Source organism: Lissotriton helveticus, chromosome 5_1 (genome assembly GCF_964261635.1).
Source record: "Lissotriton helveticus chromosome 5_1, aLisHel1.1, whole genome shotgun sequence".
NCBI lineage: Eukaryota > Metazoa > Chordata > Amphibia > Caudata > Salamandridae > Lissotriton > Lissotriton helveticus.
The window spans coordinates 1,308,192,353-1,308,336,531 of record NC_136065.1 but is presented as its reverse complement, the minus strand read 5'-3'; positions in this window follow the sequence as shown (position 1 = coordinate 1,308,336,531).

Genomic DNA, 144,179 nt, shown 5'->3' with positions numbered 1-144,179 from the left:
ATTAATAATTATCATTATGTGAGCAGAATGTAGGGGTTTTAAAAGGACAAAATGTTCTCAGGTTATTGTTTTCACCTTAGTAATATCCAATAGAGTTGCATGATTGACAGTAGATGTTTTAGGTTCAAGATTTTTGTTTGAGCAGAATTTCCTTAATAACTTTAAGGTTTCATCTAGAAACCATAAGTCAATACAATGACTTGATGAATGTGTTCAATAGTGGAGATATAGGTGGACAGTTTATAAATAACAAATAGCTGTAAGTGAACTTGTAATACTTGGTTTTCCATATGGAATGTACCCGTATATATTAATGTAGGAAGTCCTATTGAGTAGCCATGAGAGTAACCACATAATTCTAGTTGGTATTGGGTAGGTAGAGAAAACGGTATGACACTGATAAATAACAAAGTGGAAAAGAAAAAAGGTACGTGAATGGAATTATTTTATTCCAATTTTTGGCAGTAGCCCGGTGATCATGTCACTTTCGCCTGGTAAATCGGGTGATTTGTTGCAAATCGGATGGTAATGAGTATTTGTTTTTTTCTAACCAATTAGGTATCCGAGAGGGCGGATATGCCTTAATATCAGGTGATGTGACAATTATATTCACATCACCGCTGTTTTGTCCTCCAATTTGGGGTACAATAAAGTTCGATTTCAGTAACGTAATAAAAAACTGATGGAGTGGCGAGTGTTGTCCTACTTCCGGGTAGTCATAGGCGGTGTGTTTAGATCTTTGGCAACATCATGTGATGCGAATGACCAAGTGTGTGAAGCGTTACACAAGTAGACGTTTCCTTCCAATAGTATATTAGAGAAGATTTGTCACTTCAGCTACACGTGACGACGCGACATGTCAGCTAAAAGTGTGATGGGGACGTAACGAGTGTATGATAGGGCGGCAGCAGTTCAAAACAGTCAAGCCGCGAAACTGACTTTGCTCCTGTTTGTCGACCTGGGTGGACTATCAAATCGCCATTCCCGCCGTATGCGGAGTGAAGTACAGAACATGGATAAGTGGAGATAGGAGCTGCTGCTGCGTTTAGGGTTCTGTTTAGTGAATGGGGTAGAAGCTTAATGGCTTATGTCCATGCGGTATCCTTGTATACGTGAGTACTGGATACGCGATGTAAACAATATCGGGCCATGTGTATAGTTGACTACTCCTCATTCTTGAAAGGTGTTGTTGGGCTTTGCTTCAGTATAATATTATATTGTTTTAAAGCATTGCGTAGGTATTGTTATTGGGTTGTATACGTACCCGATAGTGGGGTTTGTGGTTCAATTCCTAAACCCACTAATTTTTTTTTTTTTAAAGTTCTTTTTATTGAAACAAAACAGCTCCATCAAAAGACTCATCAGATAGCAGCGGAAGTGCAGTGGTACATACATATTAGATAGCTACAGTTAACCAGTCATCAGCGGGCATAGTAACGGTTTACCCCACATCATGCCCTAACAAATTGCAGATAGGGCCGCCCACCCGTCTCCAACTTCCCATCCAGCCCCCCTCCCGGATCAAAGCCCTCCCCCCGACCTCCCTCCCTCTACAGCCCCCCCACTGCATGTTTAGAGCCTGTCACAAACCGAGGCTCATGGCCTCCCAGGAAGCGGATGTGTCGACTGTATACATTGCGTGGTGCTCAGTGGGGGAGACCTCTACATTGAAACATGTGGAGTAGCCATCCATTCCCCTCTGTACCTCCTCCAAGCCTGCCATATCCTTTCACATTTCTTGGGGCAACCCCGACTATTATAGATGACCTTCTCTGCCCTCTGGCACCAGTCCATATCTTGTTCCCATTCCTCAATCGTTGGTATCAAGTCATTCCCCCAGAGCCATGCAATGTTTCTCTTGGCCACCATGCTGGCGAAAGTTAACCATATCTTATCTCCTTTGGGCCATGTCACCTCAACCGTGACCCCCAGAACGTGCCATCTAACCTCCAGCGGTATCTCTGCCCCCACCACCTCCTCCATTATGTCCTTCAGTCTGACCCAATATGCACGGATTTTAGGGCAGTCCCAAAGGATGTGGAAGAATGTGCCCTCTTCCCCGCAGCCTCTCAAGCAAAAGTGTGACTACGCGTATCCCATCTTAAATTGTACCGTTCGGGGGTTGTAGGACCTATGGAGGATGCGCAGCTGCACCAATATGAATCTAGCTTGGATCGCCACCTCCTTAGGACACTGCAGGGCCTCATTCCAGTCGTCGTCCTCTAACAAACCAAGGTCGGATTCCCACTTTTCCCTCAGTGGCCCAAGTGTGTCCGGAATATTATTAATGAGCTTCTTGTAGGTAAGCAAAATTGCCTTATCAATCATGGGGGCTAATAGTAGCCTGTCCTCGAGTGGAGCATACTCAGGAAGTTGATCCCCCTGCTTCAAATGCTTGTACAGAGCATGCTTAAATTGTTGATAATGCAGGAGTCCGCCATCACCCATCTGGAAGTCCGACTGAAGAGTTGCGAACTCCACCACTTGCCCCCTCTTCCAGACGTCCCCCAGCACGTCTATACCTATCAGGCTCCACTGGCGTAGTTAGCGAAGTCTCGCCACCTCCCTGAGGAAGTCGCCTTTCCATAAGGGCGTTTGAGCCGTAAGCTTCATCTCCCAGCCAAGCAATTTCGTTGCCTGCTTCCACACCCCCACCACTACCGCAGTCTGGGGTGGTAAGGGCTGGCTGCGCCTCCGTTTAGAGTAGAGAGCCGCTAGGTAGGAGTCTACTCCTAGGGCCATACGATCTACCCGATATGCAGGTTCCTCCTGTGGAGCAAACACCCAGCCGTTGATATTAATCAGCTGTGCCGCCCAATAATATAGACGGATGTCGGGTACTGCCAGTACCCCCTCTTAGGGACCCCGTTGCAGTTTCCGAAGGGCGATCCTCGAGCATCCTCCTCTCCACAATAAAGAGCGCTGCTCAGCCTCCACCGTCTTAAAGACGCGTTCCGGGACTGGGAAGGGCGAGCTCTGCAGCACATATAGCAAACGGGGCAGGGCCATCATTTTGAATAACACGGCTCTGCCCATGAGGGAGACCGGAAGGGTCCGCCAGTGCTGCACGTCACTGTGCAGGCGGTCCAGTTGCGACTGTACATTGAGCTGGAGAAACTCGGAGTCAGACGGTGTGACTCATTTCCCTAAATAACGGAACGTTGCGCGCCAAACTAGGCCCTCGCAGCCGGCCACAGTGTGAGGCTGGGGCCCCGCCAGAGTATAGCCCAAGGATTTGTTCCAGTTGATACGGTACCCGGAGTACTCCCCGAACATTCGCAGCATGGCCATTAGTCGTGGTATGGACTCCGACGGTCGCTGGGTGTATAGCAATACATCGTTGGCATAAAGGGATATGCGTTCCTCCCATCCACCCCCCATGTCTATGCCCCACACCCCAGGGTCCGTCCTTACCCAATGTGCCAGCGGCTCCAATGCCAGGGCAAAGAGGGTCGGGGACAGGGGGCATCCCTGTCTCGTGCCGTGCCCCAATTGGAATTCTCGCGACATGGTCCCATTGACCCGGACTCTCGGCAGTGGTCCCGTATACAGTAGTTTTATCCAGGCACAGAAGTTGTCCCCGAAGCCCAACTTCTCCAAGACTGCATAACGCCATTCAATGCTATCGAAGGCCATATGGGCATCGAGTGAGAGCAATGACGCTGGCACCTCCCGACGCGTGGCCACTGTCTGCAGAACCCCGAATAGGCGGCGCAGGTTGTGTCGCGTGCTCCTATGGGGCATAAAGCCCGACTGGTCGGGTGGACCAGCGATTGGATCACCGCACTCAGGCGCGTGGCCAGAATCTTCCCCAGGACCTTCGTCTCATAGTTAAGGAGGGAGATGGGCCTGTACGAACTACAATCCCCTTGTGGTTTTCCCGCTTTATGGATCACAACCATTGTGGCCAATTGTAGGTCCCTCGGAAGCCGCCCAGTCTCCCGCGCCTCGAGGAACATGCTGCACATATGGGGCGCCGTGCGGCTAGCTACACAGCCAAATGTTTTCGCTGGGAACCCGTTGGGTCCGGGGGGCTTTCCCTGTCTGCAGGTCCCCCATGGCCTCTTCCACTTCCGTGATCTCTGCTTCCAGCACATCCCTGTCCGCTGGCTCCAACACTGGGAGCTGCAAGGGGGCCAGGAAATCACGGCACTCTTGTTCGTCCCTTGTCGTGTGCGACCAATACACCTCCTCATAGTATCGCGCAAAGTCTTCCGCAATTGCCACGCTCGTGGTGCTCTCTGACTCATCCGGTCGCTCTATCCTCGGCACCCAGCTGCGGTCTCGATCTCTATTTTCCAACCAGGCGTTCATTTTATTCGCCTTGTCCCCCAGGTCGTACACCCTCCGTTGGGTGGCTAGCGCGTGCGATCGCGCCTGTTCCGTCAGGACATTCCTTATTTCCTTGCTTAGGAGGCGTACCCTGTGTAGTCTGATCCGGAGTGAGCCCTGTCTCACTTTCCAGAGCATGGAGCTCCGACTCCAATCGTTCCACCTGCGCATGCTGGTCCTTACGCCTCCGCCCCACTTCGGCCTGTTCAAATTCCCTGGCCACGGTCTTGTACGCCTCCCACACTATCCCTAGGGAGCTCACAGAGCCTACATTTTCATCAAAGTACTGATCCACCCTCTCCCTAAATTTCTCCTGGAAGTCCCTATCTTTAAATAGAAAGGAATCCAGCCGAGGGGGGACGCTCCAATCTCGTTTGGGACCCATCAATTGAACTCCCACCGGCTCATGGTCTGAAATCCCTCTAGCCTTGTGGTGTCCGTCTCTAAACAGATTCACGCAGTCTGCTAGTGTAAATATGTAATCAATCCTAGATGAGGACCCATGGGCTGTGGAGATGTGTGTGTACTGTCTCACTTGTGCGTTATGTGTTCTCCATAAGTCAATCAAGCCCAGTGCCTGTGCAAAATCCCTGAGGTGACCTACTCCCCCCCTGCATTGCGTACTCTGCGATCTATCCAAATCTCTAGCCATCACATCGTTCATGTCTCCACCCAGGACTAATGTCCCCAGGGGCATTTCAGCAGTAACTTCCCTATATCAGGGAGGGTGGACGCTTGCAGCTTCGGAAGTATATACAGCGAGCAAAGGATCAGGGTACGACCCTCCCACTGCACTGATAGGGCCGCATAGCGACCCAAGAGATCAGACCAGCATCGCCCCAGGACCAATGGCAAGGAGTTTTTAATGAGGATACCCACTCCCCTGGAGCCCGTCGTGAAGCCAGAGTGGGCACGTAGGGTGTAGCCGAACCTTTCGAGGGCCTTGCAGTGGTTCCCCAGCAGATGTGTCTCCTGTAGGAGGACAACATCCGGAGCGTATCTGCGGAGGTATTGCAACACTACCGTACGCTTGATCTTATTCTGCAGGTCATTCACATTCCAGGATAGGGTGTCTAGGTGTTGCGCCTTAGGTGTGTGCGGTCCTGCCATAGTCTCCGCTAAAGTGAAAGGTTCGTAGCCCTCTGTCCCTCCCACCCCCTTCCTTCCCACCTCCTGAATGTGTCGATGGAGTCGGAACAGTCATACAATATGAAAAACGAAAATGAAAATGAAAACCAGAACATTCTCCCCCATTCCCCCCTCAACAACCCTCTACCCTGCTACCATGCCACGCCGGCCAACCGCGCCAGACATCCCCAATAAGCAGAGCGCCTGTAGCCCTTGAAACGATAAACTCAGGGGTGAGCGGTGCAACCAAGTCCAGCATCCGGGGCTCTCCCCCGACCCCCCTTTACAGTTCAGTAAATAGTCCAACGATCATTCCGAACTAAATCAGTGTCTCACTGTGGGGAAAGACCCTCCCTGGACATGATCAGTGCCCCTCGGCCAAATTGGGAGTTAGCAACATCCACAAATACATGTGTAGGTCCGCTATCAATTCCCTCAAGACCCACCAAGCAGGGCGAAGCCCCCCCTTCTCAGCCATCCAGCGGGAGTAGTAATCACAGTCACTTCATACATAACATGTCCATGAGATCCTACCAGTCCGAATCCATGTACTCCACCTCCTCACTCCAGATCCGGTGACGCCGAGAGGCTGCAGGCCCTTCTATTCGCCTGTTGGAGCTAGCTCTCCCGGCGCCGGCGCCCCCGTTGACCCCTCCAGCTTCCCTCCTGGTCCGGGCCTCCCCGTTGCCGGCCGCGCTCTTCCAACCATGTATGGGCCTCCTCCGGGGTGGTGAAGAAGAAGGACTTTCCCTCCGCCAAGACCTTAAGCCGCGCCGGGAAGAACATCATATAGCGGAGACCACGTTCTCGAAGTTTCCTCTTGACTGCGTCAAACGATCGGCGCTCTTGCTGGACTTTAAGCGTGAAGTCAGGGAAAAAGCATATTGTGGCGTCTTCCACACGCAAATCCCCGTGCTGTCGTGCCGCCTGTAGGATTGCATCCTTGTCTCTATAGTTAAGTACCCGCGCGATGATGGTTCGCGGCGGGACCCCCGGACGCGGCGGCGGGATTGGCGCCCTGTGCGCTCGCTCTATGACGAAGAACTTCGACAGACTCTTGGGTTTCAGGGTGTTCAAGATGAGATCCTCCAGGAACAGTTCCATACTAGCCCCTTCCATTTTTTCTGGCACACCTACAACCATAAGGTTATTCCTTCGGGCCCTTCCTTCCTGGTCCTCCAGCCGTGCCGCCATCTGCCTCTGCTGGTGCGTGAGCTGTTGCAACAATTTGGTGGCCCCCTGGAGGTCCGCAATGGCTGCCGCGTTGTGCGTGGCTTTCTCAGATGTTTTGTTCAGATCCGCCCTCTGAAGCGTCAACTCAATTGACATTTTGTCTATTTTAGATTCCAATGTAGTGCCCAGGGATTGTATGGCCTGCATGATGGAGGTGAGGGATGGCTCCTGGGTCTCTGCAGATGGCCCTGGGTGGGGCAGAGTACCACCGTCTGGGTCCCCCGTATGATTGTCCATGGTGTTGGACTGGGTTGCTGTGGACTTCTTGTTCCGCATGGCCTTGGAAGATATCGGGCGGTCACCCCCGGACCCCCCGCCGGTCGTCCGCACCCGACCGGCGCCGAAGGGAGCAGGAGCCGCCCTCTGTAGTCCAACACCTATCCACTGGTGCTCGCCGGCCGCACGCAGGGTTGGACCGCGGCCCACAAGCCCCACACAGCCGGGAGCAGTCCACTCGGGACCCCACACTACCGTCACCTCGGGCCTCCCCCGCTGCCGTCACTGCCAATCGAGGTGTCTCCGTGCCCCGGTGTTCAGGGGGCTACGTGCAGGAGTAGTAGGCCTCGCCGTCGTGTTGCAGCTCCTCGTAGCAGGCTGAGCCCGGTCTCTCGGCCCCTCACTCTTGCCCGAGGGGGGGGTAATCGATGACGCTACCTCAGTGCAGGGGGGGTAGCAAATGTCCACAGTACTCCACGATCCGGGCCACATCGGCGCCGAGCGCCACACTCAGCCGCCTCCCTGCGCTTCCTCTCTCCACACGAGGCCGGCACTGCCCCGCTAGGTCCCCATTGTGTCTGCCACGTCCGGCCCGCAATTGCCACTCTCCGGCTCTTGACCAGATTCAGACGTGAGGATCACCTCCAGGAGTGCTGTCTCCCACGCCCCGGTAGCTAGGGGCTCTCCCTCCAGGGCTATAGGCCTTGCCGCTGTTCAATTGGGCTCCACGGCAGGCCAGGCCCGGCCTCAACACTCCCACCCCCTCGCCACGGGGTGAGGGGGCAAACGTCCACGCCGCCCCGGGGCAGGGGAAGGACCAAGGGCTCGCCCCACACCACTATCCAGGGCACCCAGGCGCCGAGCGCCGCCTCCAACCGCCGTCCAGCGTCCCCGTCCCGGCCTTCTCCTCACTCGAGGCCGGTGCTTCAGTTATGGGCCTCCACTGCTTAGGCCGCGTACAGCCCGCTCTCGCCGATCCCCGGCTCCCAGCCTCCCGGGGTCAGTTTCAGACCGGGAAGGCACCAACAGGCGTCGGAAGATGCAGTCTTTCCGAATCCGGCGCGGGATGTCGTCTATTTACCGGATCAATGTCGGATTGCAGGGATCATTGGGATCGCCGCCGGAGCGCCGCAGAACTATGCGGCCATCTTGGTCGCCACCAGGCCACGCCCCCCAAACCCACTAATTATTAAGTTCTGAATAGATAACAGTCCTGCATTCAAGATCGAAGGAATAGTTTACGCACAAAAGGAGCTCTTGTAACTAACACGTATAAGGGCTATATATATTTTTTGGAGTGGGGTGGAGACACCATGAGTTTGGCCCCCATTTTGATATGTAAGGAGACTGTTTGTATTCACGCATAATGGGAAATCTATTGACCAATAAAATGGTGTTAAAAAGAGTTGGTCTAAACATTGTGGATGACGGTTTGTTTGTGCCTATATTTTAGAATTAACTGATGTGTGGGTGCATTGCACTTGAAATACTTGGAGTTTAAGACGGTTTTACTCGAGCCGCACTGTGACCATTGGATAACCCGCAAAGAAACCCAATACGATAAGGTACATGATTTCTCTTACATTGTACTTTAAAAATGATCTTAGTTGGTTTGGGATTACCGAACTATGTTACTATGCAAATGACTGATTTGATTTCGATGAAGTGGAGTCAGGTCTTGACGGAGGTTCATATTTTCTAGGATCATTGAATAAAAATCGAACATTGGAGGATTACTCGCCTACATGCTAGAACGTGGAATAAAATATTACGCGTTAGGTACTTGGATATTGCTTTATTATACACTTGGTGTTAATTATAGTTTCTGGTCACTGGTGTGGTGGAGCAATAAGATGCACGCATTACATGCGTCTTGATTGGTGGTGAGTGTGTTGTTTATGGTAATGAAACCTTTTCTTCCCTCATCTGGTCCAGTTATGGACCCTCTGTTGTATAGCTAATTTTAAACATGGGGTTGACATGAGCACTGAATGGTTGTCATCCTCTGCGACTTTTGGCCTCATAATTAATGGTGTGTGTTGTTGTTTTGTATGTACGGGTTGTTTGGGTCTCGATATTCTCTGTCGTTGTTGTCACATGAAATTGGAGTCTTTTTTTAAATGTGGGTGTTCTCATCGTGGATCTCTATATACTTGCTTTTTACTTTGTTTTGGTTTTTGAATCTTTTCTATTTTGAGAACATGTCCACTATTATACACAAGGTGAGGGTTTTAATATTTGTATTTTGTGATATTTTGTGTACTAGCAATGCTCTGTTGTTTTAACAGCCCTGATGAAGCCCATCTGGGTGAAACGCGTTGGCTGTGTGGACCAAGAATAAAGAAGATTTTCTATGAAGAAAAGCCTCTAAAAAATATCTGTGTGATTTGTGTGCATATTGTATGCTATTTAATATGTGCCTCTCTGAGCCAGCGTATTGTATAGTTTAAGTTTAGGTCTTGTGGCACTGGATTTACAGAGGTGGGCAATATTTGGATTGATTGGTGTGGATACTTATAGTGATAGAAGAGCAATATATATATGACCCACTGTGCTTTTATTTAACAGGACTCGAGCCTGGCTCAATACTGATGGACTACTTGTACCAGAAAGCCACGGGAGAAATCAAAAAGGCCCACATGGGTAGTGCTTTGTTATTATATTAAAATGGAGGTCCTGGAAAACAATCTACTGTGTCCATGCACTATTGCTGATGAATTGCCTGCCAGTGATCAAGGGTTTTGACAACTCGAAACGCATTTGGCTTTTACAACACAGTACGGCGTTGCAACTCTTGGTGTTATATATATATATATATTCACTGAAAAAACTATAGGTTTCACACATGTTATAGTTAGCTGGACATTTCACTCTTACAAAACCATTGAAATTCCCCCGTTATAGTTAGTTCAGCTAACTATAACTCGCGCGCCCGCAATGCACTGCTGATGACGTCACATATTACATCACTCATGACATGGTCAGTGACATCATTCATGACATCACTGATGACGTCTCAAATGACATCACTGATGACACCATCCTTGTGAAAGAGTGGCAGACCTCTCAGCGTAATATAACCTTTGATACACACATTAAAAAATAGAAACAAACATTTTTAAAAAAACGGAGATACCAATACCAGTTACAACAACATATTCAGTAATTCCACCATCTATATACACATCCACTCATTCACCAACAGTTCTATATAGTCACTCATACATGTACTCACTCATCATATGTACTGATACACCTATACATCCTGTTACACACCGACAGTCATCCATAGAGTTACTCACACACATACTCACACATGCAAATAAACTATCAAACATCCATTTATTTGTATATACATCTATACACACATTACCACAATTACTTCTACGGAAACTTACACATACTTACTCTCTTAAACAATCACTTATAGAAACACATACTTATTTAAACAGGAACTCTTCCAATCTCTCACTCTCACATATACTCACTTATATACATGAATACTCACATATACTAGATTAAAACATATGTAGTTACTCATAAAGATACTATTGAGACAGTCATTCACTCAGTAACAAAACCATACACACACTCATCCACTCATACAGTCCTGCACACATGATGTCTTCAAAACACATACAAACAGTGAGTCAGTCATTCATGCATCTATGCGCTAAGTAATACCCCTACCAAACCATACAGACACTCATACTGATACTCAAAAAAACAACTAATAACCCATATACACACTCATGTAGCTACTCACCAACCCATGCAGCCACTTATACACAAAGTGAGACACTGATACATATATTTAAATATTTAAACATTACTCGCTAATATATGTATTCACTTAGATACACTTAATAATTTATTTATTTTATTTATTTTTCACATTTGTAAAGCGCACTGTTACCAAACGTTGTCCTGGCGCTGAATGACCACTGGTGTGAATGACAGAAAGATTAATGTGTGAATAGCCATGTCTTCAGGGCCCTCCTAAAGGGCAGCAGGTCTGAAGTCTGCCTAAGGGCCAATGGCAGAGCGTTCCAGGCCTTAGCTGCTCCAAGGGAGAAACTCCTTCCCCCCCAGCGAGCCTTCCTGACTCTAGGGACTACGATCAGCCCTTGATCGGCAGACCTTAGTGATCTTGTCGGTTTGTACCACTGGAAGAGCGGGGTCATGCAGTGAGGGACCAGCCGTTTTAATGCTTTGAAAACTACACAACGTGTCTTAAAAGCTATTCTTTTGCGTACTGGCAGCCAGTGTAGCTTTACCAGATCTTGTGCTACCGAAACAAAATTGGGTGTGCTCGTGATCAGGCGGGCAGCCGCGTTCTGTAACATTTGAAGTTTGATTAGCAGCCCCTGTTGGGCATTTAAGAGCAGGCTATTACAGTAGTCTAGACGAGATATTACTAATCCTGTTACCACTGTCTTTCAATGTTCGTCGGGGAGAAAAGGCAGAACTTTTCGTATAGTTTTTAAGACATAGTGGATGGATGAGGACAGGGCGTTAACTTGAGGTCTAAAGGAGAGAGTATCGTCCATCAGAACCCCCAGGTTTTTGACCTTTGTGACTGGAGAGGGGACTATCCCCATTTCCTCAGGCCACCATCTTGGGGACCAGAAATTAGCGTTGGACCCGAACAGCAGGACCTCAGTCTTTGTTGAGTTCAATTTAAGACAGTTTTCTGCCATCCAGTTGCTGACCTCGCGCATGCAGTCCTTAAACCTGTCGGCTGTGTCTTCCATTCCACCCGGTAGCAGCGACACTACAATCTGCGTGTCGTCTGCGTATGATGTTAAATTAAAGCCGAAAGATCTTATAACTGGCGCCAGGGGGGAGACGTACACATTAAAAAGAGTCGGACTCAACTGCCACCACCTGAGTCCTGCTGGAGAGAAAGGCCTGCAAGATCTTGAGGGCCTTACCTTGAATCCCGCAGGCCCCCAACCGGTCCACCAACAACCTGTGGTGGACTGTATCGAAGGCCGCGGACAGGTCCAGCAGGATCAGGGCGGCTCTGCCCCCTGCATCCATCACTTGTCTTATATCTTCGGCAGATTTTATCAGAGCTGATTCTGTACTGTGCCCTGCCCGGAATCCATGCTGAGACGGATCCAGACATTGTTCTGTCCCCAGAAACGCTCTCAGCTGAGTGTTCATTATACCCACTATAATTTTAGCTGGTAGCGGTAACCTGGCGATGGGCCGATAGTTGTTCAGATCGGCCACATCTAGGTTAGATTTTTTTAAAAGGGGTAGAATCGATGCTTGTTTCCAGCGTAAAGGGAACTCACCACTTTCCAGCATGTCATTGAAGAGTGGGGTGAGTCCCTCTGCTATGATGGATGGGACTGTTTTTACAATGGTGGCTGGGCAGGGATCACCAGGGGATCCTGATTTAATCCTCTGTATCCGGTTCCTAACCTCCTCCTCGGTAATAGGGGAGAAGTTAAGTAACCTTTCCATGTACCTATCAGTCTCTGAGATCTCTGGGTTAGTCTCTGAAGGATTAACCTTAACTAAGTGATCCAGGGAATAAAAAATCTTCTCGACCTTACCCTGGAAGAAGTCAGTTAACCAATCAATTTTTCAAAAATAAACATCCATTTAGACACTTATTTACCCATTTATTCTTCCATCGACCTTTAGATATACATATATAAAACATATTTATTTTTCAGAAAGACACACATTCACTGGATGGTGTCATCAGTGATGTCATCAGTGATGTCATTTGAGATGTCATCAGTGATGTCATGAGTGATGTCACTGACCATGTCATGAGTGATGTAATATGTGACGTCATCAGCAGGGCATTGCGGGCGCGCGAGTTATAGTTAGCTGAACTAACTATAACGGGGGAATTTCAATGGTTTTGTATGAGTGAAATGTCCAGCTAACTATAACATGTGTGAAACCTATGGTTTTTTCAATGCATTTGCAAGGTTATTTAAATGCTAATTCCTAACTATAACGTGTGTGATACCTATGGTTTTTTCAGTGAATTTGCAAGGTTTTTTAAATGCTAATTCCTAACTATAACGTGTGTGAAACCTATGGTTTTTTCAGTGAATATATATATATATATATATATATATATATATCTGCCTTGAAGACTGAGTGGATGTATAAGTGCCTGAATGGAGGATTTAGTAGCAATGTGATTGACTGTTTAAGTGACTAATTTAAAGTGTCTCACTAAATATATGGGATAGTGATTAAACTGTGTGAATATCTGTATCACTCTATCTCTTGTTGTGTAAACTACTACATAAGTCGGTTACTAGCTATGTGAAAGTCTATATTAGTTATTAATTAGTTAAGTGAGTATTTGTATGGGATAGTGAATGTGTGTGTGGTTGAGTGGGAGGTGTGTGACTATCCAAAGTTGTGTAAATAGTTGATTTACTAGGTATATGAGGTTAAGACTGTATGTGGAAACAGTTGTTTGGGTGAGCGAATCTCTTTATGGGTATGGTGATGAGTAAATATATTTCTCAATGATACATGTCTAAAAAACTAGAAATATAAAAGGCAGTGTATGTGACAGTTGTATATAAATAGGTATACATAAGACTCAGTGATTAAATGAGTGACTATAGAAAACTGTAGACTTGTATTAGTAATTTTATAACACACTAAGGTGTCGATTCCGATCCGGTAAAAAGCGCTCCAAATTGCTGTTCGGAGCGTTTTTCCCCGTACGAATCGCACCTGTAGGCGTCCCCGTACGATTCAGCAAGTACGATCACAAATTAAAGCGTCACTCCGTACGACTCGTAAAAAACACCGTACAAATCGGAAATCCATATGAATTGCAGTCGGCTGACGCACCACGCAGCGTCCGTACGTAAATAGACCGCGCCTTCCGACCCAGGAAGTACGATCCGTGTAGAACACACTCCGTACGGCTCTTTTGCTACGAGAGCTCTAAACTACCGTAAACCCACACTCCGGCAAAACCGGCACCCGGTACACGACAAGCAGGACATGAACGCCATCGTCCGTGTCATCCCTATCCTGTACGCCCACCACCTCGTATTTAGAAACCGACGACGGCGCAGAAGGTGAGTACAACGAACTCCAACATACCTGTACTTGTTGCCACACGGGCACATCTCCATTGCACGACTTTCATGTCTGGGTACGTTGCACCACACACTCCCGCACTTCACCAGTGGAATACGGAGATGTACCGCACCTACGTCATCGACCTCGGGGTACGGTACGTCACCGCACTCCACCAGTGTCATACGTGCCGCATGTGCGTCATCCAGCTCGGGGTACGGTACGTCACCGCACAACACCAGTGTAATACGGAGACGTACCGCACCTACGTCATCGACCTCGGGGTACGGTACGTCACCGCACTCCACCAGTGTTATACGTGCCGCACCTACATCATCCAGCTCGGGGTACGGTACGTCACCGCACAACACCAGTGTAATACGGAGACGTACCGCAGCTAACACAAGATAATTAGAAAGTGTACCATGGACAAAGGCCACTGAGGCTGACTTGTGCATAAAACACTTGTTGAGACTCAAGAACAGTGCCACAATATGAAGAAGGGCAGACATAGTGCACATGTGGTGCTACATTTAAGGTACGAACAGGTGTCACATACCCCCCTACAACATGATGATGTGCAAAGGAAGATGCAATCTGAGACACTGCACCATAGGAGTACGTGTCAAAAACAAGCATTAGCCAAAGCAAACCTCTAATGTGGAGTAGGGCAAGGCATGTAAAGAAGCAGCTGCTGACAGAGGGAAAATCAAATTCCAATGCATGAACTGCCTGTCTGACCACACCACTCAAACTATGGGAGTGTGACCATGCCTTTGAGCTCTTCAGGTACCATTTCACACACACATGACTACAAACAGACATGTACCTACCCCCTTCATGCTGCTGTCCCTCCTGCAACTGCCTATGGAGGTCTGGGAACACCACTTCCAGGACCCGGAGCATGTTGGGGGTGAGTTGGCAGCTGCCGCCATGCCGGCGTGGAGCTTCCAGCTTCAGCTGGACTCGGGCGATGCGGCGGCTCCAGCACCGGATGTCCTGCGACCTCTTCTTTATGTTTCGAAGCCTCCTGTGAGGCCCCCCCTCTCTCCGGACAGCCCTGGCGATGTCCACCCAGATTTCACCCTTCTCATAGGCAGATACCTGTCACAAATGTAAAGTTACAGAACAGCAGTATACCTGGTGCATGTTCCCAAGACACCCATATGTGCACAAAATACATGAGGACAACAGGGCAACGTATGGCCCACACATTTGCATCATTGTCCAGGAGTATGTGGCCTGTGTGCAAACACAACTGCTTTGCATGACATTGAAATTCTACAGATGACATGAGGGCTGCAAAACACTCTTTGAGCATGACACTCACTGAACAATATATGCTATATCTGGGTGCAATGCAGCACGTGACATGCTGTCACACACCACACTACAACAAATAACTCTCTTCTAACAACACTGTGCAACCTGGCACTCACTCACAACAACATTGCATCTATCCACTATTACTACACAGTGGCTATGATGTCACACACACAACAGGTGCACACTCCAAGGTATTGCACACATCACTCACCTGATCCTCTGGTCTCCCATACAGCTTGCTCAAGTTTGGCAGGAGGGCATCCAGCAGGGCCTTGTTCTCACCATCAGTGAATGCAGGTGCCCTCTCCATGTTCAGCTAATCAGGGTCCAGAGGATTCAGAGACAGCAGCTGTGGTTAGCACACCAATGTTGTGCAGGCAAGTGCCTTCCCACAGCCACATGCTGCCTTATATCTGTGCTGCAGAGGGTCTGTGAGTCCAAGGAGTAGTGTGTGATAGGCCACCATAATTTGCATCCTATGTTCCATCCAATCACATCACACCTAAGCCCATGACACACATATGCATGGTTTGAAAATAGAGCCAGAGCTGAACAACAACTTTCGCAACATTGTATACTTTTTGCTAACTGATTCTTCCAGGACACCTGTAGGAGTTTAAAAAAACTCTGTATCCATGACAACCTGGTTGCATTTTGAACCGTACACTGTTCCCCTAGTTGTTCCCTATGCATTTTTTAAAATTCACACACAAGTACGGTGACATTGCCATTGCCAATGCTACACATTGAATGGTGTAACGATGCGTACACGCGCACGTACCATTGGGGTACGCTTAGCTCGCGTAGAGGCCAAATGCGATAGGGAAACGATGCGTACACATATACGTACCATTGGGGTACGCTTAGCTCGCGTAGAGGCCAAATGCGATAGGGAAACGATGCGTACACATGCACGTACCATTGGGGTACGCTTAGCTCACGTAGAGGCGAAATGCGATAGGGAAACAATGCGTATAAACGCACGTACCATTGGGGTACGCTTAGCTCGCGTAGAGGCCAAATGCGCTAGGGAAACGATGCGTACACATGCACGTACCATTGGGGTACGCTTAGCTCGCGTAGAGGCGAAATGCGATAGGGAAATGATGCGTACACATGCACGTACCATTGGGGTACGCTTAGCTCGCGTAGAGGCGAAATGCGATAGGGAAACGATGCGTACACACGCACGTACCATTGGGGTACATTGCGTCAGACATGGTCAAGTGAACGATTGTGTAGGCTGCGTCCCTGTCCACCTTCATGTCACCATTGGGAGAGTCACACCAGGAAATCACACAGCAGGGATGTAGTCTACACTCATGTCAACCATGTGGATGCATACATCAGCATGGCACACATACATCAGTATGTGCCAGGTTTGGCAGACATTGAAGAAGCACAGGGATTGTGACCCTGTGCCTCAGTTGATGTGTGAATAGCTTGCACAACATGTCATCAATCATGATGCACATGTGCATCACATGCATTCAACAATTTCAACCCGATTAACGTCTGCAACATGTAGCGAGGCACATGAACACTCGAATGGGCCACAATTCAGTACAGGGAACTGGCACATGATGACAGGAACATGCCCACTGTCACAGAGGTGTCATAGCCGCACAGCATGACCCTGTGTGACCACGTCATGTGTGTGCCATGTGCTACATTGTGCATGCTGTTAGCATATGCCATGAACAGGTCAGTAAAGTATTACTCACCTCAGAATATCCCCACATGTCATCCTGGACATGGCAATATCCGTAATACCGTACACTTGTGTGTTGGTGTGTAAATCCTCTGGCTCTGCAAGTATCCTTGGCGTTGTGTGTGCCCTGATGACGTTATCTGAGTAGTCATATGTCACCTCTGCGTGCACACGTCAGGTCCTCTGTTTGTTTCTCAACACCAACGCAGGTCCGGTCTAAGTTAAAGCTTACACATTTTGTACCCTAAATCATTGTACTAACACTTCTGAGCATTTACCTTTTATTGTCATACTCAAGACCGTTCCAATAGGGATGTCACTTACAAAGCCTGTGAGGAATGAAAACGCCTCATGTTGGTGAGTGACCCTCACCGTCTGTGTCTCCACGGTTTTCACGTCAGGCACAACAACAAGAGCTGCTCCAATTGTGGGGACCTGACATATGAATCCAGGTGTGATATGTCCCACAAGCCACTCAGACTCCAGCAGTTGGCACAGCACCACAATAGCTCATGGTTGGGATGTAGGACGAGTGCATGTGTGTGGGTGTGGAGACATGTGAGCCCCTTATTAGTACATCATTCCCCAGGCCAAACTCGTCAGGTAAACAAAAGAAGTCAGAGAAGTGTAATTGCATTAACAAATAACCACGATGCAAGTGCAATGCTGCATGGGATTAGGGTGACAGCGACCACACGGCTCCATCAGAATTGCAGCCGTCGTAGCCGGCACCACGACCTACGGTCCCAGCCCTGCATGTGACACAGGAGGTGTAAGTGCACTTCCTCATGTCCATGATGTCCCGCACCCCGCCCACTGACTCAGCGTCAGCTTCTGGCACACCGTACCCGTCTGGGGGCAGTTGCGCCTCTGTTGATATGCCCCTGACGCCATCACTCGCTGAGTGACGGACGCAGGCGGTGCATACGTCCCAGAACCGCCGTGACAGACATGATCGGAATGTTCATCCTGGTCCCCGCTGGTTCAACTCACAACCTCACTGCCAGATCTCCCCCAGGTGTCAGCCGTGGCGCCATTCTGGAGTGGTGCTGGCCCCGATACCACACACTGTACGGCTCCGCTGTGGTAACTGTGTGGCAGAACACCGCTCTTAATGCTGCATGGGAATGTAAACATCAATGAGCTGGCCACACCTCATTACAATTGGCGCTAATGAGTATTGGGAGGGTAATGAAGACCCACTGGCACGTGAGTGTCAGTCCCAAGACCACAGGACAGGTGGACTGGGGGATGCGAGTGTTGTGGACACCTAGCCAGACACAGGTGATGTCTCAACTCAAAAGATGTATTTGGATGATTGGGCAACGTTCAGTGTAGTGTTTATGTGGGCGGTTGGAACCATGGCCCTTCATCTCCCTGTTGCTGCGGTGAGGACCAACTTGTCACTCAGGTCCTTCAACTACACTAACGCTACGCTGAGCCTCTGCAGGCCTATCTTGATGAAAGTACTGTATGTATATTGGCAAGCATGTACAGCCACGCAGCATGTTTGTCTGTAGATAGGCACGTTGTCAGACCCCCACTGCCCTACCCGGACTGACCATGTTCCCTGTCCTACCACCCCATCCCAGGAAACATCTGCATCCAGGCCTCAAAACCACAGAACACATTCCCGTTAGCTACGCTGTAGAGGGTATCCAAGAGGTACAGGCACTACGCAAAGATGTCATCATCCTCCCTGACTCTAGGAGTGATGTTTAGCTACTTGACATCCATCTTTGCCTGCTACCCACACTCTCTGTGGGATATGTTTGTGTAACAGCTGCCAGTGTATGCATTGTAGGTACGGCCAAAACGTGGCCACGCCCTTGTCGGATGCCAATCTACAACACTGGTTTTGTTCCGGTGTGGCCTGGATAGCCACCACTCACTGGTCAGATCGATGGCACCCAGGGAGGCTAATTAGTCCTAAGCTATGTATGTATTGAAATGTGACACTTTGCTACTGCCTACTGTTCCTTACAGATATTGGTTTACAAAAGGTAAGTAACTAGTCCTTGAAAGTTCTGTGCATCTGCTGTAGGAGCATCTATGTTGTGTCCTTGCTGTGATGGCAGGGTGACTAATGTACACACACCATGCCACGTGTGTTAATGACCCGTTCACATGTGTGATGGCATCACAGACCATCAGTGACAAATGTAATAATCATGCTGTATGATGATGGTCATGTAATTGTCACTGAAAGTACACACCGCAACATGACTAAGGCTGAACAGTGCAAATGATGGCACATGTGGTGTGTGTGTGTATTGCAGTCAGCCGTCTGGATGTGCAGACAACCTCCTTCTGACATTGACATGACGTGTCTCACTGACATGATACATTGTCATGGTCACTAAGACCTTTCCATCTGATCGTTTGTATGCATGTCACATCCATTCCACACACTACAGGTATTTTCCTTCGCCACGGAGGAGTGTGTGGGAGCTGGCATCAGTGTGTATCCCACGCCACACTCCAAATTGTCTACATTATTTGAAGCAGTGTTGCTTGTGCCATGTACATTGTTATAGTCTTAGTCAGACAGTTGTAGACATTTCCTTAAAATTGTGTCTTGCAGGGCACCCCCTCTGGAAAGGCCGTTGCCTGACTTGGAAGCCATGAGGGAGCGCAACTGCATCCGTCGATATCGGTTTGGCAGACAGTTGATCAAGGACCTGAGGGGCAGGCTTGAGGCTCACCTACAACCACGCCACAGGTATCCAACTGCACTGACACCCAAGGTAAAGGTGATGGCAGCCCTCCATTTCTTTGCCACAGGTACCTTCCAATTTACCATAGCTGATGTGGGAGGGATGTCTCAGACCATGTTTAGCCGGGTATTGGGTGATGTTTTGGGAGCAATGTTGCTCCACCTTGATGAATTCATTACATTCCCTACTCCAGAAGAGTTGACAGATGTCAAGGGGGAATTCTATGCCCTGGGACGCATGCCACATGTAATTGGTGCAATTGATGGTACACATGTTACTCTTGTCCCACCACAGGCTCAGGAGCAAGCGTATCGCAACAGGAAACACTACCACTCGATAAATGCCCTGGTGGTGTGTCTTGCCAACATGATTATCTCACATGTTTGTGCACGTTATCCAGGATCGTGCCACGATGCTTTCATCATGAGGCGTAGCAGGGTACCACAGATGATGCTGCAGCTGCACAACCACCGGGCATGTCTAGTTGGTGAGTATACACTGTGAGCTCTGTATGTCAGTATGTCACAACTTCATGATATGCATCATATGATTCACTCTTGTACATCATGTCAAATTGCAGGAGACGCTGGATATCCAAACATGCCGTGGCTAATGACTCCGCTACGCAACCCCAGGACAGCTGCAGACCAGCGTTACAACAATGCTCATGTGAAGACCAGGCAGGTGATCGAACGGACCTTTGGACTCCTGAAGAGCCGGTTCAGGTGCCTGGACAAGACAGGCAGAGCCCTCCAATACAGCCCACGCAAGGTGTGTGACATCTTCACCGTGTGCTGCATGCTACACAACATGGCAGTGGAGAAGGCTGTGCCACTCTACCTGGATCCTGATGAGCTGGAACATCCGCTCGTTGAGGATGAAGGCCTTGGCCAGGATGCCAGTGACGAGGAGGGTGAAGATGATATCCGCGGTCACCTCATCCGCAACTTCTTTTCATGATGGTGAGTCATTTCATCTTTTAAGTAAAAGATGGACTATAGAGTTGCATGGGTAGCATGCTGTGTATGCAACAGACTGTAAGCAAGATCACTTGGATGTGTGTTGTGCTGTGTCACATGTTCAGTTGTAATGCTACACACATACGTGCTATGTGTGCACTTGGAATGTACAGCTGTCATACTACATCTGGCTATTCAACAGACATTGACAAAATGACATTATACAGAACTTGACCCCTTGTGTGCCACTCTCATCCACAGCTCGCCCTGCCTGTTGTCCGTTGGGGTACATCGTGGTCATCCTGCTACTGCTCATTATGATTGCAACGTCAGCCACATCAACGGAGCATGCTTGGACATGTGGAGAAGTCAATTTGGGTAAGGACTCATATGAGGCTGTTTAGCGTTGGTATGTGTAGAAACGTGTGGTACATGTTCATGTGCATGTGGTGTCACCTTGCATACATGCTACTCCATTATGTACCTTATGACATGTATGGCCACTCCCATGACAGGATAGTCACCCCTTCTGTCATCTGTTGTACTTTGATACTCTGGTGAATGCATCAATGTGTGTAGACATTGCCACAGCAACATTGCACATACCATGGCATGACATTGTGTCAGAGGTCACAACCACGGACTCTGTGGGGGATTGCAGCCTCACTGTGTGCATTAGAATGTGACTGGATCCTCACCTCCAGCTTGTGGGCCAGTCCAGTGTGATTACCATGAAACCATGTGGTGTCGGTGTTGCCCAGTGTATGTTCCACATCTTAAGACAACTGTCCTGTGAATCAGTTAACATGGATGCATTGCCCCTTGCAGCAGTATATCATGTCACTGTCATGTCGTTACCTCAGTGCAGGTTGAGAATACTGCTACGCCAGCCTACACAGTGAGTAGCAGTGATGTTTAGATGCACATGATGCCATGTATGTTTAGCATGACTAAGTAAAAAGTGTGAAAGATGCATATGTGAATTTTTGTGTTGCACCAGTGGAGTGCGGTCATTCACATGAATCTCTGGTCGCCGGCACCATTACTGTGCTATGGTAGGGTCTGATTATGTAGCTTGGATGGACATCACTTGCACTTAATATTTATTGTACATGCATATCATGTTTACCATTGTGATGCATACTTGACACACCAAAAGACTGGCTACAGAGTGCCTTCATTGCATGTCGATCATTAGCTTCCTCATCATATGTGATACTAACAGCTGTAGTGGATTTGCTCAAGTTAGCCTACATAGCCCTTATGGCTAACCAATATCACATACAGACTTTAGAGTTAGCGGTAGTTGGATTTCCATATGTTTCCATTTGTTACTGAGGTCTACCTCATCTGTGCCTGGGAATGTGTTTATACTACATAGATCTTTTTGCATGGGTGCTCACTTGTGAGCGTTACACATGACTCTAATGGATGACAGACTGTCCCAGTTTTTATGTGTCTGTGTCACAGCATCGTATCTCATGTGATGGCATGATTAATCATCATTATTTTTCACCAGACAGTACACTTCACAGGTGTGACTGGTACAGTGTAACTAATGAGGTTTTTGAAGTGTCTGTGACATGAGAATGTTGTCCTAATGCTTATTTGCCTCTGTTTCAGGTCTCCCTCCCAGCAGTTCCCATCCTCTCCTTCCCTCGCCTGATCACCCTTTTGTGTCTGTTGTTTGTACTCAGACCAATGGGCTATTTGGAGGTGGAACCCTTAGAGCATCACACCACTCTGATGAAGAAAGGTACGGCCAGTCGTTGACAGCCTTGTAGGTATTCGTAAAGCGGCATTACAGGTAACATCATGATTAGTGTAAATTGGACTTATTGACAATGCACATGTATGATTGTGAAAGCTCCATGGGCTCACAATGTAAATTATCATGTGCAGGACGTCTGACTCCTACAGAATATAGTGCCTGCTTGTGGCTCAACACACATGTCCGTCTAATGTACACATATACTATTTTGAACGTAGTTACCTCATGCTTGTTAGGTGTGTAACTGTATATTGACCACACGCATGGGGTGGGTGAAGGCTAGAATACTATGTTGTGTGTGAGGTAGATGTCTTTGTTGGTGCAGTTTGGATTTGAACACACTAGCTCTTGTATACACCTGCTGACGCTGTGTGTCTTGTGCCCCACTTGACCGTAAGGGCCCTGATCCAGTGACTGTGATGTGTGGTGATTACTGTGCCATTTTGTTGTCAGTGATCCTGAGTGAGGCAGACACTCCTGCCTTCACATCCACATGTCACTTTGTGCATTGCGGGTGCCCTTGTGTTATGTTTTTGTTTAGCAATTAGTCACACCCCTCCTGCCGTCATGTCTTCACTCATTGCTGCAGCTGCATACACAGCCACCATGCAGCGCACACTATCCAGGAACACAGACACCTACAGGATGACCCTCCTTCCATCCATTAATAGAGCATGCTCCTGCCACCCTACACACAGACAACACCAGACATTCACCCTTGTGCTATAAAAATGCTTTGTACTCAGCCATAGCTGCTGCTATGCGTGTGTGTGCAACACATACTGGCACGACTATGCAGATTCACATGACATTGGGTCTACGTACCACCAGGTCATGTGCCGTGTCCAACACACACACACCTTACATAGGCACAATATTGTACAGTGTTAGCTTGTCAACACCACTAGATCAGAAAACTGTTAGCTTACAGTCACGTGCCAGAACACAACATGCTCACACCACTTCAACATTGCTGTCACAGTCAGTCAAGTTGGCACATGGGACACACACCATGACCCTGTCTCTTGGGTGTGGTGTGATTTGGCCGTTCAGGGGTAGGTATTTGTCTGATGTGTGTCGTTGTTCTGTATACGTTGCTCCCATTACAGTAGTATAGTACTTGTAGCTCCATAGGGGTAGGTCACCTAATCAGGTGTGCTTGTCTAGAGTGCTCCAGCCCATTGCCCACAGTCTGTCCTGCCACCGTTATCCTGTGCGGCATTAATCACATACACAGTAATGCATCATGCTGATGGTAGCTCACATACCTGAGGACACAGTTGTAGGTACTCCCTACATGGACTACTACTTTTGTGACACTGACATGTACTCCTCAAAGTGACTCTCCTGGGCCTGCCTGTGCTAGCAGTATTGGGATTCAATCCCCCCTCCAGCATTGACTGTCCCACACAGGTGTGTCTTACCATCCATGTATGTAGTTTGTGGAAATTTCTGACCAATGTGTGTCCTCACTCAGATTCTGATCCAAGTGTGTGGATGACTGCTGTTTGTTGTATACCTTGCATTTTTGACATTTGCAGACACATATACATGTATGCTGTTTCAAAGATTACTCACCAAATGCGTATGATGTTTACATTATTTATTGGGTGATCTTGTGCATGAAACGTGAATAGGTGCTGTACAGAAAGGGGGGGAATCCAAAATTCACAGCTGGAGATGAGATGCCTTACTGTTTCAGTCAACAGAGTCCAGCCCACAGTGCCTGACATCATTGGGCAGACTGGGACCAGCAAGTCCATGTGGGAGAGTCTCATAGGGGATACTGTTGCACCCAGGGGCTATATGCCGGGTCCAGTGTCCTGGGAGAAGTCCATGGGCCACAGGCCCTCAACGTCTTCGCCGTGGACGACCCACCTTCCTTGAGGGACCCTCATGTGCAGGCATGGACGGTGCATGGGACGCTACGTCAGAGGGTTCCTCCTCCTCCTCCCTCTCCTCCCTCCCTGTGGCTGGTGTTGCACTTTGCCGTGATGTTGCTGGCCTTGTGACACAGGGCGGGGGCTGCATGTTGGCAGCCATCTGACGTAGCAGATGGACAATGTCCCTATGCACCATCAAGAGCTGAGCCTGGTGTGCCTCCACCCGTCCATAATGCAGGTCTTGCCTGGCTATTTGCTCTGCCTGCTGTTCTCTGAGCTGGTTGAGGGTCTCCGCAAGCTGGCTTACCTCACTGGTGTCCCGCCGGTATGCCTCAAGGATGTTACCGAGTTCAGCCATACCGGTCCCTGCAGCTGACTGCCCAGATTCTCGCCTCCGCCTTGCGCCACTCCCATCACCCTGACCCACATGAGCACGGCCTGCGCTTGTGGGCACATCCGATCGTCGGGCCCCCCGAGTTCTGGGAGGTTGGAGGTTGTCACCAACCTCAGGGGCGCCCGACAAAGGGTGTCCCTCATTTTCAGACTGGCTCTCTTGTGAATCATGGGCAGGGCTCTGACCTGTCTGCTGGGATGTGGTGGGAATAGGTCCGGTGGTTGGCAGAGATGTAGCTGGTACAGTTGCTGCAGGGGTTTGGGATCCAGAGGAGCCAGGTTGGTTGGGGTCATCCACAGTGCGTTGAGCTGCCGGTGGGGTCTTGGTCCTGCTGAGCCTGGGACTGGGATCGTTGGCCCCCCTGGCTGTGGGGGAGATCCGCACGTTGCCCTGTGTGTGGGAGAGACAGACACTGTTAAGGCAATATCAAGTGACATGTGGTTTGGTTATCCATTATCAGCATCACTGTTCCACAAGCTATACATTGTTGACATTGTACAGTTGTGTATTTAGTGGTAGAAAAAACAATTGTACGATGGGGTATTTACATTCTTCCAATCTCTTGACAATGACTGACACAGCCATTGCTGTGTCTTGTGTTGCCGGCACCACACGTGTAAAGCATTTGTAAGTTTCACGCAACATCCTGGATACGGTGAAAATTCTTATGTGTGCGTCAAGCATGAACAGAGTTTAGATGCAGCATGTTGATGTAAGAGACAGAGCATCATTATTTAGCATGTCAGCTACTACTTTGGATGTCTTTTGCTGTTCCATGCTGGCCAAACAATGCCAACACCGCTGGACCTGTACACCCACTTCTAGATCATGGCTTTAGAACTTGGCACTTCTCTAAGACGCATCACCTTGTCAATACCCATGTCCATGTTGGTACTTATGTACATCCACAAAGGTAATGAGATGGGGCACGTGCTTTTTTAGAGGGGCACAATGGACTGGAGCTTCTGTTATGTGCATGTATGAGTTGTATGCATATTCATATGAGTACGTGTTTTGTTGTGGTACATGGCAATTGGGACAGTGTTGCAATACAACGCCTGTCCCCCGGGGATGAGTTTCTGTAAGGGGTGTGTACAACAGGCCATGCTATTACTTTGTTTGTGAATTGCAAGCGTCCATTGTTCATGATTTGGCTGTCCCCTCATGTGGCATGCTGCCATAATGGTGGATTTGTGTTGGTGCACAGGATGTGTGACCTTGTCCTGATGTTTGTGTTTGCAATGAGCACAGGAGGGACTTGTGCTGCCTACACCTGTGCCCATTGTGTACTATAGAGCTTTCTGAGATGTGTGTCCTGACACAGTACAGTGTTGACAGCAAATGGTGGGTGTCTTACAGGCACATAGCAGATGTTTGCTGGTACTTGTGAGACATCCCTTAACATTCTGCTCTATGGAGTTTGTGAGGCCTGTGCAGTGCTTGTGTGCAACTGTGTGTGTGCCCCAGGGATGTGCGTTGAGGTGACAGAGGGACGAACACTGACTGATGGAGACAGAGGGAGAGGGAGACAGAGGGAGAGAGAGATAGAGGGAGACAGAGGGAGAGGGCGACTGAGGGAGAGGGCGACAGAGACAGAGGGAGACAGAGACAGAGGCCGACAGAGGGAGAGGGAGACAGAGGGAGAGGGAGACAGAGACAGAGGGAGACAGAGGGAGGGGGAGACAGAGGGAGAGGGAGACAGAGACAGAGGGCGAGACAGGGATGGAGACAGGTAGATTGTGCTTGCTCTCTTGCTACACTGCCTTACTTTGTCACAAAATGATGCATCTCTGTAAGGTGTGTCAGCAAATAGTAAATATTTAGAAGCTGTGGTGTTGTATCTTGTGTGATATTTACCTATCCCTGTGCATTGGTCATTATGCTTGTGTGTGTCCCTGGGACATATGGCATGAGAGCAGCCTCTTACCCTACACATTGCACCCTATGTGCCTCCCCCTTGCAACTACCACCATTTGGTTGTGTACTGCTTGGACTCATGGCCACCCACCCCATGCTGCTGGGGTGGGTGGCCATGCAGCATGGGGTGCTGTTAGTCTACCCATGTAACTTGTGTTTTTTGTACACTCACCAGACTCAATGGCTCCTTCTATTCCATGTACTCCCACCGCTGGCAGTAGGACCATGACCTTCTCTTCCCAGGGCTGGTATACAGGAGGTCTGCGGGGACCACCGCCTCCAGTGTGGTGTGCATTGGCGTAATCCTGTGCCATATTTTTCTTCACCATCCTCCGCAGATCGTACCACCTGGCCTGGCATTCATCCCTGGTGCGCCTGATGGGTGCAACAGCATTGACCCGGTCTACAATCCTCTCCCACAGGCGTGTTCTTTCTGCCACGCTGGTCTGTCTGACCAATGCGCCAAACAGCTGCGGCTCGACTATGATGACTTCATCAGTAAGTATCTCCATCTCCGGGTTAGTGAATTTTGGATTCTTGTGTGTGGTCATGGTGTGTAGTGTATGTGATTGAGGGGTTGATGGTGTGTATGAATGAGGGTGTTTGGGTCAGAATGTGAAGGGGGTGGTGTGGGTGTAGATGAGATAGGGTGTATGTGTGAAGGTATGTGTCTGCAATAGTTTGTGTGCTCTCAGTTTCCTCGCAAGAATGGGTATGTTGCAAAGGATGATGGGTTGTATGTGTGGTGCCTTTTATTGGTCAAATGGTGGGTGTGGCTTAATTTGAATTGTTGGGGTGGGTGTTATATGGGGTGGGTGTTGGTGTTGTCCTCTGTTTGGCTGCTTGGCTGTGACCAGGACATTGATTGTCAAAGGTGTGTACACAGGAGACATGTTCAGTGTGGTAGTGCGACTCGTTAGCAAGGTCCTTGTGGTCGTTTTGGTGTTGGCGTTATGTGTGCTTGCGGTACTTGTGCGTGCGTTTGAGTAATACGGGCTGTTGGCGGGTGGGGGTGTTCGCGTACGCTTGTTGGGGGGGTGTGCGTGTCGTACTTGTGCGTGCGAGTGAGTAGTACGGGCCGTTGGCGGGTGGGGGTGTTCGCATACGCTTGTTGGGGGGGTGTGCGTGTCGTACTTGTGCGTGCGAGTGAGTAGTACGGGTTGTTGGCGGGTGGGGGTGTTCGCGTAGGCTTGGCCGAGGGGTGTGCGTGTCGTACTTGTGCGTGCGAGTGAGTAGTTCGGGCCGTTGGCGGGTGGGGGTGTTCGCGTAGGCTTGGCCGAGGGGTGTGCGTGTCGTACTTGTGCGTGCGAGTGAGTGGTACGGACCGTTGGCGGGTGGGGGTGTTCGCGTAGGCTTGGCCGAGGGGTGTGCGTGTCGTACTTGTGCGTGCGAGTGAGTGGTACGGGCCGTTGGCGGGTGGGGGTGTTCGCGTACGCTTGTTGGGGGGGTGTGCGTGTCGTACTTGTGCGTGCGAGTGAGTGGTACGGGCCGTTGGCGGGTGGGGGTGTTCGCGTAGGCTTGGCCGAGGGGTGTGCGTGTCGTACTTGTGCGTGCGAGTGAGTGGTACGGGCCGTTGGCGGGTGGGGGTGTTCGCGTACGCTTGTTGGGGGGTGTGCGTGTCGTACTTGTGCGTGCGAGTGAGTAGTACAGGCTGTTGGCAGGTGGGGGTGTTCGCATAGGCTTGGCCGAGGGGTGTGCGTGTCGTACTTGTGCGTGCGAGTGAGTGGTACGGGCCATTGGCGGGTGGGGGTGTTCGCGTACGCTTGTTGGGGGGGTGTGCGTGTCGTACTTGTGCATGCGAGTGAGTGGTACGGGCCGTTGGCGGGTGGGGGTGTTCGCGTACGCTTGTTGGGGGGTGTGCGTGTCGTACTTGTGCATGCGAGTGAGTGGTACGGGCCGTTGGCGGGTGGGGGTGTTCGCGTACGCTTGTTGGGGGGGTGTGCGTGTCGTACTTGTGCGTGCGAGTGAGTGGTACGGGCCGTTGGCGGGTGGGGGTGTTCGCGTACGCTTGTTGGGGGGTGTGCGTGTCGTACTTGTGCGTGCGAGTGAGTAGTACGGGCCGTTGGCGGGTGGGGGTGTTCGCGTACGCTTGTTGGGGGGGTGTGCGTGTCGTACTTGTGCGTGTGAGTGAGTAGTACGGGCCGTTGGCGGGTGGGGGTGTTCGCGTAGGCTTGGCCGAGGGGTGTGCGTGTCGTACTTGTGCGTGCGAGTGAGTAGTACGGGCCGTTGGCGGGTGGGGGTGTTCGCGTAGGCTTGGCCGAGGGGTGTGCGTGTCGTACTTGTGCGTGCGAGTGAGTGGTACGGGCCGTTGGCGGGTGGGGGTGTTCGCGTAGGCTTGGCCGAGGGGTGTGCGTGTCGTACTTGTGCGTGCGAGTGAGTGGTTCGAGGCCGTTGGCGGGTGGGGGTGTTCGCGTACACTTGTTGGGGGGGTGTGTGTGTCGTACTTGTGCGTGCGAGTGAGTGGTACGGGCCGTTGGCGGGTGGGGGTGTTCGCGTAGGCTTGGCCGAGGGGTGTGCGTGTCGTACTTGTGCGTGCGAGTGAGTGGTACGGGCCATTGGCGGGTGGGGGTGTTCACGTACGCTTGTTGGGGGGGTGTGCGTGTCGTACTTGTGCGTGCGAGTGAGTAGTACGGGCCATTGGCGGGTGGGGGTGTTCGCGTAGGCTTGGCCGAGGGGTGTGCGTGTCGTACTTGTGCGTGCGAGTGAGTGGTACGGGCCGTTGGCGGGTGGGGGTGTTCGCGTACGCTTGTTGGGGGGGTGTGCATGTCGTACTTGTGCGTGCGAGTGGTACGGGCCATTGGCGGGTGGGGGTGTTTGCGTATGCTTGGCCGAGGGGTGTGCGTGTAGTATGTATTGGTGGAGCTTGCAGTGAGGCGAATGTCCCGTATGAATCAATGTTGAAGCGTCAATACTTTGGCCCGTACGTATCTCGCTCAGGCATTTCGTACCGAATCGGAATAGTGAGTTTGTACGGACTGATAACGATTCGTACGGTGGTCTGCACGAGGCTTATTCGTACGGGTAAACGAATGTCATTCGTACGGGTCGTAGCAAATCGTACGGAAATCAATGGAAACGGATCGGAATTCGCTGGTCGGACGGTAGTTTCCCATTCGTACGGAATCTGCTACGAATACGATTCGTACGCCGGATTATTTTACCGGATCGGAATCGACACCTAAGTATGAGTTACTATCTATACGAATAAATAAAGTGGTGTTTGTATAAGTGTGTAGCTTAGTAAATGTAAGTATGATCAATTGTTTGCATCAGTGAGTAGAATGATTGCATAAGTGAATAGGATGTATGCTGGTGTGTAATGTCGATGTAGGTGTATAAGTATATTTAATAGTGTTCTATTGATCATTGACAGCATGTATGAGTGAATCTATAGGTAAGTGTTTAGATGTGTGTGTAGATGTAGGAATCACTTAGTGCGTTTTTAGAAACTGGTATTGGTGTGCCAATGGTTTCAAATATGGTACTCTGTATTTTACAGTGAGTGATGAAAGGTTATACTTGTGTATGATGAGGTGTATCAGATTGTCATGTGGATGATGTCATCAGTGATGTCATTTGAGATGTCATCAGTGATGTCAATGACCATGTCATGAATGATGCAATATGTGACATCATCAGCAGTGCATTGCGGGTGCACAAGATATAGTTAGCAGAACTAACTATAACGGAGGAATTTCTATGGTTTTGTACGAGTGAAATGGCCAACTAACTATAACACCCGTGAAACCTATGTTTTTTTCTGTGGCTTTCTAAGGTTTTTTAAATGCTAATTTCTAACTATAACGTCTCTGAAACCTATGGTTTTTTCAGTGAATTTCAAAGGTTTTTTAAATGCTAATTTTTAACTGTGATAGTAGTTATACCTATTTTTTTGTACTGATTTTCTACAGTTTTTTAGCTGTTTATTCATAAATATTTTATTCATTAAATAACATTATATATTTTTCTGAAAATTAAAAAAAAAACTAAAAAATTCAAACTGAAATATTGATTAATTTTTTTGTTTTCATTTTTTATTTTAATATACTTATATTATTTTCTTTAAAAAAAAAAGTTTGCTTTGGTTTAGATTCTAAAGTCCAAAGTCAAGAAGGTCTATTAGGCAGAATATATCTTTATTGGATCTTTGTGACCCATGGCGATCAAAATTTCCACAGAAAAAAGAATTTACTTGTTGGTCGGGAAGACACAGATCCTCTTCTCGCCTAGATTTTTTCTTGGCTTCTAGGTTATTAAAAGGTTCTTATTTAAAATTTTTGCATAACGGATTTTCCGACCACGCAATGTTGTTAATCGAATTTGAAATCAGGGAAGAAATTAGGCCCCCTAAGAGATGGATATTTAATAAAACGTATTTACAAGATGATAACTGGGTCTCTTTTTTAAAACTCGAGATTGCCGAGCTCATTGCTCGCAATTCAGATACGGCTCCGCTGTATATTATTTGGGACTCATTAAAAGCCTTTATCCATGGCATTATAATCAGTAAAGACGCAGAAGAATGGCGTTTTATTAAACAAGCTAGGACTTTACTTTATCAAAAAATACATTCGCTCACTCTGCTTCGACAATCTAACTTTTCTACTGATGTGCGAAATAAAGTAAATGAGGCTAAACGTGAACTTAGTAAGTTTTTTTTTACACAGAGTGAACAGCAATTTCTGATAAAATCTCCGCGGATTTACGAGGAGAGTAATTTCTCTGGTAAAATCCTCGCTTGGCAGGCAAAAGAGCAAGCTGCCGCAAATGTAATCCGTTCTTTAAAGTGTCCTGCAACTCAGATAGAAGTATCACAGTCGGATGTTATTGGCGCTATTATGTTGTCCCATTATAAACAGATATATAGTCAACAGCAAAAAATAGATAATTCCAGGCTTATACATTTTTTAGCCAGATATGATATGCACTTTCTATCTCAGGTAGATAGCGATGTAATGATGCGCTTATTATCTAAGTCAGAATTAGAGTTAGTGGTTACCAACTTACCAATTAACAAGGCCTGTGTTCTGGACGGCCTCCCAGCTGAATTTTTTAAGATTTTCTTTAGTGTCTTGTCTGATTTATTATTAAAAATATTTAATTATATGTTAATGGGTGGGCAAGTTCCAGATTCCTTTGGGGAGGGGACAGTTGTTAGTTTTCCAAAGAAAGGTAAAGATCCTAAAGACCCTAATTCATATAGTCCTATCACATTACTGAACACTGATTATAAGATCCTAACTAAATTACTATCGATACATTTTAATTCTGTTGCAATGGATCTTATCCATCAAGATCAGAACGGTTTTGTGGCAGGCCGGCAGTTAGTCACTAATACACATATTCTTACTCAGGCTTTAGATTACTTTCAGACAAAAAAAATCCCGGCTTTAATTTTATTATTAGATGCAGAAAAAGCTTTTGATTTAGTGGTATGGACAACTTTATTTTGTTATTTTAAAGCACTTTGGAATCCCTTCACAAATGATTAGTTTAATTCAAAATTTGTACACGGGTGCCAGAGCCAATATAAATATTAATTCTGTTATGGTGGGTACAGTATCGGTCCAACGGGGTACCAGGCGGGGTTGCCCCTTATCCCCTGTTATTTTTGCTTTTTTTATTTAACCGTTAGCTACAGCAATTCGTGCATCTGTGAATATTCCTCCCCCGATCGTTTCTATGGCAAAAATTAAACTATATGCCGATGATATTATGCTACTAATCAAGTCGGATATTCAATCTCAGACTGCTGTTTTACAGCTTTTTGAAGAATTCGAAGCCTTGGGAGGTTATTGAATTAATAAAAAAAAAATGGAAATTTAGTTTGTGGTAGGGGTGAGGTGGATTTACATAATGATTTAGCTGGTTGTATTAATTCAAGACCTAAGAGGTATCTGGGAGTTATGTTTTCTACTTTGGTTTCCGATTTAGTTAAATTGAATTTTGATCCTCTTTTACGGAAGGTACAATCCTTGTTTACTAGATGGGATTCGTTGCCATTTACTATGTTTGGGCGGGTGGCACTTATAAAAATGTCTATTCTTCCACTATTTAATTTTTTATTTTCTGCCATTCCGTGCTTTTTGACTAGCGGCTTTTTTTCAAAAGAGGAATCCTTATTCTCAGGGTTTATATGGGCAAAAAAAGCCCTAGGATAGCAATGAAGACACTTTACGTGGAAACTGAATTGGGAGGCCTATCCGTACCTAATCTCAGAGATTATTATAGCGCATATTTTGCTCAATATTTAGAGCGATTTAAATCTGGAATGCAGAGTCCAATTGTATTTATCAATTTCTTTTTTGACCAAATTTGTCAAGAGGCTCAGACGCCATTTCCATTGCAGATCCCTAAATCACCGAAACTTAGTCGGTATAAGATGATTTACTGGTGTTTTTAAACGTCGTGAAGTATTTCTTAAAAGGTATTCTCTCCTGCAGTTTATTTCTAGAACTACCTTGAGGAATGCTCTCATTTTTTGGGGAATGAAAATTGGAGTGGATACTGTTTTGCAATGGGAACGTGCTGGGTTTTATACCATATCAGATTTTTTAAGGGAAGAGGTTTGGTTGTCACCGGGAGAGATGCAGTTATGAATTTCAGGGAATTTTATGTTATTAGGCTCCTATGTTTCGATCTTTAAAGTGCCGGAGCAAGTGGAGCCTAGAACTATTGGTTCCTTTAGTCACTTATGGGATGATTTGTTTTTGATTCCCCAGACGAGGAAGCCAGGGGCATGGAAACGTTGTCTAGCTCAACATATTGAGGTAGATCTAAGTACGAAAGCCATTAAAAAATGGCAAGAACAGGAGAATCACGTTCTTACTAATAATACCTGAAAAAGTATAAATAAACTGAATTTTAGTGTTCTTCGTGGATCTAATTGGAGAAGAATGTTATTCTTCAGCAAATGGCTCCTGTATCGTACTCCTGCTGCCATTGCAAAAATGTATGCTAATACCAGTGCCATCAGTTTTAGATGTCAGCAATATACTCCTGCTAACTGGTCTCACATTATAGCTCATTGTTTTAAAATTGTGCCTTTTTGGAATGATATTTTCGAATATTTGCAAAAGTATTGTGGGATCCAGATTACTTATAATGTCAAATTAATACTGTATGGATATGATTCTGATCTCGGTTTGTTAGAACAGATGGTTAAACTATTATTTATTGCAATGGCAGTGGCAAGGTCTCTGGTGCTTCAGAATTCGAAGCTAATACAAGCTCCTTCGTTTAACACCTGGCTTAAAAAAATGAGAAATGTTAGAAAGAGTGAATTGCGATATGCACAGCGAATTGGTGGGACGAGGAAATTTGATAACATTTGGAGATTGTATTTTGAGTAATATTGTACTGATGTATTCCGTAAATCATGTTTCTTTCCTTTTATATTTACTTTGTGGCAGTCAATGTTCGCTATTTTCATATTGTAATAACGATACAAGAACTTCAATAAAAAAAAATTCAAAAACAAAAAAAAAGTTCGCAATTTTTTTATGGAGTCGCGCACTCAAAGCGTACACATCACGGTGGGTGTGTGGATTCTAGATTCCATGTTAGAAAAGTCGTGAAGGATCCGCGTACAGTGTGCGAAGGCTGCATGTTTTTCAGTTACATCATATACATTTAATATTACGTGATGTGAGTGATTGGTATGCGACCAGCCGCGACTCCTGCTCCCGTGCATTAGCGACACATGTGCATTACGGTACGAGACGCTTGCACGGTGGCGGGTCCCGCGTGACATCATATATGTGCTGGGTGCGCAACTCCCGCAAAAAAAATTATGTTCCAAAATTATATGTATGTGTCTTTAATATACATATTAGGGCAAGAGATTATCTAAGATATTCATAAAAATATTACTTGTACTTAAAATAACATATTATTATTAAATATATTTTTGAAAAGTCGGGTGCGTGCATCGTGAGCGCAGGTCAGCAGAGCTGCTGTAGAGCCAGAGAAACCAGGTCAGCAGAGCCGCTGTAGAGCCAGAGAACCAGGTCAGCAGAGCTGCTCTAGAGCCTAAGAAGCAGGTCAGAAGAGCTGCTCTAGAATCAGAGACCCAGGTCAGCAGAGCTGCTCTAGAGCCAGAGACCCAGGTCAGCAGAGCTGCTCTAGAGGCCGAGAACCAGGTCAGCAGAGCTGCTGAAGAGCCAGAGAAACCAGGTCAGCAGAGCTGCTTAAGAGGGAGAGAACCCTGTCAGCAGAACTGCTTTAGAGCCAAAGAACCAGGACAGCAGAACTGCTTTAGAGCCAAAGAACCAGGTCAGCAGAGCTCTTTAGAGGGAGAGAAAAAGGACAGCAGAACTGCTATAGAGCCAAAGAACCAGGTCAGCAGAGCTGCTTTAGAGCCAGAGAACCAGGTCAGCCGAGCTGCTCTGGAGCCAGAGAACCAGGTCAGCAGAGCTGCTTTAGAGCCATAGAACCAGGTCAGCAGAGCTGCTTTAGAGCCAGAGAACCAGGTCAGCAGAGCTGCTCTAGAGGCAGAGAACCAGGTCAACAGAGCTGCTTTAGGGGGAGAGAACCAGCTCAGTAGAGCAGCTTTAGAGCCAGAGAACCAGGTCAGCAGGGCTGCTCTAGAGCCAGAGAAAGCAGGTCAGCAGAGCTGCTTTAGAGGGAGAGAAACAGGTCAGCAGAGCTGCTTTAGAGCCAGAGAACCAGGTCAGCAGAGCTGATTTAGAGGGAGAGAACCAGGTCAGCAGAGCTGCTCCAGAGTCAGAGAATCAGGTCAGCAGAGCCACTCTAAAGCCATAGAACCAGGTCAGCAGAGCTGCTTTTGAGCCAGAGAACCAGGTCAGCAGAGCTGCTCTAGAGCCTAAGAACCAGGTCAGCAGAGCTGCTCTAGAGCCAAAGAACCAGGTCAGCAGAGCTGCTGTAGAGCCAGAGAAACCAGGTCAGTAGAGCTGCTTTAGAGCGAGAGAACCAGGTCAGCAGAGCTGCTCTAGAGCCAAAGAACCAGGTCAGCAGAGCTGCTGTAGAGCCAGAGAAACCAGGTCAGCAGAGCTGATTTAGAAGGAGAGAACCAGGTCAGCAGAGCTGCTTTAGAGCCAGAGAACCTGGCCAGCAAAGCTGCTTTAGAGCCAGAGAAGAAGGTCAGCAGAACTGCTTTAGAGCCAGAGAACCAGGTCAGCAGAGCTGCTCTAGAGACTAAGAACTAGGTCAGCAGAGCTGCTCTAGAGCCAGACAACCAGGTCAGCAGAGCTGCTGTAGAGCCAGAGAAACCAGGTCAGCAGAGCTGATTTAGAAGGAGAGAACCAGGTCAGCAGAGCTGCTTTAGAGCCAGAGAACCAGGTCAGCAGAGCTGCTTTAGAGCCAGAGAACCAGGTCAGCAGAGCTGCTTTAGAGCCAGATAACCAGGTCAGCAGAGCTGCTATAGAGCCTAAGAACCAGGCCAGCAGAGCTGCTCTAGAGCCAGAGAACCTGGTCAGCAAAGCTGCTTTAGAGCCAGAGAACCAGGTCAGCAGAGCTGCTTTAGAGCCAGAGAACCAGGTCAGCAGAACTGATCTAAAGCCAGAGAACTAAGTCAGCAGAGCTGCTTTATAGCCAGAGAACCAGGTCAGCAGAGCTGCTTTAGAGCCAGAGAACCAGGTCAGCAGAGCTGCTCTAGAGCCAGAGAACCATGTCAGCAGAACTGCTTTAGAGCCATAGAACCGGGTCAGCAGAGCTGCTTTAGAGCCAGAGAATCAGATCAGCAGAGTTGCTCTGTAGCCTAAGAACTGGATCTGCTGAGCTGCTCTAGAGCCAGAGAACCAGATCAGCAGACCTGCTGTAGAGCCAGACAAACCAGGTCAGCAGAGCTGCTTTAGAGGGAGAGAACCAGGTCAGCAGAGCTGCTTTAGAGCCAGAGAACCAGGTCAGCAGAGCTGCTCTAGCTGACACTGACTGACTGACTGACACTGACTGATTGACACTGACTGACACTGATTGACTGACACTGACTCCGACTGACACTGATTGACTGATACTGACTGACTGACACTGACTGACACTGATTGGCTGACACTGACTGACTGACACTGATTGACTGACACTGACTGAATGACACTGATTGACTGACACTGACTGACACTGATTGACTGACACTTACTGACTGACTGACACTGACTGACACTGACTGGCTACTCTCTACTACTCTACTAGTCACTCTCTACTACTCTCTCTCTACTACTCACTCTCTACTACTCACTCTCTACTAATCTCTACTACTCACTCTCTACTACTCACTCTTTACTACTTTCTACTACTCACTCTCTACCTCTCACTCTCTACTACTCTCTCTCTATTATTCTCTACTATTCACTCTCTACTACTCACTCTCTACTACTCTCTAGTACTCTCTCTCTACTACTCACTCTCTACTACTCTACTACTCACTCTCTACTACTCTACTACTCTCTACTACTCTACTACTCTCTACTACTCTCTCACTAGTACTCACTCTCTACTACTCACTCGCTACTATTCACTCTCTACTACTCACTCTTTACTACTCTCTACTACTCACTCGCTACTACTCTCTACTACTCACTCTCTACTACTCTCTTCTACTACTCTCTACTACTCACTCTCTACTACTCTATACTACTCACTACTACTCTCTACTACTCTCTACCACACCCCTTCTACTACTCTACTACTCACTCTCTACCACTCTCTCTCTACTACTCACTCTCTACTACTCCCTTTACCACTCTCTACTACTCACTCTCTACTATTCACTCTCTACTACTCACTCTCTACTACTCTATACTACTCACTCTCCACTACTCACTCTCTACTTCTCTACTGCTCTCTACTACTCTCTCTACTACTCGCTCTCTACTACTAGCTCTCTACTACTCACTCTCTACTACTCTCGACCGCTCACTCTCTACTACTCTACTACTTACTCTCTACTACTCTCTCTCTACTACTCACTCTACTACTCTCTACTACTCACTCTCTACTACTCACTCTCTACAACTCGTTCTCCACTTCTCTCTCCAATACTGACTCTCTACTACTTGCTCTCTACTACTCTCTACTACTCACTCTCTACTACTCTCTCTACTTCTCACTCTCTACTGCTCACTCTACTACTCTCTCTCTACTACTCTCGACTACTCACTCTCTACTACACACTCTACAACATGCTCTGTACTACTCTCTACTACTCACTCTACTACTCACTCTCTACTACTCCCTACTACTCACTCTACTACTCACTCTCTACTACTCACTCTCTACTACTCCACTACTCTCTACTACTCATTCTCTAACACTACTACTTTCTACTACTCTCTCTACTACTCACTCTCTACTACTCTCTACTACTCACTCTCTACTACTCTCTCTCGCTACTACTACTCTCTACTACTCTCTACTACTCACTCTCTACTACTCACTCTACTACTCATTTTACTACTCACCCTCTACTACTCACTCTTTACTACTCTCTACTACTCTCTTCTACTATTCTCTACTACTCACTCTAATACTCACACTCTACTACTCTACTACTCACTCTCTACTACTCGCTCTACTACTCTCTACTACTCACTCTCTGCTACTCTCTCTACTACTCACTCTCTACTCTCTAATACTCACTCTCTACTCTCTACCTCTCTCTCTACAACTCTCTACCTCTACCTCTACCTCTCTACCTCTACACCTCTACACCTCTACCTCTCTACCTCTACCTCTCTACCTCTCTCAACCTCTCTCTATACGCACACACATATGCACATATATATATGCATATGCATTTATATATATGTATGTGTGTATATATATATATATATATATATATATATACATACATATATTACCTACTGGCAGTCGCCAGTAGGTAGTTATAGTTAGGATTGTTTTCCATAGGAAATCCACAACATTCTATTGGGAATAACTTTGGCGCCGGTAGACGAATCTTTGCGAATTTCTCAAAGAAGATGGCCCGCTCCGCTCCTTCCCTGAAAGTTTGGGGGGGATTCGTTAAGCGGGGGCCGAGATATTTGGGGGGTCCCAAAACGTGTTTTCCCCATGTTAATTTTCATAGGGCGGTTGGACTCACTTTTAGCCCGAACGGCTGAATGGATTCCTACAAAACTTGGCAAAATTGTAGGGACTGGTCGCCCGATGTGCCTTTGCTATGTCTCAAGATATGTGCTCCAGAGGATTTTGAGTAATTTAGGTTCAAAAAAATATATATATCTATAAGCGCGCCCCGGTACGCGCACCGGGAAGCGCACCCGGCGCGTAACGCGAGTTTGCGCGCGGAGAGCTGATTGGCTCTCGGGTGTCTGTCAACATTCCAAACAGTCCGGAGCGGCCGCCATCTTGTGTCTCGGTAGGATCGAGACACAAGAGGTGGCAAAAACAAAGGGGGAAATGACCATAAGGGGGCAGGGTAGACCCCCCTGACCTCCTAGGTTTGATGTGGGGGCCATAAGGGCCCCGCGGGGCAAAACATTTTTTTTTTTTTGAATTTCGCGGGGGGAGCGCCCGGTACGCGCACCGGGGAGCGTACCAAGGGGAAAACCCAGTGAAACAGTAAAATAATAATTTAAAGTGCTTAGAGGTAGGGTAGATTTGCATAGAGTTGTTGTGTTGTGTGGGTGATTTAAGTCCCAGCATGTAGGTACCAATACAGAGTCTTAAATTCAATGTTCTCTGTAGATATCTTGCATGTTGTTACAGAAGTTATTGTGGTATATGGAATCCATATCATAGTGTGTCAGGAAAGCAGAAACAGATCCTTTAAGTACTCCTTGGGAAAGCCTATGGGATCATGGGTAGTCTACCCTGCTCCCTTATGATATTTTCAAGTATTACATTTTACTCTCTTCTGAATCTACACAAACTTGGTGGTGATATGGTGCATTAGAGACAGACAGTGAGAGAAAGAAGGCTGTAGATCAAAAAGAGATGTCAAATACACATTTGAAATAATATAGTAGGAGAAAGGAAGTAACTATGAGCAAACTTACTATGTAACACAAAAAAGTTGTATAGTATACATAGTATACTGTAAGTGTCACTTTATATTATAATCATTTTGGTACTACTTCATGAATTACATATAAAATGAATAATGTCTCAAACAATTTTTAATTATTAAATATTAATTTATTATTCTGCATTTTCATAATTTAATAACACTTGCAACATTTCATTATCCGAAATCTCCTCCAAATTTGTACTGCATGATTCCATATTATCTACACAGTCTATGAATTCTTGGTCAAGAGACTCATCTAGGAAGTCAAATAAATCTTCTTGAAGAATTTCTCCATCAGTTATTTCGAAATGAATCTGCTCATCAGTTATTTCGAAAGAAATATTGTTGGTCTGTGGTGTATCTTCCATTTTCTTGCTGTAAATTGCATAAAAAATAACTATATCAGTAGAGTTAGGGCACTGTTGGGTTTGAGTTCAGAGAGGTACTTCTGAGTTTTTAACAGTGAAGCTATCTTTGGGCAGTGTATGGTATGAGGTAGGAAGTAGAAATATAAAAAAGTGTATGTGAAGAAGCCTAAGTAAATTCATAATTATACCAGAGAAGCCTAACTCAATCCATAACTATAACAGAGAAGCCTATCTCAATCTATAACTATAACAGAGGGACAGTAAATAACTATCAGAAAACGTTTTTACAAATTAACTTAAAGTGCCCCTTACAAATTAACAACTTACCCTATTAAAAGGTGATGAAGATAAATGGAGAAAATTCTTTCAAGATGTACCTCAGGTAGTTGTAGTCAAAATGGCTGTGTTTCCCTCTCATTTTTCATATATATTCATGTACATAACCAATCAAATGTCAGGAAAAAAAAGTAGAAAATGAAAGTAACATTTTACTTGGTTGTAAATCCTAACACTTCATATGTGTTTTTGTCATGTAATTTATCTCAGGATATTTAGACAGGGCTACAGCTCAAACGGCTCAATGTAATTCCACCAAATTTGGGAAAATGGTAGGGACTGGTATGTAGTAGGGCCTATTCTATATTTGGTGAAAGTCTCTCCAGTGGTTTTTATGTAAATGAACTTAAAAAAATGTTTGGGAGCGCTTACGGGTGCGCGCCCCGGTACGCGTACCGGCAGCGCTACGGGAGTCCTCCATCTTGTGTTTCGGTAGATTTGAGACACAAGATGGAGGACAAACAACGTTGGGAATGGGTAAAAGGGGACACGGTAGACACCCCCTGACCCCCTAGGTTTTCTGAGGGGGGCTTAGGAGGCCCATATAGGCCAAAAGAAACAATTTCTTTTTAAATTTTTCGCGGGGGAAGCGCCCGGTACACGTACCGGGGAGAGTACCGGGCAGCGTACTTTGGTGAAAAACAGTGAAAAAAGTTAGAGTAAAATAATCATTTTAAGTGATCAGAGGTAGGGTAGCCCTGAAAAGAGCTTTTGGGTTCTGTGGCTGATTTAGGTACCTACAAGTAGGTTCCAATGCACAGTCTTAAATTCAGGAGGACTATTCTATTCCCCTCATCTGAGAAGTGCACACCATCTCCTCTGTAGATATCTTGCATGTTGTAACGCAAGTTATTGTTGTATATTGAACCCATTCCATAGTCTCTCATGTAAGCAGAAACAGATTTATTCACATGTTTCCGTGCTTTCTCAAATTGTGGACAAAATTGGTTGGACTACTTCCATTTCTGTCTTTGGCATATATTGGAAAATACCAAGGCAGTTTGAGGAAAACGTGCCATCAATTGCTTAAAGGTGTCCTTTAAAAGCATTTCCAGACCTACCCCAGTCAAAGTGCCTAAGTCATTTCCACCACAGTGCAAAATTATGAGGTGAGGTTGTGGCAGATGCAAAAAGGTTTTCACCAATGGTATCAATTGATGACATCTCAATCCTCTCTGGCCAATCCATTTGATGTCCACATTTGGTAAATCAAGGTTGTGAAAATTTCTGGTAGCTGCATACCTTTGAGCCCAGTGGATGTAGCTATGTCCAATAATCCAGACAGAATACATGGTGAGAGGAGGTTCTGGTGCAGTCAGATGAAGTGTGGGAATGAAATGGCAGTTGGAACAGTAGGAGTTTGCAAAACAAAACTGTGGAGTTTCAGTGCTCTTGAATCACAAGCAATGATTGGTGGATTCAGATAGTTGAAAACTGAAAGTTAGGGTGCATGCTTCTGTTCTGTGAAAGAAGTCATTTGAATGGTTAAGAAAAAGTCATTTAAAGAAACATAGCACCGGATAAGCTGGTGTATTGAGAGGTCAAACATCCTTGATGAGTTCATTTGCAACATTGTAGAATAAACTTTTAAACCTGAGAGTTCAGTGAGGAGGGAGTTGCTATGGTAACTGGTAGAAAGGGCTGAGGGGGGGGAAGGCTGTTGGTTTGAAAATAGAGAGGGAAGAGTTTTAATTGGTTAACATGAGGGATATGTGTAAAGAATTGGAGGTTTTCTGTGCCATTCATGGTTGCAGTGCCTGGAGTACATACCTTTTGCTCTGCTAAAGAAATATTGGTGTGTGTGTCTGACACTGTTCTCAATCTACCAAAGCATTTGTAAAGGTGAGTAATGATTCATTTAATATAGATAGAGACTTGTATACTCTATGGAGAAGATTTGGAAGCAAAAGGTGGTTTTTTAATGTGACTTTCTTCATGTTTTTTGAACATGCTTGATAAAAATTTGTTGCTGGAAAGAGGAATTGTATTTTGTAAAAATGTGAAGTTTCAGTAGTGACCTGGAATGCTTGTACATATGACCTGCGCTTTGTTTCTAAAATGTTATTTAAAAAACGATTTTGGGGAAAATGAATGGCTTTTACATTTTTGAGAAGTAATACATAGTGTCTGCATAATTAAATAAATATATTTGAACCATTCACAATCATGTCACCTGTGTTACCTCAGATTAGGAAGTACGTTGAGCTTCTTTGCTGTTGGTTTGTGTCATGTTTTTTGATAATGCTTGGTATCAACATTTGCAAGATAGAGGTTTTGTATTTTGTGAAATAGTGAGGTTTCACTAGTGAAAATGAATGCTTGTACATAGGATCTGCGCACTGTTTCTTAAATGTTATTTAAAAAACGATTTTGGGGCAATTGAATGGCTTTTACATTTTTGGGAAGGAATAAATAGTGTCTGCATGATTAAATAAATATATTTGAACCTTTCACAATCATGTCACCTGTGTTACCTCAGATTAGGAAGCACATTGAGCTTCTTTGCTGTTGTTTTGTGTCATGTTTTTTGATAATGCTTGCTAGGAATGTTTGCAAGAGAGAGGAAATGTATTTTGTGAAATAGTGAAGTTTCAGTAGTGACCTGGAATGCTTGTACATATGACCTGCGCTTTGTTTCTAAAATGTTGTTTAAAAACGATTTTGGGGCAAATTAATGGCTTTTACATTTTTGAGAAGGACTAAATAGTGTCTGCATGATTAAATAAATATATTTGAACCATTCGCAATCATGTCACATGTGTTACCTCACATTAGGAAGCATGTTGAGCTTCTTTGCTGTTGGTTTGTGTCATGTTTTTTGATAATGCTTAGTATCAACATTTGCAAAATAGAGGATTTGTATTTTGTGAAACAGTGAGGTTTCACTAGTGAAAATGAATGCTTGTACATAGGATCTGCGCACTGTTTCCTAAATGTTATTTAAAAAATGATTTTGGGGCAAATGAATGGCTTTTACAATTTTTGGGAAAGAATAAATAGTGTCTGCATGATTAAATAAATATATTTGAACCTTTCACAATCATGTCACCTGTGTTACCTCAGATTAGGAAGCACATTGAGCTTCTTTGCTGTTGTTTTGTGTCATGTTTTTTGATAATGCTTGCTAGGAATGTTTGCAAGAGAGAGGAAATGTATTTTGTGAAATAGTGAAGTTGCAGTAGTGACCTGGAATGCTTGTACATATGACCTGCACTTTGTTTCTAAAATGTTATTTAAAAAACAATTTTGGGGCAAATGAATGGCTTTTACATTTTTGAGAAGGAATAAATGGTGTCTGCATGATTAAATAAATAAATTTGAACCATTTACAATCATGTCACCTGTGTTACCTCAGATTAGGAAGCACGTTGAGCTTCTTTGCTGTTGGTTTGTGTCATGTTTTTTGATAATGCTTGGTATCAACATTTGCAAGATAGAGGATTTGTATTTTGTTAAATAGTGAGGTTTCAGTAGTGAAATTGAATGCTTGTACATAGGACCTGCGCTCTTTTTCTAAAATGTTATTCAAAAAACGATTTGGGGCAGAAGAATGGCTTTCACATTTTTGAGAAGTAATAAATAGTGTCTGCAAGATTAAATAGATATATTTGAACCTTTCATAATCATGTCACCTGTGTTTTCTCAGATTAGGAAGTAGATTGTGCAGATGAGGTGAGGCATGTGCAGGGATGCAAAGGAGATGAGGCCTGTGTCCATGAGTGCAGTGTAGAGGACTCACGTCCTCTGACTCTTGGACAAGACTCATCTCCTCTGTGCCCCTTGGACAGGCCTCAATGTATTGGGTATAATTGATGGTAACAGGGTGCAGATGAGCTGAGGCGTGTCCAGGGGTGTAGATGAGCTGAGGCTTGTTCAGGGTTGCAGATGAGGTGAGGATTGTCCAGGGGTGCAGAGGAGGTGAGGCCTGTGTTCAAAAGTGTAGTGGGAGAGAAGCCTGTCCAGGGGTGCAAAGGAGGTGAGGCCTGTGTCTAAGAGTGCAGTGGGGGAGAGGCTTCATGAAGTGCATTCCACTGCCCTCTTAGACACAGGCCTCAACACCTCTGCTCCTCTGGACAGGCCTCACCTCATCAGCAGTCCTGCTTAGGCCTCACCTTATCTGCATCCTGTTACCATCAATTATACCCAATACATTGAGGCCTGTCCAGGGTGCACGGAGGAGGTGAGGATTGTTCAAGGGTCAGAGGAGGTGAGTCCTGTCCAATGCACTCTTCGACACAGGCCTTACCTCCTCTGCACCCCTGGACAGGCCTCACCTCATGTGCACAATGTACTTACTAATCTGAGAAAACACAGGTGACATGATTGTGAAAGGTTCAAATATATCTATTTAATCTTGCGGACACTATTTATTCCTTCTCAAAAATGTAAAAGCTATTCATTTGCCCCAAAATCGTTTTTCCAATAACATTCAAGAAACAGAGCGCTCGTCCTATGTACAAGCATTCGATTTGTAAGCATATTGTGCAGATGAGGTGAGGCTTGTCCAGGGGTGCAGAGGAGGTAAGTCCTGTCCACACACTGTTGGACACAGGAATTATCTCCTCTGCACCCTTGGACAGGCCTCACCTCATCTGCACAATCTGCTTACTAATCTGAGGAAACACAGGTGACATGATTGTGAAATGTACTAATATATTTTTTTAATCATGAAGATACTATCTAATCCTTGTCAATAATGTAAAACCAATTCATGTGCCCAAAATCTTTTTTTAAATAACATTTACAAATTAGAGCACAGGTCATATGTATAAGCATTACACTACTGAAATTTCACTCATTTACAAAATACAATTCCTTTATGCACCAACATTTCTTTAACAAGCATTATCAACAATGTATTAGTCTCTATTGTATTGTCTTCCTGACTTACTCTATTTTTCCACCTGTCCCCTTGTAACACCCTTTCTCTGACTTATTCCTTTTACATCCTGACTCTGTGTTACACTCTCTTACACTCTCTCTTTCACTTACTTTCTCTTACACCTTGTCTCTAATTTATTCCCTCTCTCTCTTTTTTTTTTTATTTTACTTTTTTTTTTATTATTATTTTTTTAAATATTTTTTTATTTTCTTTCGCTTTTTCTGTTAATTACAATGCAGCATTTACAGTACAGAATTTTCACGCCGTTATACGTACATATACAGTACAACCAGCTGTATACCCATAACAAAGCCAAAATTATGAAAAAATGGAAAACATAGAGATTGAAAAACAAAACAGATCAAGACATAATCTAGAAAGAAAAAATTTTATGTCTTGCTACTCTTCCACTCTTCTATGGGGCGCCAAATCTTACCACCCAATGATCTTGCCCTTCTGCCTTTCCTATCGTAAATGGCTTTCTCCAGATTATATATGTGTAAAATCTTTGCCATCCATATCTGAAACGACGGTGCAGATTTGTCTTTCCAAGCTTTCGCGATAATAAGTCTAAAAACTGCTGTGGCCACAAACAAAAATTCTGGATGAATATTGTTATCACCTATACTGGTGCCTAATATAATCAAATCGTCCGTTAATTTCACTTTTAGCCCCAAAGATTTCTCCAGAAATACCTCTATTGCCGCCTTTAAAGTAAAAAGTTGTGGACACTGTGAAAACATATGGGTAATATTAGCACTCGATGAGTTGCAACGCGGGCAAGTTATTCCAGTGCTACCCCCCCATTGTGCAATTCTAGCTGGTGTGTGGTATAATGAAAAGATAGTCTTATAGTGTTGGGTTTGTAAAGTAGCTGAACAAAGTATGGTTCTTCCTAAGTCTAATGAAGCTTGCAAAGCTTCCGGGTGGGCCCTTACTTGTTCCACCCATTTGTTGCTATATTTCTCCCTATCGTCAGATTTGTATGCCTGTAATTCTATATAAAATTGCCTAATTGATCCCCTTAAACTACTCCCTAAATAATCCATAATCCTACAACTTGTCATTCCTACTGGACCCCCCTGTTTTTTTATGAAAGTAACTTCTAATTTGTAAATATTTAAAGAAATTATTCCCAGGTACATTGAATCTATGTTGAATTTCTTGAAATAGTAGGAACCCCCCTTCAACATCCAACAAGTCCCCTAATTTCTTAATTCCTCTACCATCCCACTCTTTCATAACAGCATCCCAAAATATTTCTGTTGGGAGATCGACATTCAAATACAGCCTCAGGTATCTATTATATCTTCCTAAACCTATCTTCTTCATAATGGCCCTCCAAATTTTGTATACTGCGCCCAAAGTCTTGAATCTTGTATGTTTAAAATAAGTGAAATCTACTGTAGTGACTAGAGCGTTCTCTGCCCTTTCCCCCAGTAGTGCTTTATAAACATTCTCTATACCTGCCCCCTCCTCTTGATGATCACTGCCTCCTAAAAGTCCTTTGGAATATTGCAAGACTGCCGCCCAATATTAAAATCTGAAATCCGGTGCCCCCCAACCCCCCTTCTCCCTTGGTAATGTCAAAAATCTATAGGCTCTTCGTGTCTTCCCTTGTGCCCAGATTAATCTATTCAGTGTTGCTTCTAACTTATTAAACCACGTGCCATCAAATAATAGAGGGATTGCCCTAAACAAATAGAGGAATTTAGGGAAGGTAACCATTTTGATGAAATTAATACGGCCCATTAGTGTCAGATGTAAATTGTTAACCCTCTCCAAATTTATCTTAACCTTCCCTAGCAGTGGCTCCATATTAATCTCTACCAGTTTTCCTAACTCCGCGGACACCCTAACTCCCAAATATGTTGCTTCCGGGACTACTCTTGCATCTACAAATGTAGAGTATCTATTCTGAACTATCTGTGTCTTCCCTCTGTTTATTGAATACCCTGAGAACACGCCAAATTTCCTCGCCTCCTGTTCAATTTCGGATAACGCTCCCGCCGGTGCTGATGTTATAATAGCCACGTCATCTGCATAAGCAAATAATTTAAAATCTTTCTCATGCATTGTAACTGGAGGGATCTTATAATTAGCTGATAATCTTCTCAGGAACGGATCCAGGTAAATGGCAAACAGCAGGGGGGAGGCTGGACATCCCTGTCTAGTCCCCCGCCCGATCTGCACCGTCTTTGAGTAGGATTTACTAATTCTTATCCTAGCAGTAGGTTGTCTATAAAGTGCCTGTATTGCTGCAATGAATCCCTTACCTATTCCTACCCATTCCATCGCTTTCCATAAGTAAGCCCAAGAGACCCTGTCGAAGGCCTTCTCGGCGTCCAGAAAGATCGCTGTGACAGGATCTCCAGAGACCTCAGCTGCATCTAAGACAGTGATCATCTGCCTGGTATGTTGGGTGGTCCCTTTACCAGGTATAAACCCATGTTGTTCCGGGGAAACCACTTTCTCTATGACCTTGCTCAGCCTATTGGCTAAAGCCTTGGCAAATATCTTAACATCAGCGTTTAGTAGAGTAATTGGCCTATATGAACCTGGTTCTGTTGGTGGTTTATCCTTTTTTAAGATCACTATAATGTCTGCGTTGGCCCATGACTGTGGAATAATTCTACCTCCCTGTGCCAGACAACAGATTGCCCACAAATCTTTACCTATAACATCCCAAAAGGTTTTGTAAAACTCTGCAGGTATCTGGTCCTGTCCTGTTGCTTTACCCGATGGCAAGTTAACTACTGCATCTCTTAACTCCTGAAGCGTTAACACCTCGTCTAATTTGTCCCTGTCCTCAATACTAAGCTCTGTCTGTGGTCTTTGTGTTAGATACTCCATACTTTCATCCTCTATATCTCCCGTGATTGCATCTTGTTTGTATAAAGCCTCATAAAACCTCCTAAACACCTCCTGTACATCCTCCACTTTATTTACAATTGTCCCAGTGCTATCCCTGACTTCTTTTATCTCCCCTGCTGCTAGCGTTTGTCTGGTTCTAATTGCCAGGAGGTGCCCAACCCTCTCGTTGAATTCGTAGCACTTCTCCTTTTTTGCTAGGTAATTCCTAGCTAGCTTCTGTGCTAATCTAACCCCTGTTTCTGCTTTTTGTGCTTCCAAATCCAGTAATATCTGTTCAAAGGGTTCATGGTTCCTTATTGCCTCGACTAGAGCCTCTTCCAGTGCCAAGAGGGTTCTGATCTCCTCTTCTGTTTTCTCCTTTTCTCCTCTATTTCTTGCAATTGTATAGCCTAATGTCTCCCCTCTAATGCCTGCCTTAAAGCTATCCCATACCACATCCGCCGAAGCTGAATACCTATTGATATCCCAGAATTGTATTATCCAAGCATTCATTCTTGTAATATACTCCTCCTCCTTCAGCAACCCTCGTTCGAATGTCCATGTAGATCTTGTTCTTTCTTTATTTTGAGAGGTTTGAATACTTAAGACCAGTGGATTATGATCTGATACTATTCTGGGGAGCCGTTCTATTCTGGAGCTCCCTACGAGCGAACTAGAAAAAGTAATCCAATCTTGCTATAGATTTGTGTGGGGCAGAATAAAAGGTGCTACCTGTACCCAGTGGATTCGTTTCCACCCACATGTCACTTAATGCATTATGACGAGCAAGATTTTGTACTGTTCTGCATATCTTTTTCTTCCTTCCAGTGTATCTCCCCCCTTTCCTATCGAGAAGACCATTTAAACCATTAATATTAAAATCGCCACAACATATCACAGGTTCTGGCCATAATGCTAATTCTCTATCCACAAATTCAAATACATCGGGTTCATCGTCATTTGGGCCATACAATGAGATAAGTGTGTATCTTCCTGCAGATGTTTCCAACTCAAGCATTACCCATCTCCCATCACCATCTTCCTTTTTCCTTTTAACTTTCGTGCTACCTCTCCTTGCCAACACTGCAACTCCCTTACATCTTTCTTCCTGACCTGTGTAGGCAAGAACCTCAAAACCCATTTGTTCCAACAGGTACTTATCCATAACAGCTACGTGTGTTTCCTGTAAACAAATTATATCGATTTTCCAGAAACGTAGTAAAGCACCCAGTTTTTGCCTTTTTTCCCTGTTATTTAGGCCACAGATATTCATCGTGATTATCCTAGTTTCCATGTAACATATTTTTCATTTTCCAACATTTCAATTGTCCATACCCACTTCTTCCCGCAATTTCTCTCTTCGTGATGATTTTTTTTACAAAACTGTACTGTATTACTGCTCCAACCAACACCCGTGTTCCCCCCCCCCGCCACCCTCCCCTTTTGTAGCCCCCCTCCCAGACTGCTGACCCACCCCCCCCACGACAGGCAAATAGGTCACTCCTGGCCTATGCGTGTCCGCTGTGCATTGCAGCGTCGCCCCCCTCTCCTCCCCTTCCAAAAAAAAAAAAACTACTACTCCTGACAAAATCCTACCACCCAGTCACTTAAATGGCATCACCACTTTCTCTTTACCACTCTTTGTTTTTGTATCTTTTTTATCTTTTTTACCTTTTTCCCCCGCTTTACTGATACACCCCCTTGATTACAACCTTCTAGTTCCCCCTTTCTCTTTTAGCTCTTCTAGATATTCTCCAGCCTTAATCTCTGAGAAAAACATTCTGACTCTACCACCTAGAATGACTTTTAGTTTTGCTGGAAACATAAGATATGCCTCAGCGCCTTGAGTCTGAAATGCTGATATCAATTGTCTGAGCCTCCACCGCCTCTCAACAGTAACATGGCAGAAGTCAGGTCTTGCGAAGAATGTGATTCCCTCCACCGTCTTCTTAGAGTCAGGTCTGGCTTTCTCCATCAGTTCTTGTCTCGCCAGGAAATTTCCAAAGAATACTAGCATGGCCCTTGGCAATACCCCCTCCTCTCTTCTTTTCTTTGCCGTGAGCGGAAACCTGTGAGCTCTCTGCACCTCGTGCTCCCATTGCCATGGCGCCTCTGGGAAGGCACCTTTCAGCAGCTTAATAACGAAGCCTCTGGGGTCTTGCCCCTCTGCCCCTTCCTCTATTCCAAGGAGTCTGGCGTTATTGCGCCTCTGGCGATTCTCCAAATCCTCCACCTTCCATTGAAGGTCCTCCACTATTTTCATCTGCTCCTCTTTACTTGCCTGCCAGTCAGTAACTTCCTCCTCTATTCTGCCCGTCCTTTCTTCAACACCTATGACTCTTTCTTCCACTTCCTCACATCTTTTGTTTATTTTCCTGATAGATGCTTGGATTTTTTTGGTGTCATGCCGGGCCCTCCTACTTTCAGTTCTAGCTTCCGTTTGTATTTGCTTTAATGTTGAAAATATCATATCCAGCTTCCCACCCTCACTCTGAGTGTCTTGCCCGTCTTCCTTGTAGAAATTGGAGGTAGCAGAGTAGTCCCATAACAGCTTTTTGTGAGTGGTTTTAAGCAAGCTTATAGGGGAGCCTAATTTTCTGACTGTCTGCTTGCGTTTTTTTTGTGTTCCTCTCCCTTTGGAGCCTCCTGTGCCGCCGGAGCTAGAGCATGAGTCTACAGATTCTCTTTCCTCTTCGCTGCTTGTTATCGTGGAGTCTGATTCTTCGGGGACAGAGAAAAATCTATCCCCTTCTGCACCCTCGACCCCCTCTGCATCTTCTGTGAAATCAGTGTCTAACTGTTCTTTTTGCCCTCGCCGTGGTCTGGGGCTCATAGCCATGTCCTTTTGTGTATTTTTCCCAGATTGTGCTTGCTCCTCTAAGATCTCACCCTCCACCTCCTGAATCGCTTGTAACATTGGGTCTGTGCTCAATGCCTCCGTCATTCCAACCCCACCAGCAGAATCTCTCACCTCATTTTCCGCTTCTGTGTGCTCTGAGTCTCTCTCAACGGTAATTGCCCAGCTTGCCGCTTGGTGTTCCGCGGGAAGCGTAAGCTCCGTTTGTGCTGGTTGCCTGGTTACCCCTCCGCTTGCGTCCTCGAGGACGCTACTCCCAGGACCGGCTGCCGGCAGGATTGCTGTGTTTGGTAATGCCGCTGTGTCTGCTCCTGAAGCCGCTGAAACAACTGTGCCCAGGGGTGCTTTAACACTGAAGACTTCTATCAAGGAGGGCTGACGGAAGGTGAGGTCACCTTTCTTGTTCTCCGTTGTAACTCTTCCCGCTTGGCTGTTGTTGCCGCTGCGAATATCTATATTCAATTTGGGTTCCTTGTCTTTTTCGGCGGCTTTTTCGTTCTTCTCCATTTTCCGCTGCTGAGCCCTGGAAGCCGTCGAGGTCGTGGGTGTTGAGCGTTTGCTGGGGGGTGGCATTTTTGTTTTGGGTATGGTGCCGGTCCTTCCTGGATCCTTCTGACACGTTTCTTTAGATGAACCGAGATTCGAGGACTGTTTATCTTTCCCTCGATTTGCCATTTCTGCCTCGATAGCCTTTAGAAATGAAATGAACAAAACCTTCACTTTATCGGTAACCCGTTTCAGGCCGCCGCTTTGTCCCTCGAATCCCAGCCGGCAAAGCCTCCGTAGCATACTGTTTTTCCGTACTGATCAGGAGCCTGGCTCATCCATGGTTTGGAGAGGGGTCTAGATGCGACTTGCACCTACAATGCTTCAGCGGCCATCTTGCCTCCGCCCCCTCTCTCTCTTTTTTACAGCAATTTGTAAGTCATATTTTCTCTTACATCCTCTTCCTGATTTACTCCGTCTTACAACCTTTCTCTTTGTAACATTCTCTCCCAGACTTACTCCCTATTACACCTTTTGTCTGTTTTGCACCCTCTCTCCCTCTTTATGACGTTTTTATTCTCTTCCTCTCTTTGTGTTACACCCTCTGTCTGATTTATTCCTTGTTACATCCTCTCTCTGATTTACTTCCTCTTACACCCTCTCTCAAAGTTACTATCTCTCTCTCCCTTTTACAGCCTCTCTGTGTTTTGGTCTCTTTTACATCCTCTCCCGTTCTAATACCCTCTCTCTGTCTTACATCCTCTTACACCCTTTCCCTATCTTCCACCCTGTTACATCCTTTTTTTGACTTACTCCCTTTCTCCCTTTCTTTGACTTACTCCCTCTCCCTATTACATCCTTTCTCTGTCTTACAACATATTATACACTCTCTCTGTCTTACTCCTTCTCTATGTTTTACTCCCTCTACATGTTTCTTTGTCTGACTCTCTCTGTCTCTTTGTGTTAATCCCTCTACCTCTTTTTCTCTGTCTTACTCCTAGTTACATAGTTGCTGTGGTATAAACTTAGATATGTTGTAAACTAGTGTTTATATCATTTGGTTATTGTCATTGCTTTGTTGTTTGGTAATAGTGGTGTATAATGTGTTTTATTTTTTTTGTTTACCACAGATTGAAAACCAGATTTCAATAGTAAGGAAATATGCCGTCAAGGCAGAGGAGAAGGAAAGATGCCAAGCGGAAAAAATCAAAAACAGCAACGGAATTAAAGCAGTCGTCTACAACAAATACTTCAAAAAACAGGAAAAAAGATCCTGGTAAGACAACTAAGTCTTTCTTTCAGAACATATGTAGATCAAAAAAAAATGTTGATGAGGATCAGAATATACAGAAGGAGAGAGCAAATTTGAAAAGGAAGGAGAGGCCCCCCAAAAATGTTACTACTGGAGCAGGAGAGAATAATATGTATAGGAATAGAAGGCGAAACCAATTTAGGGACATTCGTAAACGAATGTTTCGCAATAGGGTGGTTTTAAAATTGTTAAAAAATATTAAAAAGGTAAACAGAGCTGCTTTTTATAAGAAAAAGAAAAGTGTAGAGAAGATTGTTGATCAGGCTTTTGAACTTAAGAAAAAATTATTTATTTTAGTAATCAATAGAATTAGGACCCTTAAAAAGACAATTGATGTTTTCAAATCAAAGAGTAGATGCAAAAGAGTAATTAATCGGACTAATTTTTGTAAAGTTTTTTCTGGAGAATGGATGCATAGTTCAAGTTGTGAGCCATTTTTTTGTGAGGAGAGTTACTTCCAGGAGAATGATTTGGTGCATGCAGTTGACACCAGTGGTCGAGCATATGAGGTGAAATACGGTTGTCCGATTGAAAAAGAGAAACTTGTGTCTAGAAATGCAGAAGAGGTGTTAACTGATGAAGTTTTAGGGAGACGTACTAAGGGTCCAGTGTACACTTGGAGGTGTAGTAGTATTTGTAGTGTGCGACAGGAATCAATCGATTTGCTTCGTAATTTCTTACGTACATATAGTAAGAAAAGTCTAAAACAGAAAATGAAGATGTTGCAAGACTTAGATCCTTGCAGAGTGAGAGAAAACACAGGTTTGCAAGAGCATTCACTGGCTTGTCTTTCTAGAAAAGTATGTCAGAGTGTTTTTCATCATTTTAGGATGTTAGCAGTGCATCATAAAAAAATGAAGAAATTAGTGAGAATGTTGTATTATGCAAAAAGTCCAGCACTTAAGCTTAAACAGTTAAACAGTGCTCTTTTGCATGGAACTGAATTAGATGTGAAGAAGATTTGTGAAGATATTGAGATTTGTTACTTTGGTGAAAAAGAGGACAGTGTAGAAATTGACACAGTAATAGAAGGTAATGTGGAAGACAATGTACACATTTCAAGTACAGAAAAGTTTGACCAGGAAATCACCAAGTTTAAGGTGAAATCAAGTGAAAGGCCTAATTTCACTTGTGTGTGTTGTCGACAAACTCATTATAAGATTCAGACTAGGTTAGTTGATTTATATACAGAAAGTGAAATGGAAAATAATACTGAATGGAAGAATTTTTCAAATTTTTTGTTGGTGGAGAATTCTTTTGATTTGAGTTCTGATCAGCGTATTTGTAAATATTGTTATAATAAATTAAATGAAAACAGAATGCCTGCTAGAGCTGTTCACAATAATCTTGAGTTGGTAGACATTCCTCCTGAATTGATGGATTTAAATACATATTAATCTATTCTGATTCAATGTGTCCATCCTTTTCAGGCTATTGTTCGCATGGAGCCTAAGATAGGGAAATTGCCTCCTTCGGATTTACAGAGAGGATTAAAGGGAAGAGTTGTTTATTTGTCTCTAGACTTCAAGAAAAATATTGATACAATTGGTGTAGAGAAAGTGGGCGAGGAACCTCTGGTTGTTCTAGTTAATGGGGTTCCGACAAAGAGTAAGAAAATCTGGCAAGATTTAGTGGATGTTAGGAAAGTCAAAAAGGCAACGTTGTATTTGGTCAAAAACAATGAGTACTACAAAGATGTATGTGTTGGAGCAGACGAAACAGCTGCAGAAGAAGACAGTGATTGTTCAGCCGGCCAAATTGAAAAAGTTGATGTGTCTAGAAGTGAAGAAATATATGAACATTATACTGTTCATCCTTTGCATTCCAAAGAAGTAATAGGGAATGCAATTGACTTGTTTCAAATGAAAGCAGCAAAAGGAAGTCCCATTAGTGTATGGGAAGAAAGTTTGGAAGCTCGTTGTTTTCCACAGCTATTTCCAACAGGTCGAGGTGGACGATATGACGATCGACCACTTCAAATTCCAGCATCTGAATACCGGACTTTAAGATTATATGCTGAAGATCCAAGGATTCTTTAATGCATCCCATATTTGTTTCATCTACTGTATGAAAGTGACTTGTCTGGGCTTTCTTATGCAGTAAACCATATACTGAAAAGTGGAGCACATCTGCAAAATGTTTCGGCGAGGGACTTTATGGAGAAAGTCAATCTGCAAGACAATATTTTGGAATCTCATCTAATCAATCTCATGGCATGTCAGCGTGGTACAAACGAGTATTGGTACCGTCGTCATGGAGAATTGAAATGCATGCTAAGAAACTTAGAAACTCCTACATGGTTCCACACTCTTAGCTGTGCTGAGTATGCATGGGATGACTTACTTCAATTTCTACGAGAGACAAATGCAATGCAAACACTCAAAATATAGAATTCAAAACACCTGGAGAACTGTGTTCTTTGGATCCAGTGAATGTATGCAGATATTTCAATCATAGATTTGAAGCTATGATGTCTTTCATTACCAACAAAAAAAATCCTCCCCTTGGAGAGGTTTTGGATTTCTTTTGGAGAAAGGAGTATCAAGCGAGAGGTGCTCCTCACATACATATGTTGTTATGGATTAAAGATGCACCCAAATTTGGAACAGATTCAGATGACACAGTGATGAGTTTCATTGAAGAGTATTCAACATGTGCTGTTCCGAAAACTACCTAAGAAAACAGTTTAAGGCAACAAGTTTTACGCTTTCAATCACATCGTTGTGGAAAGTACCGTCGTTGAAAATTCAGAAACAAGGACAAGTTCTACACAAAATGTCGTTTCGCATTTCCACGACCAGTGATTTCTAAAGGAAGAGTAAATAATTTGATGTCTTCTCTGCGACATACTGTTACGAGGAAATCACCAAAAAATACATACAATTTCAAAAGAAACGAAGAGTCCAAGTACATCAACGACTACAACCCAGTGATTTTGTCCATGTGGAATGCTAACATGGATATTCAGTTCGTTGCTGACAACTCTATTGCTGTGGCTCGATATGTGACGTCTTACATCACAAAAAAAGAAAAGACAGAACTGAAGGAAATGTGGGAGGACATTTCACATGAAAAGAGTATAAGTAAAAAATTATACAGTTTCAGTTTGAAGATGTTGTCGCATCGAGAAATTGGAGCATATGAATGTTCTGATCGGTTATCATCAGCAAGTCCCTACACCAAGTCTAGAACAATTATTTGGGTGAGTCTAGGTCTTGCTGCAACATGAAACCGAGTTTTGAAATCTGTACAAGAAATTGAGTATTTGGCGGAGAAAGAACCAAACAGTACAGATATTTTGAAGACAAACATGTTGGATACATACTATCCAAATAGAAGTAGTTATCTTGAGAACAGTTGTTTGTATGAAGTTCTGCAAAACTATATTTATAAGAGGACCATCAGAGAAGATATCAATAATGGAATATATGCTATCATTGGGTGTGAAGGATGTCTAGTGAAGCAGAGAAAAGGCCATTTGATTAATCATCGAAAATTGAGTTGCGAAAATCCAGAGAAAAGGGAATTTTACTATTTAGCTCTTTTGCAACTCTTTAAGCCATGGCGTACAGAAGAGGAACTACTTGGAGATTTTCTCTGTTACGAAGATTCTTTTAATGCAACCAAGGATACCATAGAATGTCCTGATTTTCCAAATTATCTGCAAATGTTGAACGAAGAAATAGAGCAAGAATCCACAATTGCTGTAGAGATTGCTAGAGACAGTTCTCAAGACAGTCAGATTTCTGCTTCATTGAGTCAGGATCCACTAGGAGGACCAATTATCCAAAATGAAGCTGCCACTGCCATGGATGAGGTGGAAAGAGCCATGGAACAAGCTCAAGATGATGTAGTTAACTTAGAAGATTTGGTGAAACAACTAAACCTTGAGCAGAAACAGATATATGATGAAGTCACAGAACAGGTTGAACATGGATTCAGTCATGAGAAAAAAGAGTGCTCATGTACATCATTTAAGCCTGTGCAACTGTACGTGAGTGGAGAAGCGGGAACTGGAAAAAGTTTTCTGATTAAAGCAATTGCAACTTATCTGCAGAAAAGGACTGAATCACCGCTGTCTTGTGTTGTTACCGCTCCAACTGGGCTGGCAGCACATAACATTAAAGGGATTACTTTACATCGTTTACTGATGCTACCAGTTGAGCATGATAACAAATTACAATACCACAAGCTATCTGGAGATGCTTGTTCTGAAGTTTCCAGAGTCCTGAAGAAAATGAAACTTCTTATCATTGATGAGGTAAGCATGGTCTCAAATCTAATGCTTGCTTTTGTGCATTTGAGAATGCAAGAAATTCTTAGAACAGACTATGATGTCTTATTCGGAGGAAAACACATTATTGTTTTTGGAGATCTACTGCAGTTGACTCCAGTGAAAGGACAACCAGTGTTTAAAATGCTCACGCATGAAGATACCAGGAAGTGCCTAGGAAGCATTGGAAACGTTAATATATGGTTACATTTCAAATATGTAGAACTGCTTCAAAATATGCGACAGGCAAAGGATAAAGATTATAAAAATATTCTACAAGATGTAAGAATCGGAAAAGTAAGTGAGCATGGGAAAGAAGCATTACATGCACGATTAATTTCAAATTTGTATCCAAATGAAAACATTCTTCCAGAGAATATTTTAAAGAAAATTACTGAGAACAAATCTGGGATATGTTTGATGACAACTCTGCAAGAATGTTCCATCTTCAACCACAAAATGTTAAAGTTAGAAAATGAAGAGATTGTGAAACTGGAAGCTATAGATAAAATAGAGCATATGGGAGCAACAATTATTTTGTCTGAAAATTTGAAATCAAAATTGGATTCATTAGAGAAGAGTATATCTAAAACTGCTGGTTTTGAAAATGTGTGTTTAAATTGTCGTATCATTTTGAGAAGGAATTTAAATGTTGAAAGAGGTCTGGTAAATGGAGCAATGGGTCATGTTGTTGATTTTGTGAATTACAAAAATAGAGATGGAATTGAAATTTTAAAAATTCAATTTGATGGCATTGACGAAATAGAACAAATTTGTCGTTGTTCAGCTAGATTTTTGCTTGTGAAAGACTTATATGTTCGCCGAAAACAGTTTCCTGTTTGTTTGGCATATGCGGTGACAATTCATAAATCTCAAGGTTTAAGTGTACATAGTGCTTTGGTGAACATTGGAAGTTCTGTGTTTAAAGAGGGTATGGCATATGTGGCATTATCACGAGTCAGAACTTTATCAGGATTGTATTTGATTGAGTGTGATGAAACAAAGATTTGTGCTGATCTAGATTGTGTTAAAGAATACAATAGGTTAAGAAGAGAGTATGCTCCACATTTGCCTCAATATCCTCTGTTTGAAAAACGTGTGGTAGGCCGAAAAAGAAGAAATTAGAATAATTGCAGTGAGGTAGTAGCAAAAAGACAAAAAGTAGATGAAAATGTAATTGTAAGCAGAAAGAAAAAGGATTCTGTTGAAGATGTTGTTGGATTTCAGTTTGAAAACAGTTCTGGTGTCAACTGCTATGCTAATGTAGTGGTAAATGTTGTTTTTTTTCTTCAAAATTTACAAGAACAGATTGTTGAAAATCGGGATCAAACATTCTGCTGTTTATTGAATTCTGTGTTTGAGAAATGTAGCATTGATAGAGGAAAAATAGAAAGTGTTTCAGAAATTCGAAATCTTCTAGACATATGTTCTAGTCAAAATCAATTTTCACAGAATATTCAGCAGGATTGTCAGGAATTTTTAATGTATATGTTTGATGTATTGGAAGATGAAGGTGTAGATATAAAAAATCTTTTTAGCCTTTCTTATCAATGGCAGCATGACTGTGACAACTGTAGTTTATCAAGTAGTACTACAATAGACACCGAAAGATTTATATATTTGACTTTACCAGACTGCAAATCAGTGCCTTTTAATAATCTAGTTAAAGCAGCGGATCACAATATGGTGTGTACCCAATGTAAGTCTGCAATGCTGTCCACAATATTTATACAAAATTATGGTCAGTATGTCATTTTAATGTTCCAACGATGTAGACCTGATGGAACTAAATTGACAACTTCTATTAAAAATTTCGTGGCTTCTCAGTTATCAATTTCAGAAAGAACTTTTGCAACTGTAGCTATTATTTATCATGACGGTCCTTCAACAACATCAGGGCATTACACATGCTATTTAAAATGTCGAAAAGGTTGGACTAACTGTAATGATACTCATTTGATTTTCAAACAACGTTTGCCTTTTGACTTAAAAAATTCATACCTAGTGTTTTTACAACCAAAATTTAAGTAAAGGTAATTGGCTTATGAAGACGGGAGACGTTAATAAAAGTTGGTCTACTGTTTAAAATTATATTGTGAGTAAAAGTAATGAAGATAATATAAAAATTATAGTTCTCATATAGGTATGGTAAGTGGATCGCAAACTAAGTGATTTCAGTATTATAGGAAATGTTCAACATGAGAGAGCCAGATATGGAATTATGAATATCTAAATATTGTGAAAATGTTGTTTGAGCCTTTCTTTCAGAATGTCGGAAAAACAGTAATTTTAGAGTTTGTTTTAAGTAATTTGAAAATATACTGCTACATCTGACACTATTTGGCCTTAAGGAAAGGTGAAGGAATGAGCAAAGAGTCATGACTGAACACAAGGAGTATATGAAAACATTGAAACATATTTCAGATGTTCTTGGAGCTTTTCTTCTAGAGAGTCGATGAAATGGAATTTTTAGAGAACAGCAGAGTACCTTACAACGAAAAGGACCTTCATGATGTACTATTTGGCCTAAAAGAAAAGTAAGTGAATCAAAGATTAGTGTACATATGTGATTTGTAAGTTTATATGTTTTTTTTAAACACAATCTTTTTGATTGTGGTTTTTTTTCCCCGCTGTTATATGATGAATAGTTTGAACTCACTGTTTTTAGTGAAATTCAATATGTTCTAAGAACAGCAAAAATAAATCTAACATGTTGTACAAAATATTCTATAGTTTGTATTGTGTCATTTATATTGTATTCCCATTGTCTCACACTCATTTTCCTTTTTTCTCTCTCTTTCAGCTCTCTTTACTCACTCACACTGCCTTTCTCTCATTCTGTTTCACACCCATTCGTTTACTCAACTTCTTTCACAACCCCTCATTTCCATTTCAACTGTCTGCATCCCCTCTCTCCCTTGCACCACTTTTCAGCTTTCAGTCTCTCTGTTTTACTTCCCTTTTCCGTATTTTCCTCTTTTGCTCTTTTAGTAATTCCTCTTTACTCACTCAACAGTATTGTCACACTCTGTCACTATAACTCACCCACTCTCCCTCGCTTATCTTTGTTTGCTCCTTTTTTTTTACCTCTTCTCTCTATTTTCCGTTCACTACCTCTATGCCCTCAGTCCCTCACTCTCCTTGTGTTATGTTCACTTGTGTTTATCTACCTTCTATCATTTCTCTTAGAACAACTTCACTGCTCCTCTCTGATCGTTCTTCACCCCATTTCTTTTAGTCCGGTTCCATTACTACCCCTCATTTCCTATCTTTCAATGTTCTTCTCTTTACTTTCATCACCGAATCACTTTCTCTCAGTACCACTGCTTTAGTCCTCTTCTCCTCTCTTTATTTCTTTTGCTCCCTTACTCATTTTCCTTTCTTCACTCCTTGTACTCCACTTCACTCAGTCCTTCCCTTAGTCTCTCTGTGTACTAAATTCCTCACTCCTTTTCTCTCAATCCTTCTATATTATCCTCTCTTCCTTCATCCCTTCACTCTATGACTCTGCTTCACTTACTCTCAGTTATTTTCCATTCCTCATTCTTCTAAATGCATCCTTAATTAGACTTTTTTCTCTTTTAGTCATTGTCTTTTTATTTACTCCTGTTTCCTGATTTAGTTTTGCTAACTCACATTCTTTTAGTATATTTCTTACCTTCAGTTCATTTCTCTCTTCTTATCTTCCTCTCTGTTAGTGAATCTATATGCCTTACTCTTAGTAATTTGCTCTCCTTCTATTTCTTTTACCCTCTTTTTGTCCTTTTACATCACTTTATTTCCCTTTCTGTGTCTTTCACTCATACTTTATTTCTTAATACACTGTTATGATTTTTAACCTCTTCATTTGTATCTTTTATTTTAAAATATATATTTTACTAATTATAACGCATTTTTTCTTCTCTCTTTCGCAGATACAAAGTGTAGTAAAAAATGTAATTAAAGTTACATTAATTATATGGTAAGTGTGACTAAAAAAATGTAGTTTGTCATCACCCTTTCCTTTAACCTCACTATTATTCTCTCACCCTACCTCACTCCTGTTTCCTTACTCTGCTTCCCTCACTTATTCTTATCCTCCATGTTTACTCCCCTTTCCCTAACTCCCCTCCCACATTCAACTTCTTTCAGTCCCCCTGCTTTACTTCCCTTACCCTCTGTTCCCTTCCTTTGCTCCCTCACTCATTCCCTTTCCCTTAATCATTTACTTCACTCCTGTCACTCCTTCTCTCAGTCCGTCTGTCCTCACAGTTCCTCACTTCCGTTCCCTCACTCTGTCTCTCTTATTGTCGCTGTCTCTCTCCTCTCATTCTGTCAATACTCTTTCGTCATGCTCACTCCCTACAACTCACCCACACTCCCTCACTGACCTTTGTTTGCTGCTTCACTCACTCCCTTTCAGTCACTCCTTCCTTTACTCTCTCTCTCCTTTCTCTGTCACTCCCCATGTCTTACCCTTATTCACTTTTATCCACCCTCTTTCACTCCTCTTTACTTAGAGTCACTGCTCTTTTCTAATCCTCCCTCACTGTTTTACTATCTAATACACAGTCCCTTTGTGTTGCTCCCTCTAGCTCTCTTTCTCTTAACATCACTCTCTCTGTCCCTTCCCCTCATGCTCACTCTTTCATTCTTTCTTTTTCTTTTTTTTTTGGTACCCTCCCCGGTACGCGTACCGGGGAGCGTACCGTTACGCGTACCCTGGAAAAAAAAGAATGACAGAGTTTTTTAAAAATGTTTTTTTTTATAAATTAGAGGTAGTTCTAAAAAGAACTGTTTTTTTAATTCTTTTTGTTGTTTTATATTTTTTTATTGCTTTTTTGAACATTTTTTACTTTTTTTGGCTTTTCTGAACAGTTTTATATTTTTTTTGTATTTTTTATGGGGAGAAACAAAAAACAGGGAATTGAAAACGGCTCAACTGGAGCACAAAAAAATCAGGAAAAATTATGGTTTCCTCGGGCATTTGTGGTTATCCATAGCAACATTGATTAGTGTAATGCTTTGCTCACCATAACTAATTGTTTTGTTACAATATATACAAACAAGTTTGTATCCCCCAAACTTTGTTTGTATATTTGGGACCGTCTCCCTTGCCTCTGGACCCGATGGAGTGGGTTCTTTGGATGTTGAGGGTCTGGATGATGATTGGGGTAGGTTTCTGCAGAGGTCCCTTACCTCTGCTACAGAATAGTTGTTAGGGTGCAAACGCATCATGTGCCGAATCATAGTATGATTCCCAAAGGAATATTTTTTTTAGGGTTCCCCCTGGATAGCACAGCACCACAGATGAGACAAGTCACCTTCACAGCGTTGACTTTTTTGAAACCCCTTGGGATTTTGTAAAACTCCCATATGAAGTGCTCTTTTGGTTTGTATGGGGGATTATCTTCCGGCAGGTACTGCCTTCTCTATTCCTCCTCTTCATCCTCCTCCTCCTCTTCTTCTTGACCACCAATGTGATCTTCTGGTGGTCCTTTTAATGGTGGTGGTGGTGGTGGGGCAGATGCTCCAGCTGCTGATATGACTGTAGCCATCTCTGTAAGGAAAAAGCAGGTCTTCCTCACTCAAATAAAGTGAGAATGAGGAAAAAAGGTGGGGGCTTGCATCATTTGGAAAACAAAACAGTTCTGAACCAATGAAAAGTGTTAATTTCAGATCACATGACCCGACGCGCTTACGCTACGTGCCCCGGTGCGTGCCCGGGTGCGCGCCCGGCGGCGCTTACGTTGCGCGATCATATGCGCTAGAGCGCTTCCGGGTGCGCTTACGCCGTGCGTCATAAGACGCATCACGCGGCTACGCGAAACGTCACGATGTTGTTTTCGTTCGCGGCAATAGCGCTAACGGGACGCTCACCGGTACGCGCCCCGGGGCGCGCCATAACAATGCGCTCACCGGTGAGCGCATCGGTGTGCGCCCCGGGAGCGCTCCAGGGCAAAAAAAAAAAAACATTAAAAAAATACATAATTATACAATATAAAATTCATTATAAAAAATATTACATTTCATACCTATATAGATTGCTATTAAAAAACCTATGAAATTCACTGAAAAAACCATAGGTTTCACACCAGTTATAGTTAGGAATTAGTATTTAAAAAACCTATTAAATTCACTGAAAAAACCATAGGTTTCACACCAGTTATAGTTAGCTGGAAATTTTACTTGCATATGTATGAGTGACTATATAGAACTGTTGGTCAATGAGTGGATGTGTATATAGATGGTGGAATTATTGAATTGGTTGTTGTAACTGGTATGGGTATCTGCATTTTTTGGAAAATTTTTGTTTCTATTTTTGAATATGTGTTTCCAGGGTTACATTACAGTGAAAGGAGGTCTGTCACTCTGTCACAAGGATGGTGTCATCAGTGATGTCATGAGTGATGTCACTGACCATGTCATGAGTGATGTAATATGTGACGTCATCAGCAGTGCATTGCACGCGCAAGTTATAGTGAGTCCAACTAACTATAACGTGGGAATTTCATTGGTTTTATGCGAGTAAAATTTCCAGCTAACTATAACTGGTGTGAAACCTATGGTTTTTTCAGTGAATAAACATATATATAAAATGTATATCTATATAAATACAAATATGAATGCAGGCATACATATACGCATACAAATGCATGTTTTGTACACGAAAGTTTAAAAAATACAAATACAAGCAAAGCTAAAAAGCCACCTAATTACAAACAGAATTGCTTTAACTTAAACGAGGGCGAAACCTATTGCATGTTCAATGCTTGCTTACCTTGGTACCATCAAGAAGGCATTCAGATGTGTCACACATTTGGCATAAATTCGGAATGTTAGCACTCTAGTTGCTCATTAGATCACTGTAGTAAAGATACTGCTCACCAGGGAAGTCAGCTGCTGGTATTCAAAGTGCATGTTTCAGTCTGCATGTCAGAATTTTTTAATGAAATAGAAGAGGATTTGAGAAGTCAAAATGTGCCCTAATTTTTCTTTCTGCAGCACTAATCATAATTTCTGTGGCAAAATGAACCCCTCATTTTGTTCCTTTGCAAAATATATGTTTTAAGTGTTACCACTTTATTCCAATCAAGATGGCTTCAGGTGTGCCATACTTTTGTCATAAGTAAGACTGTTAGCGTTCTAGTTGTACTTTAGAACACTCTGGGACATTCTGTCATTGGGCTATATTTGGGCTACATCTGGGTGCTATTTGTGCTACATTTGGGCTCTTTTGCCTCTGGTGGCCATCTTGGGAGATGTATTGTTATGAGGTTTCCTAATTTCCTCATTTACTACAGTCTCCTCAGTAGGAAATACTTTCAGTTTTTCACTTTGATTCCATCAAGGAGGCATTCAGATGTGTCACACATTTGCCATAAATTTAGAATGTTAGCCCTCTAGTTGCTTATTAGATCACTGTAGTAAAGCTACTGCTCACCAGGGAAGTCTGCTGCTGGTATTGAAAGTGCATGTTTCAGTCTGCATGTCAGAATTTCTTAATGAAATAGAAGAGGATTGGAGAAGTCAAAATGTGCCCTAATTTTTCCTTCTGCAGCACTGATCATAATTTATGTGGCAAAATGAACCCCCTCATTTTGTTCCTTCGCAAAATAAATGTTTTAAGTGTTACCACTTTATTCCAATCAAGATGGCTTCAGGTGTGCCATACTTTTGTCATAAGTAAGACTCTTAGCGTTCTAGTTGTACTTTAGAACACTCTGGGATATTCTGTCATTGGGCTATATTTGGGCTACATCTGGGTGATATTTGTGCTACATTTGGGCTCTTTTGTCTCTGGTGGCCATCTTGGGAGACGTATTTGTTATGAAGTTTCCTAATTTCCTCATTTACTACAGTCTCCTCAGTAGGAAATACTTTCAGTTTTTTACTTTGATTCCATCAAGGAGGCATTCAGATGTGTCACACATTTGCCATACATTCAGAATGTTAGCACTCTAGTTGCTTATTAGATCACTGTAGTAAAGCTACTGCTCACCAGGGAAGTCTGCTGCTGGTATTGAAAGTGCATGTTTCAGTCTGCATGTCAGAATGTCTTAATGGAATAGAAGAGGATTGGAGAAGTCACTCAAAATGTGCCCTAATTTTTCTTTCTGCAGCACTAATCATACTTTCTATGGCAAAATGAACCCCCTCATGTTGTTCCTTTTTAAATTAAATGTTTTAAGAGTTACCACTTTATTTCAATCAAGATGGCTTCAGGTGTGCCATACGTTTGTCATAAGTAGGACTGTTAGCGCTCTAGTTGTTCTTTAGAACACTCTGGGAAGCTGCAGTAGAACACAAAGGAATCAACTGACAGTCTCTGCTCTATTTGGATGTACATGTTTTACTGAGAATGTCAGACTTCATTCTCACATGACTGAGAAAGATAATGTGAATTTACAGAAAATATGCTCTCAGTTTAGCTTATAGATCACCTTCCAAACCTCTGAGGGAAAAGCATGAGAAAATAGTTTTCTTTAAAACATGATTCATGATATCCCAGCAGAAGGCTTTTTCACATGGTAAAATCACCTTAGAACACACCACAATTCCTAAAATTAGTATGGTACTATCAACATATGATTTATAATGTAACTAAAGTCTTAAAACCTTCTATTAACTGCAATGCTTTTTAATGAGGTGTTATCATGTATATTGGTCCCAAGATGACTGCCAATAATTTCTAGTTTGGAGTGTTGACAGACAGTTGACGGCTAATCAGCATGCAGCTCGTGCTCGGAATGCTAGATATATATATATATTTTCTTTTGATTTTCTCAGGAACTACTAGAGGGATTTACACCATTTAAGCAAAAGCGTGATCTGCGAATCAGACTCTACCATTTTGCCAAATTTCTTGTAATTCTGTTCAGCAGTTCGGGCTGTAGCCGTGCCTAATCGTCCTATGGAAAATAACATGGGGAAAACACGTTTTGGGACCCTCCTTTGTTCTCAGCCCCCACTTGAAAAATCCCCCCAAAACTTTCAGGGAAGGAGCGGAGCGGGCCATCTTCTTTGAGAAATTCGCGAAGATTCGTCAACCGGCGCCGAAGTTATTCCAAATAGAATGTTGTGGATTTCCTATGGAAACTAGGTCCTAACTATAACTACCTACTGGCGACTATATATGGCGGTCGCCAGTAGGTAGTTATAGTTAGGATTGTTTTCCATAGGAAATCCGCAACATTCTATTGGGAATAACTCTGGCGTCGATTGAGGAATCTGCCTGTAATTTTCCTCAAATTTGCCTCGCTGCGCTCCGCTCCTTCCCTAAAAGTTTCAGGGAGATTCGTCAAGTGGGGGCTGAGATAAAGGGGGGTCCCACAACGTGTTTTCCCCATGTTAATTTCCATAGGGCGGTTGGACTCACTTTTAGCCCGAACGGCTGAATGGATTTCCACGAAACTTGGCAAAATTGTAGGGACTGGTAGCCCGATGTGCCTTTGCTATGTCTCAAGATATGTGCTCCAGTGAATTTTGAGTAATTTAGGTTCAAAAATATATCTATATCTATAAGCGCACATCAGTACGCGCACCGGGGCTCGTACCGTACACGTAACGCGAGTACGCGAGCAGAAAGCTGATTGGTTCACGGGTGTCTGTCAACATTCCAAACAGACTGGAGCGGCCGCCATCTTGTGTCTCGGTAGGATTGAGACACAAGAGGTGCCAAAACAAAGGGGGAAATAAACAAAAGGGGGCAGGGTAGACCCCCCTGACCCCTAGGTTTGATATGGGGGTCATAAAAGGGCCCCGTGGCATAAAAAAAAAAATCGATTTTTCGCAAGGGGAGCGCCCGGTACGTGCCCCGGTGCGCGTACCGGGGAGCGTACCCTGGAGAAAAAACAATGACAGACTTCTTTACAAATGTAGCATTTTTTAATACATTGGAGGTAGTTCTTTTTCATTTTTTTAAGAACACAGCTCTTTGATGAGAATTGGAGGTAGCTCTGAAAATGACTTTTGTTTTCTTCTTTTTTTTAACAAAAACAAAAACAGGGAACTGGAAACAGCTCAACAGGAGCCAAGAAAAAAAAATTAGGCCTGGGGATGGCAGCGGTGGTTCTCGAGAGCTCGAACCATGAGTGTGACACTTTGCTCCCCATAGCAAAGAAGATGGTCACATTTTCGGCAATTTATTATAGCCTGATTAAAAGCAGGCTGAACATTTGGTATCATCTCCTGCTCACGCAGACGCACAGAAGGTGTTGCTCCACCGGTAGAAGTAGAACCACCATCCCTGGGAGCCTCTCGTGCCAGAGTCCTGACACTCTCCCGTGCATAGTTCTGGGGATGTTTCCTTGACACGTGGCGTATCATCGTCCAGTTCCCGAAGCTGTATTTTTTTCTGGGATTTCCTCTCGATAAGATGGTGTGGCATATTTTAGACTCCACCTTTGGAGCATTTACCTTCTTCTCCCCCTCTAGAATTTTGAAAAATTTCCAAATGAAATGTTCCTTCACAGTTCGTTCAGGAATCTCCTCATCAATGAAACCATCAGTCTCATCACTGCTGCTGGATGCTCTTGCAGCCATGATAAAAGAAGTAAATATGACACAGGTGCCAAAAGCAGGTCTTGCACTCACAAAAGTGAAACAAGAAGTGAAGGAAATGGGTGGGAATTTCAGTCTTTGTAAAAAAAAAAGTTAGGAACCAATGAAAAGAGTTATTTCAAGATCATATGACTTGTTACGCTTACGCTACGCGCTCTGGAGCGCTTCCGGGGGTGCGTACGCGGCGCGTACGTGGGCGCTTCCGGATGCACTTCCGGGGGCACTTACGCGGAGCACCTAAATGACGTTTTGCGATATTTTTTTACACACGGGGAAATAGCGCTTTCGGGTGCGCTCTCGGGTGAGCGCACCGGTGAGCGCACCGGTGCGCGCACTGTGAGCGCACCAAGGAAATAAAAAAATATATATATATACATTGAACAAATAAATTAAAAAAATATATATATATATAATTAATTGTTGTAAAAAACAGTTAATTAAAAAAAAAAACTTAGGTTACAAAGTCGATATACAAAGGAATTAGCTTTTAAAAAAACTATGAAATTCACTGAAAAAAACATAGGTTTCACAAACGTTATATTTAGGAATTAGTTTTTAAAAAACCATTGAAATTCACTGAAAAAACCATAGGTTTCAGACCAGTTATAGTTAGGAATTAGCATTTAAAAAACCTATTAAATTCACTGAAAAAACCATAGGTTTCACACCTGTTATAGTTAGCTGGAAGTTTTACTCGCATAAAACCATTGAAATTCCCACGTTATAGTTAGTTGGACTCACTATAACTTGCGCGTGCAATGCACTGCTGATGACATCACATATTACATCACTCATGACATCACTGATGACACCATCCAGTGAATGTGTGCATTTTTTAAAAATAAATGTGTTATATATGTATATGTAAAAGTTGATGGAAGAATAAATGTTTAAATAAGGGTTTACATGGATGTTTGTTTTTAAAAAATTGATTGGTTCACTGGCTTATTAAGTGTATCTTAGTGTATACATATATTAGTGACTAATGTTTAAATATTTAAATATAAGGATTAGTGTTTCACTTTGTGTATAAGTGGCTGCATGGGTTGGTGAGTAGCTACATGTGTATGTATATGGGTTATTAGATGTTTTTTTAAATATCAATATGAGTGTCTATATGTTTGGTGGGGGTATTACTTAGAACATAGATGCATGAGTGACTGACTCTCTGTTTGTATGTGTTTTGAAGACAGCATATGTGCAGGACTGTATGGGTGGATGACTGTGTATATGTGTGTGTTACTGACTGAATGACTGTCTCACTAGTGTCTTTATCAGTAACTACATATGTTTTAATGTAGTATATGTGAATATTGATGTACATAAGTGACTATATGTGAGAGTAAGGGATTGTAAGAGTTCCTGTTTAAATAAGTATGTGTTTCTATAAGTGATTGTTTAAGAGAGTAAGTATGTGTAAGGTTCCTTATAAGTAAGGTGGTAGTGTGTGTATAGCTGTATATGCAAATAAATGGATGTTCAATAGTTTATTTGCATGTGTGAGTATGTGTGAGAGTATCTTTTGGATGACTGTCGGTGTGTAACAGGATGTTTAGGTGTATCACTACATATGATGAGTGAGTATACGTATGAGTGATTATATAGAACTGTTGGTGAATGAGTGGATGTGTATATAGATGGTGGAATTATTGAATTGGTTGTTGTAACTGGTATGGTATCTCCATTTTTTTGAAAATGATAGTTTCTATTTTTGAATATGTGTTTCAAGGGTTACATTACAGTGAAAGGAGGTCTGTCACTGTGTCACAAGGATGGTGTCATCAGTGATGTCATGAGTGATGTCACTGACCATGTCATAAGTGATGTAATATGTGATGTCATCAGCAGTGCATTGCACGCGCAAGTTATAGTGAGTCCAACTAACTATAACGTGGGAATTTCAATGGTTTTATGCGAGTAAAACTTCCAGCTAACTATAACAGGTGTGAAACCTATGGTTTTTTTCAGTGGATATATATATATATATATTACCTACTGTGTATATGTTTATATATATTATATACATATACATATATATATATATATATATATATATATATATATATTACCTACTGGCGGTCGCCAGTACGTAGTTATAGTTAGTACCTATTATGCATAGGAAATCCACAACATACTATACCCAATAACTTTGGCGCCAATTGATGAATCTTTGCGAAAGTTTCCCAACTTTTGGCCAGCTCAGGTCGGCTCCTATCCTGAAAGTTTCGGGGTGATTCGTCCAGTGGGGGCTGAGAAAAAAGGGGGGTCCCAAAACGTGTTTTCCCTATGCAATTTCCCATATGACCTTCAGCCACAGCTACAGCCCGAACGACTGAACAGAATAACACCAAATTTGGCAAAGAGGTAGTCCTCTGTTCAGACTTGTGCCTTTTGCTTAAATAGTGTAATATATTCAATAGTTCCTGAGAAAATTACAGTTAAAGTCATTTATATATCTATGGGCGTGGTGGATCCGCGGAGTGTGCGAGGAGCGTCATCGTACCATAAGCGCACCCTTCAGATCAAGAGCTGAATGCTAATTGGCTGTCAAGTGGTTGTCAACATTCAAAACCAGGAACTGTTGCCAGCCATTTCGTGCGTCGGTAGAAGCGAGGCTGAGGAAGTCAGTGGAATATGTGTGCAAAACGGAGAAAGGGGGCAGGGTAGAAATAATTTTACCCAGCAGGTGCGTGTAGGGTGCACAGACTGTGCCACAAAATAAATAAAAGAAAACTTTTTTTATAATTAGTCCCCGGGGGGTTAAATACCGGGGCAAAATTATAAAATTTTATGGCGGGCCCAGAGGGGCCGCCAAGTCTCACGGATCATCATCCCCCGGGGCTCAAAAGAAAAAAATGGTGGGGGGAGGGGTCCAAGGTCCCCAAGGCTTTATGTATTGTGGGAGGGGGACTGCGTAGCCCCCTCCTGTAGCACTCGAGGGCGCCGTTACTCCCGGGGCTACAAAACAAAATGTTTGGGGGAGGCTGCAAGGTCTTCAAAGCCCTGGGGACCACCACTCCCCGAGGCTTTATGTATTGTGGGAGGTTCGGCTCTTGCAGTGTCCTGGGATGTCCATCCTGCCCTCCCATAGCAAGGAAATTTGTTCTCTCTTTCAAAATCTAAATCAGATTGCTTTTCCACATGGGAAGCTGCATGTTAGTAGCTTCCCATGTGGAAAAGCAATGCCGGCTCCCACGCGTAGAAGTTGTGCACCAAAGCCGCTGGAGTCGCGCTCCCTACAGATTATGAGTCATGCATCCAGCGCGTGCACACCAGGGGGCCACACTGACCGAAGCACTGGGTGCGCAACTTTTAATTTTACCGTAAAAAAATAGCCCCTATCAGTAATTTCTAATATTCTTGGGGACCCTATCCCCCGGGTCTTATAAAAAATGTTGGGGACCATGGGTGGAACCACAATGCACCCACAGGCTCCCCGCGTTCTTCGGGAATGGGCATTGCTTTTTCTCATGGGGAGATGTTAACTTGCATGTGGAAAAGCAATCTAGTTTGGATTTTGAAAGTAAGAACAGATTTCACTGCTGTGTCTTTCAAAATGCAAACTAAGTTTGCTATGGGAGGGCGGGAGCCGCAAGACTCCCGCCCTCTTATAGCAAAGAGCAGTGTCAGGAGTCGGCCCAGGGGCGTGGCTTGCCCCAGGGCCCTTGAGGGGTCAAGGCGGAGGGCCACGCAGTCTGCCTCCCACAATACATGAATACCCGGGGTGGTAGTTCCCGGGGCTTGAAGGGGGTCGTTGAGGTCCCCACACTTCCGATTTTGCAGGGGGGGCCTTGGAGCCCCCCACAACCATTTGTTTTATAGCCCCGGGGGGTGGCTCTCACTCTTGTAAAGGAAACAGCAATGTTGAGAAAATCTTCCATTAAGATAACAAAGAATTTTGAAGTCCATTTTCAGCGTTTTTGTTGTAGTTTGCAGGGGTTAAAGCAACAACAATTTTAACTCCGTCTTTATAAACATGCCACTAAGTTTTGTAATGTCGACAATCTCTTCTTCCATTTAAATAGGCAGGAAGTATTTATTGAAGTTCATTGTGAATCGTGAAGCAACACTACCTAATTGTGATCGATAAAGAATTGAATGAGTTGTGTACTTGTTTTGCTCGTAATGTGCATAGATGCAGATTTACAAGTCCATTGCGTTACTATTGCATTACATTTAAGATGTGAAAAGTGACGCAAAAGTGGCGCAAGGGGGTCGTAAATCTGGTACACAGTGTTCTGTTTTACTTTGCTTTACTTTCTGTAATGTAGAGGATCCAGTGTAAATATAATGGTTTCTGTACAGCCAGTACCTTTCAACCCTACCCCCAAACGGATTTCTGCCTGTTACCATAGTAACAGTTCATGGAACACTTAAATGAGCACAGAGGTTAGAAGTTCACCACACTATGTTGCTAATTGAAATAGTTACTGTGCTGGAGTTTTAAATCGTTTCCATAGAAACCATTAGTCATAGCTATAGACTCTGGTAAAGATCTGGTAAAAAGTTAGACTCAGAATTATACTTCTAATTATAAATATAATTTCTATTTTCAAATGTTTTCTAAGTATGTTATTATAACACTAAATAATAGTGAAATGTCAAAAAAGAAGACATATACATTTTTTATTAACCTTTATTAAAACAACAATAAATAACTAGAAACGTAACTTAAAGATAACAATAAAATAAATAACTAGAAACATAACTTTAACAAACCAATATAATAAACAAAATGTGATATGGAGTTCAATAGAAGTACGGTAGGTAATCTGCAAAACAAAAATGAAGATTAGTGTTTAAAATTAGATCGATGTGACTAAATGAGGTCAAACATTACAAGTCAAGGTAACACTTGGCAAGATTTGGTTATTTTTACGTTTGCAGTGTGCCTGATACATTTCACTTGTCTTATAGGCCCGCGTTTAAGAGGTGTCTGTATGGAAGTGCCTACTGCGTCAGATTTACAGTATGGAACAACAGGTCTTGAAAATGATTCAGAGATTAGACAGAATTCGGAGAGAGATCAAGTCATTATGGAGGACAATATACTTTAGGGCTTATTTACAAGACTCTTCCGCCACTTTTGAGTTACTCTTCCCATGTTGAAAGTTAAGCAAACGTGGCACAAGGGGCTTGTAAATAAGCTCTTTTATTTCTAATGCATTTAATCGGAGGGATTGTATATCTAGACCGCTCTGCTTACCTTGTGTAAACACTGTGACCAACAGAGTTCACAACTTGAACTCAGCTTTGGTTCTACACGGCAGAGTGGACAGCAGCGTCCATAACTTTAAAAGAGAAAGAGAAACCGTGTGAGAGAGAGTGAGAGAGAGAAAGAGAGAAAAAACGACATTAAAAGTGAGAAAGAGAAAGTTATAGATGGAGCAGTTAATACTGGAGAAAATACTCGTAGCTCACCTTTTGCCTCTGTTGTGTGTCCAAGCACGTGCTGGTTCATAGTGCACCCTCCAGTTTAGTGATCTGAAAGATAGTATATAGAGTTAGTAATAGCATAGTACATACAACTGCACACCTATAGTTTTGGATTATTTATTTGTAGACTCAGGATACTGTATTACATCAAGTTCCACTGTAAGGAGGTGTCTGTGCGCTGTTTTTCTTCGAAAGTAGTATATCCCATGCATTCCCACGGCATAGCGGTGAGTTCTCAATATTGTGTATCTAGACTGTTGCACCCCATTGACTCGCAGAGTCCGGAGGTGAGTGTTTTTCTTGGGAAGTCAAAGGGAGATTTAGAAGCTCCTTGCGCCACTTTTCCCATGTTAAAAGTGACACAAAAGTGGTGCAAGGGGCTTGTACATCTGCCCCTCAAACTGTTGTAACCTATCTATTCTGACTGCCCAGAGGTAATTGTACATTCCTACGCAGTGAAGCTGCTGCACACTACCCACCCTCTCCTGTCACAGATGACTTGTGGTTGTTTCGGAAACAAGCTTCTTTGCTCATCTTGTGCAATTGGCCTGATTGAAAAAGGGTGCACTACGTGTCGAAGCAGCCTTCTCAGAAGTTCTTACGATGGCCACGCATCATCACAGAATCCTCGAACGTTGAGCTTTAGAGGTGTTGGGGGGGACGCCAATTTGTGAAACACAGCCTGAAAGATAAAAAGGAAGTTAACATTGTCTGTCATTTTTTTTATCAAAAGAGAGAGGAAGTGAGAGAGTGACTGCAAAGAATATTCGCAGCTCACCTTTCTGTCACCGGTGTGTTTTTCATCACGTGCCAGGACATAATGCACCCTGAAGCTCTACATATAAAAGATAGTAAAAGAAAGATGTTAAGACTGGTGTTTGTTACTATCTTAATGTGAAGTTGAATAACATCGCACTTTTTTCACATTTTCCCTCTCGCATTTAAAAACAACTATCTGTATAGTATATATTCCTGACATTTGACCGATTATAAACATGTTCCTGCTATCGGATAAAAAATATATATAAATACAATAACATTCGGTATATAGGACTGAGTTCGTCTAAATTGCTGCGTCGATTTTTGTATCCAGTCTGCTGCAGCCCATCGACTCCCTCCAAAGCACATCCAGGCCTCACTGCTCACCTTTTCGTGGACAGGACACCTTCTACATCATGCAGTCCCGCTCTGCCACCAAGGAATCTGATATATGGTGCCAAGTCTTGATATCGGTATGGCTAACGACATACTCGTGCACCCATCATCATCGCAGGTTCCTCACCCGCTCAGTCCTTGGGTACCACTAACTCAGTGACCAAAGAGGCCACGAACGTGGTAGTGGGCCCCCCTGTGCGGTAGTTCGGGCCTACCTGAGGCGTTCGAACCACTAGGACAGGCCATCACAGTGCTTGCGATGGGAGCAACTCTAAAATGGTGTACAGCACGTGCGCCCCGTCTTTGTTATTTGTACGGTCATGTGTGCAGTGACGGATGCGCTGGATGGGTGTGGTGTGGGTATATACCAGCAATGAGGGAGTGTGTGTATGCAGTTCTGACAACTAGACCTGGAACTAAGAAATCACTGCAATGGAAATCTGGGCAATGTTTCGTTGATGTGTTTTCCTGGAAGCGTAAGTGGAGTGGGCTGGCCTGACATATGCCAGTGCTGCGCGAGGCTCTGAACCATGATTCCGGAGCTATGGGCGTGGTTCCGTCATGAGCTATATGAGAAATCAAGTGATTCGGGTGTCCGTTTTGTAGTGCTGACGTCACCCGGGTCTTAAAAACAAATGTATCATTATATCTGTAAAGTCCCAAAACTTGGCCAACATGGAAGGTATGGGGTATCACTGACTCTATATTCGTTCATAGTTGCATACTCAAAAGATGGTGGACAAGACGGATTACTGCGATTATGAATGTTTATTGTACATTCAGTGGAGTGTTGTAGCTGTAGTAATACAGGGCTGTGAAAGGTTTAAGTTGTAGTTTTTGGCACATGAAGGGCAGCTAATATATATACGTATGTGGTCATTCAGGTACACTATAGAACTTGGTGCTGGAAATCAGTGTTCGAGTCTCGGAGTAGCGTCCACATGCCTGAAAATGTATTGTAAATACGGTGCTCATGTAAATAGAAGATATAGTTTTGATATAGTTTTGGGTTGATTTTGCGCTATATAAATATGCTTTAAAAAAAAGGAAGAATAGCTCACACTTACTGTCACAGGTAAGATGGTTGCATACGCTATTTATAGCACGATATATTGTGGTAGGTCGGAGGAGCTCACACTTACTGTCACAGGTAAGATGGTTGCATACGCTATTTATAGCACGACATAATGTGGTAGGGCAGAGGAGCAGCATTTTACAAACACAATAGATACACAGACACAGATAGATAGTTGAAGTGGGTACGGGCACGTGTGCTTGACTCCATTTTATTACGTTGTTGTTGGTAACAAGTAGAATAGTAATCATGATATCATATACAGATATTTAATCATAAACGGTTTATGACTGCTGTACAAAGGTAGGAGCAGTGTGTGTGAAATAATACACAGAAGATTCTATCCTAAAGAGTTCATGAGTTGTGGTGCACTGAGGTAGTGGCGGTATGTGTGGAGCCTGCGATGATGCGTAGTCCAGGCAGATCGCACTGGTAAAAATGTGTTTTGACTATTGAATTTTGCCTTAACAAGGGCACATTGCGATTATTTACGGTGTAATGAGTTAGTGGTACATCTGGTGTTTATCGTGTGCTCACCCTGCGATGATGCGTGGTCTGAGCGGGCTGTACTGAAATCATTTACTGTTGCATACTGGACTATATGAACTTTGAGGGGGGAACAAAAACTAGCATCGATGGTTATCAATTGCTGTGCAAACTACGTGCACTGATTGCTCCCCATAACAAATTAAACAATTACACTTCTTGCAGTGCATTCTAACTTTCACCAATTGGGGACATATGTCTGGTGGCGATGTTGAAGGTGATATCCCAGAGGTACTTGGTATTGCTGGTGGTGGAGGTACATTTTGGCGCAATCTTCTACATTTTTTGTTATCATAGTTCACAGGATGCAGCGATTGAAGGTGCATGCGCATGCTAGCAGTGCAACAGCACTATTTTTTTCTCTGCTTTAAATAAATCGAGGCTAGATTTAATGCTGTCTGTAGTGTAAATGAAAAGGTAAATTCAAGTTGTGAACCCTACTGTGCACAGTGTACATGGAAGCTAGTAGTCAGTACAGTTATAGAACAATGCTTTTTTTCACTTATTTTAACAAAATCTGAATACATACAGTATAATTGTGTCTGTGTTAAATAAATCAAGGTTGAATTCCCTACTGTCTATAGTGTAGATGCAAAGGTGAATTCAAGTCGTAAACCCTGTTGTCCGCAGTGTACATCTTAGGGTGGAGTGCATCATCTGCAATTATAGTAGAAGTGGAAGATCGAACATTTATGCAGCATGCATTTTATTATTCAACTAAATCTATAAGTGATATACATTTTTTTTTGAAGGAATCATACTAAAAGGAAATAGTGTAGGGTGTGATAGGTGTTATACTTAGTTTGGTTTCCACTGAGTTAGTGGTACCTGAAACAACAAGGTTCTGTGGAGCCTGCGTTGATGTGTGGACTGGGTAAGCCGTGCTGATAGTAATGTTTTTTGTCTATTGAATTCTGCCTGAATACGGCCATGTGGCGATGAATTATGGTGCACTGAGTTAGTAGTACCTTTGGGAGTGAGCATGTACGTAACCTGCGATGATGCGTGGTCCGGATAGGCCGCACTGGGGATAATGTTTTTTGACTACAGAACCTTGCCTTAATAAAGCCTTGTGCTGATTATTTATGGTGTACTGAGTTAGAGGTACGTCTGGTGTATAACTTGTGCTCACCCTGCGATGATGCATGGTCTGAACGGGCTGCACTCAAAGCATTGACTGTTGCATACTGGACTGTATTTACTTTGAGGGGGGGGAAAAAAGTGCCATCGATGGTTATGAATTCTTCAGCAACAAAATTATCAGAATCAGGTGATTCTTCCAGTGGTGTAGCCATTTTTGTCTCTAAAAAAGAAATTCAGGATTCCAATGAAGAAAAAGTGATGTCATCAGTGATATCACTGACCATGTCATGAATGATGTAATATGTGACATTATCACCAGTGGATTGTGGGCGCGAGAGTTACAGTTAGTACAACTAACTATAACGGAGGAATTTCATTGGTTTTGTATGAGTGAAATTTCCACCCAAGTATAATACCCCCAAAACCTATGTTTTTTTCAGTATATATATATATATATATATAAACATATATATAAATAGTTTGCCCAGAGTGGGGAGCCTTTGTAGACAAAAACGATATCTGTCTATTTCAAGAAACCTGGGTTCGAGAGGAACAACTTCGGGAAGGTTATGCCGCATTCCATGTTCCCGCCCGTTGGGGGGGGAAGGGGCGCCCGTCAGGACATCTCACCACCTGGGTTGGTTCGCATTTGGGTTGCAATGGCCAACTATTTTCCAGCTCGCCCTTGTTAATGTTTATTCGCGACCTGTAAGTGTAGCCAGTGAATCAAGAACCATTGAGGAGTTATCGCATTTCTTGCATACCCTTTCTAGAGATATCCATCTCCTGGTAGGGGTGACCTGAATTGCCACTTCGAGCCCATATTGGGGATGAAGGATGACGTTTTAGCGGCGGAGGATGAACATTGGGCAATACCACCGTGCCAGTCCTCATCACCGAAGACATGGTCTCCCCTAGCAATCCAGATTATGGCCCTAACTCTAAATCATTCTATTAGGGCCTGTAATGGTCGTACGTCCTCTGACACTCCAGCTCAGTGCACATTTAATCAAATCGAACAGGAGTCACGTCTCGACTATATTATGGTAGAGACGCGGTTGTGGCCTAAGGTCATCGACTTCAATGTAAATATAAGAGTCGAGAGCAATCATAATGCTCTAACTCTGGAGCTGGTTGTTCCCGGCCCTAGTATGAATGGCACGATAAACCTGGGTGATCCGGGCGACAGGATCACACTATCAAATGACAGACGCAGAGTTAGGTGGGATAATATAGTGGCAAACCAGGAAGAACTTTGTAAAGTATATAAACAAATTGTTCAATTATTGTGGGGGTTGATGCCTTAAACGATGTTAAAATGCAGGCCCTCCACATGGATCCAGTATCCAATCTAGCAGAGGTATTCAATCCTCGGGTGGCTATTTAGGCGAAAAAGGGCTCCTGCAAGCTCTTGGTATAATGCAGCATGCAGAAAGGCCAAGACTGGGCTAGTGCAGGCCATAAAGTCCAGTAGTAGTAAACTCCATATTCAAGCGAGGAGACAACAGTATAAAAATGTAATCAAGCACGCAAAGCAAGAATGGAACCAAGAAAAGTGGACCAGTCTAGCCGTCGCTCTTGAAACTAGGGACGCACGGAGATTCAGGTTGATAGTTAATACTGGTTGAGGGAAACCGAAATCGGCAATTGAACCAAATATAGATGCTATAGTCTGGGAATATCACTTTCAGGCCCCATACTATATAGAGGAAAGTACGGAAAACACACCGGTACTCTTGGCTCCTATTCTCCAAACTGATGAGCTAAAGTTCACTATAGAGTAGGTGTGCAATGCAATTGCCAAACTTGCTGTGAGAAAAGCTGCGGGCCTCGACAAACTCCCGGGAGACCTCTTCAGACATGAACGGAAGATTTGGAGCCCGTATTCACAAATACTTTTCTGTGCAGTCCTGAGGAGCATGGCGGTTCCCTGTACTTGGCTGGGCATGGAAATTGTCCCTATACTTAAAAAGGGCTCTCCTCTGCTCCCAGCCAACTACAGGCCCATCAGCCTCATTTATGTCCCGCAAAAAATATTCACGCGGCTCATTTTAGATCGTCTTCGGGACTGGATCGAGGAGCAAGCAATCCTTAGCCCGTATGAGGCAGGGTTCAGGAAGAACACCTCCACCATGGACCAAATTTTCCGCCTATCTCTACTATTCTGGAAAACGGCAAGGATAGAGGGTGGCAGCCTCTACATGGTGTTTGTGGACCTTCGCTCTGCTTTTGACTTAGTTCCTCGGGGAAAACTATGGTCCGTGCTCCTCGAACTGGGTATACCGGCCCAACTTCTAACTATTCTGCTGAGGTTACACAAGGCGAACTTCGCACTGGTCAGATGTGGGAAGAATGGGGCGCTGTCATCTAGATTCCCCGTTGACAGCGGGGTAAGGCAGGGGTGTGTACTGGCTCCTACCCTGTTTTGCCTCTATGTCAACGGGGTAATCGCCCATTTAGATGAGGTACACCACAATGACGCCCCGAAGCTGGCAGGCAGTAGGGTGCCGGCGATTATGTTCGCAGACGACACCCTCCTGCTGTCTAAGTCTAAGTGGGGGCTTGCATCATTTGGAAAACAAAACAGTTCTGAACCAATGAAAAGTGTTAATTTCAGATCACATGACCCGACGCGCTTACGCTACGTGCCCCGGTGCGTGCCCGGGTGCGCGCCCGGCGGCGCTTACGTTGCGCGATCATATGCGCTAGAGCGCTTCCGGGTGCGCTTACGCCGTGCGTCATAAGACGCATCACGCGGCTACGCGAAACGTCACGATGTTGTTTTCGTTCGCGGCAATAGCGCTAACGGGACGCTCACCGGTACGCGCCCCGGGGCGCGCCATAACAATGCGCTCACCGGTGAGCGCATCGGTGTGCGCCCCGGGAGCGCTCCAGGGCAAAAAAAAAAAAACATTAAAAAAATACATAATTATACAATATAAAATTCATTATAAAAAATATTACATTTCATACCTATATAGATTGCTATTAAAAAACCTATGAAATTCACTGAAAAAACCATAGGTTTCACACCAGTTATAGTTAGGAATTAGTATTTAAAAAACCTATTAAATTCACTGAAAAAACCATAGGTTTCACACCAGTTATAGTTAGCTGGAAATTTTACTTGCATATGTATGAGTGACTATATAGAACTGTTGGTCAATGAGTGGATGTGTATATAGATGGTGGAATTATTGAATTGGTTGTTGTAACTGGTATGGGTATCTGCATTTTTTGGAAAATTTTTGTTTCTATTTTTGAATATGTGTTTCCAGGGTTACATTACAGTGAAAGGAGGTCTGTCACTCTGTCACAAGGATGGTGTCATCAGTGATGTCATGAGTGATGTCACTGACCATGTCATGAGTGATGTAATATGTGACGTCATCAGCAGTGCATTGCACGCGCAAGTTATAGTGAGTCCAACTAACTATAATGTGGGAATTTCATTGGTTTTATGCGAGTAAAATTTCCAGCTAACTATAACTGGTGTGAAACCTATGGTTTTTTCAGTGAATAAACATATATATAAAATGTATATCTATATAAATACAAATATGAATGCAGGCATACATATACGCATACAAATGCATGTTTTGTACACGAAAGTTTAAAAAATACAAATACAAGCAAAGCTAAAAAGCCACCTAATTACAAACAGAATTGCTTTAACTTAAACGAGGGCGAAACCTATTGCATGTTCAATGCTTGCTTACCTTGGTACCATCAAGAAGGCATTCAGATGTGTCACACATTTGGCATAAATTCGGAATGTTAGCACTCTAGTTGCTCATTAGATCACTGTAGTAAAGATACTGCTCACCAGGGAAGTCAGCTGCTGGTATTCAAAGTGCATGTTTCAGTCTGCATGTCAGAATTTTTTAATGAAATAGAAGAGGATTTGAGAAGTCAAAATGTGCCCTAATTTTTCTTTCTGCAGCACTAATCATAATTTCTGTGGCAAAATGAACCCCTCATTTTGTTCCTTTGCAAAATATATGTTTTAAGTGTTACCACTTTATTCCAATCAAGATGGCTTCAGGTGTGCCATACTTTTGTCATAAGTAAGACTGTTAGCGTTCTAGTTGTACTTTAGAACACTCTGGGACATTCTGTCATTGGGCTATATTTGGGCTACATCTGGGTGCTATTTGTGCTACATTTGGGCTCTTTTGCCTCTGGTGGCCATCTTGGGAGATGTATTGTTATGAGGTTTCCTAATTTCCTCATTTACTACAGTCTCCTCAGTAGGAAATACTTTCAGTTTTTCACTTTGATTCCATCAAGGAGGCATTCAGATGTGTCACACATTTGCCATAAATTTAGAATGTTAGCCCTCTAGTTGCTTATTAGATCACTGTAGTAAAGCTACTGCTCACCAGGGAAGTCTGCTGCTGGTATTGAAAGTGCATGTTTCAGTCTGCATGTCAGAATTTCTTAATGAAATAGAAGAGGATTGGAGAAGTCAAAATGTGCCCTAATTTTTCCTTCTGCAGCACTAATCATAATTTATGTGGCAAAATGAACCCCCTCATTTTGTTCCTTTGCAAAATAAATGTTTTAAGTGTTACCACTTTATTCCAATCAAGATGGCTTCAGGTGTGCCATACTTTTGTCATAAGTAAGACTCTTAGCGTTCTAGTTGTACTTTAGAACACTCTGGGACATTCTATCATTGGGCTATATTTGGGCTACATCTGGGTGATATTTGTGCTACATTTGGGCTCTTTTGTCTCTGGTGGCCATCTTGGGAGATGTATTTGTTATGAAGTTTCCTAATTTCCTCATTTACTACAGTCTCCTCAGTAGGAAATACTTTCAGTTTTTTACTTTGATTCCATCAAGGAGGCATTCAGATGTGTCACACATTTGCCATACATTCAGAATGTTAGCACTCTAGTTGCTTATTAGATCACTGTAGTAAAGCTACTGCTCACCAGGAAAGTCTGCTGCTGGTTTTGAAAGTGCATGTTTCAGTCTGCATGTCAGAATTTCTTAATGAAATAGAAGAGGATGGGAGAAGTCAAAATGTGCCCTAATTTTTCCTTCTGCAGCACTAATCATAATTTATGTGGCAAAATGAACCCCCTCATTTTGTTCCTTTGCAAAATAAATGTTTTAAGTGTTACCACTTTATTCCAATCAAGATGGCTTCAGGTGTGCCATACTTTTGTCATAAGTAAGACTCTTAGCGTTCTAGTTGTACTTTAGAACACTCTGGGATATTCTGTCATTGGGCTATATTTGGGCTACATCTGGGTGATATTTGTGCTACATTTGGGCTCTTTTGTCTCTGGTGGCCATCTTGGGAGACGTATTTGTTATGAAGTTTCCTAATTTCCTCATTTACTACAGTCTCCTCAGTAGGAAATACTTTCAGTTTTTTACTTTGATTCCATCAAGGAGGCATTCAGATGTGTCACACATTTGCCATACATTCAGAATGTTAGCACTCTAGTTGCTTATTAGATCACTGTAGTAAAGCTACTGCTCACCAGGGAAGTCTGCTGCTGGTATTGAAAGTGCATGTTTCAGTCTGCATGTCAGAATGTCTTAATGGAATAGAAGAGGATTGGAGAAGTCACTCAAAATGTGCCCTAATTTTTCTTTCTGCAGCACTAATCATACTTTCTATGGCAAAATGAACCCCCTCATGTTGTTCCTTTTTAAATTAAATGTTTTAAGAGTTACCACTTTATTTCAATCAAGATGGCTTCAGGTGTGCCATACGTTTGTCATAAGTAGGACTGTTAGCGCTCTAGTTGTTCTTTAGAACACTCTGGGAAGCTGCAGTAGAACACAAAGGAATCAACTGACAGTCTCTGCTCTATTTGGATGTACATGTTTTACTGAGAATGTCAGACTTCATTCTCACATGACTGAGAAAGATAATGTGAATTTACAGAAAATATGCTCTCAGTTTAGCTTATAGATCACCTTCCAAACCTCTGAGGGAAAAGCATGAGAAAATAGTTTTCTTTAAAACATGATTCATGATATCCCAGCAGAAGGCTTTTTCACATGGTAAAATCACCTTAGAACACACCACAATTCCTAAAATTAGTATGGTACTATCAACATATGATTTATAATGTAACTAAAGTCTTAAAACCTTCTATTAACTGCAATGCTTTTTAATGAGGTGTTATCATGTATATTGGTCCCAAGATGACTGCCAATAATTTCTAGTTTGGAGTGTTGACAGACAGTTGACGGCTAATCAGCATGCAGCTCGTGCTCGGAATGCTAGATATATATATATATTTTCTTTTGATTTTCTCAGGAACTACTAGAGGGATTTACACCATTTAAGCAAAAGCGTGATCTGCGAATCAGACTCTACCATTTTGCCAAATTTCTTGTAATTCTGTTCAGCAGTTCGGGCTGTAGCCGTGCCTAATCGTCCTATGGAAAATAACATGGGGAAAACACGTTTTGGGACCCTCCTTTGTTCTCAGCCCCCACTTGAAAAATCCCCCCAAAACTTTCAGGGAAGGAGCGGAGCGGGCCATCTTCTTTGAGAAATTCGCGAAGATTCGTCAACCGGCGCCGAAGTTATTCCAAATAGAATGTTGTGGATTTCCTATGGAAACTAGGTCCTAACTATAACTACCTACTGGCGACTATATATGGCGGTCGCCAGTAGGTAGTTATAGTTAGGATTGTTTTCCATAGGAAATCCGCAACATTCTATTGGGAATAACTCTGGCGTCGATTGAGGAATCTGCCTGTAATTTTCCTCAAATTTGCCTCGCTGCGCTCCGCTCCTTCCCTAAAAGTTTCAGGGAGATTCGTCAAGTGGGGGCTGAGATAAAGGGGGGTCCCACAACGTGTTTTCCCCATGTTAATTTCCATAGGGCGGTTGGTCTCACTTTTAGCCCGAACGGCTGAATGGATTTCCACGAAACTTGGCAAAATTGTAGGGACTGGTAGCCCGATGTGCCTTTGCTATGTCTCAAGATATGTGCTCCAGTGAATTTTGAGTAATTTAGGTTCAAAAATATATCTATATCTATAAGCGCGCATCGGTACGCGCACCGGGGCTCGTACCGTACACGTAACGCGAGTACGCGAGCAGAAAGCTGATTGGTTCACGGGTGTCTGTCAACATTCCAAACAGACTGGAGCGGCCGCCATCTTGTGTCTCGGTAGGATCGAGACACAAGAGGTGCCAAAACAAAGGGGGAAATAAACAAAAGGGGGCAGGGTAGACCCCCCTGACCCCTAGGTTTGATATGGGGGTCATAAAAGGGCCCCGTCGCATAAAAAAAAAAAAATAGATTTTTCGCAAGGGGAGCGCCCGGTACGTGCCCCGGTGCGCGTACCGGGGAGCGTACCCTGGAGAAAAAACAATGACAGACTTCTTTACAAATGTAGCATTTTTTAATACATTGGAGGTAGTTCTTTTTCATTTTTTTAAGAACACAGCTCTTTGATGAGAATTGGAGGTAGCTCTGAAAATAACTTTTGTTTTCTTCTTTTTTTTAACAAAAACAAAAACAGGGAACTGGAAACAGCTCAACAGGAGCCAAGAAAAAAAAATTAGGCCTGGGGATGGCAGCGGTGGTTCTCGAGAGCTCGAACCATGAGTGTGACACTTTGCTCCCCATAGCAAAGAAGATGGTCACATTTTCGGCAATTTATTATAGCCTGATTAAAAGCAGGCTGAATATTTGGTATCATCTCCTGCTCACGCAGACGCACAGAAGGTGTTGCTCCACCGGTAGAAGTAGAACCACCATCCCTGGGAGCCTCTCGTGCCAGAGTCCTGACACTCTCCCGTGCATAGTTCTGGGGATGTTTCCTTGACACGTGGCGTATCATCGTCCAGTTCCCGAAGCTGTATTTTTTTCTGGGATTTCCTCTCGATAAGATGGTGTGGCATATTTTAGACTCCACCTTTGGAGCATTTACCTTCTTCTCCCCCTCTAGAATTTTGAAAAATTTCCAAATGAAATGTTCCTTCACAGTTCGTTCAGGAATCTCCTCATCAATGAAACCATCAGTCTCATCACTGCTGCTGGATGCTCTTGCAGCCATGATAAAAGAAGTAAATATGACACAGGTGCCAAAAGCAGGTCTTGCACTCACAAAAGTGAAACAAGAAGTGAAGGAAATGGGTGGGAATTTCAGTCTTTGTAAAAAAAAAAGTTAGGAACCAATGAAAAGAGTTATTTCAAGATCATATGACTTGTTACGCTTACGCTACGCGCTCTGGAGCGCTTCCGGGGGTGCGTACGCGGCGCGTACGTGGGCGCTTCCGGATGCACTTCCGGGGGCACTTACGCGGAGCACCTAAATGACGTTTTGCGATATTTTTTTACGCACGGGGAAATAGCGCTTTCGGGTGCGCTCTCGGGTGAGCGCACCGGTGAGCGCACCGGTGCGCGCACTGTGAGCGCACCAAGGAAATAAAAAAAAATATATATATACATTGAACAAATAAATTAAAAAAATATATATATATATAATTAATTGTTGTAAAAAACAGTTAATTAAAAAAAAAAACTTAGGTTACAAAGTCGATATACAAAGGAATTAGCTTTTAAAAAAACTATGAAATTCACTGAAAAAAACATAGGTTTCACAAACGTTATATTTAGGAATTAGTTTTTAAAAAACCATTGAAATTCACTGAAAAAACCATAGGTTTCAGACCAGTTATAGTTAGGAATTAGCATTTAAAAAACCTATTAAATTCACTGAAAAAACCATAGGTTTCACACCTGTTATAGTTAGCTGGAAGTTTTACTCGCATAAAACCATTGAAATTCCCACGTTATAGTTAGTTGGACTCACTATAACTTGCGCGTGCAATGCACTGCTGATGACATCACATATTACATCACTCATGACATCACTGATGACACCATCCAGTGAATGTGTGCATTTTTTAAAAATAAATATGTGTTATATATGTATATGTAAAAGTTGATGGAAGAATAAATGTTTAAATAAGGGTTTACATGGATGTTTGTTTTTAAAAAATTGATTGGTTCACTGGCTTATTAAGTGTATCTTAGTGTATACATATATTAGTGACTAATGTTTAAATATTTAAATATAAGGATTAGTGTTTCACTTTGTGTATAAGTGGCTGCATGGGTTGGTGAGTAGCTACATGTGTATGTATATGGGTTATTAGATGTTTTTTTTAATATCAATATGAGTGTCTATATGTTTGGTGGGGGTATTACTTAGAACATAGATGCATGAGTGACTGACTCTCTGTTTGTATGTGTTTTGAAGACAGCATATGTGCAGGACTGTATGGGTGGATGACTGTGTATATGTGTGTGTTACTGACTGAATGACTGTCTCACTAGTGTCTTTATCAGTAACTACATATTTTTTAATGTAGTATATGTGAATATTGATGTACATAAGTGACTATATGTGAGAGTAAGGGATTGTAAGAGTTCCTGTTTAAATAAGTATGTGTTTCTATAAGTGATTGTTTAAGAGAGTAAGTATGTGTAAGGTTCCTTAGAAGTAAGGTGGTAGTGTGTGTATAGCTGTATATGCAAATAAATGGATGTTCAATAGTTTATTTGCATGTGTGAGTATGTGTGAGAGTATCTTTTGGATGACTGTCGGTGTGTAACAGGATGTTTAGGTGTATCACTACATATGATGAGTGAGTATACGTATGAGTGATTATATAGAACTGTTGGTGAATGAGTGGATGTGTATATAGATGGTGGAATTATTGAATTGGTTGTTGTAACTGGTATGGTATCTCCATTTTTTTGAAAATTATAGTTTCTATTTTTGAATATGTGTTTCAAGGGTTACATTACAGTGAAAGGAGGTCTGTCACTGTGTCACAAGGATGGTGTCATCAGTGATGTCATGAGTGATGTCACTGACCATGTCATAAGTGATGTAATATGTGATGTCATCAGCAGTGCATTGCACGCGCAAGTTATAGTGAGTCCAACTAACTATAACGTGGGAATTTCAATGGTTTTATGCGAGTAAAACTTCCAGCTAACTATAACAGGTGTGAAACCTATGGTTTTTTTCAGTGGATATATATATATATATATTACCTACTGTGTATATGTTTATATATATTATATACATATACATATATATATATATATATATATATATATATATATTACCTACTGGCGGTCGCCAGTACGTAGTTATAGTTAGTACCTATTATGCATAGGAAATCCACAACATACTATACCCAATAACTTTGGCGCCAATTGATGAATCTTTGCGAAAGTTTCCCAACTTTTGGCCAGCTCAGGTCGGCTCCTATCCTGAAAGTTTCGGGGTGATTCGTCCAGTGGGGGCTGAGAAAAAAGGGGGGTCCCAAAACGTGTTTTCCCTATGCAATTTCCCATATGACCTTCAGCCACAGCTACAGCCCGAACGACTGAACAGAATAACACCAAATTTGGCAAAGAGGTAGTCCTCTGTTCAGACTTGTGCCTTTTGCTTAAATAGTGTAATATATTCAATAGTTCCTGAGAAAATTACAGTTAAAGTCATTTATATATCTATGGGCGTGGTGGATCCGCGGAGTGTGCGAGGAGCGTCATCGTACCATAAGCGCACCCTTCAGATCAAGAGCTGAATGCTAATTGGCTGTCAAGTGGTTGTCAACATTCAAAACCAGGAACTGTTGCCAGCCATTTCGTGCGTCGGTAGAAGCGAGGCTGAGGAAGTCAGTGGAATATGTGTGCAAAACGGAGAAAGGGGGCAGGGTAGAAATAATTTTACCCAGCAGGTGCGTGTAGGGTGCACAGACTGTGCCACAAAATAAATAAAATAAAACTTTTTTTATAATTAGTCCCCGGGGGGTTAAATACAGGGGGAAAATTATAAAATTTTATGGCGGGCCCAGAGGGGCCGCCAAGTCTCACGGATCATCATCCCCCGGGGCTCAAAAGAAAAAAATGGTGGGGGGAGGGGTCCAAGGTCCCCAAGGCTTTATGTATTGTGGGAGGGGGACTGCGTAGCCCCCTCCTGTAGCACTCGAGGGCGCCGTTACTCCCGGGGCTACAAACAAAATGTTTGGGGGAGGCTGCAAGGTCTTCAAAGCCCTGGGGACCACCACTCCCCGAGGCTTTATGTATTGTGGGAGGTTCGGCTCTTGCAGTGTCCTGGGATGTCCATCCTGCCCTCCCATAGCAAGGAAATTTGTTCTCTCTTTCAAAATCTAAATCAGATTGCTTTTCCACATGGGAAGCTGCATGTTAGTAGCTTCCCATGTGGAAAAGCAATGCCGGCTCCCACGCGTAGAAGTTGTGCACCAAAGCCGCTGGAGTCGCGCTCCCTACAGATTATGAGTCATGCATCCAGCGCGTGCACACCAGGGGGCCACACTGACCGAAGCACTGGGTGCGCAACTTTTAATTTTACCGTAAAAAAATAGCCCCTATCAGTAATTTCTAATATTCTTGGGGACCCTATCCCCCGGGTCTTATAAAAAATGTTGGGGACCATGGGTGGAACCACAATGCACCCACAGGCTCCCCGCGTTCTTCGGGAATGGGCATTGCTTTTTCTCATGGGGAGATGTTAACTTGCATGTGGAAAAGCAATCTAGTTTGGATTTTGAAAGTAAGAACAGATTTCACTGCTGTGTCTTTCAAAATGCAAACTAAGTTTGCTATGGGAGGGCGGGAGCCGCAAGACTCCCGCCCTCTTATAGCAAAGAGCAGTGTCAGGAGTCGGCCCAGGGGCGTGGCTTGCCCCAGGGCCCTTGAGGGGTCAAGGCGGAGGGCCACGCAGTCTGCCTCCCACAATACATGAATACCCGGGGTGGTAGTTCCCGGGGCTTGAAGGGGGTCGTTGAGGTCCCCACACTTCCGATTTTGCAGGGGGGGCCTTGGAGCCCCCCACAACCATTTGTTTTATAGCCCCGGGGGGTGGCTCTCACTCTTGTAAAGGAAACAGCAATGTTGAGAAAATCTTCCATTAAGATAACAAAGAATTTTGAAGTCCATTTTCAGCGTTTTTGTTGTAGTTTGCAGGGGTTAAAGCAACAACAATTTTAACTCCGTCTTTATAAACATGCCACTAAGTTTTGTAATGTCGACAATCTCTTCTTCCATTTAAATAGGCAGGAAGTATTTATTGAAGTTCATTGTGAATCGTGACGCAACACTACCTAATTGTGATCGATAAAGAATTGAATGAGTTGTGTACTTGTTTTGCTCGTAATGTGCATAGATGCAGATTTACAAGTCCATTGCGTTACTATTGCATTACATTTAAGATGTGAAAAGTGACGCAAAAGTGGCGCAAGGGGGTCGTAAATCTGGTACACAGTGTTCTGTTTTACTTTGCTTTACTTTCTGTAATGTAGAGGATCCAGTGTAAATATAATGGTTTCTGTACAGCCAGTACCTTTCAACCCTACCCCCAAACGGATTTCTGCCTGTTACCATAGTAACAGTTCATGGAACACTTAAATGAGCACAGAGGTTAGAAGTTCACCACACTATGTTGCTAATTGAAATAGTTACTGTGCTGGAGTTTTAAATCGTTTCCATAGAAACCATTAGTCATAGCTATAGACTCTGGTAAAGATCTGGTAAAAAGTTAGACTCAGAATTATACTTCTAATTATAAATATAATTTCTATTTTCAAATGTTTTCTAAGTATGTTATTATAACACTAAATAATAGTGAAATGTCAAAAAAGAAGACATATACATTTTTTATTAACCTTTATTAAAACAACAATAAATAACTAGAAACGTAACTTAAAGATAACAATAAAATAAATAACTAGAAACATAACTTTAACAAACCAATATATTAAACAAAATGTGATATGGAGTTCAATAGAAGTACGGTAGGTAATCTGCAAAACAAAAATGAAGATTAGTGTTTAAAATTAGATCGATGTGACTAAATGAGGTCAAACATTACAAGTCAAGGTAACACTTGGCAAGATTTGGTTATTTTTACGTTTGCAGTGTGCCTGATACATTTCACTTGTCTTATAGGCCCGCGTTTAAGAGGTGTCTGTATGGAAGTGCCTACTGCGTCAGATTTACAGTATGGAACAACAGGTCTTGAAAATGATTCAGAGATTAGACAGAATTCGGAGAGAGATCAAGTCATTATGGAGGACAATATACTTTAGGGCTTATTTACAAGACTCTTCCGCCACTTTTGAGTTACTCTTCCCATGTTGAAAGTTAAGCAAACGTGGCACAAGGGGCTTGTAAATAAGCTCTTTTATTTCTAATGCATTTAATCGGAGGGATTGTATATCTAGACCGCTCTGCTTACCTTGTGTAAACACTGTGACCAACAGAGTTCACAACTTGAACTCAGCTTTGGTTCTACACGGCAGAGTGGACAGCAGCGTCCATAACTTTAAAAGAGAAAGAGAAACCGTGTGAGAGAGAGTGAGAGAGAGAAAGAGAGAAAAAACGACATTAAAAGTGAGAAAGAGAAAGTTATAGATGGAGCAGTTAATACTGGAGAAAATACTCGTAGCTCACCTTTTGCCTCTGTTGTGTGTCCAAGCACGTGCTGGTTCATAGTGCACCCTCCAGTTTAGTGATCTGAAAGATAGTATATAGAGTTAGTAATAGCATAGTACATACAACTGCACACCTATAGTTTTGGATTATTTATTTGTAGACTCAGGATACTGTATTACATCAAGTTCCACTGTAAGGAGGTGTCTGTGCGCTGTTTTTCTTCGAAAGTAGTATATCCCATGCATTCCCACGGCATAGCGGTGAGTTCTCAATATTGTGTATCTAGACTGTTGCACCCCATTGACTCGCAGAGTCCGGAGGTGAGTGTTTTTCTTGGGAAGTCAAAGGGAGATTTAGAAGCTCCTTGCGCCACTTTTCCCATGTTAAAAGTGACACAAAAGTGGTGCAAGGGGCTTGTACATCTGCCCCTCAAACTGTTGTAACCTATCTATTCTGACTGCCCAGAGGTAATTGTACATTCCTACGCAGTGAAGCTGCTGCACACTACCCACCCTCTCCTGTCACAGATGACTTGTGGTTGTTTCGGAAACAAGCTTCTTTGCTCATCTTGTGCAATTGGCCTGATTGAAAAAGGGTGCACTACGTGTCGAAGCAGCCTTCTCAGAAGTTCTTACGATGGCCACGCATCATCACAGAATCCTCGAACGTTGAGCTTTAGAGGTGTTGGGGGGACGCCAATTTGTGAAACACAGCCTGAAAGATAAAAAGGAAGTTAACATTGTCTGTCATTTTTTTTATCAAAAGAGAGAGGAAGTGAGAGAGTGACTGCAAAGAATATTCGCAGCTCACCTTTCTGTCACCGGTGTGTTTTTCATCACGTGCCAGGACATAATGCACCCTGAAGCTCTACATATAAAAGATAGTAAAAGAAAGATGTTAAGACTGGTGTTTGTTACTATCTTAATGTGAAGTTGAATAACATCACACTTTTTTCACATTTTCCCTCTCGCATTTAAAAACTATCTGTATAGTATATATTCCTGACATTTGACCGATTATAAAAATGTTCCTGCTATCGGATAAAAAATATATATAAATACAATAACATTCGGTATATAGGACTGAGTTCGTCTAAATTGCTGCGTCGATTTTTGTATCCAGTCTGCTGCAGCCCATCGACTCCCTCCAAAGCACATCCAGGCCTCACTGCTCACCTTTTCGTGGACAGGACACCTTCTACATCATGCAGTCCCGCTCTGCCACCAAGGAATCTGATATATGGTGCCAAGTCTTGATATCGGTATGGCTAACGACATACTCGTGCACCCATCATCATCGCAGGTTCCTCACCCGCTCAGTCCTTGGGTACCACTAACTCAGTGACCAAAGAGGCCACGAACGTGGTAGTGGGCCCCCCTGTGCGGTAGTTCGGGCCTACCTGAGGCGTTCGAACCACTAGGACAGGCCATCACAGTGCTTGCGATGGGAGCAACTCTAAAATGGTGTACAGCACGTGCGCCCCGTCTTTGTTATTTGTACGGTCATGTGTGCAGTGACGGATGCGCTGGATGGGTGTGGTGTGGGTATATACCAGCAATGAGGGAGTGTGTGTATGCAGTTCTGACAACTAGACCTGGAACTAAGAAATCACTGCAATGGAAATCTGGGCAATGTTTCGTTGATGTGTTTTCCTGGAAGCGTAAGTGGAGTGGGCTGGCCTGACATATGCCAGTGCTGCGCGAGGCTCTGAACCATGATTCCGGAGCTATGGGAGTGGTTCCGTCATGAGCTATATGAGAAATCAAGTGATTCGGGTGTCCGTTTTGTAGTGCTGACGTCACCCGGGTCTTAAAAACAAATGTATCATTATATCTGTAAAGTCCCAAAACTTGGCCAACATGGAAGGTATGGGGTATCACTGACTCTATATTCGTTCATAGTTGCATACTCAAAAGATGGTGGACAAGACGGATTACTGCGATTATGAATGTTTATTGTACATTCAGTGGAGTGTTGTAGCTGTAGTAATACAGGGCTGTGAAAGGTTTAAGTTGTAGTTTTTGGCACATGAAGGGCAGCTAATATATATACGTATGTGGTCATTCAGGTACACTATAGAACTTGGTGCTGGAAATCAGTGTTCGAGTCTCGGAGTAGCGTCCACATGCCTGAAAATGTATTGTAAATACGGTGCTCATGTAAATAGAAGATATAGTTTTGATATAGTTTTGGGTTGATTTTGCGCTATATAAATATGCTTTAAAAAAAAGGAAGAATAGCTCACACTTACTGTCACAGGTAAGATGGTTGCATACGCTATTTATAGCACGATATATTGTGGTAGGTCGGAGGAGCTCACACTTACTGTCACAGGTAAGATGGTTGCATACGCTATTTATAGCACGACATAATGTGGTAGGGCAGAGGAGCAGCATTTTACAAACACAATAGATACACAGACACAGATAGATAGTTGAAGTGGGTACGGGCACGTGTGCTTGACTCCATTTTATTACGTTGTTGTTGGTAACAAGTAGAATAGTAATCATGATATCATATACAGATATTTAATCATAAACGGTTTATGACTGCTGTACAAAGGTAGGAGCAGTGTGTGTGAAATAATACACAGAAGATTCTATCCTAAAGAGTTCATGAGTTGTGGTGCACTGAGGTAGTGGCGGTTTGTGTGGAGCCTGCGATGATGCGTAGTCCAGGCAGATCGCACTGGTAAAAATGTGTTTTGACTATTGAATTTTGCCTTAACAAGGGCACATTGCGATTATTTACGGTGTAATGAGTTAGTGGTACATCTGGTGTTTATCGTGTGCTCACCCTGCGATGATGCGTGGTCTGAGCGGGCTGTACTGAAATCATTTACTGTTGCATACTGGACTATATGAACTTTGAGGGGGGAACAAAAACTAGCATCGATGGTTATCAATTGCTGTGCAAACTACGTGCACTGATTGCTCCCCATAACAAATTAAACAATTACACTTCTTGCAGTGCATTCTAACTTTCACCAATTGGGGACATATGTCTGGTGGCGATGTTGAAGGTGATATCCCAGAGGTACTTGGTATTGCTGGTGGTGGAGGTACATTTTGGCGCAATCTTCTACATTTTTTGTTATCATAGTTCACAGGATGCAGCGATTGAAGGTGCATGCGCATGCTAGCAGTGCAACAGCACTATTTTTTTCTCTGCTTTAAATAAATCGAGGCTAGATTTAATGCTGTCTGTAGTGTAAATGAAAAGGTAAATTCAAGTTGTGAACCCTACTGTGCACAGTGTACATGGAAGCTAGTAGTCAGTACAGTTATAGAACAATGCTTTTTTTCACTTATTTTAACAAAATCTGAATACATACAGTATAATTGTGTCTGTGTTAAATAAATCAAGGTTGAATTCCCTACTGTCTATAGTGTAGATGCAAAGGTGAATTCAAGTCGTAAACCCTGTTGTCCGCAGTGTACATCTTAGGGTGGAGTGCATCATCTGCAATTATAGTAGAAGTGGAAGATCGAACATTTATGCAGCATGCATTTTATTATTCAACTAAATCTATAAGTGATATACATTTTTTTTGAAGGAATCATACTAAAAGGAAATAGTGTAGGGTGTGATAGGTGTTATACTTAGTTTGGTTTCCACTGAGTTAGTGGTACCTGAAACAACAAGGTTCTGTGGAGCCTGCGTTGATGTGTGGACTGGGTAAGCCGTGCTGATAGTAATGTTTTTTGTCTTTTGAATTCTGCCTGAATACGGCCATGTGGCGATGAATTATGGTGCACTGAGTTAGTAGTACCTTTGGGAGTGAGCATGTACGTAACCTGCGATGATGCGTGGTCCGGATAGGCCGCACTGGGGATAATGTTTTTTGACTACAGAACCTTGCCTTAATAAAGCCTTGTGCTGATTATTTATGGTGTACTGAGTTAGAGGTACGTCTGGTGTATAACGTGTGCTCACCCTGCGATGATGCATGGTCTGAACGGGCTGCACTCAAAGCATTGACTGTTGCATACTGGACTGTATTTACTTTGAGGGGGGGAAAAAAGTGCCATCGATGGTTATGAATTCTTCAGCAACAAAATTATCAGAATCAGGTGATTCTTCCAGTGGTGTAGCCATTTTTGTCTCTAAAAAAGAAATTCAGGATTCCAATGAAGAAAAAGTGATGTCATCAGTGATATCACTGACCATGTCATGAATGATGTAATATGTGACATTATCACCAGTGGATTGTGGGCGCGAGAGTTACAGTTAGTACAACTAACTATAACGGAGGAATTTCATTGGTTTTGTATGAGTGAAATTTCCACCCAAGTATAATACCCCCAAAACCTATGTTTTTTTCAGTATATATATATATATATATATAAACATATATATAAATAGTTTGCCCAGAGTGGGGAGCCTTTGTAGACAAAAACGATATCTGTCTATTTCAAGAAACCTGGGTTCGAGAGGAACAACTTCGGGAAGGTTATGCCGCATTCCATGTTCCCGCCCGTTGGGGGGGAAGGGGCGCCCGTCAGGACATCTCACCACCTGGGTTGGTTCGCATTTGGGTTGCAATGGCCAACTATTTTCCAGCTCGCCCTTGTTAATGTTTATTCGCGACCTGTAAGTGTAGCCAGTGAATCAAGAACCATTGAGGAGTTATCGCATTTCTTGCATACCCTTTCTAGAGATATCCATCTCCTGGTAGGGGTGACCTGAATTGCCACTTCGAGCCCATATTGGGGATGAAGGATGACGTTTTAGCGGCGGAGGATGAACATTGGGCAATACCACCATGCCAGTCCTCATCACCGAAGACATGGTCTCCCCTAGCAATCCAGATTATGGCCCTAACTCTAAATCATTCTATTAGGGCCTGTAATGGTCGTACGTCCTCTGACACTCCAGCTCAGTGCACATTTAATCAAATCGAACAGGAGTCACGTCTCGACTATATTATGGTAGAGACGCGGTTGTGGCCTAAGGTCATCGACTTCAATGTAAATATAAGAGTCGAGAGCAATCATAATGCTCTAACTCTGGAGCTGGTTGTTCCCGGCCCTAGTATGAATGGCACGATAAACCTGGGTGATCCGGGCGACAGGATCACACTATCAAATGACAGACGCAGAGTTAGGTGGGATAATATAGTGGCAAACCAGGAAGAACTTTGTAAAGTATATAAACAAATTGTTCAATTATTGTGGGGGTTGATGCCTTAAACGATGTTAAAATGCAGGCCCTCCACATGGATCCAGTATCCAATCTAGCAGAGGTATTCAATCCTCGGGTGGCTATTTAGGCGAAAAAGGGCTCCTGCAAGCTCTTGGTATAATGCAGCATGCAGAAAGGCCAAGACTGGGCTAGTGCAGGCCATAAAGTCCAGTAGTAGTAAACTCCATATTCAAGCGAGGAGACAACAGTATAAAAATGTAATCAAGCACGCAAAGCAAGAATGGAACCAAGAAAAGTGGACCAGTCTAGCCGTCGCTCTTGAAACTAGGGACGCACGGAGATTCAGGTTGATAGTTAATACTGGTTGAGGGAAACCGAAATCGGCAATTGAACCAAATATAGATGCTATAGTCTGGGAATATCACTTTCAGGCCCCATACTATATAGAGGAAAGTACGGAAAACACACCGGTACTCTTGGCTCCTATTCTCCAAACTGATGAGCTAAAGTTCACTATAGAGTAGGTGTGCAATGCAATTGCCAAACTTGCTGTGAGAAAAGCTGCGGGCCTCGACAAACTCCCGGGAGACCTCTTCAGACATGAACGGAAGATTTGGAGCCCGTATTCACAAATACTTTTCTGTGCAGTCCTGAGGAGCATGGCGGTTCCCTGTACTTGGCTGGGCATGGAAATTGTCCCTATACTTAAAAAGGGCTCTCCTCTGCTCCCAGCCAACTACAGGCCCATCAGCCTCATTTATGTCCCGCAAAAAATATTCACGCGGCTCATTTTAGATCGTCTTCGGGACTGGATCGAGGAGCAAGCAATCCTTAGCCCGTATGAGGCAGGGTTCAGGAAGAACACCTCCACCATGGACCAAATTTTCCGCCTATCTCTACTATTCTGGAAAACGGCAAGGATAGAGGGTGGCAGCCTCTACATGGTGTTTGTGGACCTTCGCTCTGCTTTTGACTTAGTTCCTCGGGGAAAACTATGGTCCGTGCTCCTCGAACTGGGTATACCGGCCCAACTTCTAACTATTCTGCTGAGGTTACACAAGGCGAACTTCGCACTGGTCAGATGTGGGAAGAATGGGGCGCTGTCATCTAGATTCCCCGTTGACAGCGGGGTAAGGCAGGGGTGTGTACTGGCTCCTACCCTGTTTTGCCTCTATGTCAACGGGGTAATCGCCCATTTAGATGAGGTACACCACAATGACGCCCCGAAGCTGGCAGGCAGTAGGGTGCCGGCGATTATGTTCGCAGACGACACCCTCCTGCTGTCTAAGTCTCCCAAGGGGATAGAGCGTATATTGGATTGCTTTGAAGAATTTTGCAGAGCTCGGGGTTTGGAGATAAATGTTGACAAAACCAAATTTATAATCTTCAACCCACTTGCAACTATTCGCCCAAATCCCATCTTAGGCATAACCAGACTAGAAAGGGTGTCGACTTTTGAATATCTTGGGGTAACCATTAATGAGAATTTGTCATGGGGCCCCCAGCAAATCAAGTCACAATTAAAACTGGCACAGCTTGCTGGGGGAATCCTCAAGCTCTCCAATTCATCCACATTCAAACCCGTTGGTCCCCCTTAGGAGATTTATAAAACGCAAGCAAGGGGTGCAATTTTGTATGGTGGTGAGTTATGGGGATATTCCTGTTGGCCTGAAATTGTCAAAACAGAATATTTCTTTTTTTTTTGATAATCAATTTTTATTAAAGTTTGGAACACAAAGAAATACATTCGTAACAAGTCACTTATACCATTAAAACACCTGATTCCGTCCCATGACATCACAAAGCATATTAGCATAGATAGAATGAGTCGTTGGTACCCATCGAGCACATGGAAGTAGCAAAGTCATCACGGCGGTAGCACACCAAACCATTTGCCCCATATTTTATTAAAGAGCTCCGGGCATCCCTGGGCCTCGAAAACGGATTCTTCTTGTGTCCCACACCAATCTACCCCCTCCTCCATTTCGACAAGGTTGGTGCCGCCCTCTGAGACCATTTGGCTGCAATGTCTCGTTTCGCCACTGCCAACGCCGTTCCCAAGAGGCGCTTATCGGCCCGAGAGCCATCTAGACCATCAAACACTTCAAGAAGCAAATGTCTCGGGTCATGAAGAACCACCCAACCCAACACATCCGTCAGCTCTCTCTCCACCCCCCTCCAGAATGACTCCAAGGCCGGGCACAACCACACCATATGGAAGAAGTCAGCGGGAGTACCAGCGCATCGGGCACAGGCTGGGGAGGGTCGTGCACCCGCTCGGAAGAGACGGACCGGTGTCAAATAGGCTGTGTGGAGGAAATAGAGCTGGACTAGGTGTAATTTTGAGGATGTGGTTAGGGTTCAGGGTGCCATAAGGGCGCTACGCCAGTCAACCTCGTCCAAGGGGCCCACCCATTCCACCCATTGCTCCCTATGGCGGTCCAAGGATGCAGGGGAATTATTAATTAGGGCACGGTATATCCGGGATACCCCTCCCCTCCCCAGATCCCCCATCATGACCTGGGCCTCCAGAGGACTAAACTCTGGAAGGGAAGTGGGTATGGGGTGGTGAATGTGGAGGGCGTGGCGGAGTTGTAGGTATTTGTAAAACTGGGAGTGTAGGAGTGAGTGCCACTGCTGAAGGTCAGAGAAGGAGCGTATGTGGTCCCCCACCCACACATCCCCAAGCAGGGTTATCCCCACCAGATCCCACCGACGGAACCCTTCCAGGGTCGCGGTCTCGCCCAACCAGGTGCCACACCAAAGGGGCGTTTGCCTTGTCAGTTTCCGGTCCCAGCGCACCAGGCGAAGTGCGGCATGCCAAGCCATAAGGACCGACCTGGTGATGGAGGGTATGTCCCGGGGCACCGGGGAGCCGTATAGGAAACCTTGCAAGTGTGTGAACTCAAGAACAGTGAGTTCTACCCGGTAGGCAGGGTCAGACCACCCACCCGCAAACCAGTCATGGATCACGATTAGTTTGGTGGCCAGGTAGTAGGCGTAGAGGTTGGTGACTCCCATACCACCATCAAAGGGGGGAATGCGGGAGTGGGAGAGGGACAAGCGGGAACATCCCCTTCCCCATAAGAATCGAATCAGCACGCTATCCAATTCCCGGAACCAGCTGCTTGTGAGGGGGATCGAGGTGTTTTGTAGGATATAGAGGAAGCGTGGGAGGATCATCATTTTAAAAAGGGTGCTTCGTCCCAGCGGGTTAAGGGGAAGGGACTGCCAATTTCGGAGGTCAGTTTTCATCCGGGTGACTAGGGGGGCGATGTTGAGGGTCCACTCCAGCTCAGGCAGGAGGGTAATCCACACTCCCAGGTACTTGAATGACAGTTTCCGAAGGGGGATCACCGCCTGCCAGTCAAAGCAGGCCCGTGAGGAGTGGAGGGGGAGCAAGGTGGACTTTGTCGGATTGAGGTGGAGTCCAGAGACTCGCTCAAAGGCTGTAAGGGCTCTCAGGGACCTGGGGCCGGAGCATTCCGGGTCAGCCAAGTAGAGCAGCACGTCGTCCGCATATAAAGCCATTTTGTCCACCTGGCTCCGGTCCCATTGCATCCCCAAATCAGGGGGTCTTGTCATATGAGTGCCGCCAGGGGCTCCATCGCTAACGCGAATAGGAGTGGGGAAAGAGGACATCCCTGGTGGGTGCCCCTTCGGATTGGGAACGGGTCGGAGAGCCTGCCGTTAACAAGCACCCGGCTCTGGGGCCACTGTAGAGGACCTGTATCAGGCGGCGGAAGGGAAGGCCGAAGCCCAGCCTCTCCAAAATATCTCCCAGGTACCCCCAGTCCACCGTGTCGAATGCCTTCTCGAAATCAAGAAGAAGAAGGGCCCGGTAGGGGGAGAGCCGACGGCGGTGGGCCAGGGCAAGGTGGAGACGGAGGATGCAGTGTCGGGTACCCCTGGCCGGCATAAAGCCGCACTGATCAGGGTGGACCAGGTCAGGCAGGAGAGGGCGGAGCCTCTGGGCGCTGGCAAACATCTTAATTTCGGTATTAATCAGGGAAATGGGTCTAAAGGCGGAGCAGTCCAGGGAGGGTGGTTGAGTCTTTGGGATGACCACGATAGTCACCACGTCCGATTCGGCTGGTAAGGACCCGTCCTCCACCACCTGTCAAAAGAGCTCCGTCAGGTTGGGCACCAGATCATCCCGGAATGTAGAATAGTATTCCTGGGGGAATCCATCCGGCCCAGGCGTTTTGCCAGAGTGTAGCAGGGTGATGACCCCGTGGATTTCTTCCGAGGTAGGCGGGCCGTCAAGGGTGTCCGCCACCTCCTTAGGAAGACAGGGCAAAGACATTCCGGATTCTGCCATCAGGTCTGTGAGGGAGGCACTGGGGGGGGGCGCGCGGCATAAAGGGCCTCATAGTAATGCGCAAAGGTTTGCGCAATGGCCTGAGACGCCACATGGCAAGTCCCGTCGGCCGCACGGATCTCAGGGATAATACGGTGGGCGCTGGGATAGGAGATCAAATTATGGAGCAGTTTCCCGTATTTGTCACCCCATCCATATATGCGGGCAACCGAGGATCGCCAGAGCATTTGGGCAGACTCCAACGAGACCCGCCGAATCTCGTCTCGGACCAGGGCCAGGAAGAATCTGTGGCATCAGCCTCCAGCTGGTCTCGCTCCAGGCGGACGGCCTTCGACTCCAGCTGTGCCAGGTGGGAAGACTGAGCCGCGCGTTTGGCATGTACGAGTCCCCTAGCAACTCCTCAGAGCACTGCCTTACCTGCCTCCCAGAGCGTCCCCTGTGAAGGGACCGACCCTACATTGGCAGAGAAGTAGTGTCGGAGTTCTTGGCCAAGGGAGTCTACTAGGTCGGGGTCCTGCAGGTACCACGCATTGAGGCGCCAAGTGGTCCTAGGGCCGGTAGACGGGGACCCAATGCGAATGGCGACAGGGGAGTGATCAGAGATCCCACGAGTGAGGATCTCCGCTCCGGACACCAGTTGACAGTCAGTAGCGGTCATCAGAATCAGGTCTATCCGCGAGTGGTTATGTTGGGCAGCAGATGTATGGGTATAGCGTTCTTTTCGGGGGTTCCACACCCTCCATACATCACAAAGTCCCAGCGCCGAGGGCCAGCCCACAAGACACTTCGCAGAGGTGCGCGGTTGTGCCGAGGCAGGGCCCAACACATCTCTGGAGGGCTGGAGGACCGCATTAAAGTCGCCTCTGACAACTGTGAAGCCCTGGGGGAGGGAATAGACCACTCGTGTGAGGTGTTGAAGGGTGGAGGACAGGAGTGCCGGGGGCACGTATATGGAGAGGAGGTTCAGGGGGCTGCCCTCAACCAAGCCTGATACCGCCACATATGTACCTTGAGTATCGGTGACGACATGGGTTACGGTAAATGGAAGCCCTCGCCTTAGAAGAACGGCCACCCCCCTTGAGCCCCTGCCGAAGCCAGAATACCAGACTCGGTCGAACCCGTAACGGGCCAGGAACTGGCACTGGGAGCCCAGGAGATGGGTCTCCTGGAGGACCAGGGCATCAGACATGTGGCGGCGGGCTGCGCGCAGCGCCGCCGTTCGTTTGATACGGTCAAGGAGGCCATTCACATTCCAGGAGAGGATGTGGAGGGGCGTGTCAGAGATGTAGGGCATGTGGAGGGGCGTGATCTGGCATGAAACAGATGGGATTCAGGGGTCTCCCTTCAGCCGGGGAAGAGGTCCAGAGATGTCTGGGATTCAGGGGCCCAGGTAGGGGCATACGTAACTAAAGCTGGGGACATTGGGACTCGTGACTACACACATAGGTAGAACAAGACAGTCTGGAGTCGACCAGCAAGAACCAAACCGTGGGAGAGAGGCTCCCCCCGTGAGCAGGGGGCGGGTCGAGGCCCAGCTCGGGGTACCAGGGTGTGCCATGGGGAGACAGGGGTGCATGCGGTTGCCAGGAAAGACAAAAGGGTATGTGACTAGCATTGAGAAACACCAAAGGCGGCCTGTAGGTGGCCAAAAACAACAAACTCTTGAGGAACAAGATCCCTCTCCCCTCCCCGTCCCCCCAACTCCCCCCACCCTATACTTCGAAACAGGAAGCATCTGTCGCCCTTCACTAGCTACAACCTCGTAGGACAAGTGCTAATCTGAAACGGTTAGCTAGGGGTAGGGATTATGGCTAGGATACCAATAGGGAGGATCCACCTCCATGATGTAGGATATAAACCAGCAGTGCCAAATGAAAAACATCACAATTCAGGTCCAGTAGTAAAATGGATGACATTCTGTGAACAGGCCACCGCCTCCATGGCGGTGCAGGAAGGACCCCATGCCCCCGGATGCCAGGCTCGGGGAGCCCCACTAGATCTGAGGCATGGGCTCAGTGGCATCCAACCCCGGCACCTCAGATTCGGGCACGGGTTTCGGGCACCGGGCCAAAACAATTCAAGACCGAGTTACTTTCAATCAGGAGTCAGAGTCACCTTCGGAGCCACGAAGCATCGGGCTTCTGGAGAGGTCAGTGTCGGAAAATGCGCATCGCAGGGTGTCAGCGGGTCCAGGGGCTGTGCGCAGGTCAACCAGGGATGGGGTCAGTGTAGTCGGGTCAAGGTCGCGCTGTCGCGCTTCAGGGGAGGCCCGCTGGGCTCCAGAGCCCGGCGAGCGGGAACTCCTCACCCCGCGTGCCCCCCTCCTGCTGGACCCGGTCCTGCGTCGCCTGGGCTTGGGTGCAGTACTGCCCTGGCAGTCTGGAGCTACTCGAGGCGGGGAACGGGTCACCTGCATTTGGAGGGGTCTCTCCTCCATGACCCAGGTCCACGCCGCCTGTGGGGAGTCAAAGAAGAAAGTCCGACCCTGGAAGAATACCTGGGAAGAGAAGCCCATATCGGAGGTTCATCGCTCTAAGCTTCCGCTTCACCTCCTCGTAGGAATGCCGTTGGGACTGGACCTCTCTTGAGTAGTCTGGAAAAATCATTATCTTGGAGTCCCGGTGGTGTATCTGCCCCAACTCCCGAGCAGCTCTCAGGATGGCATCACGGTCTCGGAAGTTGAGCACACGGAGGATGAAAGGTCGAGCAGGGGCTCCCGGTGGTGGTTTGGAGGCCAAAGAGCGATGGGCGCGTTCAATTGCGAACCATGGGGAGAGCTTCTCCTTTGGCATCCAGGTGCGGATCCATTCTTCTAGGAAGATAGCCGCGTCTGCCCGTTCGACTCCCTCCGGGAGCCCTAGGAGGCGTAGGTTGTTCCGGCGCGCTCTGTTTAAAGCATCCTCAGCCCGGCGGTGAAGCTCAGCAGTCTGCGACTGGAGGCGAGCCATTTGGGTCTTGATGGTGGAGACATCGTCCTCCACCGTGGAGATCCGGGATTCAGCCTCCGTAAGGCGCTCCGTGGCCTTACGGAGGTCCTGGCGGATGAGAGATACATCTATTTTCACCTCTCCTATTTTGTCCTCGACCGACGTCTGTGAGGTCGAGATCGCATGAAGGATGATGTCTAAGTCTCCTATAGCTGGGCCATGGCCAGGCAATTTGTCCACGCCAGTCCCGCGGTCCACCTTGGCAAATTTGTCCAGGGTCGTTTGAGCTGTGGGTACGGAGACCGCGGGTGCCTGAGGTTTCCCCATGGTGCGGCGAGTCGCCGATCTCAGGGCCAGGGAGCTGATATGGAGACAAACGTCTCGGTCACCCGGTATTGTAGGTGGAAGATCCGCAGGTCACCGCCACACACAGTCCGCCACGCCGCAGATGCAGGATAATAGATCAGAAGGCAGCCGCAGTCTCTGATGGGCGAAGTCAGGCACAGTGACGTCCCCCAGGTCGGTCCAGTTCCTAGAGGTCTTCCGCACGGGTAGGTAGCAAGGCGGGCAGTGCTCCTCAGATCCCGGCAAACGGGGGGGAGGGCACCGCTCCTATCGCACTGCACCGCCACTCAACTAGGTGGCCGGGCTCCCCGTCGGAACACAGCCCTCTCGGCCCCAAACGCCGACACACCAGGCCCTCTTCAATGGGGAAGTCTCAAGGGTGGTGTCCCACCGACCCTCAGCCAGGAGTCGGGCCGAGCAGAGTTCGCGGAAGGGGCACCACGCAGCGCAACTCTCGCGCCCCCAGGAAGCAGCAGATGCAGGCAGGACCCCCCGTGGATGGGAGCCGGTCGGGGGGTCACCCCTCCAAGACGGTGTGGCAAAGGGGGAGCGGGGAGCGGAGAGCGGGCAGGCACCCCAGCACCCACCGTCAAACTGGCAGCAGGCCAGTGCAGTGGCCGGACGGGGTCCAGGTGCAGCGTCTATCGGGGCCCACGCAGGATCGCAGTCACGGGGGGGGAGCAGGGCAGCGTCACTCACCAGGAGGCCCACGGTCAGCAGAACAGGCAAGACGGGGCCTCCAGGGCAGTTATCTCTCCTTCCCGGAACCTCCCGCGGTTCTGGGCGAGCCAGCCATAGAGCGGACTTAGTCCTCTTCGGATGTCGGCCTCAGCAGGGCGGCGCCTCTCACCCTCTCCAGGCTAGATCACTCCTGTGGGCATCAAGTCAGGCGACGGCCGGTCCCAACCCAGAGCCGGGTCGGGGGGACCACCACTACAGCACCGCTCCCGGCAGCAGAGCAGGCAGGGTCTCAAGGTCACCCGGGATCAGCGCAGATCCGACCTCCACCGCCTCACCGCCAGTTCAGGAGCGGAGCGGGACTCTGTGATGTCACAGCTTCAAGTGTGCGCTGAGGGAGACAGGTGGCAGGGCAGCACGCCTGTCAAGCCGGGGTACACCAGGGGGCTGTCATCTTGGTGCAGTACTCAGGCAGGACATTCCCGCGGTGGGGGCATCAAGGGCAGCGCCGGCCCGGCACTCATCTCCGCCTCCACCCTCTCGGTCTCCAGCCGGCACCTCCTCTATGGCGTGGGGTCGGGGAAGTTGTCACAGGGCTCCCGTGAAGGGTTCACCGTCCACTCGTGGGCCGCACAGGGGGCCGCCATCTTGCCCCCGCGCCGATCCTCCGGGCCGGTGGGAGCCCTGCACGCCTCGAGGATGGTCAGCAGCACCCAGCGACAAAGCAGCAGACAGCGCTGGGAATGGCGGACACAGGCGGCCCGGTTAGAGGGAAGGATGGGCACTGCATCAGGTAGGATTAAGGCGGATGACGGATTGGGAGTCCGGAGCACTCTAAAAGTGCGACCGCCATCTTGACGCCTTGGCCACGCCCCCTGAGAATACATTTTCAAGACACTTGTTGGCCCTTCCACCCAGTACCCCGCTCCTCCCTCTGAGGCTTGACTTAGGGCTGAGATCTATTGATGATGAACTAGCGCTTAAACCCCTTAGATTCTGGCGTAGGCTCTGGATAACGCCAGAGTTGCTAAATTATAAGCTAGAACTTAAAGAAATACTAACCCATTATAGTGCAGTTAATATCCCTTGGCTTATGTTCATAAAGAACGAATGTGCAAGGTTGGGTTTACCCGCTTTATGGCATGATCCTGAGAGGAGTTGCAAAATGGTCTTGCGCAAGTCCCTTACTAGGATATTTGCTAATAATAAACTTACTGCTGCTTTGTCTAATTCTCAGGTCGGCACCTTAACTGACTCTTTTCTAATGACTAAAGCCTTTTACCATTTTGAGTACTTCATGGATGATATTTATCCTATCTTAGCCAGTAAACTTTATGTGCAATGGAGATATGGTACTCTACCTTTACGAGCCTTTAGTAGCAAATGGTCTGCCTGTATGTTTTTAATTACTTATCATGTATGTAATAATGAACTGAATTATCATCCCTGAATACCGTTTTTTATCTGTTTCTGTACTCTTTTATGGCAAATTGCCGAAATAAAGATTTTATGAATGAATGAATATATATATATAACATCACTTGTTTTTGACTCAAATTTTGTCGAAACTAATGGCGGCAAAATTGTGTTCCAAATCTTGATTTGTTAAGTGGAGGGGACTATAGTAGTATCCAAATGAATGAATTTGATGAATTACAGGATCCTCCCCTACACTGACACACACTATAAAATGGCTCCCACAGAATGTAGTAAACATCATGATCTGGATGTCCTACATCGGTTTCTATGAAATATATACAAATGATGTAGAAAGGTTGTGATTGGTTCCTCTCACGTAAAGAGTTTTTTTTTAAAGAGTTTTTTTGAATGTTTTGTATATAATCATGTGAAAATGTGTCCTCCCCGACATTGACAAAGGCGTCAAGCCGAAACGCGTCTGTCGGGCCGTTTTGATTTGTGATCAATAAATTATCATACAAATTACCCCCTTGAGTGCGCCTCAATCTTTGCTATTCACGAACGACAGAGAAACGGACACTTGCTTTTCTTCTAGAAGCAGGTATTTATTTTTCAAATTTTCTCGTGAACTGCCATGTGCTATATCCAGACGCGTTTCGGTGAGCACAGTCGCCTTGCTCACTGGAACTATATATATATATATCTCCACAAAACAGGTTGCCCCAATGAGGAGGATATACACGCACCTGGGGTTTTTAATGAATAAATTCACTGCACACTGAAACAAACTCACATGAGGTTAATGAATCCTACACTACCAGGACCAGAAGGCCATGGGATTGGCGACGCCCACTGGGGCAGGTCCAGGGAAATAAAAGAAGTGCAGGAAATACGTGGGAGGTGACTGCAGGACTGATGCCATTGAAGACGGGAAACCCTGTTCCCGAAACGCATCTGGCATGGCTGACATTCTGATGAAACTGTCCTTACTCTTTGCCTGCAAGTTTTGCTACCAGAATAAATAATCAAGGATATACGCGCACCTGTGGCATCTCTCATTGACCACTAGGACCAAGTTTCCATAGGAAATCCCCAACATTCAATTGGGAATAACTTTGGCGCCGGTTGAGAAATTTGGGTGTAATTTTCCAAAATTTAGGCCAGCTCCACTCCGCTCCTTCCCTGGAAGTGATGGGGGGATTTGTTATGCGGGGGCCGAGAAAAAAGGGGGGTCCAAAAACGTGTTTTCCCCATGTTAATTTCCATAGGACGTTCAGACACGGCTACAGCCCGAACGGCTGAATGGCATTACACCAAACTTTGCAAAATTGTAGGGACTGGTACACAGAAGTGCCTTTTCTATATTTGGTGAAAATTGCTCCAGTGGTTTTTTCGAAAATTAACTTCAAAAACACATATATATCTATATGCGCGCTTCGAGCGCTTACCGGTACGCGTACCAGTAAGCGCACCCGGCGCGCCACGGAAGAGCGCGAGCGGAAAGCTGATTGGCTCTCGGGTGTCTGTCAACATTCCAAACAGTCCGGAGAGTCCACCATCTTGTGTCTCGGTAGAATCGAGACACAAGAGGTGAAAAAAAAGGGGAAAATGATTAAAAGGGGGCAGGGTAGAGACCCCCTGACCCCCTAGGGTTTCTGAGGGGGGCCTGGAAGGACCCTGAAGGGCAAAAAAACAAATGTATTTTTGGTTGAAATGTTCACGGGGTAAGCGCTGGGTGCGTTCCCATGTACGCTTCCAGGTACGCGTACCCTGAGAGCACCACAGGGAAAAACAGTGAAAAAAATTAGAGCAAAATAAGAATTTAGTGTGCTTAGAGGTAGGGTAGCTCTGAAAAGAGCTTTTGTGTTATGTGGGTGTTTTTTGTACCTACAAGTAGGTACCGATGCAGAGTCTAAAATTCAAGAGGAAGACTCTATTCCCATCATCTGTAAAATGTACACCTTCTCTGCTATAGATGCCTTGCATGTTGTAACGCAAGTTGTTGTGGTATATAGAACCCATACCATAGTCTCTGAGGAAAGCAGAAACAGATTTATTCACAGGTTTCCTTGCTTTCTCAATCTGTGGACAAAATTGGTTGGACCAGTTTCATTTTTGCCTTTGGCATATATTAGAATATACTAAGGCAGTTTTTGGAAAAAGTGACATCAATTGCCCAAAGATGTCCTTTAAAAGCATTTCCAGACCTACCCTAGTCAAAGTGCCCAGGTCATTTCCACCACAGTGCACAATTATGAGGTCAGGGTGTGGTATATGCATAAAGGATTTTACCAATGGTATCAATTGGTGACATCTCAATCCTCTCAGGCCAATCCACATAATATCCACATTTGGTAAATCAAGGTTCTGAATGCCTCTGTTTGCTGCATATTTTTTACTCCGGTGAACAAAGCTATGACCCACAATCTAGACTTTAGGCATCTTGAAGGTAGATGTGGTTGTATTCAGATGAGTTGTGGAAATGAAATGGCAGTTTGAAAGTAGGAGTTATGAAAAAAAAGTGGTTGAGATTCAGTGCACTTGAAAAACAAGAAATGATTGGTGGTTTCTTAAAATTCTCCACTGAAAATTAGGGTGCATGCTTGTGTTTTTTGAAAGAAGTAATTCTAATGGTTGAGAAAAAGTCATTGAAAGAAACATTGCACATTATTAGCTAGTATATTGAGAGTTCAAACACCCTTGCTGAGTTCATTTGCAACATAGTATGATGAACTTTTCACCTGTGTGCTTAGTTAGGTGGGAGTTACCATGGTAACAGGCTGTATGAGCACTGGGGGGATGGGTGAAAATTATGTGAGTTTGAAAGTGTTGAAATGTAGAACCAATTAAAATTTCAGTTTGGTTTTGAAATAGTGTGGGAAGAATTTTGATTAGTTAAGTCCAGGGATATGTGTGAAGAATTACAGGGAATCAGGGCCATTTGTAGTTGCAGTGTCTGAGGTGCATTTCAGAGATTCTGCTTAAGAAAATCTGGTGTGTGTGACTGACACTGTTCTAAATCTTCAAAAGCATTTTTAAAGGTGAGTTATTATTCATTTAATATAGATAGAGTGCTGTATGCACTATGGGGAAGATTAAGAAGCATATTGGGCTTCTTTATTCTTGCATTGTGTGTCATGTTTTTTTGTAATGCTGGTAAAAAATTTAATGGTGCATATTGGAAATGTATTTTGGAAATGAGTCAAGTTTGTGCACTGTAATGTAGTGGTCATTTAAATGGTCTGTGCTCTGTGTCTAAAATGGTTTACTATGCTAAATGTTTTTGGGTAAAATGTATGGCTTTAACTTTTTTGACAAGGATCACACTGAGTGTTTGTGTGAAATAAGGAATTATATTTTCACATTTTTCAATAATGTTACCTGTGTCTGCTCACAGTTTGCATCTCTTAGCTTAAAGGGTACTGTTTCTTTTTGCATTGTGTCTCATGTTAGTATGTAATGCTGGCAAAAAATGAATGGTGCATATTGGAAAAGTATTTTGGAAATGAAACAGATTTCTACCTTGTAATGTAGTGGTCATTGATATGGGCTGTGTTCTGTGTCTAAAATGATTTACTATGCTACATGTTTTCTGGTAAAATGTATGGCTTTAACTTTTTTGACAAGGATCACACTGAGTGTCTGTGTGAAATAAGGAATTATATTTTCACATTTTTCAATAATGTCACCTGTGTCTGCTCACAGTTTGCATCTCTTAGCTTAAAGGGTACTCTGTGCCTGTGTTTCATCTCACTCTGTGCCTGTGTCTCATCTCACTCTGTGCCTGTGTCTCATCTCACTCATTTTTGACAAGGATCACACTGAGTGTCTGTGTGAAATAAGGAATTATATTTTCAAATTTTTCAATAATGTCACCTGTGTCTACTCACAGTTTGCATCTCTTAGCTTAAAGGGTACTCTGTGCCTGTGTCTCATCTCACTCTGTGCCTGTGTCTCATCTCACTCTGTGTCTCATCTCACTCTGTGCCTGTGTCTCATCTCACTCTGTGCCTGCCCCATCTCTCACAGGCACAGAGTGAGATGAGACACAGGCACAGAGTGAGATGAGACGCACAAAGAGAGAAATGGCACACACAAAGAGAGAGATGGGGCAGGTACAGAGTGAGATGAGACACAGGCACAGAGTGAGATGAGACACAGGCACAGAGTCAGATGAGACACAGGCACAGAGTGAGATGAGACACACAAAGAGTGAGATGGTGCAGGCAGAGAGTGAGATTAATAATGAAACTGTACTGCACTGTTGCTGTGACACAGTTGCTGTGCTATAAACTTTCTTATGTTGTAAACTAGTGTTTATATGGTTCACTTATTGTAATTGCTATGTAGTATGTTAGTAGTGGTCTATAATATGTTATTTTATCTTTACCACAGATTGTAATAATCTATAGAAAGAAAAAAGAATATGCCGACGAAGGAAAGAAGAAGAAAAAGTTACAAACATGCTTTATTGGCCAAGAAAACACAATTAGAAGATTCATCCAAAACACAATCTTCAGTGAAAAAAAAGAATGCTCCTGGTAAGCAAACAAAGGAGTTTTTTAGGAAATTAAGACAATGCAAAAAACATATGGATGATGTTTCAAAGAAAAAAAAATCATCTGTAAATACAAAGAAAAAACAGAGCTCTCCAAAAAATGCTAGACCTGTAAAAGGAGATGATATTCTCTATAGTAATAGATGGAGAAATCAATGTATTGACATTCGCAGACTAATGTTTTATAACAGAATTGTTTTAAATTTATTAAAAAATGTAAAGATTTATAAAAAGAAGTTTTTTACAAGAAAAAGCAAAGTATAGTGAAGATTGTGGATCATGCTTTAGAAGTGAAAAAAAAATATTCCGTTTAGTAATCAATAGAATTCGTACACTAGATAAGGTAATCAATGTTTTGAAATCAAAATGTAAGTGGAAAAGAGTAATTGGACTAATTTTTGTGATGTTTTTTTCTGGAGAATGGAAGCATAGTTCAAGTTGTGAGCCATTTTTTAATGAAGAGAGTTACTTTCAGGATAATGATTTGGTGCATGCAGTTGACACCAGTGGTCGCGCATATGAGGTGAAGGACGGTTGTCCGGTTGAAAAAGAAAAAATTGTGCCTGGAAATGCAGAAGAGGTGTTAGCTGATGAAGTTTTAGGGAGATGTCCTAAGGCTCCAGTGTATACTTGGAATTGTAGTAGTATTTGTAGTGTGCGACAGGATTCAATTGATTTGTTTCTCAATTTCTTACTGACATATACTAAGAAAAGTCTAAAACAAAAGATGAAAATGTTGCAAGAGTTAAATCCTTGCAGAGTGAGAGAAAAAACAGGTTTACATGGGCATTCACTGGCTTGTCTTTCAAGAAAAGTATGTCAGAGTGTTTTTCACCATTTTAGGATGTTAGCAGGGCATTATAATAAAGTGAGGAAATTAGTGAGAAGGTTGTATTATGCAAAAAGTCCAGCACTTAAGCTAAAACAGTTAAACAGTGCTCTTTGGCATGGATCTGAATTAGATGTGAAGAACATTTGTGAAGAAATTGAGTTTTGTTATTTTGGTGAAAAAGAGAACAGTGCAGAAACTGATACAGTAATAGAAGGTAAAGTGGAAGGGAATGTACAGATTTCAAGCACAGAAAAATTTGACCATGAAATTACAAAGTTTAAGGTAAAATTGATAAATTGATACTTGTATAGCGCACTACTCACCCGCAAGGGTTTCAAGGCGTTTGTACGAATACCACTGTGGAACCCATCCTGGCTTTCCCTGTGAGGTGTCCACTCCTGGGCACCCCCAAGGTGGAGGCCAGGCATCCTTAGCGCTGTGGGGGCCGTTGTGGAGATTAAGCAAGCTATTTCCCAGAGTTGCAGAGTGGGACTCCATGATTGGAATAGGCACCGAGGTGAGAATTATCAGGTCCGTGGAATTTTTGAGCCCAAGACCCGCCGAGGCGGGGAATTGAACCCTGGTCCCGGGCTAGACCTCTGCATCAGGGTTTGCCGCTCTAACCATTGAGCCACACTTCTCCACAGGTCAATTCAAGTGAAAGGCCTAATTTTTCTTGTGTGTGTTGTCAAAGAACTCATTATAAGAATCAGACTAGGTTAGTTGATTTATATGTAAAAAGTGAAATGGAAAATAATAATGAGTGGAAGGATTTTGCAACTTATTTGTTGGTAGAAAATTGTTTTGATTTGGGTTCTGATCAACGTATTTGTAAATATTGTTATAATAAATTAAATGAAAACAGAATGCCTGCTAGAGCTGTTCATAATAATCTGGAGTTGGTAGACATTCCTTCTGAATTGATGGATTTAAATACCTATGAGTCTATTCTGATTCAATGTGTGCATCCTTTTCAGGCTATTGTTTGCATGGAGCCTAAGACAGGGAAATTGCCTCCTTCAGATTTACAGAGAGGATTAAAGGGAAGAGTTGTTTATTTGCCTCTAGATTTTAAGAAAAATATTGATACAATTGGTGTAGAAAAAGTAGAAGAGGAATCTCTGGTTATTCTAGTTAATGGTGTTCCAACAAAGAGTAAGAAAATCTGGCAAGAATTAGTGGATGTTAGGAACGTCAAAAAGGCAACGTTGTATTTGGTAAAAACAATCACTACTACAAAAATGTATATCTTGGAGAAGAGGAAACAACTGTAGAAGAAGACAGTGATTTCTCAGCTGGGCAAATTGAAAAAGTTGATGTCTCTAGAAGTGAAGAAATTTATAAACATTATAGTGTTCATCCTTTGCATTCCAAAGAAGTAATGGGGAATGCTATTGACTTGTTTCAAATGAAAGAAGCAAAACTAAGTCCCATTGGTGTATGGGAACAAAGTTTGGAAGCTCGTTGTTTTCCTCAGTTATTTCCAACAGGTCAAGGTGGACGATATGACAACCGACCTGTTCAAATTCCTGCATCTGAATACCGGACTTTAAGATTATATGCAGAAGATCCAAGGTTTCGTCAATGCATTCCATATTTGTTTCATCTATTGTTTGAGAGTGACTTGTCTGGACTTTCTTATGCAGTGAACCATATACTGAAAAGTGGAGTACATCTGCAAAATGTTTCGGCAAGGGACTTTATGGATAAAGTCAAACTGCAAGACAGTATTTTGGAATCTCACCTAATTAATCTAATGCCATGTCAGCGTGGTACTAACGAGTATTGGTACCGTCGTCATGGGGAATTGAAATCTATGCTAAGAAACTTAGGAACTCCTACATGGTTCCTCACTCTTAGCTGTGCTGAGTATGCTTGGGAAGACTTACTTCAATTTCTACGAGAGGCAAATGCAAACATTGAAAATATTGTCGACGAGAGGCAAATGCAAACATTGAAAATATTGAATACAAGACACCTGCAGAACTGTGCTCTTTGGATCCAGTTAATGTATGCAGGTATTTCAATTATAGGTTTGAAGCTATGATGACTTTTATCACAAACAAAAAAAATCCTCCGCTTGGAGAGGTTTTGGATTTCTTTTGGAGAAAGGAGTATCAAGCAAGAGGTGCTCCTCACATACATATGCTGCTATGAATCAAAGATGCACCCAAATTTGGAACAGATTCGGATGACACAGTGATGAGTTCCATTGAACAGTATTCTACATGTGCTGTTCCGAAAAGTACAGAAGAAAACAATTTAAGACACCAAGTTTTACGCTTTTAAACCCATCGTTGTGGAAAATACTGTTGTCGAACGTTCAAATCCAAGGACAAGTTGTACACCAAATATCGTTTTGCATTTCCACGTCCAGTAACATCGAAAGGAAGAGTGAACAATTTTATGTCATCTTTACGACATACTGTGACAAGAAAATCACCAAAAAATACATACAACTTAAAAAGAAATGAAGACTCCAAATACATAAATGACTACAACCCAGTCATTTTGTCCATGTGGAATGCTAACATGGATATTCAATATGTTGCTGACAACTCTATTGCTGTGGCTCGATATGTGACGTCTTACATCACAAAATCAGAAAAGACGGAACTGAAGGAAATGTGGGAGGAAATTTCACATGAAAAGAGTCTAAGTAAGAAATTGTACAGTTACAGTCAGAAGATGTTGTCGCATCGAGAAATTGGAGCATATGAATGTTCTGATCGGTTATCATCAGCAAGTCTATATGCAAAATCTAGAACAATCATTTGGGTGAGTCTAGGTCTTGCTACAACACGAAACCGAGTTTTGAAATCTGTACAAGAAATTGAGTACTTGGCGGAGAAAGAACCAAACAGTACAGATATTTTGAAGACAAACATGTTGGATACATACTATCCAAATAGAAGTAGTCATCTTGAGAACGTTTGTCTCTATGAAGTTCTGCAAACCTATACTTTTAAGAGGAACATCACAGAAGATATCAACAAAGGAGTATATGCTGTAATTGGATGTGAAGGATGTCTGGTGAAACAAAGAAAAGGCCATTTGAATAATCATCGAAAATTGAGTTGCGAATCTCCTGACAAAAGGGAATTTCACTATTTAGCTCTTTAAGCCATGGCGTACAGAAGAGGAACTACTTGGAGATTTTCTCAGTTATGAAGATTCCTTCAATGCAACCAAGGATACCATAGAATGTCCTGTTTTTTCAAATTATCTGCAAATGTTGAACGAGGAAATACAGCAAGAAGCTACAATTGCAGCAGAGATTGCTAGAGACAGTTCTCAAGACAGTCAGAGTTCTGCTTCATTCAGTCAGGCTCCACTAGGAGGACCAATTATCCAAAATGAAGCTGCCACTGCCATGGATGAAGTGGAAAGAGCCATGGAACAAGCTCAGGAGGATGAAGTTAACTTAGAAGATTTGGAAAAAGAACTAAACGTTGAGCAGAAACAAATATATGATGAAGTCACAGAACAGATTGAGCATGGTTTATGTCATGAGAAAAAAGAGTGCTCATGTGCATCATTTATGCCTGTCCGACTGTAGGTGAGTGGAGAAGCAGGAACTGGAAAAAGTTTTCTGATTAAAGCAATTGCAACTTATCTGCAGAAAAGAACAGAGTCATCGCTGTCTTGTGTTGTTACCGCTCCAACTGGGTTGGCAGCACATAACATTACAGGGATTACTTTACATCGTTTGTTGATGCTGCCAGTAGAGCATGATAAGAAATTACAATACCACAAGCTATCTGGAGAAGCTTGTAGTGAAGTTTCCAGAGTCCTGAAGAAAATGAAACTTCTTATCATCGATGAGGTAAGCATGGTATCAAATGTAATGCTTGCTTTTGTGCATTTAAGAATGCAAGAAATTCTTAAAACAGAGTATGATGTGTTATTTGGAGGCAAACACATCATTGTTTTTGGAGATCTACTGCAGCTAACTCCAGTGAAAGGACAACCAGTGTTTAAAATGCTTACTCATGAAGATACAAAGAAGTGCCTAGGAAGCATTGGAAATGTTAACATATGGTTACATTTCAAATATGCAGAACTGCTTCAAAATATGCGACAGGCAAAGGATGACGATTATAAAGAAATTCTACAAGATGTAAGAATTGGAAAAGTAACTGAGCATGGCAAAGAAGCTTTACATGCACGATTAATTTCAAATTTGTTTCCAAATGAAAATATTCTCCCAGGGAATATTTTTAAGAAAATTCCTGAAAACAAATCTGTGATATGCTTGATGCCAACTCTGCAAGAATGTTGAATCTTCAACAACAAAATGTTAAAGTTAGAAAATCTAGAGATTGTGAAACTGGAAGCTATTGATAAAATAGAGCATGAAGGAGCAACTATTATTTTGTCAGAGAAGTTGAAATCAAAATTGGATTCTTTAGAGAAGACAATATCTAAAACTGCTGGTTTGGAAAAGACTCTGTATGCATGTTTAAATTGTCATATAATTTTACGACGGAATTTACATGTGGAAAGAGGTTTAGTAAATGAGCAATGGGTCATGTTGTTGATTTTGTGAATTACCAAAATAGAGATGGAATTGAATTTTTAAAAATTAAATTTGATGGAATTGAAGAAGTACAACAAATCAGTCGTTGTTCTGCTCGATTTTTGCTTGTGAAAGATTGATATGTCCGCCTAAAACAGTTTCCTGTTTCTTTGGCATATGCGGTGACTATTCATAAATCTCAAGGTTTAAGTGTAGATAGTGCTTTGGTGAATATTGGAAGTTCTGTGTTCAAGGAGGGTATGGCATATGTTGCTTTATCTCGAGTCAGAACTTTATCTGGAATGTACTTGATTGATTTTGATGAGACAAAGATTAGTGCAGATCTAAATTGTGTAAAAGAATATAATAGGTTAAGAAGAGAGTATGCTCCAAATTTACCTCAATATCCTGTATTTGAAAAGCGTGTGGTAGGCCAAAAAAGAAGAAATGAGAAAAATTGTAGTGAAGTTGTAGTAAAAAGAAAAAAAGTAGATGAACCAGTAATTGTAAGCAGAAAGGAAAAGGATTCAGTTAAAGATGTTGTTGGATTTCAGTTTGAAAACAGTTCTGGTGTCAACTGCTATGCTAATGTAGCGGTTAATGTTGGGTTTTTTCTCCAAACTGTACAAGAACAGATTGTTGAAAATCGTGATCAAAGATTTTGTTGTTTGTTGAATTCTGTGTTTGAGAAATGTAGCAGTGATAGAACAAAAATAGAAAGTGTTTCTAAAATTCGAAATGTTTTAGACATATGTTCTGGTCTAAATCAATTTTCACAGAATATTCAGCAAGATTGTCAGGAATTTCTAATGTATATGCTTGTTGTATTGCAAGATGAAGGTATAGATGTAGAAAATCTTTTTGGCCTTTCCTATGAATGGCAGCGTAACTGCGACAATTGTTCCTTTTCAAGTACTACTACAATAGACACTGAAAGATTTATATATTTGACTTTACCAGACTGCAAATCAGTGTCTTTTAATAATCTAGTTAGAGAAGCAAATCAAACATGGTCTGTACTCAATGTAAATCTGCAATGCTATCAACATTATTTATACAAAGATATGGACAGTATGTAATTTTAATGTTCCAACGATGTAGACGTGATGGAACTGAATTGACAACTTTAATTAAAAATGTTGTGGCTTCTCAATTATCAATTTCAGGGAGAACCTTTGCAACTGCAGCAATTATTTTCCGTGATGGTCCTTCGACAACATCAGGACATTACACAGCTTATTTAAAATGTCAAAAAAGGCTGGACTAATTGTAATGATACTCAATTGACTTTCAAACAACGTTTGCCTTCTGACTTACCAAATTCTTACCTAGTGTTCTTACAACCGAAATTTTAGGAAAGGTAATTGCCCTATGAAGATTGGAGCAGTTAATAAAACTGAGGGGCATATTATCAAGGGGCTTTATCTCCGCTTTTTTGGCTTTAAAAGCCAAGAAAGCAGAGATAAAATTATCTCCCTATTACCAAACTGTCGCTAACACCAGTTAGCGACAGCTAATAGGAGATAGTGACCATCTTGGGCCCCGCTTTGCATGTCAGTGATATTTATCACTAATGACATGCAAAGTGGGCGTGCCAAGATGTTAGCGACTGAAAACAGTCGCTAACATCGCTATCTCCTATTACCAACTTTTGGAGATATTCGCGCTAAGCGCGAATATCTCCAAAAGCTAACACTTGCCCAGGAGCAATTCTTAGCCATGTTATCCAATGGGAGGTGGATAACATGGCTAAGAGCATTTGCTCGATAATGCATGAATATCGCTGACTTTTCAGTGATATTCATGCATTGCGGCCGTTTTTTATCGCATTTGCGATAAACCTTGCTAATAGCAAGGTTAATCTGCGATAAAAATCGCCGATTTGCGGCGATAATTTTTGTCTCAGAATAAGTTAGAGACAAAAATTATCTCTATTGGTTGGTAATATGCCTGTTAGTCTGCTGTTCAAAATTACTCTGTGAGTGAGAGTGATAAAGATAATAAAAAACTTGTAGTTGTCATAGAGGTAGTGTAAGTGTATCACATAGTGAGTGATATCAGTATTATAGGAAATGTTGATCATGACTGAGCCACAGCTGGAAATATAACTATTGTTACATGATGTAAAAGATGTTAGAGCTTTTCTTTCAGAAACTCGGGTAAATGGAAGTTTAACAGTACTATTGAGTAATTTCCAAAGAAAAGGACTTTCCATATTCTATTTGGCCTCGTGGAAAAGTAAGTGGATTAAAAATGAGTTAAGATATGTTTTTTCTAAGTTTTACATTATTTATTGGAATGTTTTTTTTTTTAAACACAATCTTTTTGATTGTGTTTTTTTTGCCCGCTGTCATATGATGAGTAGTATTGAACTCACTGTTTTAAGTGAAATGTTATATATTCTGAGAACAGCAAAAAAAACATATAACATGTTGTACAAGTTATTTTGTATTTTGTATTATGAAATATATATTATACTATACCTTGTCTCACACTCACTCACCTTTTTCCACCCTCTATCACCCCTCTTAACTCACCCTCACTGCCCTTCTCTCCCCCTCCCTCACCCCCGTTCCCTTACTCCACTTCCCTCACTACCCCTCATTCCCCATTCCTTCACTGCCCTTTCCCTCTCTCGCCTCCACCACTTTCCAGCTCTCAGTCACTCTACTTCACTCCACTTCCCCTTCTTTTTTTCCTTTGCTCCCTCAGTAATTCCCCTTCCCTTACTCACCTTACTCCACTTCACTCACTCCTTCTCTCACTCCCTCTGTCCTCTCACATCCTCACTCCCCTTCCCTTACTCTCTCTCTCTCTTAGCCTCACTCTCTCCGTCCTCTCACTCTCTCACTCCTCTTCCATCACGCTCACTCCCTATAACTCACCCATACTCCCTCACTTACCTTTCTTTGCTCCCTCACTCAGTCCCTTTCTGTCACTCCTTCCTTCACTCCCTCTATCCCCTCACTCCCTCACTCCCCTTGTCTTACCCTCACTTACTTTTATCCACCCTCTTTCACCCCTCTTTACTCACTCTCTCTGCCCTTCTCTCACCCTCCCTCACCCCCGTTCCCTTACTCTAGTTCCCTCACTACCACTTATTCCCCATCCTTCTCTCCCCTTCCCTTTACTTTCATTCTCCACTCACCTTCTCTCAGTACCTATGCTTCAGTCCTCTTCCCTCTATTTCCTTCCTTCGCTCACTCACTCATTCCCCTTCCCTCACTCACCTTACTCCACTTCACTCACTCCTTCTCTCACTCCCTCTGTCCTGTCACATTCTCATTCTCCTTCCCTCACTCCCTCTCTTTTATCTTCACTACCTCAGTCCTCTTCCCTCATGCTCACTCCCTTTAACTCCCCCACACTCCCTCACTTACCTTTCTATGCACCCTCACTCAGTCCCCTTCTCTTACTCTTTCCTTCACTCTCTCTGTCTCCTCACTCCCTCACTCCCCTTGTCTCACGCTCACTTGCCTTTATCCACCCTCTATCACCACTCTTTCCTCAACCTCACTGCTCTTCTCTTACCCTTCCTCACCCCCGTTCCCTTACTCCGCTTTCCTCACTTATCCTCATTCACCATATTCACTCCCCTTCCCCTACCTCACCTCCCACACTCACCTTCTTTCAGTCCCCCTGCTTCACTTTCCGTCCTCTCTCTTCCCTTCCTTCGTTCCCTCACTCATTTTCCTTTCCTCTCTCACCGTACTCCACTTCACTCACTCCTTGAGAATATGTAAAGAATATAGCTCTTTTTGGAGAATTGGTGGTAGTTCTAAAAAGAACAGTTTTTTTCTTCTTTTTTTTTTTTTTTTTTTTTTTTACTTTTTCCGAGCAATTAAAAAAAAAAGTATTTTTTTCAGAACAAAAACAAAACTCCGGAATGCCAAACTGCTCAACAGGAGCAAAAAAAGGGGAAAAATTAGTGCCGGGTGGAGCAGCGGTGTTCCTCCTTTCTGCGAACAAGTTCGACGCTCTGCTCCCCGTAGCAGATGAGTTCATCGCAGTCCTTGCAGGGAAATTTCAGACGTGCAAAGACCGGCTGCACATTTGAAACTAGTCTTTCAGGTCTTCCGGAAGGTGTTGCTCCTCCGGTGGAGGTGCTGCCACCATCTCTTCGGGGATTGCGTGCCAGGTCCCTGACACTCTCCCTCGCAAAGTTATTGGGGTGCCTCCTCTCTACATGTCTGATTAAAGTGGCGTTGCCAAAACTGTACTTCTTTGTTGGGTCACCACGTGACAAGGTAGTGCCGCAGATTTTGCAGCACACCTTCGCCGCATTCACCTTCTTCTCACCTTCAGGGAAGGTAAAACATTTCCAAATGAAGTGCTCTTTTACTTTGCGCCAAAGAGGGTCCTCTGGCACAAACTCTTCTTCTGAGTCACTGGGGGTTGGTTGTCTTCCAGCCATTGTTATGAAAAAGAAAAGATGCTGCAGATGATCCAAGGAACACCTCTTGCTCTCTCCAAGTTCAAAGTGGTAGTGAGGGAAATGGGTAGGGGTTTTCAATATTTGGAAAAAAAACTGTTATGAACCAATGTAAAGTGTTGTTTTAAGGTCACATGGCTTGACGCACTTACGCTACGCGCTCCGGAGCGATTCTGGGTGCGTTTACGCGGCACGTACGTAGGCGCTTACGGTGGAGCTTCAGGGGGGCGCTTACGCGGCACGTCACAATGACGTTTTACTTGATTTTCGGAAATGTGTTTAGAGTCAAAATACGTTTTTAAAAATAAAAAATACTACTTTTATGAGTATGCTACTGAATGTCTTGCATTACTATTTACTTTAAATACATAATTATATATTTTTTCGCAAGCGGGAATAGCGCTCTCGCTACGTGTACGGGTGCGTTTACAGGTGCGCGTACCCTGAGCGCTCCAGGGTAAAAAGATTTTTTTTAAAACTGAAAAAATACATTGAAAAATTAATGTTAGAAAAATATACATTATTTAAATAATTTAAAAAAAATTATAATACTTAATAGCTATAAAAAATAGCTATTAAAAAAACTTAATAATTTACTTTAAAAACCGTAGGTTACAAACTCGTTATAGTTAGGAATTAGCTTTTAAAAACACCTTTGAAATTTACTGAAAAAAACCATAGGTTTAACACTCATTATAGTTAGGAATTAGAATTTAAAAAACCTTTGAAATTCACAAAAAAAACCATAGTTTTACACCAGTTATAGTTAGCTGGACATTTCACTCATACAAAACCATTGAAATTCCCACGTTATAGTTAGTTGGACTCACTATAACTCGCGCCCCCGCAATCCACTGCTGATGATGTCACATATTACATCATTCATGACATGGTCAGTGACATCACTGATGACATCACTGATGACATCTCAAATGACATCACTGATGACATCACTGATGACATCTCAAAACTGAATATATCATTCCGTTCTCAGTCACGCCCCACAAAATCTTGAAGCAGCTAACCTGTAAAAGTGAGTACGTGGTATATGTGCTGGAGTGCCCGTGTGGCCTGCATTATGTTGGGAGTACCAAACTGCAGGTCCACAAGAGGGTGCTCCAGCACATAAGAGCCATCAATACAAACGATGCCACGTACCCAGTTGCCAGGCACTTTAAGGAGTTTCACAGCAACAACAGTGCGCTTCTTGGGTACTTTGCAATTGATGCAGTGGGTCCCCTAAGAAGAGGTGGAGACAGGGAGGGTATCCTCAGAGCGTTAGAGACTAAGTACATCATTGAGCTGAACAGTAAATCCCCTTGGGGATTTAACTCCACTAAAGATGTGTATATGTGTCTCTAAAATCTCATGACATACAGTATCAGTGATGTCTGGCGTAATATTCTATGTCTGTAAACATCTTAAGGCGCCTGTTTTTGGTTATGATATTATCTCCTTGTACATTCAATGCACTTGTAGCATATAAAAGTTTGATTGGATAGCATTGGAGATTCTAGTTGACCTATGCAAACAATCGGCTCGGGAAGGAAAGCAAATAAATCACATCGCTTTATAGGTTGGGACCAGCCTATGAAATAGGATTTAAAATTTTAATACACATATATATTTTTTGTTATATGTGTTCACATTCACTGTTTTGGTATTTAAATTTACACACAAGCAATTGGACATTACGTATGTGACTTTTTGGGGTATGTTTGTTCCTATATTTTGGGATATTTGATTCATTTTTCACTTGCTTTATTGTATTTATACAGTAATTAATTTGTTGGTGTGTTCATGTGAAGATAATCATAGCAAGTGCATCATCATTTTTTTGCTGTTCTTGGTCTTTTGCAATTTGGATTATCCAGTCAAATCTATTTTGCGAATCCGAGTAACAGTTTATTGTATTTCAAAATCATTTAATGATATGAAATATGTTTGATTCCCATTGACAATGCATAAGTCACTTTGGTTAATTAGTGATATTCTCATGGGATTATCCCGTGATCCACAATATGTTTTCAGTCTGTCTTCAATATCACTCTTGAAGACTATGTGGTGTCCAATGAAATGGTGTGGAATTACAGCACTAGCACTTTAAATTTTGATCGAGCTCTCTATGTGTCATGTGACCAAGGCCTTTCGGAGGCCGAAACGTTATGTTTGACGAAGGTGCCAATTAAATAATCTACTCACCTGAACTTTGGGTCTCGTGTTCCTTGCTGCTGCGGCGTCCAGGAGTCTGTGGAAGTGCCCTCCAGTTTTGAGCGTTTTCGTAATATTGTTAGCCGGTTGCGTGCTTCTCCGGCGTTACGAGATCCCTCCTCTTGAAGCGGCTGAACGGCAGGAAGCTGTGACCCCTGGTGACCCGGAGGTCGTTTGTTGCTCCCGTTGGGGAGAGACTGTTCGAGCCCCTGGACCCTTGAAGGAACGCTGAATACTGAAATCGGGCTGGGAGCGGTGGGACGGCCGTCCTAGACCGAGTCCGTTGCCCATTGCAGTTCGGCGTGCTAAGGAAAGTCCGGACGAGGAGTAAAGTTCATGTTTGGCGGTTCTTTCATTTGACGTTTGTAACCGTCCTACAAGTGAGTACGCGAACACGCGTTTGTATTTGTTGAAGGCACCATGTCAACTGGCGCAAGGAGAGGGAGGGAGGTGACTGCCCTCGATGTGTTTGACGATTCCCCGGCGGGGGAATCGGTTGCAACTACTTCCATAGAGCCGATTGCAAGCGCAGGTTCAACTGCTCGTGATAAATTCAAACTGTTGGAGAAGCTCACAAAACGTGAGCAGTCCAAGTGGTGGGAGCATCGCTCTTTGAGCCGATACTTGGAAGTTAACCGCATCCCACGAGGGTTGAGAATTATGCTGGCTCCCAGCTACGAACAACCAGACCCGGAAATGTTAAGGGAGTGGGCCGCGTGTAACCTGGATTCCTCCCGTAGGCTTGTGGAGATTTTAATTCGCTATGCAGAATCTGACCGCAAAAAAATCCAAACATTAATTGACGAACTCAATGAGGAGATAGACGGATTGGGTGCGGATTTAATAACGGAGTGCACCAAACTTAGAGAAGAAATGCTGGTGCGTGTCCAGAAGGAGGAAGATATCATCATTAAGAGGAAACAATACAAGTTTCAAAGAGACAAAAATCACTATCTACAGGGGCGCATTTTCACGTTTGCGCGAAAATACGATGCGATTAAGGCAGCAAAACCCAACCTGTCTCAAGTAACCTCCGATAACCATCTAACCCTGTCTTCCAGGCTATCTCAGAGCTCGTCTAATGCTGAATTAAGCTCAAATATGGTTAGTGGCTCAGAATCAGAACCTGGCGCGGATAGATCTCAGTTGGGGTTTACCCGACTTACCCTGGCTCAGGAACTGGACTGTGTTCGACAGGACAGACGCGACACCCTACGTCCCAGGGTCAAGCTTCAATCAAAAACAAAAACCTCAACCACAGGCGTAGAGAGCGAAGAAAAGCCAACGCAAGGTGCCAAACCAAAATGGAACAAACAAAACAACAAAAAATGGAACAACAAGAAGTAATGGGTGAAACAACAGCCTGGGACAGTGGCCTCTCAGTATTAAATCTTACCCCTACGAAACTATCAGATTCTGATTTGCACATCTTGTCGATGGGCCTTTCGTTTTGCCCACCAAGTGATTTCAACTACACCAGGACACGTATAGACCTGTTCAAGTTCACACGCAAGTTGAAACTAAGGAAACATTTTTCTAGCAGCAAGTCACGTAAGGGGCAGGAGAGACAAGACAGCACCACACTTGGAATGGGATTAGTAGTTAATGATGCACCTCTTCTGCAAGATTTGGAGGCATTGAGATCAGAACAATCAATCTCACAAAGCACACAAGACATTCCCATCACCAACTTAAATTGTCAATCAAAATTCAAACCACGGTCAACTTTTACACCTCTCATGACTTTTGACAATATTGACATTTTTCACGAGGCCACTATGAAGGAGATCAAAGACTTATATGTCAAAACACTCAAAACCAACAAGCACAGAAACAGGCAGAACCAAATGTACTATGACCTCTTGAGGAAAGTCCAGAATGATGGCAATATGATTGTCCGCCAATCCGATAAAGGCGGGAATGTTGTGTTGTGGCCAAGAAGTTTATATCTGGAGGAAGCACTCCAGCAACTAAATGACAACAATTGCTACAAACACTGTGACGTGGGAGTGGTCAGGAAAGCTCAATCCGAGTTTTATTCAATGCTGATGGGCTGGCGATCATCAGGTCTTATCAGCATGGATGAGTTAACATTCTTGAAAAACGATCACCCTGTCACCCCAGTCCTTTATCTCATCCCCAAAGTCCACAAAGACGCTGTTAAACCTCCGGGGAGACCCATTATATCAGCTTGTGGGGGATTGTTGGAAAAAACTACAATCTACGTAGACTCCTTCCTTCAGGAATACGTCTGTGGGCTTTCATCCTACATTCAGGACACGAGTGACTTCTTAAGAAAGATCAAAGAGGTGGAATGGAGTTCTGAATATTTGTTGGTAACATTAGATGTTACATCACTATATACCATCATAGTTCATGTGGATGGGTTACGGGCGGTACAATTTTATCTGGGGCAAAGACCGATGGAACTGTTAGAACATAACAAAATGCTTGTTTCTATGATTAGCTTTTGTCTTCATAACAATTATTTTATGTTCCACAAACAACATTACCAACAGGTGAGGGGTGTCGCCATGGGGGCCTGCTTTTCTCCCAGTTATGCCTGTCTGCACATGGGCTACTGGGCGAGACAGGTCCTCTTTGGCGAACACCATGAGATCTGCATGAAGAACATCATACGATGGTATAGATACATCGATGATGTTTTTCTAATTTGGCAGGGAACAGAGACGGAAGCTACCCAGTTCATTGAGAAACTAAATTGTAACAATTACAATTTGACATTTACCTCAGAAGTCAGTCACAGTAAAGCCCATTTTCTGGATGTTACAATCGAAGTGAATGAGGGCCAGTTGGAAACAACTATGTACAGGAAACCTACTGCGGGCAATACTGTGCTGCATGCTAAGAGCCATCATCCTCCCCACCTGATAAGGAGCATTCCCTATGGGGAAATGCTCAGAATCAGGCGGTTATGCAGCACAGAAAACCAATGCAAGCTGGTTCAAGAGGCTAGTAAGCAAAAGTTCCTGGCGAGGGATATAGTGATAGCATCATTGATGTGGCTATAACCAAAGCAAATGCTATATCCAGAGATACTGCCCTTATCCATAAGAAAACCCTGAACCCCCCCAATGACGTCAATAAACAACCCACCAGATTGATCTGGACCTACAACAGGCAGCATGGGGCTTTAAGAAAAATTGTCAACAAACGCTGGGATCTTGTAAGATTCGATCCGGTGATTGGAGAACGTATGCCCAGGAAACCTGCAATCACTTACAGGAAGGCACATTCTTTACAGGATGCACTAGTAAAATCTAGTCCTGAGGTGATCTTGCCAAAGAATTGGCTGACAGGTAGTAAGGGCTTCAGAAAATGCTCCAGCTGCAAAGCTTGTTTGCATGGTGTGAGCAAAACTGAATATACCATTCCGTTCTCAGTCACGCCCCGCAAAATCTTGAAGCAGCTAACCTGTAAAAGTGAGTACGTGGTATATGTGCTGGAGTGCCCGTGTGGCCTGCGTTATGTTGGGAGTACCAAACTGCAGGTCCACAAGAGGGTGCTCCAGCACATCAGAGCCATCAATACAAACGATGCCACGTACCCAGTTGGCAGGCACTTTAAGGAGTGTCACAGCAACAACGGTGCGCTTCTTAGGTACTTTGCAATTGATGCAGTGGGTCCCCTAAGAAGAGGTAGAGACAGGGAGGGTATCCTCAGAGCGTTAGAGACTAAGTACATCATTGAGCTGAACAGTAAATCCCCTTGGGGAATGAACTCCACTGAAGATTTGTATATGTGTCTCTAAAATCTCATGACATACTGTATCAGTGATGTCTGGCGTAATATTCTATGTCTGTTAACATCTTAAGGTGCCTGTTTTTGGTTATGATATTATCTCCTTGTACATCCAATGCACTTGTAGCACATAAACGTTTGATTGGATAGCATTGGAGATTCTAGTTGACCTATGCAAACAATCGGCTCGGGAAGGAAAGCAAATAAATCACATCGCTTTATAGGTTGGGACCAGCCTATGAAATAGGATTTAAAATTTTAATACACATATATATTTTTTGTTATATGTGTTCAAATTCACTGTTTTGGTATTTAAATTTACACACACGCAATTGGACATTACGTATGTGACTTTTTTGGGTATGTTTGTTCCTATATTTTGGGATACTTGATTCATTTTTCACTTGCTTTATTGTATTTATACAGTAATTAATTTGTTGGTGTGTTCATGTGAAGATAATCATAGCAAGTGCATCATCATTTTTTTGCTGTTCTTGGTCTTTTGCAATTTGGATTATCCAGTCAAATGTATTTTGCGATTCCGAGTAACAGTTTATTGTATTTCAAAATCATTTAATGATATGAAATATGTTTGATTCCCATTGACAAGGCATAAGTCACTTTGGTTAATTAGTGATATTCTCATGGGATTATCCCGTGATCCACAATATGTTTTCAGTCTGTCTTCGATATCACTCTTGAAGACTATGTGGTGTCCAATGAAATGGTGTGGAATTACAGCACTAGCACTTTAAATTTTGATCGAGCTCTCTATGTGTCATGTGACCAAGGCCTTTCGGAGGCCGAAACGTTATGTTTGACGAAGGTGCCGATTAAATAATCTACTCACCTGAACTTTGGGTCTCGTGTTCCTTGCTGCTGCGGCGTCCAGGAGTCTGTGGAAGTGCCATCCAGTTTTGAGCGTTTTCGTAATATATATATATATATATATATATATATATATTCACTGAAAAAACCATAGGTTTCACACCAGTTATAGTTAGCTGGAAATTTTACTGACATAAAACCATTGAAATTCCCACGTTATAGTTAGTTGGACTCACTATAACTTGCACGACTGCAATGCACTGCTGATGACGTCACATATTACATCACTCATGACATGGTCAGTGACATCACTCATGACATCACTGATGACACCATCCAGTGAATGTGTGTCTTTCTGAAAAATAAATATGTTTTATATATGTATATGTAAAGGTCGATGGAAGAATAAATGTTTAAGTAAGTGTCTAAATGGATGTTTTTTTTATAAAAAATTGATTGGTTAACTGGCTTATTAAGTGTATCTTAGTGAATACATATATTAGCGAGTAATGTTTAAATATTTAAATATATGTATCAGTGTTTCACTTTGTGTATCAGTGGCTGCATGGGTTGGTGAGTAGCTACATGTGTGTGTATATGGGTTATTAGATGTTTTTTTAGTATCAGTATGAGTGTCTATATGTTTGGTGGGGGTATTACTTAGCACATAGATGCATCAATGACTGACTCACTGTTTGTATGTGTTTTGAAGACAGCATATGTGCAGGACTGTATGGGTGGATAAGTGTGTATATGTGTGTGTGTTAGTGAGTGAATGACTGTCTCACTAGTGTCTTTATCAGTAACTACATATGTTTTAATCTAGTATATGTGAGTATTGATGTATATAAGTGAGTATATATGAGAGTGAGAGATTGTAAGAGTTCCTGTTTAAATAAGTATGTGTTTCTATAAGTGATTGTTTAAGAGAGTAAGTATGTGTAAGTTTCCTTAGAAGTAAGGTGGTAGTGTGGGTATGTGTATATAGATGGTGGAATTAATGAATTGGTTGTTGTAACTGGTATGGGTATCTCCATTTTTTGGAAAATTTTAGTTTCTATTTTTGAATATGTGTTTCAAGGGTTACATTACACTGAAAGGAGGTCTGTCACTCTGTCACAAGGATGGTGTCATGAGTGATGTCATGAGTGATGTCACTGACCATGTCATGAGTGATGTAATATGTGACGTCATCAGCAGTGCATTGCAGTCGCGCAAGTTATAGTGAGTCCAACTAACTATAACGTGGAAATTTCAATGGTTTTATGTCAGTAAAATTTCAAGCTAACTATAAACTGGTGTGAAACCTATGGTTTTTTCAGTGAATTTAATAGGTTTTTTAAATGCTAATTCCTAACTATAACTGGTGTGAAACCTATGGTTTTTTCAGTGAATTTCAAAGGTTTTTTAATAGAAATTTCTATAGCTATGAAATATAATATTTTTTATAATGAATCCTATATTGTATATTTATGTAATACTTTTTTTTTAATGTATATTGTTCATGTTTTTTTTATTTTATTTTTTTGTGCCTTGGAGCGCTCCCGGTGCGCGTACCGGTTAGCGCACCGGTAAGCACAGTCTTCCGGCGCGCCCCGGTGCGCGTACCGGTGAGCGTCCCGTTAGCGCCATTGCCGTGGACGAAAACATCATTGTGACGTATCGCGTAGCCGCGCGATGCGTTTTATGACGCACGGCGTAAGCGCACCCGGAAGCGCCCGAGCGCATACGATCGCGCTACGTAAGCGCCCCCGGGCATGCGCGTCGGGTCATGTGACCTGAAAATAACACTTTTCATTGGTTCCGAACAGTTTTTATTTCCAAATGATGAAAGCCCCCACCTTTTTTCCTCATTCTCACTTTGTACTTTGACTGAGGAAGACCTGTTTCTAGTAAGTGAGAAATGGCTACAGTAGCAGCAGCAGCAGGAGCATCTCAACCACCACCACCACCACCACAAGGACCACCACAACACCACAGTGGTGGTGAAGAAGAAGAAGAGGAGGAGGTGGAGGAGGAGGAGAGGCAGTTCCTGCCTGAAGATAATACCCCCTATAAACCGAAGGAGCACATTGTGTGGGATTTTTTTAAAATCCCAAGGGGACTAAAGAAAGTCAATGCGCCAAAAGTGACATGTTTGATCTGTGGCACTGTACTTTCCAGGGGGAACCCTGCAAAAAAGTATTCATTTGGCAACATTACTATGATTCGCCATATGCAACGCAGGCACCCCAACAACTATGCTGCGGCAGAGGTCCGAGAACTGACTAGAAACCCTCCCCAATCTTCTCCTAGCACCTCCAAAAGCAAACAACCCACTCCATCTGGCCCAGAGACAAGGGAGATGGTCCCAAATATCCAACCCCAGTTTGGAGATTTTAAAATAGTTTGTATATTTTGCGGGACTACAATTAGCTATGGAGAGCAAAGTATCAAATTGATCAACCGTGCTGGAGACAACCACAACTGCAGAAAGAAACCTTATTTTTTCCTGATTTTTTTTGCTCCAGTTGAGCCGTTTACAATTCCCTGTTTTTTGTTTGTCCCCATAAAAATTACAAAAAAATATAAAATTGTTCATAAAAGCCAAACAAAGTTAAAAAAATTCATAAAACAATAAAAAAAATATAAAACAACAAAAAGAATAAAAAAACAGTTCTTTTTAGAACTACCTCCAATTTATAAAAAAATGCTACATTTTTAAAAAACTCTGTCATTCTTTTTTCTCCAGGGTACGCTTCCCGGTACGCTTCCCGGTGCGCGTACCGGGCGCTCCCCCCGTGAAAATTGAAAAAAAAAATAGTTTTGCCCCGTGGGGCCCTTTTATGGCCCCCACATCAAACCTAGGGGGCCAGGGGGGGTCTACCCTGCCCCCTTTTGGTCATTTCCCCCTTTGTTTTTGCCACCTCTTGTGTCTCGACCCTACCGAGACACAAGATGGCGGCCGCTCCGGACTGTTTGGAATGTTGACAGACACCCGAGAGCCAATCAGCTTTCCACTCGCGAACTCGCGTAGCGCGCTGGTGCGCGCCTCGGTGCGCGTACTGGGGCGCGCTTATAGATATATATGTTTTTTTAACCTAAATTACTCAAAATCCACTGGAGCACATATCTTGAGACATAGCAACGGCACATCGGGCTACCAGTCCCTACAATTTTGCCAAGTTTGGTGGAAATCCATTCAGCCGTTCGGGCTAAAAGTGAGTCCAACCGCCCTATGGAAATTAACATGGGGAAAACACGTTTTGGGACCCCCCTTTTATCTCGGCCCCCGCTTGACGAATCCCCCCAAACTTTCAGGGAAGGAGCGGAGCGGAGCTGGCCATTGTCTTGGAGAAATTCAGCCAATTCCGTCCATCAACGCCAAAGTTATTCCCAATAGAATGTTGCGGATTTCCTATGGAAACTAGGTCCTAACTACAACTACCTACTGGCGACCGCCAGTAGGTAATATATATATATATATATATATATATATATATATATATATATATATATATATATATAAATACTGCATAGGAAAACCAAGGTTTAGTTAGGCTATAGTTAGGAAATAGTATTTAAAAAAACATAGGAATTCAATGAAAGAAACAAAAGTTACAGGGACGTTATAGTTAAATGAAATTCAGCAGCTATAGTTAGCTGAACTAACTATAACGTGTGCCACTGCAATGCACTGCCTATGACCTCACATATTACATCACTATTGAGATCAGTGATGATGTCATCGACAAAACCACTCACTCACCCATAGAACATCTCATACACCCACTCCCACACAGCCCCTCTCATACCCATTCACAGAACTCACACAGCCAATCACTCATCTATACAGCTACTCACACATCTACTCACTCCTGTAGCTACTCACACACCCACTCACTCACTCACTAATACAGCCACTCACATATCCAAATATACAGACACTTACACACCCACTCATACACCATTACAGCCACTCCCACACCCACTCAATCACCCATACAAAAACTCATACAGCCACTCACTCACTTACCCATACAGGTTTTCACACACCCATACACTCACCCATAAAGCCACTAATACAGCCACTTACTTACCAATGCAGCTACTCACACACCCACTCACTTACCCATACAGCCACTGAGACAACCACTCACTCACCCATACAACCACTCACACACCCACAGAACTGCTTACATACCATTCACACATCAGTAAAACCACTCACTCACCCTTATAGCTACTCACACAGACATTCACTCTAAAATACAACCACTCACACCTGCTCAATAACCTATTCACATACTCAAACAGCTGCTCACTCACACATACAATCGCTCACACACCTACTCCCTCACTTACACAGCCACTAAGACAGCCACTCAGTCATCCATACAGCCACTCACCAAACCACTCACACACCTATGCAGCCACTTACAGAGCCACTAACTCACCCATACAGCCACTCACATACCACTCACTCGCCAATACAGCCTATCACACAGCCACTCCCTCACCCATACAGCTACTCACATACCCACTAACACATCCATACATCCACTCACACACCCACAAAGGTACTCAGACATCCACTCACCCACTGATACAGTCATGCAGTATGACAAATAACTAACCGTGGGCTGAGAACTCTGCTCTGCTGGCGAAGTTTATGGATTTTTGCATACTCCGAGTTCTGCTGAGAACACAAAGTTTATGCAAAACTCCAACTCCACAGTGGAGCAGAGTTCAGCCCCGGTCCCTCCATGTCTCCCCCACTTCAATAAATATTTTTTTAAATAAAAATGAAGGTAAATTAAGCACACTTACCTTTATTGCGGCATCTCCCAGCTGCCCTCCTCCTCCTCGCCGTGGTCCTGCAGAATCCCCTACATCAGATGTACATCATAGTAGGACTGCGCATGCATGTGCTGTCCTACCCATGGGCGGAATGCCACTCTGCCCCCTCCCTTACACTAAAATTAAATTTAAAAAGGGGCAAGACCCAGGACCCAGAACCCAGGACAAAGGAGACGGGGTCCCCGGGGGCAAACACGGTCCAGATAATGGTAGCCATGCATACCCTCCTCCTATAAACTAAAATAAATGGGGGGAAAAGCTGGCAACTTTCCAGAGGCCAGTCCCCTTTCTCTATCATCCTGAAAACATACCTCCTGGAATGCTGCTGGTTGGGGGATGAAGTCTCCTTGGCTGCAGAGGGTCCTTAGGGGCCAACAAGACCTCCTGTATCTTCCAGTAAGCCCCTCACAGTGGGATTGCTGAAAGGTCATCAGAGGCCATGCTCCCTTTCTCAACCACTCTGCAAATGCGCCTCTTGGTGCAGTTATGGTGGGAGGATGAGGTCCCCTTGCCTCCTGAGGGCCTCAGGACTTAAGTGGACTTCATCCCCAAAGCAGCACTGCACCTGCAGGAGCATTTGCAGAGTGGTGGAGAAAGGGGAGGTGGCCACCAAAAACCTCTCAGCAAACCCACTGTGTGGGACTTGCTGGAGGTAACAGCATGGGTAGTTGGCCCCAAGGACACTTAATAGCCAAGGGGAACTCATCCCCCTACTAGAAGTAAGCCAGGAGGCATGATTGCAGCATTGTGGAGAAAGGGGGCATGGCCTCCTAACAGGTACTAGCAATCCTGCTGTGTAGAACATACTAGAGATTACAGGAGGGGTAGTTGCCAACCAAGGACATTCTTGGGGTCCAACTCCCCCTCCTGTTATCTCCAATAAGTCCCACACAGAGGGATTCCTAAGTGGTTTTCGGAGGCCATGCCTGAGGCTATTTTAATTATTATGCTGCAGGCCCACTGAGCCTGCCCTCAGCCCCGGGGACCACCAGACCACAGGGTCTAATTTCATCAATGTGAGGGGGCTCATGGACTCCACAGCCCCAGGGACCACCACCTCCCTGGGGCCCAAATGCAATAATTAAGGGGGTCTGTTAAAGAAACCCGGCCGAAGGGACCATCTCCTCGCTGGGATGGCTCCTGCCACGTCCCGGAGTGACCACCCCAGGGACATTGCAGTTTATGGCATGGTGGGAGCACTGTTCCATAGCAAACAGTGTGCTCCACTTTGAGCAAGTGAGAGCAATTTGTTCAAAGCGGAGCACTTTGCTTTTACACACAGGGAGCTGTGTGTCAGCAGCTGCCTAGTGTAAAAGCAGGAGGCGGGGGCTGGCAGGTACCGCAGGGGTCTTCAGGCTCCCCCACGGTCCCCAACAAAGTGGCTTGGCCCCAGGGGATGAGGTTCCGGGGGCCGGGGGGGGACAGCTCAGCTCCCTTCCCTTTAATGAAATAGAAACAAAATAGAAAAGGCCTGGCCCCGGGGGATGTGATAAAAGACACACAGTTGGATGGAATGCAGAACAAATCAAAACATTCACCCCTAGTCAAGAGATCTAGGGTAAAACCATCATTCTTTTGCTCACCATGCCACCCCAGTTTTGACCTGGCCATCCGGGGAATGTGGTTCCTGGGACCGAAATCGGCCTGGGGAGGGGGGCCTGCACCCCACTTCTTTAAAAAAAAAGATTTTTTTAAAAGGTCACGCCCCTGGGGATGGGGTCCTTGGGGTCAAAAATAGCCCAGGAGAGGGGCCACTCGGCCCGCTTACTTTGAATTACAAAAAAATCTAAATAAAGGCCGGTCCCCAGGGTATGGGATCTGTGGGGATTTAATTTGCCCACAAGCGGGACCCGCAGCCCCCCTTATGATTTTTTCATTATAAAATGGGTCAGGCCCCATATGGCCATCTTTGCTATTTGTTTTAAAGCAAACAGCTAGCTGGAGGCCCTGCCTCCTTTCTCCACTACTCTGGAATTGCACATCCTGGATAGTGCGCTCCTCGTTGGGGGATGAATTCCACTCGGCTACTGAGGGCCCTTAAGGGCCAACAAGACCTCCTGTTACCTCCAGTAATCCCCACACAGTGGGATTGCTGGGTGGTGGTCAGAGGCCATGCCCCTTTTCCCCACCACTCTGCAAACATGCCTCTCAGCGCACTGCTGGTGGGGGGATGAGGTCCCCTTGCATTCAGAGGGCCTCATGACTAAAGTGGACTTCTTCCCCCCAATGACAGTGCACCAGGAGGCGCGTTTGCAGAGTGTTGGAGAAAGGGGGCATGGACTCTGATGACCTCTCAGAAGTCTACCTGTGTGGGTCTTACTGGAGGTAACAGGAAGGCTAGTTGACCCCCAAGGGCCCTTTAGAGCCAAGGGGACTTCATCCCCCAACTAGTAGTGCCCCAAGAGGCGCATTTGCAAAGTAGTGGAGAAAGGGAGCATTGCCATCGAAAACGTCTTAGCAATCCCACAGTGTGAGACTTGCTGGAGGTAACAGGAGGGGTAGTTGACCCCCAAGGAACCTCAATAGCCAAGGGGACTTCATCCCCTATAGTAGTGTGCCAGGAGGATGTATTAACAGAGTAGTAGAGAAAGGGGGTGTCGCCTCCTATCAGGTTTCAGCAATCCCGCTAGGTGGGACTTACTGGAGGTATTAAGAGGGGTAGTTGGCCCCCAAGTACATCATTGGGGGGCAGCTGCCCCTCCTGTTATCGCCAATAAGTCCCACACAAGGGGATTGCTAAGTGGTCTTAGAAGGCAACACCTCCTTTCTCCACCACTGTGTAAAAGCGCCTCCATAGGTACAGCATTTGTGATTGTATAAGTGAATGAATGGTGCCTGGGTGATTCGATAAATGCATGGGTAGTGCCTGCATTGTTCAATGACTACATAATTAGTGCTTGCGTGATTGCAAGAGTGCATGTGTAGTGCCTGGGTAATTGAATAAGTGCATGAGGGATTCAATGACTGCCTGAGTAGTGGCTGGGTGATTGGGTGAGTGCCTGGGTAGTGCCTGACTTACTGTGAAAGTACCTTCATTGCTGGTAGATACATAACAGCTGAGACTATATAATTGTATTCACTTACAGGCTGATGGCATCCATTGAAATATATATATATTTTTTTTTATAGAAAACACCTCCATTTTAACTGCTTTTTATTTATAAAACTACCTCAATCAGCTCCACCCTTGTCCTGACTGCTAATGCTCCTTCACTTCAAAATGCTTAGAGTGTGGATTGTTGACTTCGCTGTGTCTAATTGGCTGAAGAGGCTGCAACAAAGAGAGGTATTGACAGAGTCTGGGGTTTGCCAAATGTGGAGATTGCTTTGTTTGGCCAGAGAGAGTTATAGTTTCATCAGTTGCTGGATTTAGTAAGTAAACTAAGTAAGTAATCCTGTATTTGTAAAGCACACAGCTACCCGTAGGTTTCCCGGCACTGGGGGCCGTCGGGAAGATTAAGCATGCTATTGCCCAGAGTCACATGGTGCTGGGCAGACTCCTGCCACCGGGGATCAAACTGTGATCCCCAGCATCCGGCGCCAGTCACCCTGGCCGCTGCGCCACACCTCTTCCACAGTTGAAACCATTGTGGATTGAGGAGCTCCTCACTTCATGATTGTGCACTGTGGTGGCAATGACCTAGGCACTTTGACTGGGGTAGGCCTGGAAATCGTAATGAAGGTTACCTTTGCTGAATTGATGTTGCTTTTCCCTTACACTGTCTTGTTGTACTCTATTATATGCCAAAGACAAAAATGGAAGTGGTCAAATCTGTTCTGTCCACAGATTGACAGCGCTAGGAAACATGTTAAGAAAGCCGACTCTGCATTCCTCAGAGACCATAACATGCGCTTAATACATAACAACAACCCGCGTTTTGACATTCATTGAATTATTAGAAATGATGGAGTGCACTTTACAGATAAAGGCAACAGGGTGTTTCTAATTAACCAGAAACTCTGCATCCAGTCTTATGCATAGCTGTCACATACACACAATCAACACAAAGGCTCTTGTCAGGGCCACCCTAGTACCCAAAATATTGTTATTTTTTAACAAAGATCCTTTTTTTTGTTTTGGGGAATCTACGCAACGACGTGCGATGTTCACGAATAAGTCACGAAATTTCAAAACAAAAGTAGACATTCAACGGTCACCAGCACATGTAAAAATAATAACCATTCTAAAAATTCCACTACACATATTACTATATGCATGCTACTTTAAAAAAATGTTTTAAACTCATGTATTTGTACTAAAAACCATCTTTAAAACCTATTTTTCCTTTTTGCGGTTATTCAGGGTGTCGTGACAACATCGTAATGGTGCCCCCCTCATAAGGCACTTTGAGCCCCTTGGGACAACCACTTCCCCTGGGCTTTATCTCTATGAATGGAAGGGGGCCACGCAGACCCACCTTCTGGGCTTCATCGAAGCCACTGGGGCCACCAAGTTCCTGTAGCTTTATTTTTATGAACAGTGGGAGGCTGCATGGACCCTCCCTCCTGGGCTTTGTAGAAGTCCCCGGGTACCACCACATCCCGGGACAATAAAATATTAAAATATTAAAAGGGGGACCCCTGGACGCCAGAGACCACCACCTTCCAGGGGCCTATCAAATATATAAAACTGGTGCGGGCCCTCCTCCCGGGCCATATATAGCCCTGGGGACCACCCCTTCTTTGGGGCAGGCCTGTGAAAGGGAAATGAGGGGGGCCACAGGGCTCTGTCCTGGAGTAAATAAAGTCCTTAGGGACCACCACCCTTGAGGGCTGTCTCCTGCTATGTCCCACGGTGCCACAGTGGGTTTGTTCTGACTTGGCGGAAGCTTTGACATCTTCCACCAAGTGAGAGCAAACACTAAAACTGATCCCAGGACCGGTAGTTGTGAAATCGCCCCTTTTTGCTGGGAGTGGTGTTTTCGTCTGTTTCACTGCCTGCTGTCAAGCGGCTCCGCTGAAGGGGGAGAGCCGACCAGGACCACAGGGGCATTCAGGGTCCCCCACAGTCCCCAACGGTACTGACTGAGTGCCCTAAGTAGGTTCCAGGGGATAGATTCATTTAAGGACCCTAGAGGCTAGAATCTGTGAAACATTAAGCATAGAAGGGTACCTCTGGGACCATCAATTCACAATAATTCTCAAGACCTAGGTGTAATTACTTTACCTACGTCAATTTCTCTAAATGAAAATCATACTTTTACTGTTTGGCACATAGGGTAGATAGACATTAGCTCATCTCTCTGCTTCTGCGACAATAATCAGCACAACCAAAAGTAACTCTTTTGAATGAAGACTTTACTTCATATCCTTAAGTTTGTTCGAAACAAGATTACAAATATTGTTTTTTTGCATAAAGTTCTGTACATACACATGTAATTATTGTTCTGTAATATTTAAACAAATATAGAAAACCAGTGCAAAACACATATATATTTACACAAATTCATTCTTGTTCAGTGAATCATAAGTTGTGTGCATCCTACTCCTGTTTACATATGTATCGGGATAAACGGAACTCAAGTGATCCTCGATGAACTATTACTGTGTGGTCCTAAAACAAAGATGTGCTCAGAGTCAAGTTCAAAAAAATCTCTTCAAAGTTTAGACCATTTTGTTTTTGCTAAACTTCCATATCATTTGCAAAGTCCCAATCTTTTCTGATAGTACTCTGAGTCACGTGAAAAAGGTAGTGATTTGTGTTGGTGCCGACGCGTTTCGACCTTCGTGCAGGGGACCTGGAGGATTTCTAGGAAGGTCTTCCTCAGGGCTGGGGCTGTGAGTGTAGGATATTGTGATCTATAGTTAATAAAAAGAAATAAAAAGGGAATGATGTGTTTACCAATTATTAGGTCCCCCAGCGTGTTTCCCGCCAATTGTGGAGACTTCATGCCGAGGAATATGAGGGCATCTCACCAAACAAAGAAGCACTTACTTCATATAGCTAAGAGGAAGTACTCTTGTTTGGTAGAGTCTTGGATATAGGTTATCACAGATTTCTGGATAAAGACACAGAAGGAACAATCACATAACCGAACTGCAAACACAGTCAATGGAGACATTTCCTTGTGAATTATTACACAGATGTAGTGTAGAATACGCACTGGACATTTACCCAATGAAGTAGCAGTTACTAATTAACCAAAAGAAAGTACTCCACTTGAGTAGATATTTTATGAAAAACTGTGGACTCTTGTTGGATAAAGGGGCAGGTGCGGTTCTGTTGTGGCCCAGTCACTGACACAGCTACTGACAACCCACACAGGTACTTAGACACACAGGCACACACTCAGCCACTCTCACATCCACTCACAAACTCACTTAGGCACTATCAGAGCCAGTCACAGACCCATTCAGGCAGAACCACTCTCATACACCCGCTCACAGACCCACTCAGGCATGTACATACAATTACAGGCCCATTCAGACACTCATGCACCCACTTACAGAACCACTCATACTCTGTCACAACCCCTCACAGACCTACTCAGAGACTTAAACACTGACTCACTGTCCCACTCAGAGACTCACACACCCACTCCCAGATCCACTGAGAGGCCCATGAATCTACTCACAAACTACTTCGGACACTCATGCACTCACTCACAGAGTAAATCACACATTCCTGGAGGCACTCGCAAATCTACTCAGACAGTCTCTCACCCCCTCATAGACACTCAGTCAAGCACCCATTCAGATACCTTCTCATACACTTACGCACCTACTCAGACACTCATGCACAAACATAGAGTCCCACTTTGACACTCATGCACCCAATCACAGACCCATATAGCCACTCACACCCACAAAATCACCCATACACCCGGCCATAGAAGCATACAGCCACTCACACACCCACTCACTGACCTGTACAGCCACTCACACACACACTTTGAAAGGTTACAGGTTACAGTTAGAAAATATAATTCAAATAAACCTTTGAAATTCACTGAAAAGACAAAAGCTTACAGGGACATTATAGTTGAGAAATAGACTAAAAAAACACCAAATTAATTGAAAAACCAAAGGTTACAGGGATATTATAGTTAGGCTCAGATTTCATTCATACAAAACCATAGAAATCCAGCAGTTATTGTTACGTGAGCTAACTATAACTTATTAAAAACCCATAGGTTTTAGGGACTTTATAGTTAGAAATTAGCATAAAAAAATAGAAATTTACTGAAAAAAAACATAGGTTTCAGGGACGTTATAGATAGTTTGACAGTCCACTCATACAAAAGCAGAGAAATGTGGCTGTTATAGTTAGATGAGCTAACTATAACTCGCACCCCCGCAATGCACTGCTGATGACCTTGCAATTTACATCATTCATGACATGATCAGTGACATCACTGATGACATCTCAAGTGCAGAAAGAAGGAAGAATAGTGCAGAAAGAAGTAACAAAGGTGCTGAAAGAGTCACGAGGTTTGCTGAAAGAGCTAGAGAGCTGCAGAAAGAGGAAACAGTGGTACAGAAAGAGGCAAGAGATGTGCAGAAACAGGCAGGAAAGTTACTCCTCCTGGACACACTGCTGTGTGCTCGCGAGCCAGGCATCTCCCCGCACTGCTGCTGTGATTGCCGTGTGCTTCCATGCTAGCAACATGATTTATATCTGTGTGTCTGTGTGTTCGTAGGTGACTGCACCTCATGCGGCCCATGTGCGAAGGTGCCTGTGTGTCTTTAAGTCTCTGCATGGGTGCCGTCAGTGTCCGTTTAGCTGTCGCTCTCTGCACCTGCTTGGTTTTGCCCGTTGGTACCTCTATGGCCCCGGGTATGATTTGCATGGTATGTGTGCAAACTCCACGCCTGTAATTGCCGGTGCTGTGCAGCACCACCACGCCAGTGCTCCGCAATTACAAGTTAAACTCCATTTACTTCCTGATGTGAGCAGGGGATAAATGGGAGCGAGAGGGAGGCTATATTGGATGGGGGAATGGGGTGGGGAGCATGTCCTGCTGTGGGATGGCAGAGAGGGGTATTAGTTCATGCTCCCCATGTCACAGAATGGGTTCATCTGGGGGGCACCACCTCACATTCTGCAGGGGGCCCGTCATTTTGCATAAATGCAGCGGGACCAAGCCAGAGGTGATTGGCCGCACGTAGATATATCCCTTTAGCCACCTCCTAATCAGGGCCTACACAGTCACCTGTATTGGTGTCTGATGATGTTTGTTGATGCATGTGTGCGGTCGTTGAGTGCCCATGTAGGGTTCCATTGCGTGTTTACACACTATACAAATGGCCAACCCTGTTCGCTTTTTCAACGATTGTTCATGTCCCTCTTCTCTGTAGAAACACATCATGGCTCACATCTGCCAGCTCAGCAGGAGCACAAGGGAAATCAGTTGTTACAAAACTGAATATTATATAATGTACAATTGTTTATAAAGAGAAATGTGTTGAACTGCAAAAATTGTGTCTTTAAAAAGTAGTAGTAGTATTCAGTACAAAATAAAAATCAGTGGAATAAAATTCCTGTTAGTTCCTGCTTAATTGACCTCTGCTTACTGGTGGATGTCCTCAACATGTTTTATATGTATTTTTATTGTTGGTCAAATATTTAAAACAATGAATAGTAAATGAACATGTATGTGTTTTGTTAGCTGGTCTTTTTTGTTCCCCACCAATGATTTGTAAAGCATGTATGTTTTTCTCAGATTGTGTTTTGGTGTCAATTTGAAATATCACCACTGTTCTACAATATTTTAGACTTAAATTAATGGGTTCACTCCTGCGACTTCACAGTAGACACGCATGTTCAGAGGCTGCCACAACCTTATATCACACAAGACTGTTGACCATCAGAGGACTTCATGACATGGTATAGACGAGCTGAACAATATTAACAGATTTCCGATGATAAACCCTACAATGTTTTTATTTACAGAGCTCCTCAGCACAGCCAAGTCTCTGGCGTTAGGAACAATGAACAAACAAACGCATAATATTCGCTGAAAGCTACTACACGTATATGTAAATCATTCTCATGCATATTAATTTTCCAAATCTTGAAAATCTGGATCACCTTTACTATTGGGTGTGTGAAACGGGTCCAGATCTACATATTTATGGACAAATGTTCTTGGATAGGTCACGCTGGTAATTAAACAGCGCCAAGGCACTATTTCGTGGTCAAAATAACGAAACCAGGGGAACTGAAAAACACATTTGCCCAGGTTGAGGAGACAGAATCTGAGCACGGATTCTTACTTCTTTCACTTGGCTGCTTTGTTAGCATGGTGAGTGAGTGCTACTAGAGAACTAAGGGGCATATTATCAAGAACGGCGTTACAATTATCGCCGCTTTAGCGACAGGAAATTGCTGCTAAAGCGGCGATAATGGGCCTGATAATATGCCCTTGTGAATTACCATAGAAGCCCAGGTTCTGGTGTGAACCTGGGCTTCTATGGGAATTCCCAAGGGCATATTATCAAGCCAAATTATTGCCGCTTTAGTGGCAGTTTCCTGACACTAAGGAGGCGATAATTTTAAAGCCGTTCTTGATAATATGGCCTTTAAGATGGTAGATTCTGAGCTGAAAAACCAACGACTGCATTTAAGGAGGCACTCACTCAGCTCTTTGGTCCAGGAAAAAGCTCGCCCAGCCTTCTGGTGTTTGAGGGAGACTGATTTTTGATGTATCACTGAAGACTGAAGCCTCTGTCAGAGTGTTCTATTTTTACACAGCCAAATGGAACTGTAGCACTTGCCCAGGGTCACACAACATGGTCAAGCTTTGCTGCTGACGTGCAGTGCAGCTCTTCAATTTGAGTATCGCCTGGCTGACGATTGCTATTGTATTTTTGCATTGAGTCAGGCGGTTTCTTGCTAAAAGGGAAGGTGCTGACTTGTTATTCATGGAGTAATACCGACACTGTATCAAAAGTTCTGAAAATGTGAACCCGTTTTTATTTTAAAATGCTTTGGAGTCCAATTCTACCTGGATTCTATGCAGTTTTTATAAAGAGAGAACTTGACTCAAAGGTATTGGAGCACTTTATATGACCATCACTTACAATACACAAGGTCACATTCATTTTTTGGGCCGGAGGAGAATAAGGGCCCGATTCACAGAATGAACTTAAGACTCAATCCTAAACTTAGTACTATTTTGGTATTCACAGAATGCACTTACTACTTTTGGCATTCACAGAATGCACTTACTACTTTTGGTATTCACAGAATGAACTTACTACTTTTGGTATTCACAGAAGTTAGGATTTTGTCTTAAGTGTGTCTTAAGTCTGTCTTAAGTCTGTCTTAAGTTTGTCTTAAGACAAACTTAAGACAAAATCCTAACTTCTGTGAATACCAAAAGTAGTAAGTTCATTCTGCGAATGCCAAAAGTAGTAAATGCATTCTGTGAATACCAAAATAGTAGTAAGTTTAGGATTGGGTCTTAAGTTCATTCTGTAAATCGGGCCCTAAGTGCTTTGCCCAGATTTACAGGATATTGAGCCGATGCAGAGATTGAACCTGGCTGCCCAGTCCCAAAGTCTTCAGCTTTGGCTGTTCTCTGGTTCAACAGACCCTAACTGCTGCACAACAGCGCCCCCTCCACTCAGCAGACCAAACTAGTGTATTTCAAGAGATGCTTACACAAAGAACTACGGCAGAACTCGCAACTTGCGAATGCACATCCACAGCTTTCAGTTTGTTGGAAAGTACTTTTCAAGATTCAAGTATGTTGTTGTGATCTCCAGGCATATAGCCCCCCTCTGCCCTTGGAAGACCATACCAACTCTCTAGGGAATAAGAATCCCCTCTGAGGTGTCTAAACATCTTGCACAAATGCCGAGGTACAACCAAAAATGAGTACAAATCTGTATCATAGGCATTAACCACCATTGTAGAAACAAGGAAGTACATAAGTCGATTCCAATTTCCTTCTGTATATCCTTTATTCCATATCAACAAATCCAATATAGGAGAAACAGGCAGCTGACACGTGTTTCATCTGAAAGGACTTTCCCATGGCTGCGTTGTGTTTCGGAGGAGAACACAGTTGCCCTTAAAAATTCACCATACAATATGTTGTTGATTAGACTCATTTGGTGATAGCTTTCAGCATGGAAAATGGCATTGGTGGCAGTTTCTTTTGGTGTAATGTAGTATGTACTTCCTTTTGGCTGATATAAACCTCTGTGTCCAGGAAGACTGCTCTTTTATCACTGATTGTATGTGTGAATTTAAGATCAGTTTCCGTATTGTTAAGGATGGAGAAATATTCCGCAAATTCCTGTTTAGTTCCATCCCAAATGATAATCAAATTGTCGATGTATCGTAACCATTTGACTATTTTGCTCACATATGTGTCATTGTTGGGGTCCCAAGCTGTGCCACGTTCCCACCACCCCATCGTCAAACAGGCATAGCTTGGGCTAAAAGAAAAGCCCATAGCCATCCCCTTTACTTGATGGTACATCTCATCACCGAACATGAAGATGTTTTCCATTAGGCAGATTCGTGTCATCTCAAGCATTTTGTAATGATCAGTAAATGAAATGTTCCGATCTTGTAGGAAGGACTCAATAGTTGTTAGACCAATCTCATTACGAATTTTTGTGTAAAGAGATATCATGTCCATGGTAACCAGATGATAAGTTGTTGCCCACGGGGTTTCTTGTAGATGTCGTAACAGGTCCCCTGTATCCTGAAGATATGATGTAAGTTTTGTGACATAAGGTAGGAGAAAGGTATCTAAATAGCTTGCTATTGGTTGGAGTAAAGCCCCCTTTGCCCAGATGATCGGTCTGCCTAGTGGTCTAGTGGGGTGTTTATGAATCTTAGGGAGGAAGTAAATGGTTGCTGTTTTTTGGGTGGTTAATTGTTAAGTATTTCATTTCGTCATCATCCAAGAGGTTGTTATTTTTCCATGTTGTTAATTTCTGATCTAATTCCAGTTTATGTTTCTTAGCTGGATTTTCTTTAAGTCGTTCATAGTATTCTTTGTTTCTTAGTTGGGAATGTACTTCTACTATGCACGCTTCCTTGTCCATAATGATGATATTCCCATCTTTGTCTGCCATTTTTATTTTGATTTCTTCGCATGTTTTCAGACTTTCCAAGGCTTCACGTTCTTGTTATGACAAGATATTTGATTTTTTTATACATTTGAGTTGGTAAAGTTCTCTTGTAACTGCTTCGTGAAACATATCAATTTTATTCCCATGTGGGAGTTGAGGATAGAATCTTGATTTGGGTTTCATACCACTTATTCCTGCTCCGAGTTGTGTGCAATGTGCCCCTAGTCCTAAACTTGGGGAATCAGGATCTTCATTTAATCCCATGAGGGCTACAAAACTTGTAGAGTCCTTTGCTGCTAGATCCATGGTGGGTACTGGTAATGTTTTCTTATAATTTGCCAGTTTTTCATTTTCTGCAAATACTTTTGCCAATTTTATTTTGCGGATGTATTTATATAAGTCAATCCTGACTAGCGATATATCCATTGTATTGATTGGACAAACGTTAAGTCCCCGCTTGAGGAGTTTTATGTTCACTTCAGTTAGAGATTTTTTTGAGCGGTTAATTACTTCAAGATCTTGTGAAACTATTGCATGGATTAAGTCCACTTCTGTCTCATGCTCTTTGTTGTTGTGCCTATCCTTTTCGAATCTGTGGAGCCACATGCCCCTCCTTGTTGGTTTGGGCGGGCGTGCCCGCGTCCTCTTCCTCTTCCCTGATTTCCTGTTGATGGGACTCCCAGTGTTTTCTCCCAGTTCTTTTGCTGGAGGGCCAACCGCATCTCGCCTAAAAAAGTGTTCTTTGGTCGTACTACTGTCTGATCTTGTTTCCCCTCGCTTGTCTCCATGGAGGTTAATGAGGATATACTCCCCAAAGATGTTGTTGCGGAATCCATTTTGTCCTGAAATTGAAGTTTGGCGAGTTTTCTTGCATAAGTAAAAATCCATCCCTCTAGATAATCATCTTGGGATACATTGGAAAACATTAAGAAACAGTCCAACTACGGAAGCACACAAAATTCCAACGAGACAAAGATGACTATCTAGAGGGAAGGATATTTACTTCAGGGTTAA